A 144,179-nucleotide genomic window follows, 5' to 3' on the forward strand; every position below is an offset into this window, starting at 1 on the left:
TGTGGACTGTGAAATAATGACGCTCTTTTAATCATATGACCAATTTAGCTACAATTTTGCAGGACATTGTACAGCCGTTATTTTGGAACATGAGTTTGAACATGCTCCAGACTGCTTTTCGAGACAGAATGTTTACTCAGAGCTGTTGTTTTGGCTCGTCTCCCAGTATATATTCTCACTCGCATTTGCAATTTATTACTCACTTACTCCTGGGTTACTCAGAGCAACAACTCCACCTCTCTGTAGGTCTATTTATAAAACTTGGTTAGATTAGAAGAGCTATTCTTTTAGTAAAGTGACAAAACAAAAGAGGCAATGCTGTGGCGCAGTAGGTAGTGCTGTTGCCTTACAGCAAAAAGGTTGCTGGTTCGAGCCTCGGCTGGGTCAGTTGGTGTTTCTGTGTGGAGTTTGCATGTTCTCCACATGTTTGCATTTCCTCCAGGTGCTCTGGTTTTCCCAACGTGGCAAAACCATGTGGTACTGTTGAACTGAGTAGGCTTATTTGTTCATAGTGTATGAGTGTGTATGGATGTTTCGCAGAGATGGGTTGCAGCTGGAAGGGCATCCGCTGCTTAAAACATATGCTGCATAAGTTGGCAGTTCATTCCACTATGGCAACCCCGGATTAATAAAGGGACAAAGCCGAAAAGAAAATGAATGAATGTATGACAAAACAAAAGAGTTCTGAGTATTTATATTTCCACACTGAAAAAAATAAATAAATAAAAATATTGCTGCCCTACATTTTTAGTTGATTCAAACTTCATCTGAACTTAAATCAATTAAATTTACTAAAACTATTAGGTTTTGCATAAATTAAAATATTTGTTTAAAACTGATTGATTTACCAAACTAAGTTAAAGCAACAACAAAAAATTATTGTCTTGACTTTGTCATTATTTTTTCTGTGTAAAGGCAATTAAGGTCAAATTGACTGCATGCATTTCATTGTCCAGCATTTTTTTTGTGCCTTAAATATGCACTCAGCTGTTGCCTAGCAACTGTTTGCTAACAAAAACATAACTTTCAGATAGGAAAAAAAAAAAAAAAAAAAAAACCAACTGAAATTCATTTTAGCCCTATGCTCTGCTGCTTGTTGGACCAATTGAGGTGTGCACATTAACGGATGTTCTAACTCATACACAATTAATTTATTCATTTATTTTTCTTCAGCTTAATCCCTTAATAATCCTTGGGGTCACCACAGCGGCATAAACCTGCAACTTATCCAGCACGTTTTACGCAGCGGATGCACTTCCAGCCGCAACCCATTACTGAAAAACACCTATACACTATCACATGTACACTCATACACTATGAATGTATAGTTCATCCAATTCACCTATAGCACATGTCTTTGGACTCTAGGGCCAATCGGAGCAGATAAAACTCACTTGAACACAGGGAGAACATGCAATCTTCACAAAAAAATGCCAACTGGTCCAACTGGGACTGGAACCAGCGACCTTCTTGCTTTGAGGTAACAGTACTTAGCACTAAGAGCCCTATCATACACCCTGTGCAATGTGGCGCAAGGCACGACGCAATTGTTGTTTACTAGTTTTAGCTTGGCGCAAGAGTCGTTTTGACGTTTTGCGCCACGCTGTTTAAATAGCAAATGCATTTGCTCTCATATGTGTGCTCATAGGCGTTCTGGTCTAAAAAGAGAGGCATCTAAAGGTGTATTGCTGGCGCATTGCTATTTTGAGAAACCACAATAGATTTTTCAATAGACCAGAACAAAGTCGATCAATTGTCCAGCACAGAGCACGTTAATTGTGCGCCTCGCTTACACACTGCTTAATACACACAAGATGTAGAGCAATACGCAAATATATATATATATATATATATATATATATATATATATATATATATATATATATATATATATATATATATATATATATATATATATATATAAAGGATTAAAATATTACAAAACATATTATTTTCTAGCCTACATAAATATAAAAAAACACTGCCTTCATGCCTTCTTCATCTCGGAAGTCTTTTTCAGTTTATTCATAACAATTTGCTTTTGTACAATGCTATTATTAGTAGCAGTATTATTTATTATATGCATATTTATATTTGTTTTATTAAAAACAAGCTTAGATTTGTCCACCTGTCAGGTTTTAGACCATATGGGGCATAGCATGTGTTTTTGGATATAACTCAGGTTTTTGAGCACACTTCGTTATTATTATTCATTTATTCGTTTGCTGGAAATTAAAACTGAATTTAAAAATAGTTTTGAAACAAATATTTGCGCTTAACAAATTAATTTAATTATTTATAGGCTAATTGATGTCTGTGCATATAAGGTTTCCCTATCCACGAGAGCAAAAATGAAAGTTAATAATTTATCTCTCATTCTCGCGCTGTAGATGCTCTGTTTAACTGTTTTCTTGGTAGTGAAATGCTCAGTTTTTCCACTTACACTTACTTTATGTCATTTAAATAGCAAATGCACCATGGCGCAATGCAACTGACTCTTAAAGGAAATGAGAGATGAGACTCTGATTGGTTTTTTTTTTTTGTTTTTTTTTTAATTATTGATTGTTGCTATCAACATCACTTTAAGGAAATTCATTTCACTCAGCGACCATCTTTAAAATGCCTCTCAGGCAATATGCTTGGGAATTCTGAATGGGCAAACATCGAATTCTCAAAAACTGATTTGCCAAGCTTAATATTACATTACACATTTGGACTCAACAATAAAAATAAGCGACAACTGCCTCATAAGTTTCATTTCTAAATGTTCGATTCAAACAAAATCTGCATATTTTCAGGTTGTCCAAGCTAATCCACACTCAAAATGAATAAGATCACGACACCAACCTCATATATGGTTGTTCTACACATTATTATCCTCTGAATAATGATCGTCAGATTGCATTGCTCTTCTGAAGTAATTCACAAATTGGTCTTGATGGCGAATCTCCACCAGAAATGATACTGACTGTTTATAAGTTTGTGGGCATTAAAGTAATTATTGTCCTGTGGTGTTTGTTTGACAGTACAAGACTGTACCTCCCGTTTGTTTTATACAGATTACAAAACTATAACACTTTTGTTTTCAAGTGTTCAATTAAAATAATCCAACATTTATATGTGTCTTATGTCTAAGTAAGTATATGCTGAGTTTCCAATGTCTTTGTTGACCACAAAAAAACTGTCATAAAAATACACATCTGATCTGAGCTTTACCCCCGGAGAATCCTCAGTCTACAGTGATCGATGATTGTCTCCTGTTCTAGTAGGCAGCGCTTTATTCGCCAAATTGACCATTACACTTTTCCCCATTCAAAACTATAAAAATGACATGTCGTGTGTATTCCACAGTCTTTGTTGCTATGGACCAACAAAAAATTTAGTTTCAGGTTATTAGTGGGTTTACTTTAAGTGTAAGCTGTGGCTTCCAAAGTGTTCATCTTTTATTTCTAAAGGCCATTATTCAAACATAGTTTCTCCTCAAAAGTGTTGTCCCATTGAAAAATTCCATATCACATCCATCCAATAAACATAAAATGCTGGTAACTCATGAAAAACACCACATGCTTGGTCCAGCTTTATTTCTTCCCAATTTTCCCCCATTCCATCAACCTAATGGTGTCACAGTCCATCTGTGGGGTTAGCACTGTTTATAATTGCTCTTAAAAGTCACAACGATAAATTAAACACAGAATGCAGATTTTTTCCAGACTTCTCAAGAACAGAACCCCAACTAAAGGCCATTTTGATCCAAAATCCAGCCCTGACAGTAATTTTCTCTCCCTCATCCAGGAAATGGCTTACAGTAGTACTTACCATAAATGTTACTCGGTTCCTATAATCGGATACAATGAAAACAGAGACTGATTACTCAACCGAGTTTTGACATGACAAACGAACAGAGACCCACCGACGCATCATATCTACTGTTTGCTCTCTCGCTAAATGAGTTTACCTGTCAGGAGATGTCAAACAGTACAGGTGACAGGAGGGACTCATTCATCAACATGCTGCTGTTTTGAGATTTGTGGGATAATTGGAGCCAGACTCCTCCAGTTTTCTCTGTTACAACCAGCCAACAAGCCATCGGTCCCACGCACACAGCATGTGGGAGATTGATGGATCGACAGTCACAGGATTAATCAGAGAGTGTGCATCTAAATCTGTCCAGCACATCCTGAGGAGAAGAACGGCATCACTCTGAGTTTTCTTACTCTGAGATCTGTTGCTTTGCGGTCACAGAACTGCCGAACATCAGCATCAGGGCACTGCCAGTCTAATCCTCAAAAACGGTTAAATTACCGTCGCCATGGTAATGCTGCCATAGCAACTGAATTTCCGGCGGTAATGATGGTCTGCACACATTTGAGAGAGGGCATGTGAGAGTTATTTACATGTGCCCTTTAGGTAGCTTAATATCAACAAACACATCCCTTTAGTTAGCATGAGATTGTGGTTAAATAACAAGGAACAGTTTATTAGTTGCAGTATTTATTAATAGTTACTGTGTTGCTTAAAAATTAACAATTATTCATTGTTAGATTATGGTAGTTTAGGTGAGCAAACTTTATAATAACCTCACATTAGTTTATCTTAGTTAAAACATTAACTAACAATTACCAATGCATTTATTGCAGTATTTATTCATCTTTGTTAACGATACTTATAAACACACATTTTCATTATCATATGATAATTTGAAATAACGTAACTCTTGTTAAAGTTAGTTGATACATTAACCACTGTAACAATTTGGCAATATAAACAGGTCACTTTATTAGGTACACCTTACGTGTGCCATTTTGCCTTCAGAACTGCCTTAATCCTTCGTGACTTAGATTCAACAAGGAACTGGAAATTCTTCTTAGAGATTTGGTCCATATTGATATGATAGCATCTTATAGTTGCTGCAGATTTGTCAGCTGCACATACATGATGCAAATCTTCCGTTCCACCACATCCCAAAGATGCTCTATTGGATTGAGATCTGATGACTGTGGAGGCCATTTGAGTACAGTGAACTCATTGTCATGTTCAAGAACCCAGTCTAAGATGATCCACGCTTTATGACATGGTGCGCTGTCCTGCTGGAAGTAGCCATCAGAAGATACATTGTGGTACTAAAGGGATGGAGATGGTCAGCAACAATACTCAGGTAGGCATTAACACAATGCTCAATTGGTACTAATGGGCCCAATGTGTGCCAAGAATATATCCTCCACACCATTACACCACCAGCCTGAACCATTGATACAAGCTGTTGACGCCAAATTCTGAGCCTACTATCCAAATGTCGCTGCATAAATGGAGACTCATTAGACTAGGCGATGTTTTTCTCGTCTTCTATTGTCCAATTTTAGTGATCCTGTGTGAAATGTAGCCTCAGTTTCTTGTTCTTAGCTGACAGGAGTGGTACTTGATGTGGTATCAACAAAGCATTTACGCTCTGCCGCTCACTGGATATTTTCTTTTTTGGACCATTCTCTGTAAACCCTAGAGATGGTTGTGTGTGGAAATCCCAATATATCAGCAGTTTCTGAAATACTCAGCCCAACTGGCACCAACAACCATGCTACATTCAAAGTCACTTAAATCCCCTTTCTTCCCCTTTCTGATGCTCAGTTTGAACTGCAGCAGATCATCTTGATCATGTTTACATTACATTGAGTTGCTGCCATGTGATTGGGTGATTATAAATTGATGTACAAATTTTGTCTAAAAATATTTAATACAAACGTAACTATTCATAATGACGCCATTCATTCATTCATTCATTCATTCATTCATTCATTCATTCATTCATTCATTCATTCATTTTTTCTTTAGCTAGGTCCCTGATTTCTTTAAATACCCCTTCCCAACTCGAATGCATAGGTAAGGATAGGTAAAGCTTTTTATTAACACCAAAACAATCAACAAAACATTTATTAAAGAATGTATTCATTTTTTTTAGCATTAGTAAATGAAAATCCATTAGTTCATTATTAATGTATAACTAATATTAACAAGTATAGTGTTAGTTGTTAATTGTGCATTAGTAAATGCTGAAGTAGCATGTGCCCAATATTGCAAAGTGTCACTGACTCCAATTTAAGTTAAGTTGTGAATGCCGCTGTATTAATCTTTGTTGATGGAAAGTTGAGTTCACAGTGAGGTAACACTTAATACACATAATAATATCTAATTCAAAATAAGTTAATATCAGATACATTAATGCATTATCTAGCATAAGTTATAAATATATGTTCCAGTGTTTATTATTCATTTCTGTATTAGTTTCTTCCAGCTATTGAATAGATAAAAATAAATACTGGTGATCTGATGGTAACACCTGACTTCCATAGATTCTTTTTTTTTCTACAATGGAAATCATTTTACAAACAATTCAATAACAAACATTCTTTTAAAATATCTTATTTTGAGATCACTTGAAAAAAAAAAAAAATACAGGCATAGAACAACTGCCTTGGACTGAGGAAATAATGTGTACATGTTAATGTTTAAGTGAATGTAATTTGTTAAAGACTACACAATATATCAGTGACCAATACTTGCTTAAGCATTTTTCATTTTTAGTTGATATTAACGAATGTAGTCAACCAGTGCTAACAAATTAAATTTTATTGTTACAACGAAAACAATAAAACCTTTTTCGGCACTGGCAAACGCATGTTACCTTTGTCTGACCCCTGGGGTGGAAGGAATATCTAATTTCATATCTCATAACATTGCCTGAATCATCATCTGTCTGGTTACTGAAGAGCTTTACGGGAAGATCACCAAATTTAAAGTGGCGCATCGCTGAAGTAGACATGGACAGATTGATGGCAAACATTAGTGACCTTCATGAAATGAGTGGTTGTAGCATTTTGAGCATTCAGCCTTCACGTAAGTGTCCTACATATGTGTGACAAGAGCCTGAGGCGGAGAAAAACAGGGGCTGCTGCTGGCTGAATATGGCATGTGTAACAAATCTCTGTTTGAAACAGACCATCAATAATAGTGAACGAATCAAACGCTGATGGGGAGCCTGAAAACAGCCGTTTTTCACCTTCAACTAAAGCATTCGCTTTCACATTAGTGAAGTATTAAGCAATCCATCAGTGATGTCAGAGGGACTGATCTGTAAACAAGGATGAAATGAGATCTACGTCGACCAGTTGCATCCCAAAGCATATGATTATAACATTGCTCTTCTGATTGGTCTGTTGTGACATTTAATGCTCAAATTTTGTGTATAATCACTGTGTATTTTATCATAGCTGATGGCAACATTGACACATTGCACAGCAGCAATTTTCCTAAAATATCTCAGCACAGGCCTCTTGGAAAAAGTTGTCATTTTGACCTAGTACTTTTTTTATTTTAAGTCCTCACAGGTACTGCGTGTTTTTTTTTCGATGACTCCCCTAAAATTTGACAAACGAATCTTTATTGTGATTAGTTCTAGTTTTCCTCGCAAGATCTTAGACTTCTTAGCAGTTCAGATATACTGTATAGGTGGTTGCTTGACAGTAAAAAGATTTAAAAACAAATATTAGGATTTTTTAAATGCTTCCTAGATAGATAGTGAATTACCTTTTGGTATGGAGTGATATAATCCCTTTTTTTCCTTTCAAAGTGAATGCAGCATTCTGCACTAATTGAAGATGAGTAATTTGAGTTTTTAAAATACCATAGTATAAAGTGTTTCAGTAGTCAAGTGGCAAAAGCATGTATGGCCATCTCCAAGGTCTTGTTAGTGAGAAAGTGATTATTTTTTAAAAGTGAACAGAGCTGATGAAAACCTTATGTTAATCCAACACTCCGGAATGAAGCATAGTATTTTGTCATTGGCTTTGCCTTTGGAATTGACCTGCCAGTGGAGATCAAAATGACCCCTAATCTGACTAAGTCACTTTTAAAAACCCATTTGTTTTCATTAGCATACAGGGCATCCAGAATGTATTCATAGCGCTTCGCTTTTTCATTTATTTTTTCTTTTGTTACAGCCTTATTCCAAAATGGATTCAGTTTGTTTACTTTCTCAAAATTCTACACACAATACCCCATATTGATAATGTGAAAAAAAGAAGATTTTTTTAAATTGTTGCAAATTTATCAAAAAAAAAAAAAAAAGAAAAATCAAATAAGTGCAATATAAAATGCAAATAAGTATTCACAGCCTTTGCTCAACACTGTTGATGCACCTTTGGCAGCAATTACAGCCTCAAGTCTTTTTGAATATGATGCCACAAGCTTGGCGCACATGTCTTTGGGACTTGTTGCACAGTCCTCTTTGCAGTACCTCTCAAGCTCTATCAGGTTGGATGGGAAGTGACAGTGTACAGCCATTTTCAGATCTCTCAAGAGATATTTAAAAGGATTTAGGTCTGGGCTCTGGCTGGGCCACTCAAGGACATTCACCGACATGTTGTGAAGCCACTCCACTGATATTTTGGCTGTGTGCTTTGGGTTATTGCACTTATAAAGATGAACCGTTGCCCCAGTCTAAGGTCAAGAGCTCTCTGAATCAGGTTTTAATTCAGAATGTCTCTGTACATTGCTGCGTTCACCTTTCCCTCTATTCTGTGTCATGAATCTGTTTTGTTGATTGTAAATCTTTTCCCCTCTGTGTTCCTCCTACCAGCTGTCAGCACTTGCAAACAGCACGAGCACTGATTAGCAGTCACCTGTTCTTGCTTTGTCAATATTGACACTCCTATATCTACCTCCCTATTTTCTCCCTCTGTTGTCAGATTATTGTTACTCTGTGCGTTTGCTCTCCGTGTATTAGTCTTTACCAATATCAGATCTCATCATCATCATTTGTTTCGTCTTGTCTTGTCTGGTTGTCGATCATCCCTCCTGTGTTCATCGTTTCATGTTGAGATTGCCGCAGCTTGTTTGCTCACCTGTTGACTGTGCTCTGACCGTCAGCACCCGGAGGTCAGTGGTTCCCGCATCGCTGTGGTGGGCACGGACCGATCGGCTCTCTCCCTCTCTCGCCCCCGGCCGTGGGTGTTCCCTTTTGAGTTTGCTTTAAAGAACCAGATGTGTGTATTTCATCTGAATTACTGACAGACTGCCTTTGTTGAATTTGCTATTAAAGTCTGATTTGAACTGCACACACCTCTCTATTGATTCTGTTCCGTGACATTCTGACTAGTCTTCCAGTCTCTGCTGCTGAAAAACATCCCCTCAGCATAATACTGCCACCACCATGCTTCACCGTAGGGATGGTATTAGCCTGGTGATGAGTGGTGCCTTGTTTTCTCTAATCGTAATGCCAGGCATTCACTGCAAAGAGTTCAATTTTAGGCCAACTCTAGAAAGAGTCCTGGTGGTTCCAAACATCTTCCACTTATGGATGATGGAGGCCACTGTGCTAACTGGAACTTTCAGAGTAGCAGAAATGTTTTTGTATCCTTCCCCATCCTTGTACCTCAAGACAATCCTGTCTCAGAGGTCTACATGCTTGGTTTGTGCTTTGGCATGCTCTATCAACCCTGGGATCTTATATAGACTGGTGTATGCCTTTTCAAATCATATCCAGTCAACTGAATTTACCACAGGTCCAATTAAGCTGCTGAAATATCTCAAGAATGATCAGGAGAAACAGAATGTACACAGAATGCTCAATTTAGAGCTTCACGGCAAAGGCTGTGAATACTTCTGTACATGTGGTTTTTCAGGTTTTTGATTTTTGATAAATGTGCAACAGTTTCAAAAAATCTTTTTTTTTTACATTGTCTCTATGGGGTATTGTGTATAGAATTTTGAGAAAATAAATTAATCTAATCCATTTTGGAATACAGTTGTAACCTTAAAAAATGTGGAAAAAATAAAGTGCTATGAATACTTTTCTGGTGCACTGTATTAGGAATTTTATTTTGCTTGTTTTTTATGTCTTGTCTTCCTTCTATTTTTATTTTCTTTTTTCTATTTCGTTTTTATATGTACTATACAAATAAAAAAGTACACGAAAACCTATCAAGTAAATTTAAACTTGAAGGATATGAAAAAAGAAAAAAAATCCATCACTAATCTTTAGCGATAAGGAGACTAGGAGACTGACCCAAATTATAATAAACAGAGAACATGTAAATAGATTGAGCTGGGGAAACCACTGTAGTTTTCTCATACATTTTTTTTTTTTTTTTCTGTACATAATAACTACTGGAGCTTGCAGAGCATACACGTAATAACAAATAGTATTATCTTGCTATTATATGTCTAATCTTGGGGATCACAGAAAGTTCTGACTTTTTTTCTATTTTTGCTCAGGCAGAGGGAGCTCTTGTCTGAGTACTGACTGTCAGTACTGTCTGCTGCTTCTACGACACTTTCTGTTTGGTGGCCATATTACAGTAATCAGGCCATGTCTAGTGGCAACCACCCACTCTCCCTCGTGAAGCAAATACAGAATTAAGTGAAACTGGAATTCATCTGCCAGTCCTGGCTCAATTTATGCAACTTGACAGTAGAAAAAAAGTTGTTTACAGCCTGGTACAAAGAAAGATTTTGTTTTATATAGCTAATATAACCCTTCATGACCACAGTGATTTTTTTTAATAACTCATCCATTTCATTTTAAAATTAAGTTATATTAAGTCTGCATAATTAAGGGCGTGGCCACTTGAGTGAGAGCTAGGTCTCACTGGTCGTCATCATGTCACCTTAGATTCCAGCTGATTAGCTGCTGATCTTAGCATATAAATCATATATATATATATATATATATATATATATATATATATATATATTTTTTTTTTTTTTTTTTTTTTTTTTTCACTTTACATAGTGAGTTGCTTTTTGGAAGTATTTCCTACAATTATCAGAGGATATGGCATGCTGTGTGCACTTAATTGTGCTCACAAACCATTCATGTGGCCTCCATTTTCTAGATGAGTAAAATTATGTACTTATATACCATATCTAGAAATGTATTTGTTATACTTAAGATCATTTGCACTCCAGAATCTGACAGATTGATTAGCTGTAGGCTCTAGAACAGTCATCTGAAACATTGTCATACAGTTTTATGGCTGGATTTTATAAATAGCATTACCTTTACTAACACAGACTATATTTAAAGTATTAAAAAGGAATTCAAATTTTCCTCCTGTAGAAAAGCGTCATAAGAACAATGCTTAGTGGCTCGATATATTACAATAGTGTTTTTAAAAGACTAAGCACTTTATTGATATAGTATACAACCAAACACATGTGGTCAAAACACAAACGAGTTGCGGGTAGTGAAGTATTAAGCGTTCCTCCCAAAAAAGCATGTCTAGCAGTAGTGATGAGCAAACAAAATGGTGCCGGTTGGCCACGCCCACTTGTAGCTTTATTTGTGCCCTTCAGAAACCTATGTGTGGCATCACGGATACTCTGTCCATATCTTTTACATTCTATGGGCCACGCCAAATGCTTAGTGTGATTTATTGCCAGCTTTCCTGCTCTACCGGGCGTTTCTGCTATTTTATTTTTTGTTTGCTATGCCCAGTCTGCCCGGATTTTATTTTTGCACATTATTAAAAATATTAAGAAAAATTGTGGTTGAAGAAGAACTCTAAATGTGGAACAAAATTGAAGTGTATTAAGTTGCACAAGTTTATTGATCACATATGTAAATAATAACAATGTGTGCAAATTAAACATAGCATATTTAAATTTCTCACAGATTTAAATAAATCAGGGCCAAAATAAACCCAGTTCCCTTTAATGAAAATAGTGCCTTTATCATGTTTGGGTTGTCGCTTTCACATATGTTAGCATAAATTACCAAGTTTCTCAAACAAATATTCTCAAGCCCATGTAAACATGTAAAAATAGAGCTATGCAAAAAGACTAATAAAGTAAAGTATTCATAGTGCTTTACTTTTTCAAATTGGATTCCAAAATCGAGTAAATTCATTTATTTCATCAAAATTCAACACACAATACCCATAATGACAATGTGAAAAAAAAAAAACATTTTTTGAAATTGTTGCCAATTTAATAAAAATAAAAAAAAAACTGAAAAATCAAATGTACATAAGTATTCACAGCCTTTGCTCAACACTCACATCTTTGGCAGCAATTACAGCCTCAAGTCTTTTTGAAGCCACAAGCTTGGCCACCTGTCTTTGGGCATTTTTGCCCATTCCTCTTATGCTGCGTTTACACCAGACGCGGAACGGGCGTCAAGCGCAAGTGATTTGCATGTTAAGTCAATGCAAACGCGCGAATAGACATCCTGCGGCGCGAAAAGAGCAAATGGCGTGTTGCATATTGAGCGTTTGATGCGCGTTTGATGCGCGTTTCGTGCGAATCTCTCAAGTTCAAAAATCTTTAACCAATAGCCGCGGTAACCAATCAGACCAATCAGAAACTTGCTTGCTTGCGTGATTGTGATGTAGAACCTGTTGATGGTGTCCCGGGGGAAATCTTCCAGCCGACACCGACAACAAGTCATCAAACTGGGCTTGGCTCAGACAGAAGCACAGCTGAAAGCCTCCGTCATCCAAGTTCAGTTTCTGGTGGAGTTTATGAGCTCACAGAGCTGGTGCACCTCTGAAAGGATGTAGTGGACTCAGACACGGCCCTAAAATCCATGTTAGCCATTTAGCAATGAATCTAGAGTCACCGGGCAGACAGAAGCCATGCCCATCACGCAAATCCACGTCTGTTCAGAAGTGAATTTGATGCGCGAATGAAGCGGATTTGACATGTGAATGAAGTGGGGTTTGACGTGCGAATGAAGCGAGTAAACTCAAATATTCACTCGGCAATTTACGTGCAAATAGCGCGATTTATCTGCGCATTCCGCATCTGGTGTGAACACAGCATTAGCAGTACCTCTCAAGCTCTATGAGGTTGTGTGGGAAGTGACAGTGTACAGCAATTTTCAAATCTCTCCAGCGATATTCAATAGGATTTAGGTCTAGTCTCTGGCTGGGCCACTCAAGGACAGTCAACAGCTTGTTGTGAAGCCACTCAATCAATATTATTGTCCTGCTGGAAGATGAACCGTCGACCCAGTCTGGGGTTAAGAGAACTCTGAGGCAGGTTTTCATTCAGGACATCTCTGTACATTGCTGCATTCATCTTTCCCTCTATCCTGACTAGTCTTCCAGTTCATGCTGTTGAAAAACATCCCCACAGCATGATGCTGCCACCACCATGCTTCACTGTAGGGATGGTGATAGTCTGGTGATGAGCGGTGCCTGGTTTTCTCCAAACGTCTCGCCTGGCTTTCACTCCAAAGAGTTCAGTTTTAGTCTCAGCGAGTCTCATGAATTCTTTTTTTTTCCTTGATCACACAAAACTCATTCTGATATATCTCTCTGGGATACATTTATGATTGTTACGAGGTGCATGTTATTTAATTGCACATATTCTGAAGTATATGATGGAAATTGACAAAATCTCTGACAACCCTGCAGTTTTGTCCCCGCTTGCCCCCTGCAACTCTTCTGGCACTCTTATTTTCATCGTCAGCATCTTCCAATGCAAAAATGAATCGCCATTGGGTTCAAACTACTCTAAAAGCATTGCATTGTTCTAGTGCTCCATGCTTTTTAAATGTTCCTGGCCTGCATCATGATGCAAAATTAACTGTACAAGTGGTAATGACTTTTTTCTTGTTAAGTTTTAGATTTATTATGCATTGGAAGATGTCTAAAAGGCCAAGTGTTTCAGTCTCATATTCTTTTGAAACACTAAAGTTAATTAAGATGGACTAAGAAGCACATGTGATGTATGAAAATTATGTATTTTTTAAATTATATTATATTTACAGTGAAGTAAAATTTGTTTCATTTTAAATAAATTACTATTAATAATATTTAAAAAAATTGTTAAACTAATGATTTGTTCCTATCTTCAAATTCTCCTAAATTAAGCACAAAGTATTATTTTTTTTTTTTTTTCTTTTTGTACAAATATTGCTATATCAAAGACAAGATGTAGATTTAAACATAAAATTGCGATATCGGTCATTAATGTTATAATAACATAAATCATATACAGTTGTACTGGTCAATATAAACAAGTGGACCATCACCTTTCATCAAAGTTGTCCTTAAAAGAGTTTAAAAATTTCAATATTTTATTCAGTATAGTACATAGATGACATGTCAAATGTTTAAACTGTGAAAATATATAATTTTAAAGAAAAAATAAGTTTATTTTATATTCCATGGCATCAACGCATTTTTAAAAAGTTGGGACAAGACCATGTTTATCACTGTGAAGCATCCCCTCTTCTTTTTAAGACAGTCTGCAAACGTCTGGGGAATGAGGAAATAAGTTGCTCAGGTTTAGGAATAGGAATGTTCCCCATTCTTGTTTATTACAGGCTGTTGGAAAATGCAAGGTCTTACCTGTAAGAGACGACATCTGGATGGAATCATATGTTGGTTCTATACCTTGGATATACCTTTCAGCTTTGATGGTGCCTTTTCAGATTTGTAAGCTGCCTATGCCATATGCACTCATGCAACCCCATACCATGAGAGATGCAGGCTTCTGAAGTGAGCCCTGATAACAACTTGGTTTGTTCCTGTCTATTATGTTCTGTATGACAGTTTTCCAAAAAGAACTTCAAATTGTGATGACCACAGAACAGTTTTTACTTTGCCACAATCCTTTTTATAAGGCATTGATCCAGCAAAAAAAGCTTGAACTTCTAGATCATGCTTAAATGTGGCTTTTTTTTTGGACCTATAAACTTTTAGCCGGCAATGGCAAATGGCACGGTGGATTGTGTTAACCAACAATGTTTTCTAGAAGGAGTACTGAGCCCGTATTGTGATTTCCATTATAGTAGCATTCTTGTTTGTGGATGCAGCGCTGTCAAAGGGAATGAAGATCAAGGGCATTCAGTATTGTTTTTCAGTTTTGACCCTTACACACAGACATTGTTACAGATTCTTTGAATGTTTGGACGATATTGCATTGGATATGCGGATAACTTCAAAATCTTTGCAATGTTTCACTGAGAAACTCTTTTCTTACATATTTCCATTATTTCTTGGTGCACAGCATCGGGGAAATTGGTGATCCCCTGCCCATCTTACCTCTAAGAGACACTGTCACTCTGAGAGGCTCTTTTTTATACCCAATCATGTTCCCAAATGACCAATAGGTAGAAAGTTGCTTCTCCAGCTGTTCCTATATGTATATTTGACTTTTCTAGCTTGTGACTGCTACCTGTCCCAAATTTTTTGAAATGTGATCTGTCTTGAAATAAAAAATGAGCCAACATTTGTCCTGAAATGTAAAAATGTTTCACTTTCAACATTTTATATGTTATCTATATTCTTTTGTAATTAAATATGTGTAACCTCCATCGGTCCCACATCACCCAACCCGCGCTGAGCTGGGATCGAACCATTGTCCTTCAGCATGGGAATCAGCTGCTCTAAAATGGAGACTAAAGACCATGGACTCTAGTGTCTGTTGCTAGAGCACCTTTAGAGGTGAAAGAAGTGAGGGTTTTTACTTTGATAAGATTTTTGTCAGATGCGCCACTCCAGGTAAAATGGTCTTCACATCAACTCATGACCAGGCAAGAGTCTTGGTGAAGATTTATTGTCTTGAGTTTATGATGATTTGAGTATTTAAGGGGAAAGTGCAGAAGTGTCTGTGGGATTCTGTAGCCAGGATACCCCGTTGCAGTGTATGAGTCTCTACATCAGGACTTCTACAAGGTTAGGTGTTAATCTCTAACTCTTGAGTAATTGATGTTGTACATTTCTGAATTGGCTTATTTTGTTTAATTATGTGTACTGGAATGGGAAATCTTTGTCTGACAAATAGATGTAAAAGTCTTGTCTAACTCTGATATCTTTTGAAATCTATGTAACTATAGATTGTTTAGGCTGATATTTCCGCAGCTTATGACCAGGGTTTGTTCATACATTCAGGCTCAATGGACAGAGTATAGGCAGAGCAATAAAGACCTGTTGATTTCTGACAATCACTGACCTGGTATGATAAAATCTTGTGGCTAAATCAAACTTTATGTATGAGCAAGCATGGTGCGGCCTAATATTAATTAAAGGAAATTAGTTTACAGTTATATCCTCTATCTAAGAACCACAACTGGCGAGGATGTGTCTGTGAGCAGATGGAACTGGCTAGCATACTGACTCTTAGCGACTTTAAGTAAACAATAAACCATTCATTGAAAATAAGGATTTATGAGGTTAATCGATCTAAATTAGACCAAATCACAACTTATAAGGTGATAAGCTTGAATAAGATAAAACTAAAATTTTTATTTTTATTTATTTATTTTTTATTGGAGTCTTGAAATTGGAGATTAAGTTCATAGTTGGAAACAGTTGAAAATAAATTAACAAATTAAAAATGTTGCTTTTCACATGTGCTAAAAAGGCTTTTGATTTTCACCCATGATGTTAGAATTAGACTAATAGATGGACTCTTACATGTCCTTGGACAATTTTGAAAAGCATTTTTTTGATTCAATTTGAATCATAATTACTGCATGTATCATATATTTACCATATTTTATACCTAAAGCAACCCAAAGACCTTAATTACTTGAACTATTATGACTTCCCTGACAGATGCATTAAATGTATCTTTTGTAATCTAAGTTCACACATAAGTTGTGCTAAACAAAGTGAGTCTGAGATTTGTCATATGGAAAACATTAAAAAGAAAAACTAAAAGCATGAGTAAAAAGCTTTTCATATTTGGGTCAGTTGAAATCACAACTGAGTGTTGGTGGGAGACATTGAGCGAGACGTGAGCGTTATGTTAAGTGTCGCTCTGAGCAGCACTGAAGCATCTGAAACAGCGAGAGTCTCCGGGGATCTGCTTCAGTCCGAGTCAACAAAGATGAGGCTTTGGGGGAACAGGCTGAGAGCTTCATAGAATATGTATCAAGTGAAATGGAACAGGTTGGATTCTGAATTAGGCGGCGCAGTGGGTAGCACGTTTGCCTCACAGCAAGAAGGTCGCTGGTTCGAGCCTCGGCTCAGTTGGTGTTTCTGTGTGGAGTTTGCATGTTCTCCCTGCGTTCGCGTGGGTTTCGTCCGGGTGCTCCGGTTTCTCCCACAGTCCAAAGACATGCGGTACACGTGAATTGGGTAGAATAATTGCCCGTAGTGTGTGTGTGTGTGAATGAGTGTGTGGATGTTTCCCAAAGATGGGTTGCGGCTGGAAGGGCATCTGCTGTGTAAAAAAACTTGCTGGATAGGTCGGCAGTTTATTCCGCTGTGGTGACCCCGAATTAATAAAGCGACTAAGCTGACAAGAGAATGAATGAATCTGTTTTTTTTTTGCAGGCTTACATTTTGTGTGGAAGCAAATTATAAATAAATAAATAAGCATGTGTCTGGTCTCCAGAATAAATAGATTTCTGTAGCTACAAAAAGTTTTGATATCCTGAGCCATGTGTTAAATTATTCTGTGTATTACAAAATACTTATTCCTGTCAACTCAACTGCAATTTCTGACTGCAGACGAGAGTTTATTGGCAATAATGACAGAAATAGGCCTTGCTGTATTTTGATCTGAGGGAATCGAGGTATTACATAATGATTTCCCATTTGATTTTCAAGCCACGTCTTTGCAAGTATCAAAAAGCCTGTGGGTTTAGAATCTTTTTTGTTGTGTAAAACAGGTTTTGGTAGATATTTGTTAGCTGGAAATGTTTCCTTAGCTTCAAAGATGAAGAGAAGAAAGTAACTGCATGTTTTCAAAGGAGCTTCTGATAAACATTTGCATTCACTCTGTCATGTAGCTTTCAAAGAGACACAACTCCCGTAAACCTCCCTAATGGTGTGTTTCCACTAGCGCACTGTGAGCGTGGCAGAGTGAGCGTTTTCAATTGATTCACATGGAAGTTTTGTAAATGCTCAAACAGTCCATCAGAAAGCAGAGAGCATTTGAAATGTTGGTAATTTCTCCACTTGCAAAATGTGAAACGGAAAACACTGAACAGCATCCAATCGTTGTGAGTAGACTAAGCAAGATGCCAACGTATGTTTCTGAGTGTTTGCTAAAGTGGATTACTGTGCTGAAATAGGCTACTATGAGTACCTTTACACTTTCAGTTTACACAACGCTGTGTTTATTCAAGGATAATTTTTTTCGAAGCAGGCGTTAAACAATGAATGTGTGAAAAATTTGTTAACACCTGGTAATTTGAGCTGTGCCATTGTAGCATTGCTATCAGCATCACAGAGTGCAGATTTAATGATGTAGTAAAAACACCACAATAAAAACAACGATTCACTCTCCTCCACACATTCCTGACTTCTTTATACACTTCTTTATCTTTGAGTTTAGTCTGTGCCCATTTTGATAATAAGCTAACTGTTTTCCATTAGACCCAAACACATTTAACTTGTTTTAATCACTAAAGTGAACTTTATATCAATTCCCTGCCCAACACCATGCTCCCTAGAAAAGGTTTAAACCTTTTTGCACTAGTGCATTTTTTTTTTTAATGTCTAGATCAGAGAAGTCCAAACTAGGGCCCGTGGGTCAAAGTTGGCCCATGGTAACCTTTGATTTGGCCTTCCATCCCACATAAGAAGAGAGTGAGAATGATGGGGAGGGTTGGTGCAAATGCCTTAAACAGTGATCATAACTTCTAATTTACCATTTAATTAACCTAATTGAGCTACAACAAAGTAGACTGAAAGTAAGTTCCATTTAAATTTTGTAAATGAATACAAATAGTAAATATATATAATAGTAAATATATATATATATATATATATATATATATATATATATATATATATATATATATATATATATATATATATATATATATATATATATATTTTTTTTTTTTTTTTTTTTTTTTTTTTTTAACTGTAATTCGATCATTAAACAATTTAAAGCTAGCTCTCTGCAACTCTCACATGGTCACCCACTGAAGCTATGCAGGGCTGCGCCCGGTCAGTACCAGGATGGGAGACCACATGGGAAAGCTATAGGTTGCTACCAGAAGTGGTGTTAGTGAGGCCAGCAGGGGGCGCCCAACCTGCGGTCTGTGTGGGTCCTAATGCCCCAGTATAGTGACAGGGACTCTATACTGCTCAATGAGCGCCGTCTTTTGGATGAGACGTTAAACTAAGGTCCTGACTCTCTGTGGGTGTTAAAAATCCCTGGAAATCCTTCGAAAAAGTGTAGGTGCTTCACCCTGGCATCCTGGCCAAATTTGCCCCCTGGCCTCTATCCATCATGGCCTCCTAACCATCCCCATATCATAACTGGTTCCATTACTCTGTCACCTCTCCACCAATCAGCTGGTGTGTGGTGTGCAGTCTGGTGCAAAATGGATGCTGCATACTGGTGGTGGTTGAGGAAAATCCCTCCTTTGTGTGTAAAGCGCTTTGAGTGCCCAGAAAAGTGCTATATAAATGTGAGGAATTACTATTAAAACAATTACTAAAAATATATACAGCATTAGACAACATGAAACAATGTTTTCTAGCTATATTTAAATATTTAATGAATTAGAAAATCACCAATGCCAACTTTAATCAAGTTTGGCATATTTACCTTCTGCCAACCACTTTCAGTCAAGTTTGGTATTTAGCCCTTCATTTGAAAAAGTTTGGGCACTCTTGGTCTAGATAAAGAGTTCGGATGCAAAAACCTCTAAATGCCTACTCAAATTTTCTTCTAAAATGAGCAGTATTCTCAGGGCCCTATGTATACAGTAGGTTTAGTAATTTTACTTTAATGGCAAACAATAGGTTATTTTCATTGCCTTTAACATGAAAAAACTAAAAATAAAGATGCTAGAAGGAAGGAATGAATGAGGGTAATTTTTGGAGGTTTTAGAGGAAAAATTAGAGGTTTTGCATCTGAACTCTTCAGACATTGTTACAATTACACAAGGCATCCACACTACTTCAGAAACGTCGACCTGTGAAAACCGAGCATTATAAAAAATTGTTTATAAAAAATTTATAAAAAAGTTTGAAAAACCTGTTGTTTCATTTCAGCATAGACTTTTGCAAATAATTTACTGATTCATCAAGCCCCTCTCATATGACCATTTTCATGTGTTTTAGACTGTATAGTGTTGACTGAGATCATTTTCTCAAGTGCAGAACCAAATATAGATGAGGAGGATTTTCTAAACCTCAGTTTAGCCTAACCCCTTGAAAGAAGTCAGTAAAAAACTGGAAAGTTTGGCTGCCAATTAAATTGAGACAATAAAGTAAATTACCACCAAGAGCGAGATTAACAACCATAACGATCAGAAATCTGATCTGTATTTTGCTAAATATATATATATATATATATATATATATATATATAATCATTGAGTTTTTCAAGAGTTCACACTTAGCTGATGATAGATTATAAAGCAAGTTTGGCATGCTTCCTTTCGTTTGCAGGGCATGAGGGGAGTTTGAGCTAAGGTGGGTCTTGACAACTCCACTCTTATTTAGAGCTGATTACAGATTATAAATTGCTATATATATATATATATATATATATATATATATATATATATATATATATATATATATATATATATATATATATATATATATCCTGGCTAATTTAGACTGATCAATTTTTTGGGCTTTGAGAGGAAACAGAAAAACCTGGGGGTATCCCACATGAGCACGAGTAGAACATGTAAACTACGAACAGAAACGACAAGTGAAGTTTATTTATAAACTAATTTCGAAAAGATCACCATTACGATTGCTTGCCGCCGGCCCCGCATTATTCAATTTATAATTCACCAATAAGACGTTTTAAAGAATCCTCCCTTCCACCCCTACTTCTCCTCCTTTCCATGATGGGTGGCATAGTGGCCCAGTGGTTAGTACTGTTGCCTCACAGCAAGAACGTAACTGGTTCTCGTCCTTACCAAGCCAGGCAACGTTTCTGTGCTGAGTTTACACATTCTCTGCGTGCTCACGTTGGTTTCCCCCAGATTCTTCGGTTTCCACCCACCATCAAAAACATGCAACCTAAGTTAATTGACTAATCCGAATCCCCATCTTAAGAGCAATCACTATCTGTTCATTAGCTACTACATCAGGAGAGTTCTCGAGATCTACCTAAGCTCAAACTCCCCTCTTGCCTTCCAAAACATCCGATACACCCTGTGTGGACTTCGAACGACTTACCTTTGTAAGTAGACATCCTTCGGAGGATGCAGCCTCTGAAATGAGACAGCAAGCTGAACAGATCTTTTTTTCCCAGTTGCTTTGTGCACGTCCTGTCTTGTTGATATGATTTTACACGTTACTATGAATGTAATGCGCGGCTGTCAATCCATTCGGTGCGCCAGGAAACCGCACTCCTACATCACGTTGCGGTGAGCCTCAAAATGGGGGATTTGAATCCTATTTTAACATCAGGAAATTAAAAAAAGAGACTTTTTATCTTTATATCACCCCAATATGACTGTGGACACACTATACCTAGACAAAGTTCTGTCCAAACAGCCCGCAAAAAAACAAAAACAAAAATATATATATTTTTTTATCAGAGGTGCCCTTTAAATCATGCTTAAAATCTCTGTAAGTATGACTTACAATCACACTAAACAGTCACATCTAAATTAAGGAAAGTTGTTTTGTAATTTTGATCACTGCTGTCTATGTGCATGTATGTGTGTCTGCACATGCATGGGTTAGCCTGCTCTTAGTGTTTAATATTCCAACAGCTTCCAAATAAAAGACTGACAAACTCACTCACATCTTGTAACCTACAATACCCGATAATATATTTTCAACTCGTTTAATGTGTGCAAAATTATGCATATTGGTAAACAGCGTGTGATTTCCTCCATTAGCAGCAGTAATGTGGTGTAAACATCTCTAATCAGTCTCTGACATCTGTTCTGAGGAGTTTTAACCAGTCTTCCAGAACTGTACCTTGAAATTCACCATTCCCTTAATGATGTGCATTTGTCCAGGCACAGAGGAAGATAAGTGGCTGAGTCTTGACTTTTGCATTACATTTTCACTGTTAAGCAATGAAATGTCATCTGAATACAGTAAGCTGACAATGTTACTTACACACTTCATGCAAAATGTGCTCATATATGCAGATTTGCTTATTAATTTTTGCATACATTTCCTTGCATTTGATATTTTATGTAATTTATGTAAAATGTTGTGTATTGTATGTTGCTGGCTTCAAATCATTTCGATGCCAAAAGTCTATTCCAGGTTGAGGGATTCATTCAGGCAGATTCACAGCAGATTTGGTGCCTACGCTTTGTTACCACAGCATATGGTCAGTGTTCCATGTTCTCACTCGTTGGTGGCATATGGACAATTTTAAGCTAGAGAAGCTCTATGTAAAACGGTTGCTCAAGCGAATAAACAATGTGCCGTTGCCAGATATCAGTAACATAAAGTCATCTAAATTAACCATATGCATCCAACATTCCTTATACAGCTGTAAAAACTCTAGAGTAATTATATTTGTTGTTGAGGCTTTACTTTAATTTTACTTTCTGGAGTATATTTAATAGCATCAATAGTAAAATACTTAATTTATTATCAGAATATAGTCTGCTGAATGATCAGTTCGAAAACAGATGTCACCAAATTGACATGAAAGAATGGCCAGGCTTGTTAAGTCTGTCTGATTGAATGGACTGAATCATTTGGGCGTTTATTGAAAGCCCAGGTTTAGCCTTGTTTTATCCAAGATATCTATGTTTAGATCAGTGTTTCTCAACCACGCTCCTAAAGGACTACCAACACTGTTTTGGATGTCTCCTTTGTCACCCTCATTACAGGTCTTTATTTACAGGTTCTTTATTATTTAGTTGTTCAAGCTTTCAATGAGATGAAAAACTGTTTAAAAATAAGCACTGTCAGAATCAGCAAGTTAACGCAAAAACTCCATTGAATCATACATGTCAACATTGCGATGTGAAAATAAGGCATATGTCCACCGTTCGGCCCTCCAGGAATTGAGTTTGACACCCCTGCTTTAACAGCATCGATGTTGTAATGAAATTAAAATACAGTCAGATAAATGGACACGCATGTGCCCATCAGGATCAGCAGGCTAGTGCAGAAACTCCAACTTTTATATTTTAAAGACATGGTGGGGAAAATAAAATGTACTGCAGTGTTTCTTGTATATTCTGAGACCCACTTTATATTGTATATCAATCAGTCTGTAAAGATTGTTAATTTTTAAAGAAAACAAACCTTAAACGCATTGAATTTGTAACAACCTACAGTTCACCAGAAGCATTTGACCTAAGTTATTGAAAATGAATAGTCTTTCTGCATACTTTTGCATATACCCTATTTAGTACAATTTGCTTATCTTCCAATGACGGTTGGGTTTAGGTGTGGGGTTGGGTGCCATGCCTCCTTTTTAAAATCATACAATTCCATACAACTAAACTCATAAATCTAAAATTAAACTGACAAGTGGTAAAATACCTGTGTTTCTTTGTGAGATCAGGCTGCAACTATTGCAACTATAGCTACTGACAGCACTGCTGGTTAACACGAGGTATATTTCATTGCTGCAAACTTTTTATTCTATTTTCCAGCATTAATATCTTCCATGTTCAGGCTGCTGCAATATTAACTATCTATCTGTAGCTTTGATAACAGAAGATGTTCTTTATTATCTACAATTGCCTTCATGCCATGTTGCATTTAGTTCAAAACAGCTGGAACTGTAATTTGGTGCTGTGGACAGATGGTGAGGGTTGCTTCCAGTGTGCTTTTATTTAACAAAAATGTATGTTTTTTTTTTTTTTTTTTTTTTTTTTTTTTACTGACGATAGACTGAGGATAAACGAAGGCAAATCCTTAAGGCAGTGAGTATAGGATGACATATAGACAGCTGACTGTACACTGAAAATACAATCTGGTTTATGAAAAATGAGGCAGTACCTGCATATTAATACTAGACAAAAAAACAGGTTATGCTGCAGAGGAATTGCAATGACCAACTGTATGAGTCAAAATTCTAGATTTGTTTTCTTTCATTCCACAACTATTAAGTAAAAATCATGTTTCATGAAGACATTTTGTATTTTGTTTTTACAAATTTAACAACTACCATTTTAATTAGTAATATACAATGTTAAGAACTTAATTTTGACAAATTAAATGTTTTCTTAATATTTTCTTTTTTGAGCACTCAAGATTCCAAATGTTTAAATAGTTGTGCTTCTGCCAAATATTGTCCTGTAATAATTAATATTATATATCAATTGAAAAAGTATTTATTAAATAAATAAATTAATAATAATAATAATAAAATCTGACCTCATCAGTAGTTTTGCGGTGTAAGGTCACATAGTTAGATATTGCTTGACGCTATTAGCAGGTTTGGCATGCTGTTTTGGGAGAGAACCCTGAGCTCTCAGATGATTGAGCCCACGGCTCCCGCCTGGTCAAATAGCATGAAAGGGGGTCTGAGCTCATGTAGGTCTTTAGAGCTCCCTCTGGTAAAAAAAAAAAAAAAAGAGGAAAAGGAGGAGATGGGGTGAAAGGGGATTCTTCTAAATTGAAGATATGGTAGTAGGGTGAAATTGGTCTATTTATCATAGGCTTGGATAAGGGCCACACAGAATCCGCAAAATATTTCTTTCTATTTCTGCAGATAATTTAGTAAAAAATCTGTGGATTAATGCAAAACTAATAACTTAATATATGAAATATATATATATATATATATATATATATATATATATATATATATATATATATATATATATATATATATATATATATATATATATATATTTTTTTTTTTTTTTTTTTTTTTTTTTGCAAACATTATTCTAAATAAATCTTATGAACATTTTAGTATTACTATTATTATATCACAACATAATTTGTGAAATTTATTTAAAAACTGAAGAAATGTAAATTATCACACATTTACACAAGTAAATAAAAAGACTCAATGGGCTAAAGATCTTTGGAAATCTGCATGCACTGATTCCGTGTGGGCCTATCTTGGATCAAGCTGATTGGATCATTGCTGATTTTGGATGAGAGACCAGCTGCAATCAATCAAGTGCTTCTCTCTAAATTAGTTTGTAAAACTTAACTTAAATAACCAATCAATAATAATACTTATACTTGAAAAATATGTTAAGCTGCATTTGTTGCTAACAATTCTGATGCAAAGTACACATTAATAGGCAGAATGGATTAAATGCATATCAACTTTACAGTCTGTTGCAAAATTGACATCTTTTTTATGGAAGTGCAAACTAGTGCTAAATATACCCTTGTTACAATGAATACTTTAGACCTTAGCCTTTTAGCCCTTAGCTCTATTTTTAGTCCTTTGAAATTATACATATTTTAAACCCTAATGGGTAACACTTTACATGAAGATGTTTTGGTGACATATCACCTTAATGATTATAATTAATAATTATGACATATTATGAACAGAGGGGGCACATTGTATTTTATTTTTTTTAATTATTGATTTTAGGGATTCATATTTATATTAGGAGATATTTTAAGATCAGATTTTGAATGTGTAGGTATGTTATATGTTGTCTTGTTGGTGTCTATGTACAGCGGAACCTTTATTTTTCCAAAACAAATTTCTTTGACGGGAGACAATACATTTTACCTTGACCTTGATAAAAGTGTATCCAATTCTATACATGCTTATGGCAACTGTCTAATGGCAAATTTGTCAAAAGCATTCATAAATTCTTATTTATATTCTTGATATTGTGTCATGATTATAAAGGTTTCATGACAGTCTTATGAACACCCCTTCAAGTAAAGTGTTTCCCCTTAATGTCTTAATCTAATCATAAAACATTTTTGACATAATATATAATTTGAGAGCTTAATATTTGGTATTTGGTATTTTACTTTGGGATTTATGGCACAACGAAAATACTTAAGCCCTCTTTGCTACAACAATCCACATGTAAAATCAATGTTTTAAAAGGAACATGATCTCAATAGAGTCTCCACACTGAAAAAAAGTGTTGCATGCAGAACTGTTGCAAACAATTTATTTGTGTTGAATTTAAACAAATAAATTAAGTTTAATAATGTTCAACTTAATTTGCTTGTTTAAATTCAACACACATAAATTGTTTACAACCACTACATTTAAAAAAAAAAAAAAAAAAAAAAAAGAGTTAATCCAAGGAATCAACTTTGAATAATTTTTTTTCAGTGCATTTGTGATGCAGTATGGTTAAAATATGGTTCAGATCACTCAAACTAAGATACTATAACATTGAGTTAAGTGACAAGCCTTTATTTCATCAGCAGAAAAAAGATGAGTAGAAATGTTATCACAAGTATATCATGACAGCCTCACGTCTAGTGTTCAATGACTTGTTTAATTCAACAGTGATTTATCAATACAAAAAGAAACATGTAGCAGTGCAGGTGAAGCGGAACTCGCTGAGCACGCCGCTGTTCATTCGCTACGCTAGATATCAGGCCTCAATATAAAGACCTCTCAACATCAACAGACAGGACTTTTACTAGGAATCTCAATATCTACAATATCTGTTTGCTGAGGAGAAGATTATTTGTTCATTTGCACCTCATTTCTAATGAAGCGTTACTGTGGGGGATTACAAATCGAGCTGCTTTAAATAACACATGTTCCTCTATTAGGAACAACAAACAGTAGCAGCGAATTGCAGTTTATTCTCATAATAGAAAAGAGATTTTGAAGGGCATTTCAATATTCTCTTCAATTAGACCATATAGTATGCCATAATTAACAATCAACTTTTAATCAAACTTCACTGTGGCAGTTACAGTTTATCTGTGAATATTTTTTCACACACTGATGAGAGACCTTCCAGTCCATAAATCAAAGTCATTGATTAAATGAAGGCCCTTTTTTATGTTCAGTGCAATCCATTGCAGAGAAGATGATAGACGATCATCTTGGCTTGGTCCCAGTTCATTTCATCCCATTAGCCCGTAGCTATAACATGTTCATTTTGGTCAGCTTAATAGAGCAGGTTCAAAGTCTGTTGATCTGATCAATAGAGTGACCGTCACAGTCTAAAAACTGTCCGGTCGATCATGACTCAATTAGAAATTGTCCTTCAAGGTTTACAGTGAAAACGCTGACAGGTTTAGAATGTAAATAAATACATAGTTTTGTTGGTCAAAGATACTTCTGAAGAATTTAGGCTTATTCACTTCATGAATGATAAATGTAACAGTGATAATATGTGTTCAAACCAACACCTGATACAATAATTATAACGCAGTGCATATCTTATTATTTCGTCTGCCTCTTTAAATGCGTAAGATCTAAAGCAGGATGGATTCTGATTGTCTAATTTTATAATTTTGGGTATCGTACACAAATTTACGCAAGCCCTGTTGGCAAAATAAGAGAAAAACAAGTAAAATACTTGAAGAATAACAACTTTTAGAATTTACAGTTACGAAGTTTAAAGTTACAGTTATCGTTCTTGATGTGAAAAGGCCTTAGCCTCATGAAACAATTGCAGTTACGCAAAAATGTATTAAAATAGCAATGTAGGATGTTGAGATGTCCATTGGTCTGCTAGCTTAAGGTAAATCAGTCAACTAGCTTCCCATGAAAAATCATGTTGGTCAATTGGTCAGTCCAGCAATTAGAAAACTTTAAAGGGTTAAAAACTATGTCATTAGCTTGCTTCATTTACTCACCCTCATGTCATTTCAAACCCATTAGACATTAGTTCATCTTCCAAGCACACTAAAACATATATTTTGTTTCGCTTAATTAAAAAAATAATAATAATAATCCACGTAAATTTATTAAAATATTAAGTGTTAACCTAATCAATTTGTGTTGGGACAACATGAATGAATTGTTTATGAATTAAACATAAATATTGTTTATGGAAGTCTCTCTTTTGTCATTATGTTTGGTGAGGTGGTTTATATGATGTTTATCTGTGTAGAATTCCTTTAAATGAACGTAATGAGCATCAACGCTACCTGATATTCACAGTGTATTGTACGATTAGTTTCAGGTAGAGTTAGTTTCAGTGTGTTGGAATAATTTTATGGTGATTATATCCCTATATATGTTTCTCGAGATCGCAAATTATGTAGCCAGAGCTATTAATGACTGCATTTCATCTTTAAAATGAATGCTATGGGATGGTATTGGTATGAGAACGTTTCCTTTCTCGCTAGCCAGCTGACGGCTTACCTCCATATGGAACGCTTTTCTACTGATACCAGTTTGTCCAGTAGCTCGCTGGTGGACTTGAGACACAGAGCAGAGTTGACAAGGACAACGGTGTTAGAGTCCAGTAAAGAACAATTTCAGAAGCCAATAAATTAAATAAACAAGTAAATAACAGGGTGAGACTTTGGTCAAAACTGAAAATGTGTTTAAACAATCAGGCTGCCGTAAGGGCTTTTCTTTTTCTGAATTGCTTTTTAAAACACTGCGGTTGAGTTTAGGGAAGTGGGTGGGTGGGTCAATCTGTGCTTTGTAAATCCCTATTGGTTGGGTTTAGGGAAAGGGGCGGGTGGAGGGAATCAGTTGGTTGGTCAGTCAGTCAACAGCGGCCTCTGGTGGATTTACGTGAGAGCAGCAGGCTCAAATGGGACTCACAAGAGAAACTTGACATCTGAAAAAGCATACTCAGCGGGCTCAGGTGGATTCACGAAAAATAAAACTGCAAAAAACATAGCTTGTGGGACATATTTTGCTCTCTCCAGAAATGTATATAGGGGTACATAATCAGAATGAGCCTTGGTGGAAAAGGGGGGATGATTTGAGATGCGCCCTGAATTTTGTAAACTCAAATGTTTGTAGTTAAAAAAGCCCTAAACCTGTTCATCATAAAAAGCAGTTATGCCTCTTCAGAAGACTTGAACTAAAAGTACATGACTCACATGAGTTTATTTTCTTTCATTTAAGAATGTTTTGAAGTAATAGACTTTTGAACAGTTTGTAAATGGGGAGACACATTAGGGTGAGTAAATTAGGGTGAATTGTTTTTAGATTTACTTTTTTTAGTAGATATTATTGGTCCAGTAATTTGTACATTAAGGCTTTGGAACACTCTAAAAACAAACAAAAAATACACTTAATAATCATTAGGAAATTGCTACTTAAATTAATCTCAAGTTCATCTCTGTTTGGACAGTTACTTTGAGCTGGAAGGCAGTAAAGATGTGTCTGATGGTGGAATAAGAAATGCAGCCTCCCAGACAGCATGAAACAGTCGTCATAGCAACCCCCACCTTTTATGCTGAGCTCATTAAAAGCAAAGCCTTGACCTCCACCAAAAACAAGCTGCACTTCCTCGACCGAGGGAGAGGGAAGATTTATCTTTATGAAATCACTTATGGCTTTTTTTTTTTTTTTTTAAACGTGTGATGAATTTTTAACTCAAACTTAAATTAAAATGGGTGATTGTACAATAGGGCTTTTCATGTTGCACTTAACCCTGGGTCACTGTTGGCCTAAACATCAATTTTAACCCTGGGTAAAGGAATGTATTGAATATGTGGGATTAGCACTGCTTATTAACCTGGGTTATAAAATGTGCTGCCAGTCAATAGGTGACACTATTAGATTGTATGCCTTCAAGTCAAGTTGGAAGTGTCATATTTACGAGTTAACACATATGAAGTTCAGTGGAAAACAAACTCGTTGGATTTTCTTCAACCCCTAAATTTCAGAATGGTGTATGTGACTGTGAGAAAACATGACAGATGCAATAGATGAAGCATCAGCATTTATGATTATATTACTGTTATTTTTGTTATTTACATATTGTCACCTTGGAATTATAAGGTTCTATCTGCATTCTAAATGATTTTGAGATGTTGAGAAGTTTTTGCATTCTATAGCAAACAGTATGTGTGTAACATTTGTTTTTTAAATAAAGTCTTAATATCTAAACAATATCACATCCCATAATGTAAATAAGTTGTCATTTAGTAAGAATATTTCAATAACTCAATTTTGACAAATAATTTCAGATAGAACCTTAGAAACCTAAAGTGACGATACATGCTAAGTTTCCAAATATTATATATGGTGCATCTAAAAATATTAGATAATTTTTGGCAGTTTTAAATAAATCATTTCACAGCAACTAAATAAATCATAGAAAATCACTCTGTAAAAAGCGATTAGTTTCTTTAGTTTTTCAAAAAGAATGAGTAAACCTGTTGCCTTATAAATGGTAAGCTGACTTTACTTTAAAAAGTAAACCCATTGTAACTTGGAACTATTGAGTCGACAACTTAATTTGTAGACTTATGTGAATAGTTAGATAATTTTAAAGCAATGATTTATAGGCGACACAGTGAGTAGCGCTGTCGCCTCACAGCAAGAAGGTTGCTGGTTCGAGCCTCGGTTGGGTCAATTGGCGTTTCTGTGTGGAGCTGGCATGTTGCTTATGCCGCTGCTTAAAACATGTGCTGGATAAGTTGGTTGTTCATTCTGCTGTCGCGAACCCAGATTAATAAAGGGACAAAGTCGAAAAGAAAACTAATAAATGAGCAATGATTTACTCAGTATTTTTTAAATGGTCAACTAATCACTTTGTTTTTACAGTGAAGATATAATAAAAAGACAATAGATGCAATGCATTCATATATATATATATAATCAATGATCAGTCTTTAAAGATATGGCTGGAAAACTTCTCTCTCTCTTGGTCATGATTCAGCAGGCACTACTGACTTTCACATCTTAAAATGAATAAATAAATAAATAAAAATTCTATTCATCCACAAATAATGAATCCACAGTTACTAATCTACTATAACCTCCCAGAAACAGCTCATATGAGGCTTACCTTGCCATTAATATTTTGAAAAGATGCATAAGTCTCCTTTGATTGCAGCAATATTTAGAAGCCTACTGGAATCCATAATCTTGACTACTGGAATGAATTAGCGTTATTGTTTTTATGCTTTTGTTGCACAATGTGGTAAACAGAAAGCTCATTTTACCAACATTTAGAAAATATCACAGTCATTTTGGCTAGTCTGCACATATTTTATTGGTCATCTAAAAAAAAAAAAAGTGCTGAATCTGACCAAAGTGACTTGACTTACCAACTATTACCAACTTGTAAATACAAACTCCTCAGGATGACTTGAACAAATACTACAGCAAATGCTTACTGGCAGCCAATCCCAACAGACACAACATCATAAGATGTTAATATCAAGTTAGATTTAGATCGCCAGTGTCTAAGGACAACGTTATTTTGATGTCCAATAACGACGTAAAATGACGTCGATATTTTGTTGATTTTGAGTTGTTTTGTAAAGTGATCAAAATTCAACGTCAAGTCAACATCTTAAACCAATGTCTTTTTGAAGTCAAATACTGATGCTTATTCATCAAGTATGTCAACCAAAATTCAACGTCTGATAGATGTCAAACTGGTAATTTCCATACAACATCCAGCTGTAACATCGATAGACGTCGATATTTTGTTGTTCTAAGGTTGCATTAAAAAGTAAGCAAAATGCAAAGTCTGTCCGACGTTGGACATTGACCTGACGATGGGTTCTGATGCAACACGATTTTCATTTTCTAAACAAAATGCAACGTCACATGGCGTTGGGGTACAATGTCATGTTGACGTCCTGTGCCTGCTGGATCAGTACACAGTCATTTAGTGTTTGTACTGGCTTTCATACACTAAATGAAATAAGGAAGAGGCTGTCTCATTTTTACCATTATAGTCTATTATAATGCTAACTGCAGTTGGCAATATATAATATACTATGTTTCTGGTTGCATGACGTGTCTGTCCAATGAGTGACACTGACACAGCAAATATGCAAATAAAGATGTTAACCCAGGGTTGTATGCTGTATGTACAATGTGAAACGTCATTGTAAGTATACCCAGGATTCATTGTTGACCCCAAGTAAACTATAATCATTATAAAACCTAAAGATTCAGTTTAGAGGTTACAGGGGTTAGAGTGACCCAGGGTTATTAAGCTCCACTGTGGAGAATTATAAGAGATTGTCTTCAAATTGATGTGTATTGGGGCAATATGTAAATAAATAAACAAATCAACCATGATTTAATAAAGAAATGCCCCATGATTTAATACAATTATAAGTGCTTAGCTAGCTATATGTTTCTGATAAAGTGTCTTGTTCTCTGCACTTACATACTGATGAACTTTATTTTATGGTTACTTAACCAAATTAGATTCAGGATTCATTTCAACTTCCTAATCGCCGCTCTATAAAGGTAGTTGGATGACTTTCAGAGACCAGCATTTGCCCTCTAGAGATTTAAAGCTTTACAACATCATCGATATCACATACTAAAAGCAAAACACGTACAAATTGTTTGGCAGTATAAGTCACTATAGTCTGAAAACAAGAGATGTGTTGTTGTTTTTTTTTCGTTTAGCAATAAACAATCTAGTTAAAAAGTTACCATCATGAAAACATCAATTAATCAAAATATAGTTTCTAAATACCCTTCTGTGTTAATAAAATGAACAAATTAACAACTAAGACTGCGCACATTTTTTTTTTTTTTTTCGTAAAAAAATGCGCAGTGTTCGTTTAATGAGGCCCTCGAGTTCCTTATTTTGGGAGACTCAAATATGAAGCCTCCAAAGTTCATTTCATTTGCACAGATCAGAACGTAAAGGCGTAGACAACTCCGACCACTACGATGTTGCCGATGGTGGCAGTAATAGCGATCCACAGCCAAATGGCGTCCCGGGACAAGGGCTGCTGCTCCTCCTGCTGGCTGTGAGCAGCCAGAGCGGCGGCGTGGACACTTGCGGAGGAGTTGAAGAGAGAGTGATCCGTGCTGTAGTCATCGTGAGGCGACGAGTCCATGAAGGCTCCTGTCATCACCGGGATCTAAGATGGAGAAAGGCAGAGGAGCACACGACCAAATGATTCCATTAGTGACACTCGGATGTGCATTGTGGTCTGGTTTTATCGACATCCTGCAAAAGTGAAATCCCTGCTAGGCACAATTACAGCTCAAGATCATATCTGGAAGTGCACTTAGATTGGTTTGGTTCTGCCCTGGAGAGAGCAGGAATAATTGTACCATGTAATGTTTTCAGATAAATGTTTACTTCTGATGTTTTTTGCTTCAATATTTTGACATGTTAGCAGATAATGTAAATTAAATCTAGGACCCAATTGAGTAAAATATTATTATGCAGGAAGTGACAAAAACAAGTTTTACATTAATTGGTATCATTTATGCAATACTACTGTCTGATGTCTTTTATTTTGTGAAATGTATTCAACATTTAAAATCTCATTGTGGGAATATTTTAATTTAATTATACACAGAAAAAAATTTCCAGAATGTTACTGTATTTTTTAACAGTAAATAACTTTAGTATCACTTTACAGGATTTAACTTTACAAATTCACAGTAATGTGTTGTATTTATAATTTTATTGTGAAAATTAAGGCAGGTAGCATGATTACAGCAAATTACTGTAAAAAAGGTTAAATCTTTTGCATGTTAGTAGAGATATTCAATCTCTTTTTTATGTCATTCAACAAAGATATTAATACAAATAAACTTTTGTGCTAGTATTGACACTTTTTATTTATTTATTTTTTTGCTATTTAGCACAATTTGGTTGCATCTTGAAAAGTAACTTACATTTTTTGGAAAATCATCCTGTTTTGAAACGACATGAGTGTCATAGAAAATTTTTACTTTTGGGTACACTACACCTTTACTATTTATTTCTACAAGGTTAACATGGAAATATGAAATGATTTTTGATAAACAAAACTTTGTGCTTAGCCAAAAGCATAATAAACTGGAACAAAATTAATTGATTAAAAAACACAACACACTCAACATGATTTCAAAATCAGGGTAAATCAGGCATGTGATCAACTTATTACAAAAAAGAAGGAAGACCCCCCCCCCCAAAAAAAAAAAAAAAAAAAAAAAAAAAAAATATATATATATATATATATATATATATATATATATATATATATATATATATATATATATATATATATATATATATATATATATATATATTAGTGGTGTCAATCAATTGAAAAAATTAACTGATAAATTGCACCTTTTTTTTGAAAATTAATCGCGATTAATCACATTTAAAAGACTGAAATTTGTAATTTTGGCTATTTAAATGTAAAATTATTGTAAACACAAGACAAAACTATTTAAATTCAAAATATAATAGTTTATTAGATTTTATGTTTAACTTGTAACAGATTTATTCATGTAAACAACATACCCACAATAAACCATCAAGATCCTGGCTTGACACCCACATTAATTGCAGAAATTAAAACACAGGCTTGTTAGTGACATTTGAATTTTAAAACAATCAATGCCAATAAAGAAAAAAAAATTGTTAGAAGTTACAAGTTACGAAATTACAAGTTGGATTCTAAGTGGATTCTAAAAAAAAAAAAAAAAAAAAAAGCCAAAATACAGGCATTGCGAATATGGAAAAATTGTAAAGTTGTATTGCTGTGAGTTGAGAACTTTAATTCTAAAGTAGAAACAGTTTTACTCAGTCCTCTTTTACATTCAGTCAGTTGCTAAGACAGTGCAGTCTGTTGACATTATCGGTGGACAATGTGGAACTTTTCTTTTGAATGATGCAAGCTGAGAGTGCAACGCAATCTCACAGCAATTCGTGACTTTTTGATTTAGTGGCACGACAGGGCAGGCGGAGCATCTACCTTCAGATTCAACACGCATGATCGCGTTTATCAAATTTGCTTAAACTAAGCGTTCTAAAGTATGGCTGCAACAACAACACGAAGCAGACACTTGCGTGTAAGGGGGAAACACGTCAAACTTAACGACACATTTGAGGGCTCATGCTGAAAGGCAGATGAATGTGCTGTCTGACAGCTCGCGACAGCTCATGTCACTTTCTGAGTACATTTACATAAAGACACCAATACTTTGATTTTAATATGATTTAGATAATACTCTTATTAAGAGTCTACCATGTGAGCAGCGATTTTTGTCTACCTTAAAGGACCACAGAGTCACGAAATGCGGATGTTTTTTTTTCCGTTCACCATGCCATATCAAATTTCATTAAAACAGAAGTCCGAAGTTAAAAATGAAACACCCTAAATTGCATAAAACTCTGGAGAAAACTCTGGAGAGCCTGGTGTTGCGACATTAATTGTTTTATACTCAAACTTGCCTTCAAAAAGCGCTTCCGTGGCTTTATCCATATTTCTTTGCACGTTGAACACACGTCGACCACAACAGGAAATAAAAAAAAGCAACTGTGTTAATTGCGTTATTTTTTTTTTTACCCATTTATTATTTCAAGTTAATCGCATACGCTAATGCACAAATTTTGACAGCATATATGTTGAAAGAGTCACATGCTGTATTTTTAGGATATAATTGACCTAAAAAATTTACTTTCTGTCTTCATGTCTGCAAAATCACACATAACTTGAGCTGACCGTCATCTGTTACTGTACCACAGGCAGGGCGGCCGAACGTGAGCCTCTGAATGAAGTTTACTTTAGTGAACAGAACCTGCATAGACTATGAATAACAGATAATAAAGTTGTAAATAACATTCAGTTTGTGGCACAGAGTGATTGTTCGGGAGCCGCATGGCAAGTGAACCGCTCTTAGCAGTGAAAATGAAACCAAAAGCGCACAGTGTTGCCAGATGTAGCTGACTGATTCCAGCCCAAACAGTATCCAAAACCCGCCGAAATGCAAAAATACCCACCCAGTCTTCTGTATTCATGAAAATCACGTCAGTGACAGATTTTAAGCAGAAAATGACAGATTGTAAGCATATGTCTCAAACACAATATTTCAACATCAGAATTATCATTAGCTTTAATGACCAGGACAAATCTAAAGTCTGTTCAAGTCCATCATTCCAAGTCAAAATTTTGCATTTTATCCAACAGTAGACCTACACAAAGCCTATTGCTGTTTTACGATATGTTTGAGAATAACAATAATAAAAGCCCTTTATTTTATATCTACAGAATCATGAGAAAATCGTGATCTTTATTTTAGGCAAAAAAATTGTGATTCTCATTTTAGCAAGAATCGTGCAGCTATAGCAGACACTAACCCGCTATAACATCATCATCAATGACTAAATCTCCAAAAGACCGATGGAAACATCAGTGAAGTGTAGCTCTAAAATGGACATGAGACTGAAAAAACTCTGTGGGTAAAGTATTGATCACAAGCTCTCAGATTGTGATCACATCTCGGTTTTGTTCTGTTGATATGTAATCCAAATATTTGTAGCTAGAAACAGATGAAAATATAACTTCTATTAGTATGACTACGATGGTGAGGGCTTAAACGGAGCAGTGCTCATAATATCAAGCGAAAAAGAAAAAGACAGCTGTGAAACATAACCTGCTTTGTATGTTTGTAGGAAACACAGTTTAGTTTAGTTTAGGGTTTGTGAGTTATTGCTGCCTATGACTGTCAGATATATCGAAACAAAATCAACTTAACTCTACTCCTTTAGCGCCCCTCACAGAGCTTGATCCACGCTGGCTTTTTTCCTCTTGGGTTTTTGGTTTTAAAAATGGAATAATTCCACTACCCCATCCAAACTTTAGGATGCCGGTAATCAGATTTGCACAATCCATATGCACAATGCTTTACGCAAATCGCAAGGGTCGCCCTATAGAGCTCAGAAAAAACAGAAATACCAATTTATACGGAAAAAGCACATCCCTGCCATATGTCAGATTGAATAGCGAAGGTAAGCCTGCTTCACAGTAAAATATACTTCATTTTACAAGATAACACTGTAAAATCACAGTAATGGACTTTACTATCTATTGTGAAGTTAAACTTTATGGCTGTAATTTCACAGTAGTTTAATGTAACAAAGTCACAGTAAATTACTGTGAACTACCTCACTGTAATTTGAGGTGAATTTACACATAGTATTTTTACTGTGAAAGTAATGCAATTATTAGCCAGTAATTTACTGTCAATTTAAGGTAATTTATTATTATTATTATTTTTTTTATTTTTTTTTTTTACAGTGTACACACACAAGAAACGAGGCTAAATTTAGATTGTCTGTGAATCTACTGTGGATGTCAAAGAATAGCCCAAAACTAGTCTAGTAATCAAATACACAGTGACTTCACATGTGTAGTCATACATTTCTGTTGGGGCTGCACGATATTGGAAAAATGTAACATCGTAATGTGTTTTTTTTTTTTTTTTTTGGCGATATATATTGCCATTTGAATAACATTTCACCAGATGTCTTAGTATCTCTTATTGTAAAGAATTGAGAGTACGTCTTCATAAAATCTTATAAACAATCTATACAATTTTTGGGGTTCCCTGACACATTTTCATTGCTATTTTCTTTGCTATTTGCAGTGCATTTCTTTATTTGCATGTGTTGCGAGTATTTTCATGCTCAACAATTTATAAATTCAATCAAAAAAAAGATACAATTGAAATAAAGTGTTTTATCGTTTCCCGAGTCTAATAGTATTCAAGCACAGTAACTGAATGATCAAAATAAAAATAATTTAATGAAGTTAATCCTTGTTAAAGTCACAAATGGTACAGTTTCTTATGCCTGAATGCTTTTAAAAAACACTATGCAATCGCAGGCAACTGACATGACAACTCAAAATTGCATATCCTGCTAAATTGTTTTATTGCTTATTATTATTATTATTATTATTATTATTAATATTATTATTATTATTATTATAATTATTAATTTCTGTTTATGTGATGACTAGTTTAGTTTTAGGCTATTCTTTGACATATACACTGACAATTAGGGATGCGCCGATCCTGATACTTGCCAGCTCCGATAATGCAAATCTGATATTCCATTCATTTATAATTCAAACTGCATGTCGCGTTCATGACAACACGAAAACTTTCTCCAAGACTATTTGTTCCTGTTAATGTAAGTAATCAGTGGAAAATTTGCATTTAGTTTTGCATTTTTGCATGGAGATCATTGCTGTTTTTAAATCATGTCGCGCTGTCTCTTAGATCAGCAGATCACATTCACAACACTTGAGTAGAGAGGATTATTACCTGCTCTTCACACACAAAGTAGGCCTACCTGAAACTTTAAATGAGAAAGGGCTCAATAATACATTGGACAGATTCTCAATGCACTGATTTCTTCCCATCGTGCTGCTGTTTTAGAAGTGTCTGTATAACGGAGGGCTGCGCGCTGTGTCAGTGATGCAATCGCTTCATTCAGACACCGGCTGTGCAGACGTGGCATGCGCCACTTCGTATGATTATTCTTACAATAAGTTTGTTCTCTCATCCCTTCGACTGAGTTTATTGCTCAAAGGGAAATACTTTAAAGTGCTGCAAATAGTTTGTAAAGCCTGACGCATAGATGAAGAAGCAGGTAACAACTGACTTATATTTGTATGAATCAGTTTCAGTTAAAATACTAAAAAAAGGACCACAATTTCAGCCAAAAGTCTTTTATAGGTCACATGAAATTACATTTTTAGATGTTATCAGATGTTAGTTTCGAGGATATGTATAAGCTACTGTGCTACAAAACAGTGACAAAACTTGCATTTAGAACTTACAAAACCCCAATATAAACTTCTAAAGCTTGCACTTTGCCTAAACAGATCAACAAGTTTTTTGACATCACCTCATACTTTCTCATCAAATCTTCTGAACAAGCAAATGCTCTATAGCAAGGGGGCCCAATCCAGTTCCTGGAATTCTACCTTCCCGCAGAGTTCAGCTGCAACCGTAATCAAACACACCTTTAATTGCTCCTTTATATCCTACCAAGTTTGTGCATTAAACAATATGATTAGACATTAAAAGAAGCAAGTGATTCATTTAGGTCATGTTTTGATCTTCAATTGGTCTCACCAAATCATGTGATGCGATTTTGCATATCAGAGTTCACCAAGCCTAAACTTTCCAACGCCGGGAACTGCGAAACCTGCCACACGACCTTGTGTTTCTGGTCTGACGCATTCGTGTGCGTATGAATGGAAGTTTATGGTGGGGGAAAGTGTTGTGACTGCAGCTTTAGTTGGTTTAGTTGTGTTTGATCACAGTTGGAGCAAATTTCTGCACAAAGGTAGATCTCCAGGAACAGGATTGGGCACCCCTACTCTATAGTATCTGCCATGTCCCATCCCCCTTTAAGATGCTTCTCATTTGTGCAACACCTAAGTACTACACACCATATAGTACATTTAAAACAGTATGCGAGCCGAGAAGTTTGTCCAAATTTATAGGCTGCGTCCAAAACAGCCTACTACTCAGTAGGTTTTGCATTTAAATTTAAATGTACTACTTGGCTGTTAGAAAAGTAGGTTCTATACAGTATGAATGTAAAAAGTATGAATGAAATTCGAATGTACTACATCTGCCATTTTGTTATGGTCAAGTGACCTACCTGCATCAGTTTCTTCGCTTCACTCCATTCATAAATTTTCTTGCGGGGCATCATGGTATAGTGCAGCGTGCATGGGATACGCACTACCTATCTTGCCAGAAGTTGTAAGTCATCCGGGTACTTCTTCCATACTGATTTTCGAATTCTATGAATTCGCACATAATACACTGATTTTAGTATACTATATAGTATGGAAGTATGTGATTTTGCACGCAGCGATAGTATTCGATGACCTATATAGATGACCTATTACTTCTGTTAAGATTCTGAAGTGTGCATTCGATGGACAATAAGCCATTCCATAATACACCGTGAGAAAATTCATGAATGGAAGGGAAGCGACGCCAAAGAGCATAGAATCACCAAGAGGCGACACTCTAGTGCAATTTGGGAAACAGCCACTACTCAACAGCATATTTTAAATCTGTAAAATAAACTATTAAAAGTGCTGATGATTGTGATAGTATGCGCTGTATTGTCTTTCAGGTTGTATCTCAGCTTTAATGCGCTTTTTAAATAAATAAATAAAAAACAAAGCAGCTGCTTGCTATCGCAACAACAATAAGATCCAATGGACAGCCGACCGCTTGCACTCCAAAATGGTGGAATCCGAGGCTGTTGCTGGGCGCTGCTGTTGCAATGGAACATTATATTGAGTGTCACCTCTTGGTCATTCTAAGCTCTTTGGCAACGCAACTGACATGGGAAGGTCATGTGATCAAGACAAAAAGGCGGATGTAGTATGTTCCAGTTTTATTCAAACTCACATTCATGCTATATAGAACGTATTTTTTCTAACAGTTGTGTAGTACATTTAAAATGCAGAACCTACAGTAGTAGGCAATTTCGGATGCAGCCTTGCTTTTTCAATTGATGTGCTTGAGCTCAAACACTTTCACTGGCTAAGCTGTGGTATTGGTTGGGCTATTACATTTCCCACCCTGTATTCATTCACTCATTCACTCATTCATTCATTCATTCATTTTCTTTCCGGCTTAGTCGCTTTCAGTGGTGTAAAGTAACTAATTACAAATACTCAAATTATAGAAATTGAGTAGTTTTTCTCAGGAAGTGTACTTTACTAAGTAGTTTTATAATTGTGCACTTTAACTTTCCCTTGAGTACATTTTTAATGCAGTATCTGTACTTTTACTCCACAACTTTACTTTAACCTGCAGTCACTACTTTATTATTTCCTGTCTATGGGGATTAGAAAAATCAGAACCTGTAATTTCTGTCCAATCAAATCAAACATAGAAGGTACATCGCCTCATAATGAACTACCTCGAGACATGAGCGCTTTAAAATTGCGAATGGCGCAGTACGCGTAAGTTTGTTTACTGTCTGCCTTGTTTGTTTTATTTTCTGCCTAGAGCAACATTGTAGCACATTTTTGACCAAGACTATTTTCCTCTCAGGAACAAATAGTTATCCTATCCTCTCCTTCTTGCTGTGGGGGGATTGTGAAACCCACTAAGCCACTGTGACACCCTCTTCGTGTTTCAATTGATATTAAATTTTGTCAAATTTCTAATATGAAAAAGGATATTTCAAAGTCTTTCACAATACCTTTAAAGTTCTACTGGAGAAAAAAAAATGTTCCTAAATCTTGAATAACAATAGAGTGAGTAAAGTATCTTTTATTTGGTGAAAACTACTAATGAATGCCCTAATTCAATGATTTTTATTTTTATTTTTTTTTACATTTGACCAAAAATGGTCTAAAAAATTAAAACTTCACTAACAATTTGTCAAAGTAACCAATGGAGTGTGCTCCTGTTTAGTAATTCACAAGGCAGAACTGTCATTTGCTCAACCTTTACAACAAAATGTCGTCCACTATACGTGTTGACGATTAAAGCGAGAAAGTAAAAAAAAATCATTTTGAAAACGAAAAGCATTGATTTTATTTTTTTGCTGTTTGAAACAACTAACACTCATTTGGGGGATGGTGGGTCTCTAGTGGGGGGGTCTTTGGAACGACCGCTGGCAAACGCTATGGATGAGCTCACCGGGGGCGTTGGTTGGACCAGGGGGAGAGCCCACCAAGCCATGCCCGGACAGAGACCACTCTCTCCGGCATGACCCGCGCCTGGAGGGGGGGTAGCGCGTCCCTGGGTTTCGCTGACCTGCCGTCGAGATTTCGATAACAGACTCAAATGAAGGACTTAGTGCAATTTTCGATTTCGCGGTTGAACGAACCAGGGGTCTAACGAGGGCCCCGTTGCCCCAAAACAAGCGTTCAAACCCGGGCAAACCAAGTGCGCGCTGCTGCCCTGGTCCTACCAAGGACCCAGGCCTCAATGGCCAGCAAAGCTACCCCAAAACAAGCGTTCAAACCCGGGCAAACCAAGTGGGCGCTGCTGCCCTGGTCCTACCAAGGACCCAGGCCTCAATGGCCAGCAAAGCTACCCCAAAACAAGCGTTCAAATCCGGGCAAACCAAATGCGCACTGCTGCCCTGGTCCTTCCAAGGACCCAGGCCTCATTGGCCAGCAAAGCTACCCCAAAACAAGCGTTCAAACCCGGGCAAACCAAGTGGGCGCTGCTGCCCTGGTCCTTCCAAGGACCCAGGCCTCAATGGCCAGCAAAGCTACCCCAAAACAAGCGTTCAAACCCGGGCAAACCAAGTGGGCGCTGCTGCCCTGGTCCTACCAAGGACCCAGGCCTCAATGGCCAGCAAAGCTACCCCAAAACAAGCGTTCAAACCCGGGCAAACCAAGTGGGCGCTGCTGCCCTGGTCCTACCAAGGACCCAGGCCTCAATGGCCAGCAAAGCTACCCCAAAACAAGCGTTCAAATCCGGGCAAACCAAGTGGGCGCTGCTGCCCTGGTCCTTCCAAGGACCCAGGCCTCAATGGCCAGCAAAGCTACCCCAAAACAAGCGTTCAAACCCGGGCAAACCAAGTGGGCGCTGCTGCCCTGGTCCTACCAAGGACCCAGGCCTCATTGGCCAGCAAAGCTACCCCAAAACAAGCGTTCAAACCCGGGCAAACCAAGTGGGCGCTGCTGCCCTGGTCCTACCAAGGACCCAGGCCTCAATGGCCAGCAAAACTACCCCAAAACAAGCGTTCAAATCCGGGCAAACCAAGTGCGCACTGCTGCCCTGGTCCTTCCAAGGACCCAGGCCTCAATGGCCAGCAAAGCTACCCCAAAACAAGCGTTCAAACCCGGGCAAACCAAGTGGGCGCTGCTGCCCTGGTCCTACCAAGGACCCAGGCCTCAATGGCCAGCAAAACTACCCCAAAACAAGCGTTCAAATCCGGGCAAACCAAGTGCGCACTGCTGCCCTGGTCCTTCCAAGGACCCAGGCCTCAATGGCCAGCAAAGCTACCCCAAAACAAGCGTTCAAACCCGGGCAAACCAAGTGGGCGCTGCTGCCCTGGTCCTACCAAGGACCCAGGCCTCAATGGCCAGCAAAACTACCCCAAAACAAGCGTTCAAATCCGGGCAAACCAAGTGCGCACTGCTGCCCTGGTCCTTCCAAGTACCCAGGCCTCATTGGCCAGCAAAGCTACCCCAAAACAAGCGGTCAAATCCGGGCAAACCAAATGCGCACTGCTGCCCTGGTCCTTCCAAGGACCCAGGCCTCATTGGCCAGCAAAGCTACCCCAAAACAAGCGTTCAAATCCGGGCAAACCAAGTGGGCTGAACAAAATGGGAGTCAGGGGTCCATGGCAGTCCACCGCGCGCAAAGGCCTATTTGGGTCACCAACGGTAAGCGATGGGTCAGAAAGAGCCAGGGGGGGGGGGTGTCTTTGGTGATCAGTGCTTGCCCGGGATAAGTGAGGGTGTATTGGGCAGAGAGCGCGTGACATGAAGCCTCGGAGGCCAATGGTTCACCAGCGGCACCATTTACGCACCAGCTGAGACCTAAGTGCGCTCACCGGGGGCGTTGGTTGGACCAGGGGAAGAGCCCACCAAGCAATGCCCGGAAAGAGACCACTCTCTCCGGCATGACCCGCGCCTGGAGGGGGGGTAGCGCGTCCCTAGGTTTCGCTGACCTGCCGTCGAGTTTTCGATAACAGACACAAATGAAGGACTTAGTGCAATTTTCGATTTCGCGGTTGAACGAACCAGGGGTCTAAAGAGGGGCCCGTTGCCCCAAAACAAGCGTTCAAACCCGGGCAAACCAAGTGGGCGCTGCTGCCCTGGTCCTACCAAGGACCCAGGCCTCAATGGCCAGCAAAGCTACCCCAAAACAAGCGTTCAAACCCGGGCAAACCAAGTGGGCGCTGCTGCCCTGGTCCTACCAAGGACCCAGGCCTCAATGGCCAGCAAAGCTACCCCAAAACAAGCGTTCAAACCCGGGCAAACCAAGTGGGCGCTGCTGCCCTGGTCCTACCAAGGACCCAGGCCTCAATGGCCAGCAAAACTACCCCAAAACAAGCGTTCAAATCCGGGCAAACCAAGTGCGCACTGCTGCCCTGGTCCTTCCAAGGACCCAGGCCTCAATGGCCAGCAAAACTACCCCAAAACAAGCGTTCAAATCCGGGCAAACCAAGTGCGCGCTGCTGCCCTGGTCCTTCCAAGGACCCAGGCCTCAATGGCCAGCAAAGCTACCCCAAAACAAGCGTTCAAACCCGGGCAAACCAAGTGGGCGCTGCTGCCCTGGTCCTACCAAGGACCCAGGCCTCAATGGCCAGCAAAGCTACCTTAAAACAAGCGTTCAAACCCGGGCAAACCAAGTGGGCGCTGCTGCCCTGGTCCTACCAAGGACCCAGGCCTCAATGGCCAGCAAAACTACCCCAAAACAAGCGTTCAAACCCGGGCAAACCAAGTGGGCGCTGCTGCCCTGGTCCTACCAAGGACCCAGGCCTCAATGGCCAGCAAAACTACCCCAAAACAAGCGTTCAAACCCGGGCAAACCAAGTGGGCGCTGCTGCCCTGGTCCTACCAAGGACCCAGGCCTCAATGGCCAGCAAAGCTGCCCGAAAACAAGCGTTCAAACCCGGGCAAGGCCAGTGGGCTGGACACCATGGGAGTCGGGGGGTCCACGGGAGTCAAGGGTCCATGTCTGAGCTACTAACCCGTCTCCCAGCGTCAGTCACCCCGCAGCAAACATAAGACCCCATCGCTGACGGGGGCTAGAACGACGTGCGGCTGGTGCCCCATACACGAGCCCAGGGCCGGTGGTGACCCATTCACAAACCCAAAGACCGATTGGGCCACCAGCGGTACGTCTTGGCCAGTTGGGTCACCAGCAGCACGTCTGTCTGATCCATGCGGTTTGTAGGAGTTAGTGTCCCCGGGCTTAATAGTGGGGTGCCCGGGCACGGCTGGTGATTAGGTGCAAATCTAGGGGGTCCTTTGGAACCAGCGCTCGCCGCCGGAGAGTGCGTGTACCTCGGGCAGAGCGTGCAGGGCACGGCCCCCCCCCCCAACGCTGGATCTCAGAGGCCCCAGGCCAGGGAGAGGGGCCGGGCTCGCTCCATAAGAAGGGTGCGTGTGCCTCGGGCAGAGCGCGCAAGGCACAGGCCCCCCCCACCGCTGGATCTCATAGGCCCCAGGCCAGGGAGAGGGGCCGGGCTCGCTCCCCAAGAAGGGTGCGTGTGCCTCGGGCAGAGCGCGCAAGGCACAGCCCCCCCCCACCGCTGGATCTCAGAGGCCCCAGGCCAGGGAGAGGGGCCGGGCTCGCTCCCCAAGAAGGGTGCGTGTGCCTCGGGCAGAGCGCGCAAGGCACAGGCCCCCCCCACCGCTGGATCTCAGAGGCCCCAGGCCAGGGAGAGGGGCCGGGCTCGCTCCCCAAGAAGGGTGCGTGTGCCTCGGGCAGAGCGCGCAAGGCACAGCCCCCCCCCCCCCCACCGCTGGATCTCAGAGGCCCCAGGCCAGGGAGAGGGGCCGGGCTCGCTCCCCAAGAAGGGTGCGTGTGCCTCGGGCAGAGCGCGCAAGGCACAGCCCCCCCCCCACCGCTGGATCTCAGAGGCCCCAGGCCAGGGAGAGGGGCCGGGCTCGCTCCCCAAGAAGGGTGCGTGTGCCTCGGGCAGAGCGCGCAAGGCACAGCCCCCCCCCCACCGCTGGATCTCAGAGGCCCCAGGCCAGGGAGAGGGGCCGGGCTCGCTCCCCAAGAAGGGTGCGTGTGCCTCGGGCAGAGCGCGCAAGGCACAGGCCCCCCCCCACCGCTGGATCTCAGAGGCCCCAGGCCAGGGAGAGGGGCCGGGCTCGCTCCCCAAGAAGGGTGCGTGTGCCTCGGGCAGAGCGCGCAAGGCACAGCCCCCCCCCCACCGCTGGATCTCATAGGCCCCAGGCCAGGGAGAGGGGCCGGGCTCGCTCCCCAAGAAGGGTGCGTGTACCTCGGGCAGAGCGCGCAAGGCACAGGCCCCCCCCACCGCTGGATCTCATAGGCCCCAGGCCAGGGAGAGGGGCCGGGCTCGCTCCCCAAGAAGGGTGCGTGTACCCCGGGCAGAGCGCGCGGGGCACAGGCCTCCCCAACGCTGGATCTCATAGGCCCCAGGCCAGGGAGAGGGGCCGGGCTCGCTCCCCAAGAAGGGTGCGTGTACCCCGGGCAGAGCGCGCGGGGCACAGGCCTCCCCAACGCTGGATCTCATAGGCCCCAGGCCAGGGAGAGGGGCCGGGCTCGCTCCCCAAGAAGGGTGCGTGTACCCCGGGCAGAGCGCGCGGGGCACAGGCCTCCCCGACGCTGGATCTCAGAGGCCCCATCAATGGTTCACCAGCGGCTCCATCAATGGTTCACCAGCGGCACATTCTTACGCATCTAGCGCCAAAGGTCCAACAGGAATACGTTATGCCTGGCGCTCACCGGGGCTTTGGTTAGACCCAGGCCCGAGCCCACCAAACCATGCCCGACGGGAGACCACCCTTCCCGGCCTGCTTGTCGGGACGTCCCGCGCCTGGAGGTTTTTGCCCGACACCCACAATCTCTGACCTGCCATCAGGGTTTCGGGAAAGGCGAAAAAATATGGACTTAGTCTCTGGCAGTCCAGTCGCCAGACCCCACGGTGACTGATCGATAGGAGCTAGTGTGGCGCCCCAGGGGCTAGGCCCCCACCCAGGCCCCCCAAAGCACCAATGGGGTCGGCCTCTATGGGTGTGGCAGATCCTCCCCGTCCTGGGCGCTCTATCAGGGAGGCGTGGGGGTGTCCCTCCGCACACAGCGCCCCCCCTTCCCGCCCCGATCTGTGGGTAAAGGACCCAGATGGCCCGTCTGGCTAAATGACCCAGAGCTTGTCTGCTGCTCAGCCTGCCCGCCAGCCCGCCCCCCTGGACTCCGTTTCCCCCGCGCCGATACTCGGCCCGTGCCCCCGCCCCACGCCCCTCGCCCTGCGAGGGCTGGGGGATGTTCGGTGGGTTCGGTCGAGTCACCCGGCGCCGTGAATCGAGGCCCCAGGGGCAGCGTAGGGAACGAGCTGGTGTGGGCTTCGATTCTACCCCGGCCCGAGTGTGTGCGTCTGCATCCCGTCCGTCCGCCCGCAACGCCGCCCACCCCCTGGGTTTATCCTTGCTGGCTCCCGGCTGACCCCCACCCCGCCTACCCTGCTCCCGGGGGAGTGAGGGTGGTTGGTTGGGAGGGGAAGCTAATGGACTCCGGCGAGGTGAAACGTGCCAGGGTCAGTGGTGCCGGGGTTACGGGCTGTCTGGACCCCCCTTTCGATGGTTGGTGCGTATCCCATGTTGGTTGTAGCAGGTCACAAAAGCTCCCGCGGCTGGCGCGTGTGGAGCTGCCCCCCCCCCCGATGGGGCTCAAACAATCAATCCCCTTTTTGGGGTGGAAAAAGTGAACGTGAATGGCTGTGGAAAAGCTCCCGCTGGCCAGAACAGCAAAATGAAGGGGGGGATAGGGAGTGAGGTGGGACACCCCTTCCCCAACTCGAGTCGTGACAAGAGAGAGAGGTGTCGAACCGCTGACCGGGGCAACGATGAAGGGGCGGTGGGGTGAATTGTTTAACGGGACACCCCCTCTGGTTCCTTTGGAAAGGGGGGAAGGGAGTGAGGTGGACACCCCTCTCCCCCCTACTTGAGAAGTCGTAACAAAAGAAGGCTTGAACCGAATGGATCTCCGTAGGGCATCGGCTTACACCTCCTGGTGCGGGGGGGTGTCCTTCCCCTTTAAGAAATACGGGTCCACCAACGTCATGACGCGGAAGTGGACGCCGCCTCCGGCCGCTTATTAACCGCCGCACGTGGCGTGCGGGCCCCTTTCCCCCTCTGCATTGGCTCTGGCACGGTCATGGCTGAATGTGCCCTATGCTTCAACGTCTACAGCCGGCTTGCGCCTCACCTGACGGCCGTTCACAAGGTGGCCAACTCGGACGAGAAGCGGCTGCTTCTCGCGCTGGCCGCCGGCCGCGTGGACACGCGGAAGACACCGTGCCCGGTCCCGGGATGTCGCCGGACGCCAGCCCGCCTAGACAGGCACTTGAGGCAGCACGCGGAGCTCTCGACCTCGGGAAGGAAAGAGGCTATGGGGAGGGCGAAACGCCGGAAAGTAGCTCGGGAGTTGCAGTGGCTGAGGTCCACCCAGCCTGCAATCCCTGTCGTGTCCCAGCTAGCATCGTCCTCCGAGGGGGAGCGGGACTCGGAGGACCCAGAGGCCGGCCGCCCGTGCGCCGACCGCGGCTGCAGGCGCGCCACCGAGCGCATACAGGCTCAGCTCACGGACCTGGGGAAACAGGTTACCAAGATGCGGTCCACCCTGCTCCAGATCACACGCCTCTACCGGGAGCTGAGGAAGGGAGAAGGGGGGAGAAGGAGGAGGAAGCGGGCGAGGAGAACCAGGTCGCCTCCTGCACCACCGGCTCCCGGGCGAGGCGCGGCCGGAGGTCCGACGCCCCCCGAGCCTCCGGAGGCTTTGGAACCCTACCCGTTCCCGGACCACGTCCCCGCGCTGAGTTGAGTATATTTCAGGCACGTCACTGTCGCTCTGCTGGCTGTGTGCCTTCGGGGAAGTTGACTCTTGGTTGTGCTCGTTCCACAGACCTTCTCTTGGGGGAGTTCGAAGGGTACCAACTGGGCAGCGAGCCCACCCCCCGCCTGCGGAACAACGTCACTTCGAAGCTGGGGAGAATCAAAGCCTTCCTTGGTTACATGGCCAGGGGCACCGCGGAGCCAGGGGACTTCCTCTTCCTCAACCAACCAGCCCGAATCCGAGCGTGGGCCGCCCGGCTAGGTCAGACGCGCATGGCCGAGCCCACCAGGCAGCACTACCTGAAGAACGTGGCTCAGTTCCTAGACTACCTCTCGGAGACGCCGCCGGCCGCCTGTCAGCTCTCCAGCACGGCTCTGGTTCTGATTCGAAGGGAGGTCAGAGCCCTCATCCGCGGCATACGCCGGCGTGTCGTCGTGCACGAGGTAAGGACCAAGCAGGCGAAGGAAACCCAACTGATCCCCAAGGCCAGCCTGGTGCGCTGTCACCGGACCGCTGGGAGGAAAATTCCCGCCCTGCTAGGTAAGCAAGCCCTTCCGCCGTTCCAGCGATTCCCCCTGTTCGTTCTTCCGGGGCACCAACAGCCCTTGGTTCATCCAGCCACGTCTGTCTGCCCCTCTCCCCCGCGAATGGGACTCATTCGGGGGGGAAGGGGGGCAGACCGACGTGGCTGGATGAACCAACAGCTGCTGGTGGCCCGGAGAGGAATTGTGCGTTTCTTCTTCAGGGGCACCAGCAGTCCATGAACTGCTGGTGCCCCTGAAGAAGAAACGCACAATTCCTCTCCGGGCCACCAGCAGCTGTTGTTTGAGCTGCTGGCGCCCCGGAGAACAAGTCACCAGCAGCCAAGAGCTGTTGGTGACCCAGAAAGGAAATAGAACCGTCGGTGGTCTAATCTGTCTAATGTCCTTCACCAGATAGCCTCGAATCCAACCCAAGCACTAGGCAACAGTGGCGCTTCTATGGCTTTCTGACTGGCTACCTAACCTCCATCTCTGGGCACCGCTGTGGAGTCTTCCAGAATCTCACAATCCAGGAGGTTGAAGAGGCCTCCAGAAGCCCCGACGAGTCTGCTTATGTCATTAACGTGAGTATGGCGCAAGTAAGGTGGGGGTCACCAGTAGCATGCTCTCTCACTCACTCACTCACTCACTCACTCACTCACTGCTTGTTCTCTGATGGCAGATTACCACTCACAAAACAAACAGAGCCTTTGGGGCGGCTCAGCTGTCCCTAAACAGGGAGGAATACAGCTGGTTCCGCAGGTTTTTGGCGCTGCGGGCTGGTCTCCCCGGAGGGAGCCAGGCTACCTATTTCTTTTTCACTTCCAGAGCCAGTCCTTGTCGGACCCTGAACAAGTACTTTCAGTCTGCTTGGCTCAGTATGGGCCTTCCAGGCAAACCCACCTTTACTGACGTACGCACTGCGATCGCAACTCATGTGAGTAGGCATTGTGACGCCCCTGTAACTACCAGCGGCGGCTTCTATCCTAATCAAGCTTCTGTCTCTCTCCGACGCAGGCAAAGAATGCACACTCTTCAGAGGATCGCCGCAAGGTGGCGCAATTCATGTGCCATGACACTTCAACCTCAGATAAGTTCTACGCACTTCACCTCGGACCTCTCCAAGCACGCGAGCGCCGCAGACTCTTTGAAAGGGCCCTGGTGGAGGAGGAGGAGGAGGAGGAGGAGGATGGGGAGGCAGCGGGCACTGAAAGCCCCCCGCGGAAAGGGCGCAAGAGGACGGAGACTTCCGTCTCTCCCCTGGTAAAAATCACATTCTCTTTGGCGTGGACAGCAGAACGTGTGGCATTGGCTAACTTCCCTTTATGTGTCTCTTTTCCAGGAGGGAACCAGCAGGAGGACGCTGCCATGGCGCCCTGCCAAAGGGAAAAGCCAGGGCGCTCGCCCGCTCGAACAAACAGAAGACTCTGAATCGTCCTGAATAAATATTGTACAACTTAACGGTCAAATGGTGTTCAGTGTCTTCATTATTCCTTTTATTTATTATCTGTGTGGTAAAAGTAAATTCAGTGGGGACAAAAATGAGCCCTGTCTTCTTAGTTCAACGCTGTATGCCTGCTGCGTCCAGGTCCTGCCTTGGCTACGTTCCGATTGGGACAGATTAGCCCTAACTTGTGTGTTAAAAGTGTCACGTGGGATGCCCTCGTCCAGGTTCTGCCTTGGCTACGTTCCAATTGGGACAAACTATCCCTGCCTTGAGTGTTAAAAGTGACTCGCGGGACGCCCCCGTCCAGGTTCAGCCTTGGTTGATAGCTCATAGGGAGAATGAATCCCTTTTCCAGCACAAGGGGGTGATGGGCTGGACAAATCTGTCCAGGTCTGCAAATGCTTTGAACGCCCAGAAGGCCTTGAGTCCAATTCTGTATATTAGCAAGCTTCTCCCGGGACAGCTCGGTCCTTAGAGATGCATGAATAGGTCAGGACAGGGCAGCTGTGGAGTGGAGGTTAACTTTATGGAGAAAGTGAACAACAGCGAATACTAATTCTGGCTATTTTCAGAGATGTGTCTAAGCTGTTTCAGAGCTGATCAAAACCTGCATGGGGCAGTAAAAAAGAGTCTGACAGTCTCTGCTGAGCCGAGATGAAAAGAGCCAACCACCAGGGTAAAAATATCACAAAGAACCAAATATCTCTTCTGTTCAGCCTGACATGCACACCTGTCTGAGCTGCGGTTTAGGGTGTTCACGCTTACAAGCTGCACACTTCACAGACACACACACACACACACACACACACATGCTGAGAAGCTTGTACTCTATGGCAGCTGCTGACAGATGAGAATAAGGACTGATGGAAGCAGAGATGCTGCGAATGAAGAAGGATGGCAAACTTAACTGTGTTTGAGCAGCTACAATGAACAATCATGAGCTGATAAACACAATCAAAGGTAGCAAATCAGAAAGCAGCCTTCTGAATCATCCATTCCACAAATATAATTGTTTATAATTGTCATCCACTCATGCCTGGACACTTTTTAAACCGTATCTGCTACTAATTCAAATCATATTCATGAAGCATTTAAAATATGCATAGAAATTCCAACAGGAATGACAAATGTCTGTTACTCAGGATGCATGTGGGGTCTTAAAAAGTCTTAAAGAGTCCTTATGCATTAAAAAAAGGTCATATTGTGGTCTCCAACAACAGGCTGATATGCATGCAAGGTCAAAAACATTGTCTTATAATATGGATTAATTTTTACCTAATTATCCCAACAATTCTCTTATGATTTGTTCATTGATTAATTTGTTCCCAAACCCCTCCTTAGCGAAATGCTAATCTGCGCTGATTGGTCCAATGACCCTATTGTTGCTGGGTCGATTGTGTTCAACGCGAGAATCGCCCACCACGGCTTATCAACATTGTTAAAGTAGTCAGAGTACAGAGTATATGTGTGAGGCTAACGTAGGAGTGCATTAAAGTAATGCAGTTTAACCATGAGACCATTAACCATTAATCCGCACAGTGGCAAAAGCTGATCTATTTTGAAACTTGACTGCTGCACGTGTGTAGGAACAGCTGATGGTGGCCATAGCAATGACAAACTGCAGAGCATCACAAGCTCAAAAAAGCATTTATATAAAGAGTTAACCAGACAAGCCACGTGGAGCAGTTACAAGTAACTAAACACAATTAAATACACATTTTGCAAGCTAGAGAAAACAAGGAAGAAACTGATCATGAACTGTATACTGCAAAGTTCCTGTCAAGCTCTGTCAAAGTCCCATACATCCATAGTCTTTCCTGACCTTTTCTTTAACTAGTGGCCGACAAATCCTCTGTTGTAAGCGTGTAGATTTCTGAAGCACAAGTCAGAAAAATGACAGGATCACAGTACAAGGCTAAATATAAACGTCAAGCACTAACTTTATACAGCCTCATCTTTAGGTGGGGAAAATAACACTAACTTTCCCTCACACTTCAGAGCACAATGTCTACACGACATGATTCAAACGGGATCTGCCACAGTGTTTGTCTTCTTTTTCTTTCTACAGTGTTTGTGGCCGGGGGTTTTAATTTTCCCGGGTCTGTGCGCACAACAAATAGGCAGGCAGGGCTTGAGTTGCATATTGACATCACACCGACACAACAAAAGATTTGTGACCCTGATGATTCATTTAAACCACTTTGAGTCGACTCTTTTATAGATGAATCAATACTTTTTAAACATACTGCACTTTCAGATTCAAGCCTTAGCTGGATATTTCACTTCACTTAAAGCGGTGTTACACACTGCATGGAAGGTCATTTTTAAAAACCCATAACAGGGACTCTTTAAATAAAAATAAATAAATAAATAAACTATAGGCCCTAAAAAGTCTTATGCTCATTAAAATGTTATCTTGTAGGTCTTAAATAATTGTAAACTGGGGGGGAGGTGGAGGGGGGTGTTTGGCAAGTCGGAGCACTCACTCTGGTCCCTCGGGCTCTGTGATTGGTTGTGGAAATTGGCAATCCAAATTCTGGACATTGCAACCTGCAGAGCCTGGAAAGTTTAAAAAAAGTTTTCTGTGTATTTATAGCCCATAAGTAAGGACACTGACCAGGGGCTATTTCATAAAACTGGTTAAGAAAAGCAGGTATTAAAGTCAAAAGCCTGACTTCAATGAGCTGAACTAAACGTCCACGATTAAATTGGTTCCATAATAGCAAGTTGAAGATCATTTGATCTGACTAGTCTGATTTCAGTTTAAATAATCAAGATAACTGCTCGTGCACGTTTCGGTCGTGAAACCTTAAAAGTCGAGCATAGATACATCGATTATGTTGTGTGCTACCATGGCAACTTAGAGAACTGAAAGAGCTCAGAAATGAGACACAGCTGTTCACAGCGAGTGAGCCGCGAAACTGCAAACTGTTCAATAAGCTACATTTGTAGCAATATATTTTTAAATGTATGCTATTATTTAGGCCTATTAACATGAAATTAAATATTTGTTATAAAACATAGTAATTGTGCTTGACCGCGCGCATGTGAGAGAGATGATTTGCGCTTACTGCCAATTGTTGCTTGCAAGGAAAAGTTTGAATGCATTACAGGCTTACTGTAACATACAAAATGTTCTAAATGTAAGCACATTGGTTTAAAATAAATAAAGAGCCATGCACGCACAAGCGGTGGGATTTTTTATTTTCTCCCGAATCTGCTGCAAATCGTTGCTTTTCCTTTGCCACATGTGTTTGCCACGGCCCATGGGAAAATATCTTTACATTAAAGTGATGCTGCTGCACAGCACGGATCATCTCCTGATTATTCAACTCAGTTTATAGCTTTAAAGTCATTATTTAATAAATGTAGCCTTCTTCTTTATATAAGTCAGTGTCTTTCTTACCCCCGTGCTCATGTAAGTTTCCTCCAGGTGCTTCGGTTTCCCCCAAATCCAATGTGCTATGAGTGAATTGAATAAGCTATTGGCTGTAGTGTAGGAACGTGAATGAGTGTGTATGGATGCTTCCCAGTGAAGGCGTCTGCTGCATAAATCGTATGCTGTATAAATTGGCCGTTCATTGCGCTGTGATAACCCCAGATTAATAAAGGCACTAAGCTGAAAAAAAAAAAAAATGTATATATATATATATATATATATATATATATATATATAGAGAGAGAGAGAGAGAGAGAGAGAGAGAGAGAGAGAGAGAGAGAGAGAGCTAAGAACCCCCCTCACAGATTTCTCTTTTAAATTAATATTTTCTACAAGATGCTTTACAATAATATAATATATTTGTGCATACATTAGATTATTCAGTACCAATGCAAAGTTTGGAATCTATCTATCTATCTATCTATCTATCTATCTATCTATCTATCTATCTATCTATCTATCTATCTATCTATCTATCTATCTATCTATCTATCTATCTATCTATCTATCTATCTATCTAATTTTTTTTTTCTTTTTTAGTGACTATAAAGTTTTAATCATTATTAAGAGGTTAAGTGAATTTAAATGACATCGAATTATGGCAGGTGAATGTTTACTTTGATTAAGCTTGAACTTAAACTTAGCCTGACAGTTAGCCTGCCCCGGACCAGGCTAGTTTCCCAGCATAAGTTGCCAGGGTAACTAAGTTTGAACTATCGTAAATTTGATTTATGAAACTGAATCCGCCATTAATAAACCTGACTTACCAAAATAAGCTGGGCTTTTTCTGTAAGCTTGGTTTATGGAATAGCCCCCTGGACAGTCTGTTGTGCATATATATATATATATATATATATATATATATATATATATATATATATATATATATATATATATATATATATATATATATATATATTTTTTTTTTATTTTTTTATTATTTTTTTTTATACAACAGTTCTTTCTGGTTCTCGTATCTGATTGGTTGATAGCGGTGATATATTTAAGTACTATCAGCACCCGTACAGCCTCTTTAACCTTTGTGAATTACTCCGCCCACATACAGCCAGCAAAATGCAGACAGTACAGATCTAAAGTTTAAAAAATGCTTGCTCAGCCTTTTTAACTGTCAGCCTATGATTTGAATCCAACGCGAAAGAAAGTAGTTCCTCATTCAAAAGGGTTTTTGAGACTCCAATGTTTGATTTTGTTTTTATATACACACTTATGCCGTCAAGCTGTTGTATAAACGCAATATCATACGAGTAGCAGTGCGATATGGCTGTATATCGGCACTGTATATCGGCACTATATATATATGGCATTTAATTAATTCATTTTTTTTTGTAAGATTTGTTAAAAATGTGTATTCAACAAGAGGTTGTTTAAAATATGTGGCTAAGAAATAACTAATTATGTTATAATATAAAAAGTCCTACATTAGTATAAAATTTCATTTATAACAGTCTTAAAAAGTCTTATACTTGACTATGTGAAACCTGCAGAAATTCTGGTTACTACACAAAGACAACTAATGTGTGGAACGTATTAAATGTAGTATCAGTGGTATTTATTTATTTTTTTTTCTCTACAGTCTAGTTAAATGACTTTTTGTACAGTGTATACATTCTAGTGCTAAATTTACAGCACTGTGTGTTTAACCTTACATAAAAAGAAATGGTATTTAGTAAAACACTCAAACATAGTTTAACTTGAATTTTAAAGGATAGATCACACCAAAAAAAAAAAAAAAAAAAACATATTCTGGCATCTTTTACATAACATTCACTTGATCTGAAACCAGTTTCTTTCTACTGTAAAACACAAGGGACAATATATTAAAGAATGTTGAATAACAGTAGGCATTGACTTAAATAGTATTTGTTTTTTTTTCTTACTATTGATGTCAATGGCTACCAGTTTCCAATATTTTTAAAGTATCTACTTTTTTTGTTTCACAGAAAAAAAAAAAAGGAAAACAGCTGTAAATGGTAAATTAAATGGTGATTAATTTTTCACTTTTGCGTGAACTGTTCCTTTAATGTCAAAAATAATATTTATAGATCTATAGTGCAAATGCTTGCGCTAATGTCAGGTAATATTTTTATATAATGTTTTATTTAAGTGCATATTTTTTTTTACCAATTAACGTATGTATGTATGTATTTAATTCGATCCATTTTATTACTAAATAGTTTTTTTAAGGGTGTAATGGCATGCACACATACATCGTTCCCAAGGAAACATTTATATTTGTTATTTAGTTTAAAGTGTTCAAAACCTATTAAAAATATAAATAATAATAATAATGAAGTAATGATCTTAATAATAATAATAATAATAATAATAATAATGATAATAATAAGAAAACCATGACAATGTCACCAAAAAGGCAAATTTATTAATTAAAAAAAAAACAAGCAATCTAAATAAGCAAAAAATCTAAATAATTCAGTATTTTAGTAAATAACTATAATGTATATTAAAACATATTAAAATAGCAATGCCATAATAACATGCTCCACTGTATATCTATAATGTTTAAAAACTAATATATTTTCAATTCATATATGCATAATTCAGTATGTCATGCTGCTGTGTATTCTGTCAGTTTTGACAGCAATGGTTTGTCATTTTGCTAAAGGCAACAGCACACAAACAGTTGAATAATGGTCCCACTGGCAGACTTACATTAAGACCAGTGAAGCAGAGCAGAAAGAAAGGCTTTTGTGTAATTTAAAATTAGGCATCTCAGAACTATTTTGAGATGTTATTTTGATGTATGACGCGAGATCAGTGATTGGCTTATCGCTGATGTCTGTGTAAAGCAGCAGCAACCAGGCAGAAATGGACTGGGCACCGCACCTGCTGCTCCTCACCAACACAACAACTCCATCAATCTTCAGAGACAAAAAATCTTGTTCATTTCAAGCAGAAATACAGATAAATATCATTCTCTGCTACAAATACATTTGGGTGCACAACATTTCCTACTTCTGTATTAATGATTAGACTAGTATTTATACCAAATATTAGTTATTTACTTCCCTTGTAAAAATAATAGTCAATTTTTTTTTTTTCTTTTTTAAATAGTCTTCAAATGGTGTTTAACAGAGCAAGGAAATTTTTACAGTATGTCTGATAATTTTTTTTTTCTTCTTGAGAAAGTCTTATTTGTTTTATTTCGGCTAGAATAACAGTTTTTAATAAAATAAAAAAAAATTAAAAAACATTTTAGGGTCAATATTATTAGCCTCTTTAAGCTATTTTTTCGATAGTCTACAAAACAAACCATCATTATAAAATAACTTGCCTAATTACATTTTTTTTTTTTACCGTCATCATGGCAAAGATAAAATAAATCAGTTATTGGAAATAAATTATTAAAACTATTATGTTTAGAAATATGTCAAATAAAAAAATAATAAAAATGTTCTCTCCATTAAACAGAAATTGGTGGAAAAAATAAACGGGGTGGGGGGGGGGGGGTCAAATAATTCAGGGGGACTAATAATTCTGACTTCAACTATATAAAGAAAAAAGTTAAAATACTACCTTAATCTTACTACTTCAATGTTAATTGTATGTTACTTGATTATTATTGTTGATTATTAGTAACTGAAATTTATTTCTAGCCTACATTCACTAGGTAGCATACAGAGTCAGAAGTGAACGTGACAAGCATGTTATTATAAAAGAACCTTTCCCATTCACCCTCTAAGCACTGGTAAAATTAATCCAAAACAACAACAAACTTTCTTTTTTTTCATTCATCTTCTTTCGGCTTAGTCCCTTATTTATCAGGGGTTGCCAAAGCGGAATGAACCACCGACTATTGTCTGTCCCTGCATTCTCGTAAACTCTGTTACATTAGTTGTAAACAGTTGTAAAAAGGTATAACAATCTTTAAAGAAGCTTTTAAAAAAAGCATGTGACTTGCTCGAAGTAATTTCACTTCCTCTGGCGGGAAGTGTTGGAAAAATAATAAATTATTGAGATGAGAACCCAGTCTAGGAGACTTGAAACAAGCAAAATCTTCTTTATTGAGACGTGTTGGTTAATCTGCAGTCATACAGCGTCTTCAAGAAGTCCACGAGTCGGCAAGATCATATAGGAGTCTCTTACAAGGTATGCAGTTTGCAAGTTTTCTCACAAGTCTGATTTGAAACAAATATGTCCTGTCTAGGCATGGGCTGGTATAAGATTCTGACAGGATGGTAACCTTAGTTAAAAACTATCAATAATAGTTTTACGATTTCACTGTATTGTGGTTACTGCTCTAAAATATTTTCTTTTTAAATGTCTAGGTAAAAAATAAAAAATAAAATGTCCCCTTTGAGCACAATATATTTTATTTTGAGAAACATTTAAAATATTTTGGAACAGTAAACATGTCAGACTAAATAATTCATATGCATCTTTGACTTTTGCTGTCTTCATTAGTTTCAAAAACACAGATTTATTTACAGTTTTAAATGACGTCTTTGGATATGTTTTTTTTTTTTTTTTTTTTTTTACTGGCGATACTGTTTACTAAAAAAAAAAAAACATAAATAATCAAATCTTACACATACCTTAGGAACAGTATTACAGAAATTTATGGCAGTTGTAAAACCTTGACTTTTCCAAACCATGGTTGAAAACGGTTATCAGCCTATGCCTAGTCCTGTCTAAAATGTGTTCTTAGGAGGAGGGGAGTGGCTAGATGGCGATGGCTAAACAAAGCATGCAAATGAAGTGGGTAGGAAGGTAGGTAGGTGAATTAACTTGCCAAGCCGCTGACCACACAAGTTTATCAACAAAGGGGTTTCTTTGGCCTGAAAGCATCACCCGAAGATAAAGGCAGAGTCTTTAAAACCCTGCCTGTAGCATTTGCATCACTTTGGCTCAGCCAGTAGTCAGGGAGACAAAGGTTTAATGTCGCTCATAGCTGGGCTGTTACAGTTTCAAATGAAATTATATAATTCAAAAACTAAGAATATAACTTTTCAGTTATATGCAGATTATTGTTAATTTTGAACTAGATTATATAAATTTCCACAGTAGCATGTCATTATTTTTGTCTAATTATTTTTGTTACAAAATGTTAAGGACACACCAATAGTAGACTCATTGTTTCTCAGCTTTGTAATTGTGATAGTTCATTCTCATTCACTTAAAAACAAAAAAAGGTCACTTTATTTTGATGGTCTGTTTGTTGAATTGAAGTTACATCGCATCTACAAGCCAACTAATTCTCATTAGATTAAAAGTAGACTGTTAGTTTGGGTTTGTGTAAGTTGACATGTATTTGCAAAGTTTCTTATAGTCAGTTAAAAGTCTGTTGAAGGAGCAGTATCAACAGATATTAAGCAGACAGTCTACTAATACTCAAGTGGACCATCAAAATAAATAGAGATGCACCGATAAGGATTTGTTTTGGCTGATATCGATAACTGATAACTCTTTAGACTTGGAAGCCGATAGCGGATATATAAAGGCTGATAATTATAAATATTTCAAAATGTTATATCTTTATACAGCAAACTTCATAAAAGATTATACTGAATACCACATGAAGAAAGGACGGACTTTGAAGGAAAAAACAATCTGAAGAGAAATCCATTATATTGCACTGGACAAGTCTGAACTAGTTCCGCCCATGCATGCGCAAGGCAGGCAGTTCTGTACAATTAGGTCATTTATTGGCTTAACGATATCGGCCTAATTTAGACATTAGATCGATAATGATAATCTTAAAAATAGCATTTATCGGCCACTTGGCCTCCAATATATCGTGCATCCCTAAAAAAAAAGTGTTACCACAAAAAAAATTATAAATATAATTCAGACTTGCCATTCGATGTCTGGTTTAAGGTTAGCATCTTGAGCTTTAGCACAATATGGTGAAAATGTCAACTCTTTTATGGTTTAAAAAAGCATATTTGAGCAGTTTGTATAATTTTATATAAATAATGGATTCAGTTTGCTGTGAATGAAACATTTGTTTTACCGTATGTCATTGCAGTTTAAGGTACCCACAATTCTGAAATGTCATATAGTGCTTAACACAGGGCTATAAAATACTTTAAAATGTTTAAATATATATATATTTTTTCTGAACACTTATCCTTCAGAGACAACATTTCACAAAAAAAAAAAAAAGAAATACAGAATTAGTCTAAGTGATTTATGCTGCCAACTACTTAACAGTAGATTTAAGCTAAACAGATCACTGTTAAATGCAGCTGTTGGTTTGTCTTTCCTCTAATAAATAATCACTTTTAAAGGTTTTTAATTTCCTCATTCACCTCTTATGTTATTGACCTTCTAATGAAAGTCACTAATTAATCTTCAAAAAGAAAAATAAATAAATAAAAGAAATATAAAGAGAATAATAATATATAAGAAGACATATTCTTTCATACAAGAAGTCCCAGACGAACTCAGTATTTTTTTATGGCAGGGACAGTGGTTGAACTGAGTTGCCTGGAGCTTAAAACCAATCAGAGAGCTGCATTAAGTCTTAATGATTTCCATGATTCCTGTTGCTTCTGCACTGAGCTCAAAGATAAAGGATTCAATGGACAACTGCTAACAGCCCAAAGGCTCACAGTAGCGAATATAGGCACTCTGGAGAGCTTATTATAAATGAGATGACAAATGCAAACAAACACACACATACTTAAACTCAATTTTTATATAGATATCCATGATTTCTCACGCAATCTTCTTACTCACATGGCAAAAACAAACTAACAAACATCTAAAACAAAGCTCTTTTGTCCTACACCGATACACTAGATCATTAGTTTCTCTTCCAACCAAAATATTAAATTATTTTCTCCTACTTCATGTAGTTTTGTGATGTTATCATAATTTAAAATTAAAAAGGCATGAAAAAATACAAAATGTTTTGCATTTATGCGCCAGATTATCAACATGTAAAATAAACATTTAAATCAATTAAACAAACAAAAAAAAATCATGTTAAAATAAATTTTGTATTTACAAAAGCACAATTTTGCATGCTGCTGGTAAACATATTAACCCTTGTACAAAATTATTAGCTGAAGATTTATCAAAAATTGTAACTTTATGAGAATGACTATAATAAAACAACATATATATGTAATATACATATTACATAAGATATATATATATATATATATATATATATATATATATATATATATATATATATATATATATATATATATATATATATATATATATATCATGGACTGTAAAATATATGGACGTAGTATCCGTGAAGTCATCCATAGGTTTCTGAAGAGCGCAAAAGAAGCCACAAGTAAAAAAATACATAAAAAATACAAGTAAAAAAAAAAGAAGCCACAAGTAGGCACGGCCAACCGTCGCCATTTTGTTTGCACGTCATCGCACTCATAGCGGGATATCAAACAAGGGCAAAGAGGCAGAGAGTGAGCGGAGCTACAGACACCTGCTGGCATTTTGCTTGGACCTGGCTCAGAAACACTATACTTTGGGAGAAGTACTTAATACTTTATCACCTGCGAATCGTTTGTGTTCTGACCACATGTGCTTGGCTGTACACTATATCAATAAAGGGTTCAGTCTTTTAAAAAAAACTGCTGTAATACATTGAGCCACTAACTATTGTTCTTATCATGTTTTCCTACAGGAGGAAAATGCAAATTTCTTCCAAACACTTCAGATATAGTCTGTGTTAGAAAATGCAAGACTATTGATGTCATCTAGCATAACACTGTATGATAACAATTCAGACGACTGTTCTACAATCCACATGTAATCAATTTGTCAGATTCTGGAGGACATTACAGTTCTAAAGAACATTATAAATGATAAATGATCTTAAATAAAACAAATGCATTAATAGAGATGGTTTACAAGTATATAACTTTACTCACATGGGAAACGGAGGTCACGTGAATGGTTTTTGAGCTCAATTAAGTGCACACAGCATCCCATAATATCTGATAATTGTAGGAAATAATCCCAAAAGGCAAATGAATGTGTAAAGCCACATAAAACAAAACAAAAATAAGATGAACATGCCGAAATCAGAGGCTAATCTGTCGAAGTCAGCTGAGGTGACGTGACGGCAACAGCGAGACCTAGCTGTCAATCAAGTGGCCACGCCCTTAATAATGTAAACTCAATATAACCTAATATAAAGGAAACTGATGAGTTATAAAAAGATTCACCCCCCTCACAGGCATCATGAAGGGTAATATTAGTTTTATGAACCAAAATAGTTTTTTGTACCAGGCTGTAAACACCTTTTTTCTGCTGTAAAGTTGGCCATTCTAACAGTGGGCTCAATTGAAATTTGCTCTGTTATGGATCCAGGACTAGCAGAATTTCAATGAATTGCAGTTTCGGTTACTTCCGTATTGGCCTATATATATATATATAATGGTATTTGGTAATGGTATTTTACTTTGCTTAAAATTAATTGCTTAAAATTATAGTTTACCCAAAATGTAATACATTTTTTTTCCCAGAGTTTCTTTCCCAGAGTTTCTTTCTTCTGTTGAACACAACAAATAATAACTTTAAAGAAAGCTGTAAACCTGTAACAACAGACTTTCATACTATTTGAAAACAAATAGTATGGATTGGACTGGTAACCTATATCTTATTTTGTGTTCAACAAACAGGTTTGGAACTAGTGAAACGCAATTGATGACAACATTTTCAGTTTTTGGTGAACTATTCCTTTAAATTTACCATATTTATTTTTTTAACCCTTAAACTGCCTGCTCTAACAATAAATAATGACTGTTAAAGTCGTTTAAAGAATGAATTTAAAAAATGATTTACAGTCAACTGTTCTAATTTCTGTATGAGTAAACTAAAGAAGAGAATGTTGTTTGCTGGTTTTACAGCTGCAAAGAAGGCAATCATGCGAAACTGGTCTGCTCTACAAACATTTTGGATTCATAGTCTCCTTAAAATAGTGCCTTGTGAAGGCACAATAGCACAAATTAATAAGGCTAAACCTAGTACCATTGATGCATGGCAATGTTTTTCTTCCAACATTTTAGACTATATAAAGGAATGACCATGTAAAGGATTTTTTTTTCCTTTCTCTGTTCTTTTAGATTAAAAATTGTTGATATGTCTGTTGCTCCCCCTTGCCCGTTTGTTTATTTGTTTGAACATATAAAATAGGGGCTTTTTCTATATATGTCAGTGAAAGACTGTCCAGAAAACACACACAGTGAAATTGTGCACGTTTTTTGTGTTTATAAGTCGTTGGAGTGTTGTAAACACCTGTGTTCGCCTCCTTCACCATAGGAAGCTACGGCGACATAGCGCACAAGATAAATGACGTCAGTATATAATAACCGGTTGTGATTATTACTGAACCCATACCAAATTGGCCGTGTCTGCATCGCGGTGCACTGAAAAAACAATACATTTTGACACCCCTAGTTCACAGTTTACACACTCAGAATTGTTGGTTTACAAAAACTAAATCAAACATAATACTGTTGCACTACTACACTTGATTTTGGTTTTATTGTTAAAAAAATAAAAATAAATAAAAATAAACAAGAACACATGTTAAAAGAGAATCTAAAATATATCATGGCATACTTCGAAAAAATAAAGATGATTTAGTATTCAAAAATGCTTTATTTTGGTTATATTTTTAAATAAATTGGTTTTACACTTCATATTTTCAGATTTGTCATAGTATATGTATTAATCATGGTACTTTTACCATATACCGACATCTCAACCATTCGATAGAGGTTGATATTTTAGAAATGATAGAATGTGTTGAAAAAAACCATTGAGTATGTTAACTAGCCACATTACGAGTTAAGAAATGCAATTCAAAAACCTTTTTTTAGGTGGGGCAGTTAAAGGGTTTAAAGATATGGCAAAGTCATGCATAACTATTGTTATCAATAAATTGCTCAACTGAAAACAGCAGTCACCTGAATGTAAAAAATCAAAATGTAACAGAAATAACTCATAATGTATCAGCTAATACCCTTTAACTATATTTTAAAGGGATAGTTCACCCAAAAATGAGAACGCACTCACTTATTAGTTTCAAACCTTAATGAAGTTTCCTTTTCTGTTGAACCAACAAGAAGGTATTTGGAAAATGTTAGAAACCTGTAACCACTGACTTTTGTAGTAGAAAAAACAAATACTATAGAAGTCAAATGTCACAGGTTTACATTTTCCTCTTTCATTTTATCCTCTTTTGTGCTAAACAGAAGAAACAATCCCAAACAAGTTTATGACAAGTAGAGGCAACCATTTCAGTTTATTTTGAACTGTCACAAATGTTTTCAATAATCTAACCTATTCTAAATTTTGAATAATGTTAAATATGAAAATACCTGCCTGTGAACACCTTACTTCTGATAGAGACTTATTATACTGAGATTACCCTGAGAATGGACTGTTGTCAGTATGATGAAGCCTGGATCCTCCAGACGGCTGTTATCGCTGTGCTGAAGACAGAGCACTGCCTGTACAGCAGACCTCACAGCTATTTTCTGCCCTCCCTCAATTCAAATGTCTCCATTTTGAGACAAAATCTCTTTTCTGTTCAAAGCCTCATCTCTTTGTTCTCGATTCCAGTCTCTGAAAATCTCCTTTAGCAACTTCTTTATGAACCTCTGCTTTATTATTGGTTGAGGTTCAGTCCGAGCTCTTCAGGCACTTTGGCCTTTAAGGCACCCACAAATTAAAGGAAGGCAGAGAGAAAAGCGTATCCTTGCCTTGAAGGAGACAATAGGGTTCAAAAAAAGATTTGACTTTATAAATCTCCACAGCCAGAGGACACTGGCAGATACTTTATGTGTCATACTTTTGGATTCACTCACTGTATAGTGAAATATCTTCTGTCGTGCTTCTTTTGCCTGCCAGTCACTATCCAGTACAATTCCAAACTGCATCTCTTCAAATTCTGCCAGTGTAAGATTTGATTAAGAGCGGCAATCCATCACTACCATTGACTGATTGCCAACGTGATTTATTCCTGCAAATATGATTTCAAACTTTGAATGAAAGTTCAGAATGATAAAGCACCACCGGGTGGGTCAGGAAAGGACATTTCCACTCAGCTTATGATCAGATACATGAGATATCTTTGGCAGTGGATAAAGTATATGCCATTAGCATTTGCAAAGAAACCTTATTAAATAATATAAAGAATCCCAGACACAATGTTTTGCCACTGTTTGTGAAGCTTCTTTTTATTTGGCTGATTTAGAGTGATTGTTGGTAATGAGTTTATCCATCATTCATCTATTTTATTAATTTGCCAAGATAAAACTGGCAACCTAGCCTTTAAATTACATGGCATGAGTAGCTTTTTTTGTTTTGTTTTGTTTTGTTTTTTTAAATAAATCAAATGTCTAAAATTAAAAAAGACACAAATGTCATGAAATGGTAATTTTCTGGCCTGTTGTGCCTCAGAGATCTTGACCTTTCTCAGTTACTAAAAAATATTTAACTGTGCCTACATTTTTGTGCACCTCTGTATCAAGGATCACATTATGTTACAAGACGCAATACAAGTCTCAGGTGTCCTAAAAATATTTTGCGACTTTCTAGCTCAAAGTACTTCATATATCATTTATTATATCTTGCTGTCAATGTTTTTTTTTTTTTTTTTTTTTTTTGGGAAGCAAAAATATTTAAATGTGTTTCTTTTTAAATGCAAAGTTGTTTTTGATGATCTTATACAAATATAACAATATACACTAACCGGCCACTTTATTAGGTACACCTGTCCAACTGCTCGTTAACGTAAATTTCTAATCAGCCAATCACATGGCAGCAGCTCAAGGCATTTAGGAATGTAGACATGGTCAAGATGATTTGCTGCAGTTTAAACTGAGCATCAGAATGGGGAAGAATGGTTAAGATTTTTTTGGCATGATTGTTGGTGCCAGATGGGCTAGCCTGAGTATTTTAGAAACTGCTGATCTACTGGAATTTTCATGCACAACCGGAGAAAAGGAGAAAATATCTAGTGAGTGGCAGTTCTTTGGGTGCAAATGCCTTGTCGATGTCAGAGGCGAATGGCCAGACTGGTTTGAGTTGATAGAAAGGAAACAGTAACTCAAATAACCACCTGTTACAACTGAGATATGCAGAAGAGCATCTCTGAACGCACAACACGTCCAGCCTTGAGGCGGATGGGCTACAGCAGCAGAAGACCACACCGGGTGCTACTCCTGTCAGCTAAGAACCGAAAACTGAGGCTTCAATTCGTACAGGCTCACCAAAAGTGGACATCAGAAGATTGGAAAAATGTTGCCTGGTCTGACGAGTCTTCTGCTGCGACATTCAAATGGTAGGGACAAAATTTGGTGTCAACAACATGAAAGCATGGATCCATCCTGCCTTGTATCAATGATTCAGGCAGCTGGTGGTGGTGCAATGGTGTGGGGGAGATTTACTTGGCACACTTTGGGCCCATTAGTACCAATTGAGCATTGTGTCAACGCCACAGCACACAGTATTGTTGCTGACCATGTCCATCCCTTTATGACCACAGTGTACCCATCTTCTGATGGCTACTTCCAGCAGGATAACACACCATGTCATAAAGCGCGAATCGTTTCAGACTGGTTTCTTGAACATGACAAGGAGTCAAATGGCCTCCACAGTCACCAGAACTCAATCCAATAGAGCACCTTTGGGATGTGGTGGAACGGAAGATTCGCATCATGGATGTGCAGCCAACTGGATGTGCAGCAACTGTGTGATGCTATTATGTCAATGTGGACCAAAATCTCTGAGGAATAATTCCAGTACCTTGTTGAATCCATGCCACTAAGAATTAAGGGTATATAACAAAATACAAATAAAAAATACATATATTTAACAAACGTTCGAGTACGTGATCACGTATTTTTTTATTTTTTATTTTCATTTAAATTATATATATATATATATATATATATATATATATATATATATATATATATATATATATATATATATATATATATATATATATATGTAAACCTTTTAAAAATATTGGAAGTTAAACTTTTTTTTTTTCACTGATTGTTTCACTGACTGCAAATAAACCAAAAATTACTTAAATTGCCTTGTTCTAACTTTATTTCTAAACATTGAAGTTCTGAATATTGAAGCATTGTTTATTCTCAAACAGCAGCATTGTGCTTTAGGGGAAGTTGAAAGTGTAAAAAATAAAGTACACCATCAAGTGAACTAAAACACAGGACATTGAGTAAAGAGAAAGTAACTAAATCAGGCACAGGTGTGCAACAAAATCAGTAACCATAGTAACAAATGAAAACATATTTAGAAATATAAAGCCTGGCTCACACTGTAATTTTTAATAATCCTAAATGAATGTAGCTTGTCAGACTGCTTTGATTTTAGAACTGGGTAGGCTGCAGGTATATTTCATTCATTTTCTGTATTATTTTGTGTAAACTGCAAAATGTAAATAATTTGTGTGGCTAATGTACATACAGCATGCATAAAGCAAAGATAGTCACTCCATGGGAGACTGTACAAACACCTAAAGGAAACACTGGGAGTCTGTAAAAACATGAAAAAGAACAAACACAGATGAGAATGGCTCAAAAGAAAATCCTGAGCAGGAGGAGAAACTCATTATTAAAAGAGGTGTTAAATCTGTTAGTGGACTTGGTTCGGATTTGAAAAATCTGACACCAAGCTGGAAAACGTGATTTGCAAACTGTGTCATGCTCAATGTTCTCAGTAGCAGCAGTAGCGCAAGCGATCTGTTTCACCACTTTAAAATGACATGCCCACAATAATACAACCAAAAGATTCAAGCAAGCGGTCAATCAGGCAATAAGTAAAAATGAGCTTTAAACCACTTTGACTGAGTCTATTACTAAAGCCGTGCCGTACTGAAAAAGCTCAAACCGATGGAAAGAAATAACCTATGCAATCACAATGGCACCATTTAACACTTAATGGAAACCCTTGATTTGCACTATGTAATGCAGAGCCGCAAACACTTTAGCAAAGAGGCGGTCGCCAACAACACACAGAAAATCCTGACTGAGAACTAAACAGGTGCCTAGAAATGTAGAATAATTTGCAACAACAACAGATTTTTGGACGAGCCACACCATAAAGTCGTATATGAGCTAGACAGTCCACTTCCTCAAAGACTGGTCACTGTACATTACTGTAAGTGTTATCAGACATCCTATTTTCTAGAAGATCAAACTAGAGAGATGATTGCAGTTACTTAATTAGGATATATTTATACAGTAAGTTCCATAAATAATTGGACATCAACACAATCCTGAAATTTTTTTAAGCTCGATACACCAACACAATTTAAATGAAACAAACAAGATATGCTTTAACTGCAGGCTGTCAGCTTTAAGTTGAGAGGTAAAATCTCAAATCAGGTGAAAGGTGTGGGAATTACAACAGTTTGCAAATGTGCCTCCCACTTGTTAAGGTTCCAAAAGTAATTGGACAATTGCCTTCTACACTGTTCCATGGCCCGGTGTGTGTTATTCCCTCATTATCACTATTCCATGAGCAGATAAAAAGTCCTGAGTTCATTTCAAGTGTGCTATTTGCATTTGGAATGGAATCAGTCAAGCAGGCAATCATTAGGCTGAAAAAAAACAGATCAAACCCATCAGAGAAAAAGCAAAAACATTAGGCAAACAACTGTTTGGAACATTCTTAAAAAGAAAGAACGCACCAGTGATCTCTGCAACACCAAAAGACCCGGAAGACCACGGAGAACAACTTTGGTGGAGGATCAAAGAATTCTTTCCCTGGAGAAGAAAACACCCTTCACAACAGTTAGCCGGATCAAGAACACTCTACAGGAGGTAAGTGTACGTGTCAGAGTTAATGATTAAGAGAAGACAACACCAAAGTGAATACAGAGGGTTTACCACAAAATGTAAACCATTGGTAAGCCTCAAAAACAGGAAGGCCAGACTAGAGTTCTAAAATAGCCTTCACAGTGCTGGAACAATACCCTATGGACAAATGAGAACAATATCTACTTGTACCAGAGTGATGGGAACAGAAGAGTATGAACAAAGAAAGAAACTGCTCATGATCTTAAGCAGTGAAGCATGCTGGTAGTAGTGTCATGGCGTGGACATGCATGGCTATCAATAGAAATGGTTCTCTTGTATTTATTGATGATATGACTGCTGACAAAAGCAGCAGGATGAACTCTGAAGTGTTTCAAGTAATATTTTCTGCTCATAATAAACCAAATACTTCAGAACTTATTGGATGGTGCTTCACTGAGCAAATGGAAAATTACCAAAGCAAACTGCAAAAGCAACCAAAGAGTTTTTGAAGGAAAATAAGTAAAATGGTTTGCAGTGACCAAGTCAATCAACTGATCTGAACACGATTGAGCATGTTTTTAACTTGCTGAAGACAAAATTCAGAAGAGAAAATGTCCTTAAGAATAAGCAGGAGCTTAACACAGTTGCTTTAGAGGCCTGGCAGAGTACCACCAGGAATGAAACTCAGAGTCTGGTGGTGTCGATGTGTTCCAGACTTCAGGCTGTAATTGACTGCAAAGGATTTGCAACCAAGTAGTAAAACATGAAAGTTTGTTTTATGATTATTATTCTGTCCAATTACTTTTAGTCCCTTAACAAGTGGGATGCAAATGTGCAAACTGTTGTAATTTCTACAGCGTTCACCTGATTTGCATGTAATTAAAGCTGACAGTCTGCAGTTAAAGCACATCTTGTTCGTTTCAGTTTAAATCCATTGTGCTGGAGAATAATGCCAAAAATGTCAGAATTGTGTCGATGTCCAAATATTTGTGGACTTATCTGTATGTGAGACGATGATACTTGAGAAAAGTTTATTAAATTATTAGCATAATAAAAACAAGCTCTGTTCACATAATACTGCAAAATATGACATATAGTGGAATTTGCTGTTCATCTAAAGTCATATTTTGTGTAAAATATTTATAAGGGTAAAAATTAAATACTAAATCAACAAATAATATAAACTCATTTTGTTTTTCTTAAATATTAAAGCTCATTTAATAAATCATGCCCTTTTGTGCATTTTCTGGAATAACTACCTTTATAAAATACTATATCGTGATAGATATTACTTTCTCATACTGTAAAAATATAATTTTGGTAATACCATCTAGCCCACTATAACACTGTAATATCTCAGTTTTATAATGTGCTAGTGAATGACAACGGGGACCATCCAAACACAAACACAGAGAAGTGACATCATCCATCCATGACACATTAAGTAAGTCATGTTCATGACACAGCAAACATAAACAATCTGTAGTGGTAATTTGCTCACAGAGTGCCTCAATAATAAAATCATACAGATTCCCAAATTTGTCTCAGACAACCAAACAACCGTAGCTGAAATCACACAGTGAGAGTAGGGCTTAAAAACCGACATTGCTATTATAGCATTGTTTGCTTTGATGCTTGAGTTTTACTGTGAAAATACACACATTGTGTCATTCATTCATTCATTCATCTCATAAACCAATTGACTCCCAAAATCCTGGATGAACTTTTAATAGCCAACAAAGCAATAGGCTTTAAATACAAGGTCTGGATTCACAGGCAGAGAAGAAAGAGCCATGATTAGGACATTCAGGTAACTTTTTTTTTTTAGAAATGTGCCTTTGAGAATAAAAAAGTACTGGTGACCAAATTCAGACCAATAAAGGAATACAGAAATACTTTTGACAGCCCATTACATGCAGAAAAGAGAAGTTGTGTATATTGATTTAACATTTCAGTTCTATCTCAGACAGAGCTTGCCGTCATTCCCACTCTATTGCTCAACTGTCCCAGCCTATAAATCATACAGAAGGATAGAGTCTAATTCAGCCGTATGTCACTGTAGTGGCATATGCTAAAAGCTGTTTTACATTATGCGGTAAGACACAACCCAGTTCTCATCTATCCAAGCCAGCGGCCGAGCTCTCAAACCACCGCTCCTCTTCCCCCGAATAACAATTACTCTACATCCTCCAGAGAGAGTGCCACAAAAATGGAAAGTAGCTGGACCAATTTACAGGGAGATGTTGTGTTGGTTTACTGATCTGAAATTCAGCCAGTTCTGAAACAAAAGGATGCTTTCAGATTATGTAAATGAACACTCTGAATTGGGAACATTGGATAGAAATTGTGTTTTAAAAGAATAGCCTTCCAATATATAGAAGGTTATAGGTTTTGAGAAATTGACGACAAATGCCTGAAAGACAAATCGGTGCTTGTTCATCTGACTTAAAATCACACAGCCAATGAGTCGCCGATACACATGAGATATTTGGCATGTTAAATATCTGGAGCTGTTGGCGATTCAAAATCATGCCATGTGAAATGTGTTGAAAATAACATTGAAGAATACCTACAGTACAGTAGGGATGCACCGATACCATTTTTTGGAACTGATCCGATCTCGTTACCAAAATTCTGAGCATCGATCAATGCAGATCCGATTCTGATACTGTACTTTTTTTTTTTTTTCCAAGCATAATACAGTTTCTATAGCTCTGGTGCTAAACTTAAAAAAACATATCTGCTTTAATAAAAATAACTGACCTAAAGGCCTGTGCATGACAGACAGCACAATTTAACTAAAAACCTGATGATTGCTGTAAACTAGGCTACATAATTTGAGCATTACTTATGACATTGATATGATCTGTTGTGGTTCATCTTTATTAATTCATTCATTTTCTGGTTGGCTTAATCCCTTTATTAATCTGGGGTCACCACAGCGGAGTGAACCGCCAACTTATCCATCTATTTTTTACGCAGCAGATGCCCTTCCAGCAACCCATCTCTGGGAAACATTCACATACACTCATACACTGCAGACAATTTAGCCTACCCACTTCACCTGTACCTCATGTTTTTGGACTGTGGGGGAAACCGGAGCACCCAGAGGAAACCCATGCAAACGCAGAGAGAACATGCAAACTCCACACAGAAACACCAACTGAGCCGAGGTTCGAATCAGCGACCCAGCGACGTTCTTACTGTGAGGCATACGTGCTACCCACTGCACCACTGCGTCACCCTGTGGTTCATCTTATGTTTCCTTTTTCAAGATTAGGATTTGTCTTTGAAATCTGCAATAGACAGATTTTCAGCAAAGCCTGATTTTTTCCTGCATGTTTGATGAAGACTTCAAACTGTCTGAGCCTAGTTTTACTTATTAATCCCTCGCCAAATCTTGCCGTGAGTGAGAAAAAAACACAAACTGATCTATTAAAAAAAATGTTGATATAAATAAAATTGAAATAAAATATTCACAATTTCATAGTAGCCTATTTTAGGTTAAACAATTTTTCTATTAATGACAATCCATATTATGCCTGTCAGTTTCACTTTTTTTAATTTAATAAACTACTCTGACCACAATGCGCCAGGCTTTACAAACTATTCGCAGCACTTAAAGTATTTCCCTTGGAGGAATAAACTCTTAAGAATGAGAGAACAGAAACTAATTGTGAGAATAATCTTACAAAGCGGCACACATCGAGTCCGCGCAGCCGGCGCATGAATGAATCGCCTGATGCATTAGAGACACAAGCTATGTTTCCATCAAAAATTGCGAATAAACTTTGTGCAAATTTGCATTATCGCATAAAAGATGTGCGAATAAAGCAGCGTTTCCATCCAGCAAGTCAAAGTGAACAAAATCACTTCCTGATTAACTGGCAAGAAATATCAACAGTAGAAATAGAATTTGCTGCAGTGGGAAAAGCGGCGTCAATCTTTTCTTTATCTGATAAATGACTTGCGCTTCAGAGTCCTGCAATCCTGACACGCAACAAACAAGCGGAGGCTTTTGAAGGAGTCAGACACGAAGCACAGACGCTCTTGTCAATAATAATATAATAACACTAATGCTTAAACAGTCAGGTGTTTTAGAACGACCATAACAACAGTTCAGATGGTTTACAGTATGCTAAGCCTGCTGGTTTGTCCATTTACACACATTTTTATCATCACAGGATCTCTTATCACAAAATCGTATGACCTTTTTTAATGCGTATACTGAAATTTGTGCGGTAAAAGTGTTTCCATTGAAGTTTATGCGCATCTTTTCTTATCAAATAAAAAGTTTATCCTAACCAGTTATGCGCATAAGTTTTGTATGCGCATTTTCTAAATGTATTCACATCATGGAGTTTCCATCAACTGTTTTTTTATGCACATATGCAAAATGCACATAAAAATAGGTGGATGGAAACATAGCTACAGAGCGCAGCCCTCCTTTATCTGCGGACACTTCCAAAACAGCAGCTCAAAGGGAAGAAATCAGTGCATTGAGGATCTGTCCAATGTATTATTGAGCCTTTTCTAATTTCTAAACATTTTATTTTCTAACATTTTAGGTAGGCGTTCTTTGTGTGAGCAGGTAATGACCTACTCTAGTATTGCATATGCAATCTGCTGATCTATATAAAAGACACATAAAAGAATGTGATTTAGAAACAGCAATGAACCCCTTGCTGCAGGTCAAAATGAATCCATTTAATGCAAAACTAACTGCATTTCTCCATTAATTATTTAAACTAATAGGAACAACTAGTCATGGAGAATGTTTTTTTGTTGTCATGAACGCAACACGCAGATTGAATAGTGAATGAATGGAAAATGACTGACCGGCGCAGCGCAGGGAAGCGCTACACTGAACTTGAATTTAACTACTTGATTATTCATCTGTACTTTACATTAAATTGTAGAATGGCTTCAGAACATTTGAGATATGATAGGCATAAATGACAACTTTCTAGTGCCTTATAATAGGCTACCTTCATCTGTTTTGTTGGCTTATGAACACAGTATATATTAATAGTACAAGATTGGATTTGGATCGGTACCAGCTTGTTGATACCCAATCCAGCAAAAATATCCATTATTGAACCGATATCCGATCCAAGCATCAAGATTGGTGCATCCCTAACATACAGCCAATGAGATAGCAGCATTCACTAGTATAGGTATCAGCAGGCCAGCAAGAGGCTGGGGGAGAAGTTAAAATGGCTTCTTTTTGGTCAATTTAGACCCAAGAAAAAAAGGAAAAACTAGTGGAAGTTTGGCAGGATGTTACTGCAATTGGGTCGAAAGAGAAAAGAGTTTGAGAGAAATTGCTAATTCCCTTAAAAAGCCAGGTAAGCAAAATAAGTACTTTTTCTACCCCACTAAAGGCTTCTTTTTTATTTTATAGTTAATGACAAAAGATGTATTGCATTGTTTCCTTCTCGCTTCAGGTATGTGTTTGGCTGAGAGAGGAAGTTTGTGAACTGAGACAACATTGTCGGCGATTCCTCCTACTGTAAAGTCATACAGTGTGAAACCCCCTGTCGCCAATCCATCCTGGAGTGTAAACACATCACCGACAGAATGCTACCCCAGATAGTCATGCAGTGTGAAAACATCTGTGACGTGACTACTTTAAAAATAGTGCAGACCGAACTCAGCATTAGGCTGCAAAATTGTAATGAGAATCTAGTCAGAGACGGAGAAGACGGAATAAAGTGTGACCCCTTGACTTTGACAATTTCAACATCAAAGTTAAATTGGGAGATTAAAGGAGATCAAAAACAGAATGAAGAATCTCAGACCTTCAACTCTCTCAAGATAACACTCATTGATGGTGACTAATGAGTTTCAGCATTCTAGAAATGAATCTTTTCAGAGTCTGATAGCCCCCATGCTGTGAAGAGATAAAGGCCTTTGACACGAGTGTCTGTTACACACCGCATAGAGATAGTAAATGTGAAAAGCAGAGATAAAGAAATCACCAAAACGAGCTTCATAATAGTATTTAGCAGAAGCTTCCATATATGACAATACCTGATTTTGCTGATTTTATAATCTTTTTAAAATGTACTGATTGGAGGGCATCATGGTGGTTTAGAGGTTAGCACTGTTGCCTCACAGCAAGAAGGTCGCTGGTTTATGTCCCAGCCAGACCAGTTGGCATTTCTTCGTGAAGTTTGCTTGTTCTCCTCGTGCTGGCCTGGGTTTCCCCTGAGTGATCATGTTTCCCCCAAAGACATGCAGTATAGGTGAATTGAATATGCTAAATTGGCCTTAGTGTATGTGTGTGGACGTGAGAGGGTATAGGTGTTTCCCAGTACTGGGTTGTGGCTGGAAGAGCTGATTTAGGGGCTGATCACATTGAACGTGCTTTTTGCATTGAGATCCACCTTTTTTAAATGATTTACTAATGGGCGCAAGCGTTTTGTTTGCTGGTTTTGCGCCCTGCGTGCCTTGTGTTTTGACCACCTGCTGCTCTAGGGCTGATTGATTATTGGAAAAATCAAAATCATGATTATTTAGGTCATAATTGTAATCTTGATTTTTCAAAACGATATACAGTTAAAGTCAAAATTATTCACTTTTTAAAATATTTCCCAAATTATGTTTAACAGAGCAAGGGATTTTTCACAGTATTTCCTGTTAAAAAAAAGTAAAATTTAATTAATTATTTTTTTTTTTTTCTAGAAAAAAGTATTTGTTTTATTTTGGCTAGAATAAAGCAGGTCTAAATATTTTGAAACCTATTTTAAGATCAGTATAATTAGCCCATTAAGCAATATATATATTTTTTTTATTGTCTGCGGAGGAGCCGTGTAGCTCAAGCTCTGTGATTGTTGGGAAGTTGTTGCATGTCCGCCAGTTATTACCTCTAAATGAGGTTGTTTTAGCTACTTGAACATAAAGTTAGCATTCAGACAAACAAAACACTCGCAAGAAACTAGACTTAGAGGAACCTTTTGCCAGCTAGTGTTTCAGGAGTGTTATTGCAGAGCAACACAAATACCATGCAGAATTATAAATGCATGACTACGGGCAAGGCAGGCACTATTTGTCTAAATCGAAATCAAGTAAGTACAACTAGTATAGTAATATTAGCAAAAAATCAACAAAAAAGAAAGGAATCATCTACAAAAGAGTTATCTACTAAAAAAGTTTTGCAAGTACTTAATAAAGACTTTTACTTTTAAAAAAGAAAGAAAGAACAGGAAGAAAATATCATGTTGCAAAGTCTTAAAAGTAATCTGTTTGAACACAAATAATGATTCATAATTCTCAGTGTGAGATAAGCCGTTATTGACTTAAACAGACTAGTTATGCAGCATGACATTTTCTCTGCAATGAGTCACTCTGGTTTTCAATAAGACATTTTTTTTTTTCATTTAGAGCATCTAATATCAACCTGACTTTTTAAAATTTTACACAGCAGATGCTTTCCAAAAGAAGGTGTAAGGTCTTTCTACAGTGACAGTCCAATTCCTAAAAAAAAGGTCAAAAATAAATAGGATAATTATTCTACTGAATGGGTGACCCCGTGGTGCAGTAGATAGTGCTGTCACCTCACAGCAAGAAGGTTTCTGGTTCGAGCCTCAGTTGGTTCTGTTGGCATTTCTGTGTGGAGTGATTGTTTTCATGGGTTTCCTCTAAAGTGCTCTGATTTCCCCCACAGTTCAAAGATATGCGATATAGGTGAATTGGGTAAGCTAAATTGTCCGTAATGTATGTGTGTGAATGTGGGTGTTTTTCAGTGATGGGTTGCGGCTGGTAGGGCATTTGCTGCGTAAAAACATGTGCTGGATAAGTTGCCAGTTCATTCCACTGTGGCGACCCAATTAATTAAGGGACTAAGCTGAAAAGAAAATGAATGAACGAATTCTACTGAATTTATTTATTTAAAGAACAGTAGGTAACAAGGGATTCTATCAAATGTCTATCAACTTCAAAAGTCATATTAACATGATGTTAATCATCCAGGTGACTACAAACATCTGCTAGGTGAGATACCTATTTCAGTAAAGTACTTTAAAAATATATGGGGCCCTATCATACACCCAGTGCAATAAGGCGCAAGATGTGTTTGGCGCGATTGTTGTTTTGCACCAATTTGTTTAAATAGCAAATCCATTTGCACCGCTTTGTCGACTCATTGGTGTTCCAGTCTAGAAAAGAGGTGTGTTAAGGCGCATTCTTGGTGCGTTGCTAGTTTAAGGAATTAAAATAGAATGGATATAACTTTGTTATATTTAATTTGTTATTATTGTTCAATTATTTGTTTGCTGGAAATTAGAACTGAATTTAGAAATAGTTTTCAAACAAATCTTTGCACTTAACAAACTAAATTAATTATGTAGGCTAAGGGATGTCTGGAGTGCGTACAACACTGTTTGCCTATTCAAGAAAGCCAAGGATTAAAGAGTAAAAGTAAACTTTTAAAAGTAAGTAAAAGTAAACTTTAAAAGAGAAAGTTAAGAGGCAGATTGGAGAAGGCTCCTTCTTTATCATCGCTGCAGATGCTCTGTTCAACTGTTTTCTCGCAAGTGAAGCATTCAGAGTTTTTCCACTTACAAAGTCCTCCATGTAAATAGCAAATGCGATATGGCTTGCAACTGACTCGTTCAAATAGAGCCCATAGTGTCTTGTATTTCATTAAAATTTCTATTCTGCAAGGGTTTTGTAAACTTAAATAGGACTAGAACGATAAATAGGCTACTTTAAGCAATCTCAAGACCCTCACAACTAGTGTCCTAAAAAGTATAATAGTCCTAGAAAAAAACAAACAAACATAATAATCAATATGTTGAATCTTCTGCATACCTAGCATGAATTTTGACCTCACATTAACTGCTGTGAATACAGCACACATGCAGTAAAATACATCCAATTTCTCCATCTGAGCTTAAATCAGATGCATTCATAAGTGTGACAGCTTACATAACAGTATCACCACATGTCAGAGGACTGCAGAAGAAAAACAAGAGAGGCAGATGGGAGAAAACTACCTTATGTGAGCCATCAGCTTGTGCCTGTGAGAGAAGGAATCCTCTGGCTAGAGCAAATGAATCAGTGTGCAGTGAACTACATGGCATTATCTACACTGAAGTGCCATTTTCATTCACAGCAGTGCTGAACAAGCTTCCGGCCCCCTCCCGCTGCTTCCATCGTCCTTATGGGCACACATTTAGCCATCGAGGCATCACTGTCCTCAGCCAACGGGCAGAAGTGGGGAATGACAGTCAGGTCTCTGAGGAGGAGGTTCCAGATTGGTGATGTGGCATTTGTGCAGCTGCCAGAAGAAGAAAAAGAAAAAAAAAGCAAGATCTCCCCCATCAGCAGTTTGCGAACTCATCTTGGCTCGGAATTTTAGTGTCACTGAAAGAATTTGTTAAATGGCCTCAATTAACCTGAATTAAAAGATTAGCACTTTAAGTGCGGCACAGTAGCTTTGTCTTAACACAGCCAATATACATTTGTCAGTGAAAAGGTGGAACATTGTTTATAAAACCTTATAGGTTTTCAGTTGTGAGCCTGTTTTTATTGATTAAGTAGCAGGGCAGCATTGACACAGGTTATTGTTTGTTTTTTTCTTTTGAGAACTGAAATAGAATAGAGGTAGCAAGGCAACAGAGTACATCCGAATCCAATGATCATGTCACTTTCTATTTACTGAGAAGCTACATTCATCTGATTGTTTTTTAGCCTAGCATACATGCCTCGTTTGCTGCACATTTGATGTTTAATCTCATTTATAACAGTAAATTAGCATCGCAGTTAGGGATAGGTATGGAGAAGTGGTGAAAGATTTAGTATTGAAATATATATGTATATAGCAATGTTGTTGTGTTTGGCCTTGGTGGAATAGATCTGCTACGCTGCTGCTGCTGCTTCGATTATTTGTGCAGACAGTACAGAGACTTGATACTGGCAGTATTTACGCAGGCATGCAGTTTGAGAATATAACACACTACTGCGAACATAGCACACAGCTGAAGTCAGAATTATTTTCCCCCTTTGATTTTTTTTTTTTCGTTTTTAAATATTTACTAAATGATGTTTAACAAAGTAATTTTCACAGTATGTCTGGTATATATTTTTTCTACTGAAGAAAGTCTTATTTGTTTTATTTGGCTAAAATAAAAGCAGTTTAAATAAAAAAAAAAAAGATTTTTAAGTCAAAATTATTAGCCCCTTTAAGCTATATTTTTTGAACAAACAGAACAAGCCACCATTATACAATAACTTGCCTAGTTAACCTAATTAACCTAGTTAAGCCTTAAAATGTCAGTTAAACTATATAGAAGTGTCTTGAAAATGTCTAGTAATATATTATTTATTGTCATTAGGACAAATATAAAATAAATCAGTTCTTAACTGAGGTAGTAAAACTATGATTTGGTTAAGAAATATATATTTTTTTAATCTCTCCGTTAAACAGAAGTTTAGGGGGAAAAAATAAAGTAAAGAGGGGGCTAATAATTCTGACTTCAACTGTACATGTAACCCCTGTAACAGATCTTTAAACAGGTGGAGGTGGAATGGAGGAGGGATACGAAGAAAAAAAAAAAAAAACAACACTAAGCAATTTAAACATTGAGGAGCCGGCTCATTGGCTGCTAAAAACACCAATCACCTGCACCATGTAGTTGATGATGTAGTTGGAGCAGATACCATATGATCAGCCTCCATGCCAGGGACAACTTTGTACTTGTATTGCATAGCATTGTATTGGACTCCCTAAAAACAAAATGTTGTATTTCAATGGGTTATGCTTTACATAAAATGAGGGCCGATATGAAATTGGGTCAGTAATGATCTACCTATTATCTACTGGACACACGATCTTAACTATACTTAAGGTACTTTCACACTTAAGGCTCGCACACACCGGGACGCTTTTCAATTGCGTTTATCATAAGCATTTTTCAAGATGCTTTTCCAGATTTAAACCCAAGCGATTTTCACTGGCGTTGAGCAGAAGAGTATGCAAAATCACTCCTTGACGATGGCCCTACACATCTTTAAGATTCTGACACCCGCTTGCAATACAGAAGAAGAAGACAAAGTTGAGACCCTTGTTGTTATGTATGGTTTAAGTAGTAGCTACAGCTCTAGCAATGAAGAAATGATTATTGTTCACCAGTGCAATAAACAGCTCCATGCTCATATCGCCTCTAGGCATCTTCTTCAATGTGCGCTCACATTGACAGTTTTGCGATATAGCGCCTCCATTGGCATCCTTTACGAGGCATTAAACGTCTACAGAAAACGCAAGCAAAAAATGTTCCGTGTGCATGGGCCTTTACATATTTGTTTCGTAACCGGTCCCGTTTAGTGTGGTTTGTTTGTCATGTGTGAAACCAGCAATTGAGCTCGGATATGCGCCAAAATAAACATTCCAAGATCGCCCGAATGAGGTGGTCTACGCTTGATTAAAACAAACTCTTGAGAGGACTGATTGCAATGAGATACGATAGAAATAGCAATACGATAAAAACGATGTAACAAACAAGGCAATATCACATTGTATTATTAATATATAATAGGCATATATCAGAAGAGAGAATTATGTGTATGTTGTTCACATTCACAATGTCAAGAGCTGTTTAAAAACTAACTTAAAATGCCATCAGATTTTTTGTCCATATTTCAATCTCATACTATTTTGTATTAAGCCTGTTGTTTTGTTCATTTCTGCTCTGACACCTCAAAAGAAAGATCAATATTGATCTGCTTCATGATCTGACTACAGTCTCAGTTCATCTGTTATTTCTTTCTATAATTTAAGCCTATTTTGCATAATTCTAGCCAACATTTTTTAATAGATTGATTAATGCAATAGATAACTTTTTACAACCCTTGACAACTGAACTGAGGCTGAGCATGAGATCTCTGATTTATATTTGGTGATGATGTCTGTTGGTTTCAAAATTAAAGTGCAACTTTTCGCTCATTGCTTATCTTTATAAATTAAAATAATAACCTGACAGCTGAGCAGAATCCATGGGTAGAACCAATGTGTTTTATGGGCACAGGCCCAGGGGCCCGTGTGCACTTAAGGCCCCTGCGAGGGGGGAAAATGCAGATTTTGAATTGTCTAAATGCAAATAGTGCACCTCATTGGAATAAGCTAGTTGAGTGATTCCCGCCCAGCACCGTTTGATTGACAGAGACAATGTAACTAAAGAGCGTGACCAATAGCAGCATGAGCGGTGTAGCTCGTAAAACACATGGCACCATGTTTTGACATAATCAATCATGAACCCGGTTTGAATCCAGCGTCTGATGAACATGTTCTTCTTTTCCCCCCAACTACATATCAGATTTTGTCTACTCTTCAACATGAGGAAGACAAGTAAGTGAGTGTATCATGAAAGACTCAGATTCATAGAACTGAACTGGATTGCAGAGGTGTTGTATCTAAATCATATGTATTATAAGTTTGTAGAAGGTATACATTAAAAAGAGCCTTAAATATAAAATTTTAGTACTGCTTCAGTGAACACGAAAAAGTACATTAAAATTCATTTATTTTCACTAGTTGAATTAGTACTTTTTTCAACATATGTTTTAAATGCTTTAAAAATAAGTTAAATCTCTCTAGATTAGAAATATATAATGTATATTATTTATTTAAACATGCAAATATTTTATTATAGATCAATTTTTATTTTAAAAATAACTATATTATACTTATTTTTTATTTAACAATAAGAGTGCGACCAGGTAGAGGGCCTACAACATCTTGTGCCCAGGGTGTCAACATCCTGCACTTTGTCTCCATTCCCCTAAAGGTCCCCGTGTTTCCCCTCTACCTTTGTTCTTCCTCGTGTGTTCTTGTTTACTTTTGATCACCTGACTTGTTCCAGCCTGGGTATTTAAGTTGTCACTTTGTTTGTGTTCCTTACTCGGTTTTTGAGTCATCTCTGGTGAATTTGCCTTGCGTTCCCTTGATCTCCTGAGCTACGTCTAGTAAGACTGTTTTATTTTCCTTGTTGCTGGCTGCCTTATTGGCTATTTGTTTTCTCCCCTCGTAGAGTTTTCTTTACATGTTTATTATACTGTTAGAATATTTTGTATACCTCATTCTAAGAAGAACCTAAGTTGTCTGTTTTGCTACCTCATTTTTGAGAAGAATCTAAGTTGACTTTTTTTAATACATCCTTGTTTTCTGGATTCCCTCTTGGAGTGTTTTCGTTTGGGTCCAACACAACTGCTCCTGTGGCTCAGTGGTATACACACCGGTGTCCCCATCAGAGACCCAGGTTCAAGACCCGACCGTGACACAGGGGCCTCTGAATTCTTAATCTGGGTCTGCTTGCACGTGACTCGTTTGAACTATTTAGGTCCATTTAGAAACTTTGCTTTGTGAAATCGAACCGCACCAATAACAAAAATAAACAATGTAACAATTCCAATCCCTTTTTTAAAACAAAACAATCAATCTACCGGTGTGAAAGCGCCCTCAGCCTGCTTAGTTTACTAATACTTCGGTATTCATCAAGCAGCTGATGTTTGTTTAACATACATGTGATATCTTTCTGCATGTGCGAGGTGTGTTTTGGTGCATTGCGGCGACTAGGTGGGGATCAAAAAAAATTGTGTGCTCATGTAACAAAGCTAAGTAAGTAAAATGTGAGTAAAATGCAGACATCCCACGACTGCCAGAAGCTCCAGGAGTCTCCCGAATACCCATAGTAGCTCCCTGATGCTGGCAAATTAGATACAATCATGGAAATGTGGAGCCAAGAGAGAGAATGAGCAAGAGGAAAAATCCCCATATCACATATACACCATGCATTACATAAAAAAGCAAAACCCCGACAGGATAGCCTTTACTGCCTTCATGCATCAATGAGCCTTGAGCACCCAACACCTTATGGTTGGTTTTTCTTCTGACGGTTCCTGGAAAATTCTTACCACTGCTGATCGGGAGAAACCCACAAAACTTAATGTTTCAGAATAATCAAAACTAACCTTCTTAGCATAACAACTCAACCCTTGACATATTTCTCCAGGATCAAAAACATTCCTGATGGGAACTGTTTGGGTACAATCATATCTACCTAGAATTTAATATATGGTACTTCTGGAAGATGATCAACATTATCTAGTTCACCTGTCTTAAATTATAATGCTTTATTTTGTGAGGTATGTTTGTGCACACATGCTCCAGCAAAGTCACTGCCTGATAATGCAACAAGGTTACAAATCAGCTGACAAAGCATTTGGAAACAGCTTACGGCCCTTCATATTCTGTTTATATAGAGAAGGCTTAAGATTGACTTGAGACTCTGAAGGAAACGTATCGGACAAAACAGGCTTCATAATGGTTTAATGGTAAACAAGAAAACAGAGTAACTTTGATTCAAAACTTAAAGTCCCTCTAAAGCAAGGCATTACACTTGGCAGCCATCTTTAAAATGCCACTCGAGCAGTATGCTCGGGGTAAAATCTAAATTGGATATGCGGCCAGTCGGAAGTGTGATATGCACATCAATATAGCAGCATTTTTATGACACTATATAACAATAATTAATATTTTTACAGGACTGTGATGGTTGGGTTTAGGGCTGGGGTGAGAGTAATCATTAAAAATACAATTTATTGGGTAATTTAATACATAGCATAAGTAATACTTCATACAACTACTTTTTTTTTATTACTGTGATGGTTGGGTGTAGAGTAGGGGTAGAGGTAGACGTTAATAAAATATAACAAATAGGAAATTTAATAAACAGTATAAATAATTCTCGTTAACTTCCGTCTGAAACCATATCCGATCTAGCAACAACCTATGCTCAGGCATTCTGTCTGTATGAAGAAACATCAAATTCTCCAAAACTGTTTGCCACATTTATGATTACATTACATATTTGGAACCACCAATAGAATTAAACAACAACTGTCTCATATATTTTCAGGTTGCCCGAGTTAATGTGCATGCACACTCTAAAGGAACAAGATCATGATACCGACCTCATAATGTGTTACACATTGTCATCCTCTGAATAATGCCTCGTCTAATCGCACTGGTCTTCTGAAGTAATTTACAACTTAGTCTTGATGGCAAATCTCCTTCATGACACTGACTCTTTGTTTAGAAGGTTGTGGGCGTTTGAGTTGACGCTGTGAAGTAATATGCATTTGACAGGATGAACTGTACCTTGCGTTCATTTCATACAGATTAAAAAACGTCCTAAAACGCTTACAAGACAGTAAAAATGACAAGGTACAGTAAAACAAAAAAAATAGAGTAAAAAAAAAACATAAAAATAACAAAAAATATAAAAAAAATTTAAAAACAGTCCTAAAAAGTTGAGTTTTAAGTAGCTTCTTAAAACAGTCTAAGGAACCAGCATTCCCCCTTAGCTCTTACAACTGTGGGTAAAGGGGAAGGGCTTCAAAATTTGCCTCTAAAAATTTGGACTGCACTACAGAACCTGCACACTTCATCATATGTCATCGCAATCTCTTGCTTCATATAAGATCAGACGATTGCGACTGCTGGAGTTATTCCAGTTGTGCTATTTTTTGGTATTTATCTTCAGGAAATCACTGAAGGCATATTATGTTATCGTAACGATCTAATGTGGCAATAAGATCGTAATACTTGCATTTAACGCAGGGGCCATATTCATCAATGTAAATACACGAAAACAACATTAACATTATAGCAGACACTGTAAAAAGCCCATTCTCAGCCACTAAACATTACTGACAGGGTATTCGAGTGTCAGAATGTTTTATTTTGGAGTTTTTTTAAAGCATGTCGGTAAAACATGAACATGGTTATAAATATATTAAAACATGCTTGTTTGTTGTTAAAATTCGTAGTAATGACAAAAAATACAAATTTGTGGATCTCCTTACTTCCGGGTGCAGCTGTGGCTGTTGTATTCTGGGAAATTTTCTTACCCCTTGGTATGTTTGTGGTCCTGAAAAATCTTCAATTGAAGCTGAATTGAAAGCCTTCAAGCTAAAGAGAATTAGGACACCATTACCCCTTCATGGGCACGTGCAAAATGAGGGTAGGGGTAAAGAGTAGAATTAGGATTGGGCCCAAAGTTTGGGTCCATGGTGAGAGAATGCTCTACAGCCCAAATTGCTGAGTTTTCAACAAGGCAGAAACAGCATAAGACCCTAGCCAGAGTGTAGAGATCGAAAGACAGAAGAAATAGATATAAAGTCATAAATGTAACCTGAAGCAGAACCATGAACCGCTTTATATGTTAAAATCAATGCCTTAAAATCAGTACGAGACTTAAAGGGCAGCCAGTGAAGCTGTTGGAGCACTGGAGTAATGTGAGACCGAGATGATGTATGTGTCAACACACGTGCAGCAGCTAATCCTTCGAACAGAGAATTGCAAAAATCCAAACGAGACGTGATAAAAGCATGGACAAGTCTTTCAGTGTCAGGCCTCGAGAAGAAAAAGACATATGCAGGCTAAATTTCGAAGATGATAAAAGGCTGTTTTACTTAAATGATTAAAATGAGGCTTCGGACTAAGCTGAGAGTCAAGGAGAACAAGATTACACACCTGCAAAAATGGTGATAAGACAGATCCATCAACTGTCAATGCAAATTTGCTACACCTCTTGTTGTTAAAAGGAGTGCTAATAAATAAAAAATTGGTTTTTGAACGATTCAGTTTAAGATAATTATGTTGCATCCAAGCTTTAATTTCAATTAAGCGATGGCATTGATGCCGACGAATTGGGAGAAGTGCTAATATAGATCTGCTTGTCATCAGCATAGCAATGATATCTAATACCAAATTTTTGCAAGATTTGACCAAGAGGCAACATATAAATAATAGGGAAAAGTGGACCAAGTACAGACCCTTGAGGGGCACCATGACATGAAGGAACAGTACGCAATCTGTGACCCCCCACATAGATAAACTGTGAACGTCCAGAAAGATAGGATTTAAACCATTTTACACAATCCCATCTACAACAACCCCGTTATGAAGTCTTTCCAAATGTATGCTAGGAGAAATTGTATCAAAAGCTGCAGTTAAGTCCAAACGCACTAAAATACCACAAGCCCCCGAATCAGTTATTAAACAGATGGTTGGCTCCTGTACCAGTAGGCGGGGCTTCATTCTCCATTTTGTCCATCACACTGTTCCCCATTTAAAACTAAACGAGTGACAAGTCTTGTGTATTCTATGGTCTTTGGTTGTGTGTAATAAATGGATTAAAAGATCAGGCTGAATCATTTTGATAGCTCGATCACACAGACTCAATTGTCTGGAGTAATTTCTCATTCAATAAATCCGTTTTATTAGGTTCAACACCCACATGTGCTTGTAAATGTCTCTGCACTGCAGGGAAATACATTTTCTGATTAAAACAGCATGCAAATAGGTGAACCTAGTATTGTAAAATGTGGTACAAAAACAGGATAATAACTTATTATTAAAAATAGTAAAGTACTATTGTATTGAAATAACCATTAAGCATCATTGAATTAACTTCCAAAACTGCTACTAAAGAAATGTATTAGTATTACAAGCAAACTTTCATGAAAATGCATTCAACATTTTCTCTAAAACAGAGATGTTCTATGGCCTGTGGGCCAAAGTTGGTCCATGGTAACCTTAGATTTAGCCCGCCATCAAGGGAGAATAATGGGGATCATTTCTAATTCAATGTGACCTTTTAATATGTTACTTTTATTGTTAAGCTACAAAAACGCTAACTGAAATAAATGTTTTACTATAAACAGTGTCAATTAATCAGATTTAGTTTAAAATGTACATACTGTCACCCAACATATAAACATGTGATTGTTTATGTTTTATTGCAATTATAATTACACAAAATATATACTGTATTAGTAAATATCATTCAAAGTGATGTTTTCTATTTATTTTTAAATATTCAGAAATAAATTAGGAAATTATCCATGTTGACTTTAATGTAAAATAGTTTGGTATATTTATGTCCGGCCCACGATTATCAACGATTTTTGGTTTTTCATACAAAAAAGTCTGGGCACCCCTACTCTAAAGCATAGTTTTACTTTTTTTCTGCTTAGCTAATCTTATTGCCAACTATTTTAGACCTTAGTTGATAACACTACATTTTAGGCATCTTATCAACACTGATTACTTCACAAAAGCCATCACATTAGGTGAACTAGAACTACTGTACCATTTCAATGTAAAATCACAAGAATATAAAGGCTGGGGAAACAGCAGCAATCAAGTTAAATCTGACTACCAAGCAAATGCACCAACAAAAAGGGCCATTGCTTTCACTAAAATCAGTTCAACTTTAGATATTGTAGTAATAAAATGAAATGAAAACAATTTAGTAAAATTTTCAAGTAAAAATATCATCTTCATCCAAGAACATTTTGTTATTAAAGCTTTATTTATATTTTATTATTATTATTTTTTTTGTATTTTGCCTATTTGGATTTATAATTTCAATTATAATTGAATTTTTAATTTTATTTCAGCAGCTGTACACACTGTGAAAAATAGCTGGGATCCACAAAATTGATTTGTGTTGGGACAACATGAAGGAATTAAGCCAGGGATGTCCAGACTCGGTCCTGGAGGGCTGGTGTCCTGCATAGTTTAGCTCCAACTTGCTTCAACACACCTGACTGGAAGTTTCTAGCTTGAAACTTATTATTTTATGCAAAAGTGCGCTCATTGTTGCGAATGTTTTAGAACTACCAATTCGGTTGCTTATGGGAGAAATGTCTAGGAATAATAAAACGGTAAAAACGGTAAAACTACTTGCTCTATAAATAAGTGTGTTCATGACAAAACAGTACAATGCAATGCAATACAATAATAAGAATGTGTCAGTTTGCAACATTGGAACTAAAATATGTAGAACACCTGACCTCCAGGACCAGGTTTGGACACCCCTGAAATAAGCTAACTCATTTTTTTTTTTTTTTTTTTTACAAATTTAGGTGGATTTAACATAAAATAAGTAAGTTGTCACAAAAAAAAAATCAAGAAGTTATGTTGTTTCAGCTCCTTTTAAATACGTAGTTTGAACAAACAGCAAATGTCATTTTCGAGTGCAGAAGCTGAAAGAAACAACTAAGATAAGTTGACCAATTCACTTAAACAATAGGTGATACGCTTGATGATATATTGAGCACAAGCACTAACACACAAAGACAGAAAAAAATATGCATCAATGCCAAAGACCCTTTTAAAATTCTTGTGCAGACACAATATGATTAACGACATGACTAAATGTAACAAAAGGTGTCAAGAGCCAGGTGAAAAAGCCATAACATCTATTATTTCTGTTGCTACTACGGAGCTGTCCCAGGAGAAAACTGCCCACAATCATGCAGAATGCATTAGGTTTCACTGACTGTGAAAGGGTCTACAGTTATTCTACAAAAGGCTAAACCTCAGAAAAAAGACATTACACAAAGAATCAAAGTAGCCATGAACCATTTGGGAAATAAAAGAAGCCAATACGCATGAGCAGGGTTTCAAAGGCTGATGAAAATGTGCACAGGCAAAATTACTTTCTTTTCTTTAGCTGGAAACAAAGGATGCTGAGTGCAGAAAATAACATAAAAGAGCACACTCTGCTGCCACAGTCTAAAACACAACTATGTAATAGATTAAAGAGAATTGGAATGCGTTAAGACCATAGTTTGAGTCTAGGAATGCTTAGTTGTAGCATTTGTGACTCTAGTAAAAACCAAATGACCATCATAAAGATTTAAGAACTGTGGTCGTGGCATCTTCAACAGTACTACAAAATATATAAAGTGTGGACCGAACAACTCATCAACATAAGATCATATGAATGAAACAGTAATTTTTGTTAGTGATACCAGAATTAAGAACCCACCTGACAGGCTTGATGGATATGCTAGCAATGAAGTTTCAAAATTGTAATCAAGCTTTCGAACATTGTACACCAAAAAAAGGAGATATTCTGAAATTATTTCAAGTTTGTCACTTTGGAATAAACAGTACCTTATCAAAATAATTGCCATCCTACCAATTCAGAATACTATTATGACACAGTGGCGCAGTAGCTATTGCTGTCACCTTACAGCAAGAAGGTCACTGGTTCGAGCCTTGGCTGGATCAGTTGGCAATTCTGTGTGGAGTTTGCATGTTCTCCCTGCGTTTGCGTGGGTTTCCTCCAGGTGCTCTGGTTTTCCCCACAGTCCAAAGACATGTGTAACAGGTGAATTGGGTAAGTTAAATTGTCCATACTGTATGAGTGTAATAAGTGTGTATGGATGTTTCCCAGAGATGGGTTGCAGCTGGAAGGGCATCCACTGGATTAAGCATGTGCTAGATAAGTTGGTGGTTCATTCTGCTGTGGTGACCCCGGATTAATAAAGGGACTAGCCGAAAAAAAAAAAAAGAATGTATATATATATATATATATATTCATTTTTTTTTTTCGGCTAGTCTCTTTATTAATCCGGGGTCACCACAGCAGAATGAGCCGCCAACTTATCTAGCACATGGATAAGTTTATATATATAAATAAATAAATAAATATATAAGGATAGGCAATTCTTATACTACGGGCATGTTTAGCCATGTGAAGTTGAGTAAAATGAATTTGTTCAAAATGAACATAGCATAGCCTCATAAGTTTAAACAATTTGTCTAGTTTTAAGATCTGTAAGAGATCAAACTTAGATATGAAGAGAAATTGTTAATATATATTTAATATTTAAAATGTTCCATCGTGAACTGAACAAATGTCATTTCCACCACATCTCAATATACAGCTTTTATTTCAAAATAAAATAAATTATGGCAGCCAAACATTGTCTAAGATCATTTTTGTATCTAGTTTAATCAATCGTTCCACAATAGATATAATAATTACATTTGTCAATTAAATGAATTAGTCCCTTATGACCAAATGCTGTTTTGTACACCTGACACACTCTAAAATGTTATATCAATTTAGTTAAGAGCTCATTAGAAAATAAATAAACTATATTTGTTATATTAAATAGAGCATGGACACAAAAATTGTGAATACACATTTAATGTGCGATAAGAACTTTTTATCATTATAAAAATTATGTCGTATTATAGTGGTTTGTTATTTCGAAATTGTAAATATGTAATCTATACCAGAATTATTTGTCCTTTTGTATACTTATGAATGTCTATTACACTGAAAAAAAATTATACACTGGATTTACTCATTTTTAATGTAAGGGGTTACAAAAAAAATGTTTGTTATGTGCAACTTAATTTGTTTGTTTAAATTCAGCCTTTATATAGTTGTAATGTAGTTTAAGTGCACAGTTATAAAATATGACTGTCTAGTCTTTTTAATCCATCAACACACAAAAACTTTATAAAAATCAACTTATTTGTAGACTACAGGTGTAACTAGCATTTTTGCTATAACCTGACAATCTTAGCAATAGTAATATCAAAAATTACAAATTTTAAATTATTTTTTTTGTGTATAATAATAATAATTATAATAATAATAATAATAATAATAATAATAATTATTATTATTATTATTATTATTATTATTATTATTATTATTATTATTATTATTATTATTATTATATCGCTTAGCTTAAAACATTTAACATTTAACAAAAATAGAGATTTTCATTTACACAACATTGTGTGCATTAGACCCTTTCTATCAATGTCAAATGCTCGGAGGCTTGTTCATGCCTTCATCACATCTAGCCTAGATTTCAGTAATTCACTTTTTGGAGGTCTACCATCTAGTCCTTTCAGGTCGTTACAGAACAGTCAAAACTGAGCTGCACGTGTGTTGACACACACATTGCCAGGCTATCACATTACCCAGTACTTATGCAACACTGGCTACCCATCTAGTCACATATTCATTTTAAAACTCTGATTTTAACATACAAAGATGTTCATGGATTTGCTCTTGGTTATATTTGTGATTTGGTGACTCTTCTTCTTTGCCTAATTTATAAAACGCTTTACCTTTAACCATCAGGAACACCAGTTCCCTGGAGTGTTTTAATAAACTGCTTAGAATCACCTTTTAAGTATAGCTTTTAGTTTATGAGGATTTCTGTCATTTTTAACTTTGTTGCAGTTTGGTATCCAATTGATTTGTTTTTTGTTTTGTAGCACTTTGAGTTTGAGAAAAGCGCATAAATCACATTTGTTGTTGTTATTATTATTATTATTATTATTATTTTAAGGGTGCCACGGTGGCTCAGTGGTTAACACTGTTGCCCCACAGGTGTTATAAGTGAATGCTAACAGAAATGTGCTATAAGTGAATTGCATAAACAAAATTGCCAGTAGTGTATGAGTGTGTAAATGTGAAAGTGTATGGGTGTTTCCCAGTATCCTTCAGGGTTACGGCTGGAAGGGCATCTGCTATGTAAAACATATTGGATAGTTGGCGGTTCATTCCACTGTGGCAACCGCTGATAAGTCCAGGACTAAAATGAATGCAAATGAATGAATGAATAATAATATGTTATTATTTTTATTACTAATATTATTATAAACTATAAATCAGCACTTACAGCTGAGTTTAGTGAATCTGGCATTAGCATGCTACTATGCTAAAAGCATGACACTGCAATGTCCTAGTTCAAAATAAAACCAGTCCCTCAGGGTTTTTTTAAGGGACTTTTCTTTTTTGTATCTGTGGCCTAAAATGACTGTGTCGGCTTTTCTCAAAACTTAAGGCATGATTTGCTTTAATTCTTTTTTTTTTTTTTTGCTGTGAAAATAAGACAAAAAAAGAACTTTTTTTTATCAACCATTGGACTCGCAAAATCCTGGAGGGCCTGAATGAGTGAATGCCTAGCAAGAGCATAACTTAACACTGCTGATTTAGTAACAGCCTGTGCCAGCACGAACCCTCTTTTTTTTTTCCAACAGTACCGTCAGGGTTCACTAATGATGATTTACTAAAGTTTATTTTTCAGACTCGGAACTGAAGTGATAAATTGTATGAAAGTATGTGTCCCATTATTTAAACATTAAAAAAAGCATGTCATAACCTAGTTTATGCCAGCCAAAATAATACTGTAATAATACAATAATAATACTGGCTAAAGGCAAATTAACTATCTATAGATAGATAGATAGATAGATAGATAGATAGATAGATAGATAGATAGATAGATAGATAGATAGATAGATAGATAGATAGATAGATAGATAGATAGATAGATAGATAGATAGATAGATAGATAGATATCTTATTGGCTGATAGACGTGCTATATTCTGCAAATAACAGCACTTGTACTCCCTCTTCACCCTTTCACTTTGTGTATTACTGTGCCCACATACACTGACAAGCAGAGGACACTACAGTTTGACAATTATTGTATCTGTTGAACAACATAATGTACTTTTGAGGCATTTTAGTCGATGATATAGTTATTTAGGTTGCAACTATGCAGTTTATTTATAAATATAGTTTCTGTTTTTATCATTTCGGAGCATCAGATTCAGTCCATCAGCTTCTCTGAGCAGACCAAAGAAGGTGACGGTTGACAATCCACCACAAGATGGCGACAGGGACCATATAATACATCTTTAGGGGAGAAAAACAGCATTTTCAGTGCAAACTACAGCTGAATATAAATCATATAAATCAGGTAAGTGACATTCTGAGTCAATCTTTTGTATTTTGTAATGCTGTATTTATACCACAGAAACTGGTAGTGTTTACTTTACTCTGGCATTTTTGGAGTTAATTATTGTGAAATCCCGTCTGCAACAGAAATACTGGGAAATGTCTCTAGATTGATGGCATTTCATGCTGTTCAGCCTTAAAATCTGAGCACAAATTACTTGTTTTATCATCACAAAACATTACGCTAGAGAATCATTCAAACACTAGCTCTAAAGTGTTGTTGGTGAAGTAGCAGCAGTTTTTGCTAAAGTAGTTTCTCATACAAAAGGATTTTTGTGTTTCTTTTTTATACACACGATTATGCTATCAAACTGTTGTATAAATGCAATACGCGAGTAGCAGTGCGACATGGCAGTATATCGGCGTTGGTAAGGGGAACTAAGGCACAATATTGTGTCAAAGGGAAAAAAAAGTTTTTATTTATTTATTTATTTATGCTTTTTTACCCAGACATTTAAAAATAACATATTTTAGAGCAGCAATCACAATACTGTGAAACCATGATATTTTTATCCAAGGTTACCATACCGTCAGAATCGTATACCGGCCAATGTATATATATATATAGGTGTTTTTTTTTTTTTTTTTTTTTTTTTTTTTTGCTAAGCTTGTTGCAATTCTGGGCCTTGTATGTACGCAAATGAATAACTAACTAACTAACTAACTAAATAACTAACTAACTAACTAACTAAATACCCCAAAATATGTATTCAGCTGATGTAAAAAGGAAAAGAAAAAATCAACTTTTCTTTTTTTTTACATTTACAACTTAACGCATGGACAACGTAAATCAAAGAGAGTTATTCTCTACAATAGTAACTTGGTTTTGAACAGTAAATACTGTTTTTAAATTCTCTTTAACTTCATAGTCCTTACTTTTTTCTCATGAATGCACACATCACAGTATTTTAACTAGGATCCCCCCCCCCCCCCCACCCTTTTCCCATGCTGCAAAATTAGTACAACATTATAAGTTGCATAACTTTCAGTAACATCTCTGATGTAATTAAACTTGTCCCAAAAAATACAGTAAGATCACTGTTCCACACCATTTGACCAGAAATGTAGCAATTCAATTAAAGGCATGAGAGACTATACTATCTGAGACAAATGAGGCAAGTTGCAGGATCTCGTCAACAATCAGGGCCATTGTGAGAAACCACAGCCATCTTTTATCACCTGTCAAGACACATACAGTCGAAGATTCATTTGCATCAAGGGCACAAATTAGGGATGAAACTCAACTGGAAAATCATTAAGCCTTGAACTGTCCCTGATTATGATTTGGCTCAAATCTGTAACTCTCCACAGTGTCGTATAAGATATAAAAACCAAGACCTCAATCTAGTTCCTATAGTTGCTAACAGGGCCTGTGCTGAAATAAATCTGGCCTGGCATCGGAAATTAGTCAAACCCAATCCTACCTATATCAGACATGACTTTATCAGGGTAATGTCTATTCTTAGAGAACGACACTGTTCTGGCAGGCTAATTTAGACCCTTAGCATGGCTCTCGGTTTGTCTCCGCCATTAATATTAAAGCTTCTGCCTCTTGGCTGTCAAGAGAAATGACACTGAGAGAAGACACAACACTAATGGAGAGATCACTCTTGGATGCCCTGTAACTTATCTCTGCCTTGCCTAAGATCAAATCTATATGCAATCCTGTCTAGTTTATGATGCATACAGATAGTTATTTCAATAGCTCATGTTGTAAAGGTTGGTACGAAATTGGTACTAAAATATAAAAAATGTCAATTTCCCGCTAACATTTTAGCGCTGTTGAGCAGGTTCTTAAAGGGTCACGAAACACCAAAACACATTTTATGAGCTGTTGACAGTCGTATATGTGTCACACACTGCTAAAAACACTATTAGGACACATATATTACACTAAAAATGAAAATTGATTGTTTTTTGCGTTGTTTTGAGCAAATTCGTACTTCCGGTTTGAAACAAATTTTTGAAGCTGCGTCACGGCCATGATATCTTAGCGTGTATTCCAGCGTGTAGACTGGACGTCTGTATCTAAGCGTCCCGTATTACGTCTCTGAGTGTGTTGCATTCATTCATGAGTAAGGCTTGGTTCAAACCAATCAGCACGCGCCACTATGTATGCGCTGCAACTTCATTAATATGCATGCCAGCTTTCTTAGACTGTACCAGAAACAGTGTTCAGACGGCAGAGAGACAACACACGTCGTGTTGCCAAAAGTTGTGGGAAAAGAATAGGAATTGTTTGAAGATACGGGTCGCCAGTGTTGCTTTCATAATGTGAAGTTTTGTTTCATTTTCTCTCTATGAGAGCGCTGCTGGACTCACGTTTGGATCCGTATACGCGACGCGCGGCTGAAAAGCATTTGTTTGGAACATTTTTTACTCGAGAGCATTTCTCATCAATGGTGAGATCTGGATTTGCTGCTCGTCTCCTTTAAAAAAAGATGCAGCTTCAGTATGTGTTGATTGTCCTGTCTACAGATTCGGTAAGTGTGTGCGCTTAGTGCCCTTTCTTTGTTTATTCAGATGGCAAAGTTATAGTTCATAATATGGTCGGCAGTACTCTTTCAGTGTTTAAAGACAGACCTTAGTCAAAATGATTTCTAAGTTACTTAGTTTACAGTACGTTAATATCACTACAATATTGAAAGATCTGCTGTAAATGCTGCACTCTGCGTGTAGACACGTGAACACTGTAAGCAAAATTTTGCCGACCGTCGTGTTGAATTTTCGCCGCATTTTGTGATAGGATAGTCTACACACACATGGCTTTCTGACCTACTGAGTGCATCTGAGTTACAGAGAAATGCAGAGGCTTTTTTCTCTTATATGACGTGCGATATCAAACATTTCACCGTCATTAAACACACTTTCTCCCCTGCGTGTGTGTTTGTTTTTCCTCGGTCAGCAGCGCGTGCACAAATGGCAACTTCCATTTTTATTCAAACCCTGCCCATTTTCCCTTCCCCGACACTCCCACCCAAACAGAGCTAGACACACCCACTTTCCAGACTTTTTCCAAACTAGAGGTGTGAAAACATCCTGCTGAAACGGGGGGTTTCATGGCCCTTTAAACACCATAAATTGGTCATTGTGTTCATGTGCTCAACAGAAATGACTGATTGACTGTGAAGGCAGCTTCGAAACACTCCAGTGTTCGGTGAACAGCGGCGAAGAGTGGTGAACTGATGACCTTCATGGCCAATCACAGTCATTTCTGTTGAGCACGTGAAAACAATAAGGAATTAGCAGTGATTAAGGGTGCTTTCACACCTGTGAATTGATTAGTTTGTTCCGGAACAGCAGTTTTAAAATTGTTACAATGTAGTGGTAGGAATGACATCCTGCCCTACTCATAATTCCCTATTCATATAGCCATATATGCCTATTACATATCCATAATACATTGTGATATAGCTAGGCTCGGATCGTTTTGCTTTTTCGCTACAATCTATCCGCTCCGGAGTTCCTTTCAATCAAGTCGAGAGCACCTCATTCAGGCGATCTCGGACCGACTGATTTGGCATGGATCCGAAGTCGGTTGCTGGTTTCACATATGCCAAATGAACTGCGCTAACTGGGCAAACGAGACAGGGTCCTAAACAAAAGTCTAGTTGTGAAAGCACTCTAAGAACGTGCTTGGCATCGCTTAAATGTGAGCGGTAGCTAGCAGTTCCACTTGTACTGAACTCAATACTTTTGACAACCCTACTGTAAAGACCTGTTCACACCAAGCGTTCATTAACAATAAACCATTAACTTATCCAGCATGTGTTTTACACAGCGGATGCCCTTCCAGCTGCAACACATCTCTGGGAAACATCCATACACACTCATTACACACTTATTCACACACACACACTACGGACAATTTTAACTTACCCAATTCACCTATAATACAAGTCTTTGGACTTGTGGGGGAAACCAGAGCACCCAGAGAAAACCCACGCGAACATGGGGAGAACATGCAAACTCAGGAAAATTAGGTACTTTTAGTTTAATACTTCAAATGACCAACTTGGCTTCTGTGTATTTTTATCATTCTTTCCCATAGTTTAACTGTTTGTTTTCTAGATAGTCATTATTTTAAAATAATAATTGAAAATAAAGCATAACATCAAGCAGACAGACTTTCGACGCAATCTCGCCTGTGGCTTTAAATTACGCAAACAATTTTATATTCAATGGATTCTGTTTTAGATGATGTGAACCTTTCAAAAATGTAACTACACATCACAACGACTCGTAGCGCAAGCTCTGTGATTGGTCTGCTTGGTAGCTGTGACGAGCATGGGCAGTGCTGAGAGCCGTGAGACAGATAGAGCAATTGTTTATATGTGTCGAGTTGCATGAAAGAGCTCCAGATGGAAATGTTTTGTTTTGTAATTAACTTATAATTAAAGTTGTTGCACATCTGCCAGTTCCTGTCTCTGAATGGGTGAGTTTAAGCTACTAGTAGCGCTCAGAAAAAAGCAGAACACCCACAAAGAAACTTGACACAGAGGAACATAAAAACCTACTGCTAGCATTTCGGAAATGTTATTGCAGAGCAACAAAAACAGAATCCAAAAGTATAAATGCACAACTGCATGCAAGGCAGGAACCGTGGGTCATGCCGATCACTCCACACAGAAAATCAGCCTTAAAAGAGTTCCCAAAGTTGGCACCAATAGCCTAGTGGTTAAGTGCATCTTTATCATTATAGTTGTGATCTGACATCTGCTTTTGTTTTACATTCAGAATGCTTTATGGAACTCATTCAATTCATTCATTCATTTTTTTTCGGCTTAGTCCCTTTATTAATCCGGGGTCGCCACAGCGGAATGAACTGCCAGCTTATCCAGCACGTTTTTACGCAGCGGATGCCCTTCCAGCCACAACCCAACTCTAGGAAAGCTTTTTAGAACTATAAATATATATTGTTTTGTTTATAGTTACCGTGCTTGGTGTGAGTGGGCTTTAAGATAGAAGGGGTTGTTTAGTTGCACCTCTGGCTGATGTTGCAATAATGTTCTTCAGTTCGCCTCTACATCCTTTTAAATGACTCTGTCAGTGCAATTTTCTGATGTCCCTCCAAGCATATCTTGTCTCACTCATCCGCTTACAAGAAAACCGGATCCAAAACAAGCGATGTGTGCAATCACAGTGTTCTGGCTTAAAAAGGACCAATATTTAAACTCTGGCTGAGTGGTTGCCATAGGAATACATTTTGAGTTTTCTTTTCCATAACCTTCCCTGCTGCAGTGTTGAAACAATTCATAATTTGTCCTTTGGATTTTTTTTTTCTCCTGCCAAGTAAATGAAAGTCGAGGAAATGAACCTAACTATAAAGCTTGAGAGCTGCTGTTCTCTTCCATTAGCCTTCCACCAATAATTGCTCTACAGCTCATTACAAAAGCTGCAGTTGTTCCTATCATTTCTTAATTTTATTACTCACTGAATCATGCACGCTAAATGCACATTCTGAAGGTTGAATAAATGCAATAGTTACTGGTCATATTTATGACTATTATGAGGCCTTGCATTGCATTTAAAGTGTATATTATAGTTATAGTAATTATACAGTTAAAGTCAGAATTATTAGCCCCCCTGAATCTTTATCTCCCTGTTATTTTTTCCCCCAATTTCTGATTAGCGGAGAGTTCTAAACATAATAGTTTTAAAAACTAATTTCTAATAACAGATTCATTTTATCTTTGCCATGATGACAGTACATAATAGTTTACTAGATATTTTTCAAGACACTTCTATACAGCTTAAAGTGTCATTTAAAGGCTTAACTTAAGCAGGGCACACACCAGAAGCACCGCTCGCCGCCGCGACATGGCTGGCACATGACAGTTTAAAGTATCACACACCAGACGCGCACGTTCGCATGATATTTAACATGAAACTAATCAGATGGCGCTCTGTGGCACAGCTGAAATATTAACTGTGTCCTGAGTCATGGCTGGGCGCCGCTGACAGCCACCGACTTGTGTACCCTGATAGAAACCTATATTTAGAATTCTAAAATACATGGCGCTGCGGTGCGTTGCGCGGTGCGTCGCCGAGCGGCGCTTCTGGTATGCTACCTGCTTTAGTTGATTAGGTAAATTCGGCAGGTTAGAGTAATTATGCAATGCATTGTATATTGATGGTTTGTTCTGTAGACTATCGAAAAAATATATAGCGCATAAATGGGCTAAACATTTTTACCTTAAAATGTTTTTTTTTTAATTAAAAACTGCTTTTATTCTAGACAAAATAAAACAATTAAGACTTTCTCTACAACAAAAAATATTACCAGACATACTCTGAAAATTTCCCTGTAAACATTCATTCATTCATTCATTCATTCATTTTCTTAGTCCCTTTAATAATCCTGGGCCGCCACAGTGGAATGAACCGCCAACTTACCCAGCAAGTTTTTACGCAGCGGATGCCCTTCCAGCCGCAACCCATCTCTGGGAAACATCCAAACAAACATACACATACACATACACATACACATACACTACACTACACACGCATGTCTTTGGAGTGTGGGGGAAACCGGAGCACCCGGAGGAAACCCACGCGAAGGCAGGGAGAACATGCAAACTCCACACAGAAATGCCAACTGAGTGGAGGTTTGAACCAGCGACCTTCTTGACTACCTTCTGCGCCACTGCCTCGCCCCCTGCAATCATTAGGGAATTATTTGAAAAAGAAAAAAAAAATTATATATATATATATATATATATATATATATATATATATATATATATATATATATATATACAGTTAAAGTCAGAATTATTAGCCCCACCTTTAGATTTTTTTTTTTTCTTTTTTTAAATATTTTCCAAATGATGTTTAACGGAGCAAAAAAAAAATTTCACAGTATGTCTGATAATATTTTGTCTTCTGGAGAAAGTCTTATTTGATTTATTTCGGATAGAAAAAAAGCAGTTATTAATTTTTTAAAACCATTTTTGGGACAAAATTATTAACCCCTTTAAGCTATTTTTTCTGACAATCTACAGAACAAACCATCATTATAAAATATCTTGCCTAATTACCCTAACCTGCCTAGTTCCCATTCCTAGCCCAGTTAAGCCTTTAAATGTCACTTTAAGCTGTATAGAAGTGTCTTGAAAAATATCACGTAAAATATTATTTACTGTCATAATGGCAAAGATAAAATAAATCAGTTGTTAGAAATAAGTTTTTAAAACTATTATGCACAGAAATGTGCTGAAACAATCTTCCCTCCATTAAACAGAAATTGGGGAAAAAAATAAACAGGGGCGCAAATAATTCAGGGGGGCTAATAATTCTGACTTCAACTGTATATATATATATATATATATATATATATATATATATATATATATATATATATATATATATATATATATATATACACATATATATATATATATATAGATAATTTACAATGTTATATTGATTGGGCTGCTTCTGCAGTGGGTGTGCATCTCCATAAAATCTAATAAACAGTCTATTAAGTTTTTGGGGCCCCCTGACACATTTTCATTGTGGTCTTTGCTATTTGCAGTGCATTTCTGTATTTGCATGTATTTTCATGCACAACAATCAATGAATACAATAAAAAAAAAAGATACATAACCTGCCATGTGACTATTGTCAATGACCACATTGCGATACTGATTCTGAAATGAAAATATTGTGCAGAATTATGTTGCATGTGTGACAACATAATTTGACAAAAAAAAAAAAAAAAAAAAACTTTGTAGCTACAGGTCAAAATTAATGATTTTTCTTTTAAATCTAAGCTCATTATGTTTAGACTTGATTGTGATGATGCTTTGTAAATTTCCAACTGTAAATATATCAAAATGTAATTTTTGATTAGTAGTGTGCATTGTTACGCACTTCATGTAGACAGCTATAAAGGTAATTTTCTCACTATTTTGATTATTAATTTTGTTCTATTTTGATTTCACATTCCAGATTTCTAAATACTTGCATCTCAGGCAAATGTTTTCTATCATAGCAAAATATTAATAAATGCAACAAAGCTCACTTAAATATTTAGTTTTTGGGGTGATGTATAAATCTTAATAATAATAAAAAAAATGCTGTCACATAATGGCTGATTTTGTTATTCAGGGTCATATTGTATTTATTGTATTAGGTAAATTACAACAAAGCCTATTCAGAACTTATCTAATTGCATTAAAGTACTTATAAAGTAAATGGATAAAGAAGCAAACAAATGCCATCTATCTATCTATCTATCTATCTATATATATATATATATATATATATATATATATATATATATATATATATATATATATATATATATATATATATATATATATATACCTATCTATCTGTTTGTCCGTCAGTATGTCTTTAATAGCCTACAGTATCTCTGAATAATTTGGCTTTTATTGAACGCAACAAGTCTCAATCAAAAACTGATGATCCATGTTATCCAGGATGATTTGGTGATGTTATAAAGATCATCCAGTGCTTGAAGCAATAAAAAAAAAAAAAAAAAAAAAAAAAAAAAAAAACATGACTTTCTGCACAAAGCAGTTCACACAAAGCTGTAAACAATCATTTAATTATTAATAGGTCAGACTGTTAAATAATGTGTATTTATTAAATGTGACAATCTAAAATCAACAAACTTGCCTTTTGTGTACGTAGCTTATAAACGCCATTTTTAAACAACATATTTTAAAGCTAGTCTTACAGTTTACTTCACAGTATAATAAAAACATCTGTATATATATATATTTTTTTTTTCCCCCTGATTTGATAAGCTAAAGTCTGTACATTCCGACTTTAACAAGCACTTAGTTTCACGCGAAGTTCAAGTTGACTTTACATTAGAGACAAGTACGTTGTCTTACCTGCGCAGCCATAAATGACAGATCCATGGTGATTGGCTTAACAAAATAATAACTAAAGCTTCAGGAAGGTCAGTTAAAGCTATCTTTCTGGGTCGTCTCTGTCCACGGGTGTAACCTATTTACATCCAAATGACATCGTCGAGTTTCAGAGCGTCAGCCTCCAGGTACCGGATCCTGAATGTCTGATGTGCGTCTGCGATCATTTTAGAGAAGAATCAACAGCGAGACGAAGATGAGACGCACAAGAGGAAAGGAAAGAAGAGGGGGAGAGAGAGAGAGAGAGAGAGAGAGAGAGAGAGAGAGAGAGCGTCTGTCTTATCATTTTCGTTTGTTTTGTGACGTCGACTGAGCTGCCGTCTCTTTTAGACCACGCTTTTTGTCGGCTACAATATTAATTTTGTCGGCTTAATATTTAATGAGTACTATATGTCCTGAAATGATCATGCTTATTTTTCTACAACCATGAATTTTAATGAACTCTAGAAATGTATCCTTTTCTTATCCTTTTTTTAAGCTGATTTTGGGTTATTCATTCATTCATTCATTCATTCATCCATTCATTCATTCATTCATTTGTTCTTTAAAATTGTGTTGTATTTTATTTGAAAACACATTGTTTCACTACACCAACTAGGCCATACCATACTGTTTTATTGAAGTTAATTTATAAAAAGTAAATAATTAAAATTTTCAAGAGAACAAACGTGATTTTTTAATCAAAAATTTCTGAAGAGCAAAGAATTACTTTAAATATAGTTGAGCCAAAAAATTTTAATTCAGTAATTTTGTAGTATTTTTTCAGTGCTGTTGTGTCTCATTTGTTTAGCACAAAAGATGAAATTCACCTTGATATATACCAGCATTAGACTTGTAAATATGAATATTTCCATCCGACCGATCGGAGCATCTCTAATACACACACACACACACACACACACAAACACACACACACACACACACACACACACACACACACACACACACACACACACATATATATATATATATATATATAGAGAGAGAGAGAGAGAGAGAGAGAGAGAGAGTTGGAGTCAAACCCAAGGGAATGCAGGGAAAAAATGCAAACTCCACACAGAAATGCCAACTTTTTTTTAAACTGTGCTATCTGTTATGTTCTGTACAGCTGCTTCTGCCCATGATATGCTTACACCTAAATGGTTAAAAGAGATGTGTTTAATGCAGCAGTAAAATGTGCTTTATGCATAATAATGCTTGAAGCATCAGAATCGTTATCTGTAATGGCCAATCACCATGAAAACGTATCAGTACCCGGTATTGGCTGCAAAAATCCTGATCGGAGCATCGCTGTATACAGTTGAAGTCATAATTATCAGCCCCGCACCCCCCTTGATTTTTTTAAAAATACTTCCTAAATTATGTTTAACAGAGCATGGAAATTTTCACAGTATGTCTGATAATATTTTTTTCTTCAGGAGAAATTCTTGTTTGTTTTATTTTGGCCAGAATAAAAGCAGTTTTTAATTTTTATTAACCATTTTAAGGTAAAAAAATATGTATATATATATTAGCCTCTTTAAGCTATTTTTTCGACTGTCTACAGAACAAACCATCATTATTCAATAACTTGCCTAGAAACCCTAACCAGCTAACCTAGTAAGCTGACACTTCTATACAGTGACATTTAAATGCTTAACTAGGTTGGTTAGGGTAATCAGGCAAGTTAATATTGGTTCATCCGCACAAACCATATTATTAGGTCTTGATTTCTTTTTAAAACAAATATTTAAACGATTTTACAGATAAAGGTAAACATATACAATTTGCTGTACATAAAGTGCTCATGCAGGCACAAGACTTGAATAATAAGATGCCAGATGCAGAACAATCTTTTATAATTAATAAAAGTTGGAGTGTGTCAAATATATAATGTATCCAAATCCATTATGAAATGAACTAAGGCTACCATAAAAAATATAATGTGTTAAAACCAGCAAGAGAGGTCACAAATAATCAGCAAGAGGCAAGCTTTTGTTCCTGTTATAATTTACTAATCTGGTATGAAGTTTGAGGAAAGTGTCTTGGAGAAATGCCCAGAGCTCTTGAGATTTAAGGATCAGGGAAGCTGACATTAAAATCAAATTCAATGTCATACTCTGTTTGGTTCGCTGTGATAATTTATGGAGATGAACTCTTGCAAATGACAACTAATGTTGGCACCTTCTGCCTTCAGAGCTTCATCTCAAGTTAAATGTGGAAAACACACTCACGCACATGCACACACACATACATTTCAACACTTAAAGGCATACTTAACCAAATATACACACAAACAATGCACACATATAATGTACACATACAAAGGAAGTCAGTGGGAACTGCTTGGCTGCCCACATCATAAAGTTGAAATGTCATTTAGTCTATTGGCTTTCTACCTGGTTCAAGATTAGTCACAAACACTTTTAAGAAGCTGATGTTGTTGAGTTGAAACAAAGTCAATACTTGACACACATGTCCACAATCTGTTAATGGAAGATTATTGAACTGCCACACTCTCTGTTTTGTGCATGACAATAATCTGAATTGCAAATGCTCCGGGTAATCATCATTCTGGTCTGCGAGCACACATTTCCTACCATCTTGCCAGGTTAATGGGGTTTAGAGGACAACCGCTGTACTCGTGACAAACTCTCACCCATTTGACCACAGCGATTCAAGATGAGCTGATGTGTGATGAACAAACAAATTATTCAAGTGTGCATAACTAATGCTAATAATGGGTAGTGAACTTTAAACCCTTAAAATACATTTATAATAAGCTACACTTTTAATGTAAACACTTTTAAAAGGAGCATATTATAAAAATATCAAATGGCAAAAAGTAAAGTTTACTTTAAAAGAATAGTTCAACCAAAAATTTAAATTCCCCTTATTTACAAAGCCATCCTCGTTGTATTATTTCTGTGAGACAAACACAGTTTTAGGGTGCTTTCACATCTGTTGTTCGGTTCAGTTGGTCCAGACCAAGAGTAACAAATGATACAGTGTAGCATGTTTCTGCCGTTATTGGGTTCTTTTTACACCACACTGATTGCTTTGGTCCGAACCAGTTGAAAAGAACCAAAATGCAGTCATCTGACAACATCCACATCACTCATTGGCCAGATGTTATAGATTGTAATTCCGGAACTGCTTTTCGACTGGTCAGAGTTAAAGTGCGGGAAACTGCCAATGGAACTCCCCCAAGTAAACAAACCGGCAGGAACAAAATGTCGGTTTTTACTATGGAGGGACGACTGTGCTGGCTGATTGTATCCCTGCTCATAGTGTCACAATCAGTGGGTGGGGGAAAGGAGCAAGGTCTCAACTGCAGGGAAAATTGGTTTATTTAAAAAATAAAGTAAAAGGCATTTTCCCTGCAATTGAGTCCTCGCTCCTTTTCCCCACCCACTGATCGTGACAGTACGAACTGGCCACAAGAGGACTCAGCACAAATGGGTGTATTTCTGCACCCAGCTAACTATCCAGAGGACTGCCTCACCAGCAGAACCATCGCCCCTTCTGCATCTTCGCTGAGGGTCTCCTTAAGGCAGTCCGGGGCTTGGGTTCAGCGAGACCAACCACATTCACATCTTTCTAGCTGGATTGGATGAACCAATAGATTGGGAGAAGCTTGGTGAAATTGGAGAATGGACATATTGGGAGGTGGTGGAATATTCCTGCCTGAGGAAAGAAAGGGAAATCCTGCAGGGGGAATGGACCCCTCTTACCACCACCATGAGCACCATCTCCCAGCCCATGACCAACTCCCAAGGGTTAACCCGCACCCAAAAGCGGAGGCTGAAGAGAAAGGCCTCTTCAGCAAGGGTTGCTGTCAGCTCCAGCCCCAGAGCGCCCCCCAGTGTAAGCTCCAGCCCCAGAGCGCCTGCCAGTGTCGGCTCCAGCCCTGATCCCTACCAGCCTGCCCAGTCAAGTTGGTTTATTTGTTTTGCTAGTGTTTTCCCCAGCAGGGTAGTTTATTTTACTGTTTTGCATTTTGTTTTATTTTGTAAATAAAACCCATTTTCCCTGTCATTGAGTCCTCACTCCTTTTCCCCACACACTGATCGTGATACATAGTATACTTTATAGTTTGTATACATCAAAGTCACTTCAGGAGGAGGCGTGAATTAATTTAGCTTATAAATTTTTGTTAGAAAAAACACATCAGTGTGCTTCTTAAGACATTGACCATTGGATTTGTTCACTTTTTAAACTTCAGAATAAATCCAGCATCCAACAGCAGCAAGGAAGAGCCAGGATTAAAAGTCACACATTAAGGATAGCTTGAGGGTGAGTAAATTATGGGGTAATGCTACTCCATTAAAGTATATATTAAATGTATGCCATCAATTGTAATTATAATGGCTACAGAAATAAAGATTACCTATCTTTTTTTATGAGATCATATTTCTAAGCTCCTCTTCAGCTTTCAATCTATGTCTACCAAACTCAGAATGTTCTGACTGTGTGCTACAATACACATTTCTAATTAAATCTTGTGGTATTCTTAATGTGGCAGATAAAAAAGTATAAAAAATTTTAAGACTTTTATTTTAGGTCTCATATTTTTAAATAAATTTTCTTTTCGGCTAAGTCCCTTTATTAATCAGAGGTCACGACAGTGGAATGAACCGCCAACTTATCCAGCATATGTTTTACACAGCAAATGCTCTTCCAGCCAAAACCCAACACTGGGAAACACCCATACATACTTGACATTAAGTTATGAACTCTTAAAAAAAAACAGCAACATGCTAAATCATGTTAGCAACTTGGGAAAACATGCTAGCAGCATGATGAATAGAAACATTTTGTTAATATTACATTTTAATGCTTAACCAGAATGTTAATTCAAATTAGGAATGTTTTTTTTTTATTATTAATATTGTCAAAATTGTTAAATAACAGGGAAAAATAACAATTATATATCTTAAGTATAAAGATAACCTCCAGAGGAAAAAAATAATAACAATAACGAAAAAATAAACAAAAAATTGTGGGTTTGCATGAATGGGTTTACATGGATTTTAGCGATTACATAATAGAGAAAAATAAATGAAATCAACAATGGTTTATGTGTCCTTAAATTGTCATAATTATGTATCAAAAAATTTAGCTTTTCTTATTTTTAGTAAATGTAAGAGAGGAAACCAGCCAATCAAATTCGGCAAGAAAAATGAGATTAAATGCATTAAAACATGCTAGTTTATACACTGTGCAATACACAACACATTAAAACAGGTTAAAAACATGCATGTGTTAAAAATGCAAGCAGCATGCTAATTCATTCTAGCAAACTTTAAACATGCTAGCAACCATATGAAAATTAATTCAGATACTTAAATATAATAATATATTGCACAGCAATATAAATGCACAGCATTTATTAATCATTGTTCAACATTTACTAATGCATTATTAGCATCCAAGTTCATGCTTGTTAACATTAGTTAATGTACCGTGAGTTAACAAACTAACAATGAACAACCGTATTTTCATTAACTAACATGAACAAATACTGCAGTGAATGTATTTTTCACTGTTTGTTGAAGTTAGTAAATGAATTATTTAACATTAACTAATACAACCTTTTTGTAAAGTGTTACCAATACTACTACTACTAATAATACTTTTACAATTATGAATGATCATTTCAAAAATATTTAAGGGCATAACAAGTGTAAACTGAATATATTAAAGTAAAGATTGTATTATAGCAAGACTTATGCTACAGTATATCTATTTTCTAGGTATTTTAACCATATTTTAGAGAAAAAAAAAGTACAAATTATTAAGTGGGTCTACAATGGTACTCTAAAGGTAAAGTTAAAGCTGATTTAATTTTTCTATAAATGTAAATTATAATATTATGTACTTTTATCTGACTTAATATGTCTAAAAATATAATGCTCAATGTGCATGTTTTCTTTAAAAATCTTGAATGTGTGAGATATTGTATTCTTCATTCTTAAATCTTTATAACTGTTATAAATATAAAGTATACTTAAATGTATGAAAGTCAAGATGATAATATTAACTTATTAATTTAATTTTTTGTCTTTTTTTTAGCACAAACATTTCTAGGGGTTATTTTCTGTAATCTAACAATACAATGACAATACTGATTGATGCTCAGTCCCCCAAAAGGACACCTTGTTGAGGACTACATGAAAAACCACTCTGATACACTGAGCTGGAAAGCGTGTATCAAAGCAGACAATTGTTGGAACAGTATGCCAGAAAAACGACATGATGTATCCAGTTGCAAAGCAGTTACATAATGCACCCTGAAGTGCAACTGTGGAAAAAAAAGAGGTAAACTTATCTTTTCTGGGAAATGTATTCTTGAGCTGGTACTACTGAACTGAGAGTTGGCAGCAGTGTGACGCCCAGAGCAACTGTCCTTACAATATCAGGTCACAGCGCATCAATTCTTAATGTTTAAACCAGAAATCCCTTCAGCCATTGATAAAGGTTAGGACACAGTTTCTGGGTAAATGTTTGTTTCGTAGCAGGACATCGGTATTATTTGAGATGGGAGATCAAATAATATTGCACTCATATATGTCCCATGTTTAAAGTCTGCATAAACTAGAAGTTGATGACTTTTATGCAAATTGTATGACATATATCCAACTAATTTTGAATATTGAGTAGGTGGTATGGGGGTTTATTTTTCCTTTCCTCCCCTAATCTTTCCCTCACAGCAAACAAACTGTTGTATGTCTAGTATTCTTCACCCAAACCACCAAACTGAAGTTATCAGAGAGGGACTGCCATTTTAGAGCATCATTTTGGTCAGATTTTGATTGAAGATTACCAAAACATTTTTTTTTTCTTGATTAACTTGTACAGATTAGTTTTACCTTAAAACTAATAATGTGCACTAGAGCAAAAAACACTGAAAAATATTTATTTAATGTGGACTTTAATACATTTCTCTACCATTTTCTGATCTTTAAAGGTGCACGAATGCATTGATACAATGTGGTCAATTGTTTTCTGATGTCTTCATGAAAATATGTGGCTGAGGTCTGTGCACAATTCTCCACAAGATTCTCCATACCTAGATATATCTAGATTTTCATTCTATGGCACATTTGAGGTTACACAGTGAACTATTTTGTATACCTACAGTTGAAGTCAGAATTATTAGTACCCCTGAATTATTTACTCCCCTGTTTAATTTTTTTTTACAATTTCGAATTAACGGAGAAAAGATTTTTTTTTTTCAAAACATTTCTAAACATAATAGTTTTAACTCATTTCTAATAACTACATTTATTTTATCTTTGCTATGATGGCAATAAATAATATTTAACGGGATATTTTTCAAGACACTTCTATAAAGCTTAAAGTGACATTTAAAGGTTTAACCAGGTTAACTCATTAGGTCAGGGTAATTAGGCAAGTTATTGTGTAACGATGGTTTGTTCTGTAGACTATCAAAAAATAAATAGCTTAAAGGGGCTAATAATTTTGTCCCTATATATATATATATATATATATATATATATATATATATATATATATATATATATTTTTTTTTTTTTTTTTTTTTTTCTAAATTAAAAAAATGTTTTTATTCTAGATGAAATATAACAAATAAGAATTTCTCCAGAAGAAAAAATATTATCAGACATCCTGTGAAAATTTCTTGCTGTTAAGCGTAATTTGGGAAATATTAAAAAAAAAGAAAAAAAAAATTTCCAAGGGTGGCTAATAATTCTGACTTCAACTGTATACAGATTGAACTGGTCAGATTTTTGTGATTTGGTCAATAAAAAAGTAATTGCTCTTAATTAGACAACCAAGTCTCATTCTGATTACGTATCCCTATATGCATTTCTGGATTTTTTTCCAGTTTTGGTTTTTACAAGTCCACCAGAGGCCACTGTGTATGTTTTTTTCTGAACTCAAATTTCTCTTGTGAGTGCTATTTTTGCCTGCTCTTCTCATGTAAATTCACCAGAGGCCACTGTCGACTGAATGATTGACTGATTGACCAACCGACCAATCCCCCCCCACCATCCCCCTTCCTTAAACCTAACCAGTAGTTGTAACGAGGAGACTGACACGGAGGGATCCATTATGCAGTATTTATTGCTCTTCGCACTGAATGAGCGTTTGGTGCTGGCTTATAAAGGGTTCGTGGGTCATTAACGGGATTCTGTTCAGGTGTGCATGATCAGCGTGAAAGGATGATGTAATGCTTAGAAGTCCGGAGATGGTGGCCTCTGCTGGCCAGCGAGGGGAATGACTGGGACCGAGTCGGTGACAGTAGTGTTTTAAAAATCACAGATTAACCTGCCCACCCCCTTCCCTAAACCCAACCGCAGTGTTTTGAAAACAATTCAGAAAAAGAAAATCCCCCTGATTTTTCCATGTTTTCAGATTTTACCACTTTTTCACCATTATTTAATTGTTTATTGAATTTTTTAGCTTTCATTTTTGTATTACCCGCTTTCTTCACCAAACCCTAACCCTTCGTAGCATTTAAAGATGAAATTTAGCTATAAATAGATCTGGCTATATGATTTAAGATCTCAAGAAATGTATATAGGGATAGGTTTTTAGAAAGAGTCTATGTTGTGATTAGAATAAATAGAACAATAAAGAGCTGGGCATGGGCCTTAACAGAGTAGTGCATTTGCATTGTGTCACACTGCATAGGGTTAATAACGAACAAGTATAAATGTTAGGATGATCTGGGTTATTTTCAATATGTATTGCAAATGAAAAAAATGGGAACCGCAAAATCCAATACAAAGTAACTTTACCACTTGACGAAGACAGACTGAATACATAGAGGTTATATACTGAAAAAAAGAAATGAAACAATGAAAGGGATTTTTTTTTCCATTAGTAAAGTGATCATGGAAGAAGGGATTTTCAGTTGTCTATTAAAAATTGCCAGTAATTCTGTCAGCGCAATAGCCTTATCGTTAGCGTGTCGGCATATGGTGCAGTAGCACGTCAGGGTGTCCCATGTTTGAATCCTGGCTTGAGGACATTTCCCTACTCTACCCCACCCCTGCCTTCCAACTTTGCTTCCTGTCTAAATACTGTTCTATCTAATAAAGGCAAAAAGCCAAAATTAAATCTTAAAAAAAAATTGCCAGTATTTCAACGTGGAGTTGGGGTCGGAGGGTGAACAGTCGGTGGCTGTTTTCCAAGCAAGCATCAATGCTATGAACTTGATGTAAGCTGCAACTAGTAGTCAGTGCACGAAGATAAAAAGCGTTGTAATGTGGACTCCTATAAGTTTGTTGAAAACAAACAAGCATTGGTGAAGTATTTTAAATAACTTGTTTGACTGGCTTTGACTGCAAATTATGGTAGTCCAGGCAAAAAACATCCAAATAGGCTTATAAATTAAGAGCCTGAACAATGAAGTGTGTTGAACGCTCCATAAGAGAGAACCTGGTGATCTTTGCTTTGATGTGCAACAAAAACCTGCATGATTGTAATGCTTTTGCAATGTGGTCTTTGAAGGTCAGTTGGTCATCAGAGACCACCAAAATTCCTGATTCATGAAGTAATTGCAGGCATGGGCCTCCAAAAAGAAGCAGACGTGGGCTTCACAAGAGCTTGAGCCTCAACAAAAAGTTTGAAATTGGCCTCCAGAGTGGTGGGAATGGCCCTCAAAAAAAGGCATAAGTATAAACCTTGTGAGAGATATGCATAGACCTCTAGTCTTGGGCCTAAATAGAGAGGTTATAGAGAGGTTTACAGTCTTTTAGGTCTGGGACACACTAAGCCTCCGGCAAAATCAAAACAAAACAAAAAAATACTGTAGCACAGATAAAAACCAACTTGATTGTTGCCTCACCCAGTTTCTAAACCAGAAATCTGCACACCAAACAAACTAGCCTCAAATGCTGGGTGTCAAATGCTCACCGATGGCCCAAAGCTGCCCAACAGCTGACCGTCAGCTTGGCACCTGGCCTTTAGGATAGACTTTGAATGAAAAAATAAATGTAAAAATAGGTTGGCAAGAACCTTTACAAAGGGGGTAGTGCCCTAACAGAGACTATGCTTTAGAGTTAATTCACCCTAACCCACTGAACATTTTGAAAATCTGTGAGTATAAAAACTATTAACAACTCTTACAGTACTAAAAAGGTAAATTATTCTATGAAATAGTATAAATGACAGTGTTATTCTGGCATTAGATTGACTCTAAAGCCCGGCTCACACTGTTAGATTTTAGCTACGATTCTGTCATCTGAGTCAAATTTCATTCATTTTTTTTTCATTTTCTTTTAAGTTTCGTCCCTTTATAAATCTAGGGTCGCCACAGCCGAATGAACCGCCAACTTATCTAGCACATGTTTTTCGCAACGGATGCCCTTCCAGCTGCAACCCATCACTGGGAAACACCCACATACTCTCATTCACACATACACTACGGACATCTTTAGCCTACCCAATTCACCTGTACCCCATGTCTGCACTGTGGGGCAAACCGGAGCACCCGGAGGAAACCTACGCCAAAACAGAGAGATTATGCAAACTCCTAATTTTGGGAAATCCTAGAAGATTCCTAAAATCCTAGTCTAAATCGTTGATTTTTGACCATTGATTTGACGTTTAACTATAGCTGCTTAGTGCCTGTTGCGATCAGGTATTTCCTCCGAGGAAGATTTCAGACACTTTCCTCTAGTGTGACAATATATGAGATGAGCATCAATCCAAGAACCAGTAGGAGCTCTGAATTTGATGACGCTGTTCATACAACAATTAAAATTTAAAAAGTCAAAACTGTATTTTTCTTCCTGGTTTTATTATTTAGTAATTTTATTACTGCTAATTTTGATGGTGGAAAAATTGCAAGTCGAAAGAAACTTGAGACCCAGGTATAGCCTGCATACTCCATTTTGTGTTCTTAATGTGACATCCTTTCCCGTAAATGTAGCTGTATCTCCTAAAGTGAATTTAAAAGTAATGACTAATAAATCTAACTTGTAGCATATTACAAATTTTATATTATTTTGTTTAAAACAGAAAGCATTAGGGTGAGGCAGTGGCGCAGTAGGTAGTGCTGTCGCCTCACAGCAAGAAGGTCGCTGGGTTGCTGGTTCGAACCTCAGCTCAGTTGGTGTTTCTGTGTGGAGTTTGCATGTTCTCCCTGCCTTTGCTCTGGTTTTCCCCACAGTCCAAAGACATGTGGTTCAGGTGAATTGGGTAGGCTAAATTGTCTGTAGTGTGTGTGAATGTGTGTGTGTGGATGTTTCCCAGAATTGGGTTGCAGCTGGAAGGGCATCTGCTGTGTAAAAGCTTGCTGGATAGGTTGGTGGTTCATTCTGCTGTGGCGACCCTAGATTAATAAAGGGACTAAGCTGACAAGAAAAGCATTTACTGTAGTGCTCATGTAGACTGGCTAATTACTAACAGTGGGAAGAAATATGACTTTGACTGCATCCTTGATTCTGGCTAATGCTGTCTAGTGATTTTAATATCTAGAACATTCATCCTCCAGGCATATGTTGGTGTGATTTGGGTGTAGGTCACACAGCTCTTGATATGCAAGTGCGGAACCAAAGGACGATGAAATGACATTTACACAAAAACATGTCCCAAAATTGCTTGCTATTTTTTTTTTTTTTTGACAAATGCATATACAGTTGAAGCCATTATTATTAGCCCCCCTGAATTATTAGCCCCTCTGTTTATTTCCCCCCCAATTTCTGTTTATTTCTGTTTTCCCCCATTTCTGTTTATTTTTTCAACACATTTTACAATAGTTTTAATAACTCATTTCAAATAAGTGATTTATTTTATCTTTGCCAAGATGACAGTAAATAATATTTGACTAGATATTTTTCAAGGCACCTCTTTACAGCTTAAAGTGACATTTAAAGGCTTAACTAGGTTAACTAGCTTAGCAGATTGGGGTAATTAGGCAAGTTACTGCATAACAATGGTTCTGTTGACGATTGTTGACAATCAGGAAAAAAAAAATCAGCTTAAAGGGGTTAATAATAATCTTCTTAAAATAGATTAAAAAATAATAACCGCATTTATTCTATACGAAATAAAACAAATAAGACTTTCTCTAGAAGAAAAAATATTATCAGACATACTGTGAAAATGTCCTTGCTATGTTAAACATCATTTGAGAAATATTTTAAAAGGAAAAAAAAATCTAAGGGGGGCCAATAATTCTGACTTCAACTGTATACCTGTGATTCTTTACACAGGGACAGGCTGAAAGGTACTTTCTGGTTTATTTCTCCTTTATAAAACCAAGATTAACTTTTAAATTACCTGCTGGCCCATTTTGTGAAAAGTAATCCCTTGTCAGTCAGTTGATAAAAGCTATTCACAACCCATAATGAAAGTCATTGTTATGCAGAGCAGTTGATGGATAATTAGGACGGTTGAGATGAGCTCTTACCCGTAAACTCTCATCTCACTGTTTGTAAATGCTGTGCTACCATGACCCATTTTGATATAGTCTTTACCTTATTTATCATTTATTTATCCATTAAATAAAAAGATGATTTTAAGATTTTGAGTTTACTTTGCACCTACGGATATCAGCCAAATGTCAATAACTTATTATTATGTGACGAACAATGCCTCAGCATCAGTTTGCAAAAAACAGATGATATCTTACCGTCTGACAACACCAATGGACATGTCTGTTGGCATCAGTTGGTACAGTTTTAATAAAATGATGGTCACGCTAGATTTTGGCAATCATCATTTTTTCAGATGCTGCAATGATTGCAATATGACCTAAAAAAAAATCTGCTGCATTTTTTAAACAGCGCAATTCCACATTTAAAAGATTTAAAATGTAAAATGAGATGCACTCTACTTTACTCTAACACTGCAATCCTGCTGATTAAAAGTTATGGTGTTTAATATAGTTAAAGGCTTAGTTGAAACCTAAAAATGAAAATTGCTTCTTGATTTACTTACCCTCAAGGTATCCTGTGTGTTTTTGATCTTCTCTTAGTCGAATCCAGAATTATTAAAAAAAAAAAATACTCTGCATTTGCTAGCACTTGTAAAAGGGACCTGTGTTACAAAAGACAGAACATTTTGAAAAAATTTAAAAAAACTCACACAAAAAAAAAAAAAAAAAAAAACATATGGGAAAAAAAAAACAACTGTGTTCAAACGTACTCAAATGTCTTAAATTAACTTTTGCCTAATCTTGGCTTAGTCAAAACATTGTCTATGAAACCAGGCAAATCTGACAAAGGCAGCTTAAGCTATGTTTACGGGACTTTTTTTTCTTTTAAACTTGTAAATCAATTTTTTTTTTTTATGACACAAAAAATTGTTTTTGCACTGCCTGACAAAAGTCTTGTCGTTGATGAACTCTGGGAGTCCTGCAAGAATGCTTTCTTTGCCATTCTAGATGGCATTATAAGTTATTTGAGTCATTGCAGAGGTGTATGGATGCAGTCCTCCAAGCTTATGGGAGTCATACACAATATTAATTCTTTTTCCAATGCACCATGACTTTATATTCTATACTGTACATTATTTCTGTTCAGGGACAAGACTTTCATCTAAGCAAAGTCAAACGTTAATGTCCTACTTACATAATTAAAAATCAAGTCATGATCATATTTTATTTTGGTAAATAGTAGATGACTTTGCCTTTCATATAGCCACTTCTGATACCAAATTATCAACTAGAAGTCAAGTTATTATTTATTGTTCCCAAAACTTGGATAGGTGACAAGACTTTTGTCAGAAAGTGTATTACTTAAAATCTTGCATATGCAAGTTTGTGTAAAAAAAACAATAATCATAAGGTCAATAATCTTGGTGTGACTCTGGAGTCAGATCTGAGCTTCAATAGTCATGTCAAAGCAGTTAGTAAATCAGCATACTATCATCCCAAAAACATTGCAAGAATTAGATGCTTTGTTTCCAGTGAAGACTTAAGCAGGTCGCACACCAGAAGCGCCGCTCGGCGGCGCGCCGCGCAGCGCCACGCAGCGCCATGTATTTTAGAATTCTAAACATAGGTTTCTATCAGGATACACACACCGGCGCCGCAAGTCGGCGGCTGTCGGCGGCGCCCGGCGACGGCTCAGGACGCAGTTCATTTTTCAGCCGCGCCACAGAGCGCCATCTGATTAGTTTCATGTTAAATATCATTCGAATGTGCGCGTCTGGTGTGTGATACCTTAAACTGTCATGTACGCGCCGTGTCGCGGCGCCGAGCGGCGCTTCTGGTGTGCGACCTGCTTTAGAGAAACTTGTTCATGCTTTTATCAGCAGCAGGGTGGATTACTGTAATGGCTCCACACGGGCCTTCCCAAAAAAGACAGTCAGACAGTTACAGCTCATCCAGAACGCTGTGGCCAGGATTCTGACCAGAACCAAGAAATCAGAGCACATCACACCTGTCCTCGAGTCTCTACACTGGCTCCCAGTTCCATTCTGAATAGATTTTTAAAGTATTATTACTTGTCTATAAATTAGTAAAGAGCCTAGGACCACAATACAAACAGATATGCTCACTGAATACAAACCAAACAGATGACTCCGATCTTTAGGATTATATAAACTAGAAATTCCAAGAGTTAAGTCACAGCAGGGCAAATCGGCTTTCAGCTACTATGCCCCTCGCTGCTGGAATCAGCTTCCAGAAATGATCAGATGTGCTCCAACATTAGGCACATTCACATCAAGACTGAAAACACATCTGTTTAGCTGTGCCTTTACTGAATGAGCACTGTGCTACATCCGACAGACCATAGTATTATGTTTTTTATTTCTTTTTCATTCTTTTATAAACTGTTTAAACAAATTTTTATCTGTCTTTATATTTTTTAATACTTTTTTATTATTTGTCTCTTGTATTCCTGTTTATGTTAATCCATTTGAATTGCAATTGTGTATGAAATGTGCTATATAAATAAACTTGCCTTGCCTTAAGTGTGTGTAACATGACTTTGCGTATTGTGTAATGTCAACTTTCATTCTCATATGTGACTTTAAATTGGGCAAATGCATTTTTAAGTCAATCACTTGACCTTATTTCTCAGAAAACATAAACACATATGAAGCAATTGTTAAATTCCACCCTCTCCTAATGTTTAGAATTAATGGAATATGGTTCCAGCCTTTACTTCTCACAATATGACTCATTCATTCATTCATTTTCTTGTCCGCTTAGTCCCTTTATTAATCCTGGGTCGCCTCAGCAGAATGAACCGCCAACTTATCCAGCAAGTTTTTACACAGCAGATGCCCTTCCAGCCACAACCCATCTCTGGGAAACATCCACACACACACTCATACACTAATGACAATTTAGCTTACCCAATTCACCTGTAACGCATGTCTTTGGACTGTGGGGGAAACCGGAGCACCCGGAGGAAACCCATGCGAAGGCAGGGAGAACATGCAAACTCCACACAGAAACACCAACTGAGCCGAGGTTTGAACCAGTGACCCAGCAACCCTCTTGCTGTGAGGCGACAGCACTACCTACTGTGCCACTGCCTCGCCCACAATATGACTTTTCTTCTGAATTTTAAAGTATATTACAATTATTGTTTTTTGTATTTAAAATTAAAAATATCATAAATAGACTGTCAAAGTTGCGACTGGAAGAGCATCCACTATATTAAAAACAACAACTAAAAATAAAGGTCATAGTCTTTTTTTGCTCAAAAAGCGATAATAAAACTGTGTAACTAAGAAAGAATCTAACACAAAAAGCTCAGACACAAATAGATGTGCCCTTAGATGTCTTTTTATACTTTCTCTATAATATTTTATTTAACTTCATCCTTCAATGCTCTTCCTACAAGAACTCATTGTCTGTGGCAGATACGCTAATCAGATGTGATGGTTCAACCTACTTGTAATGTTATTCCATGCTTTTTCATGCATTATTTTTTGTAATCGTATGAATGTTAGAATTAAGCGTGTTCCTAAATCAGCTTAGTGTTTATTGATCCCACAAAGTGATTCAAAAAGACTATCAGTTCATGCATTTTAAGCCACTTTCCATATGGTTGAATTTTTCAGAGTGACTCTAATGTGAAGAAAGTTGTAAAGTGGTGCACTCTACATCGCAGCTTAGAGAGCCAAAACTGAAGCGAAAGCACTGTGTTATTATGTCAGAATGAACAGGATTTCAAGAAAGAGACAAGCTCATCCTTTCCACCAACAAAACACACACAGAAAATGCAAATAAAGGTCACGAGTCTTGTTTCGTTCTCCACGGAGCTGATTTTCTGCTCCGGTTGGCTTTTGGTCAAATAACAGAAATCTTTTTCGCTCTGCAGTCTGATAGCAGCTGCTCCCAGTAAAATATAGTGATCCATCTCTGTGCGGGTGCATCAACAAAGACGTATGCATTCCTCGCTCGACCTAATTCAGGAGTGTTCCTGCACTAATGCATGCTGGGAGAAGCCCTGTCATAATGGAAGCAAAGAAAGCGAATGCTGATTGAGGCTGTGTGATTATACAAGGCAAGCTTGGCTGTTGCCGTTTCAAAATTTATCACAGGAAACATTTTATACGAAGCAATTTATATAAAGGGGTCAAGAGACAGCGATTCGCTATCCTCTCCTTCAATGATTTACTTACAACCTAGATGAAAACACAATGACAACAACAAGAGAGAGTGTGAGAGAGACAGTGTTCTTAATTAAATTTTCACTACCATTCATATGTCTGAAATAATGTTTTTTTTTTTTTTCTATTATTGTATCTTCTTTTTGTATTATTATAACATTTTATGTAGCAAAATTGAGTAGTTGCGATATTATAAATAAATAATGTGTTATTGTTTAGTGTTGCTATATATAGCAGGGAAAATAAGTATTGTTTTTTTTTTTTTTTTTGGGGGGGTTTGCTTTTTTTTTCCTGGGAATAATATTTCTAAAGGAGCTGTGGACAGGGAATTGAACCAGATTTTGGTAAAAACACAAACAATACAAACATAAAAAAAATCTAAAAAAAAAAACATATTATAAACAAATAAAATATAAAACATGATACAAGGAGAAATTGGTTACTACTGAAAAGTCCTTTTTTTGGTGATGGGAAAGATGCCTCTCGTGTGGAAAATGAAGTCATATGAATTGTTTAGGTGTAAATATTTTACAGACTTCAACGGAGTGTTTTGATGGTTCTGGATGGTTCTATCCAAACTGATCTTTATTTTGTATTTTCTATTGGATTCAAGTCAGGTGACTGGCTGGGTCATTCAACAGCTTGATTTTATTTCACTGAAAGCATTTAAGAGTGTCCTTGGCTATTTTCATTGTATTTCATTGATCATTGTATTGCTGAAATGTCCACTCTGGTTTCATTTTCATCATCCTCATAATGTAGATGTTAGACTGAAGCAGCTGATATTAATTTACACTGATAAAATGCAAAGGGTTGCTGAAGAACTCCTGAGAGATTTCAGCTGCTGTCTGGGCTTTCGCTGCCTTTCTACACCTGCCTTTCTTTATGTGTTCAATACTTTTTTTCCCTGCATCGTTTCCTTTTATCACACATAACTTTAGTTGTAAGTTAATAAGATTTGTTTTACATATATGGATTTGTTTGTTTGTTACATCCGGGCAAAATTTTAAGCCAATGGCACCTTTAGAAATATGTTTTCTGAAAAAAATGGTGATGTGTTTCAAGAGTTCACACTTAGATATTGCTTGACAGCTGTAAGCAGGTTTGGCATGCTGTCCCGGGAGAGAACCCTGAGCTCGGAGATAGTTGAGCCCAGGGCTCCCGCCAGGTCCATAAAGCATGTGAGGGGAGTACGAGATCAGGTGGTTCTCGAGAGCTCCCCTTTTTGTAAAGGAGAAAAGGAGGAGAAAGGGGTGGATGGGGGGTTTCTTCGGAAAACGAAGATAAGGGAGTAATGTCTAGCTAGGCTACTTATAGTGGGTTAGGATAGATCTGATTGGCTAACTAATGAGTGTAGATAGGTGGCCAGCTGCTGTCAATTTTATCACGTGCTCCTCTCGAAATTAGTTTAAAAACTTCACTTCAAGAGTTCACACTTAGATATTGCTTGACAGCTGTAAGCAGGTTTGGCATGCTGTCCCGGGAGAGAACCCTGAGCTCGGAGATAGTTGAGCCCAGGGCTCCCGCCAGGTCCATAAAGCATGTGAGGGGAGTACGAGATCAGGTGGTTCTCGAGAGCTCCCCAAATGCATGAAGCTCGGGACAGCAGCCGTGTATTCGAAGAAACTCCCCAAAAGGCTTGAAATGCTATATCCGGCTGCTGGATATAGTTATTTGAAAAAGAAAAGGTAAAGAGGGCTCCTTTGGAGCAAAGGGTGAAACAGGTTCCTGCGGGAACCCGAGCAGAGTTGGCGTGGGCTGTGAATACTCCTGCTTGAGTAGAGACTCGGGGAGACCCCTGCGGGGGTCAGAGCCATGGGGTGGGCGGGAATCCTGCTGGAGTCATATAAGGGAAGGGGAAGGAAGGACTCCGGCTGAAGAGGGGGGTGAAGGGGGGCAGGGGGGGCGGGGACTCCGAAGGAGTAATTTGCTCGAGGAACACTCCTTGTGGAGATAGAGCTGGGAGGTGGCAGCACTATATATAATTATATATTTATATGAAACATATAGATATATAAATATATAATGGGGTAATCTAGGGCCTTGGGGGGGCGTTTTTACTGACTCTTGCGAGAGTCGAAGCTCTTGGCTCTCCTGCGGGAGAGAGAGCTGTATGTGCCATCTCCAGCTGGAGTCGGGAAAAGGAATGGTCGGTGAAGCCCCAGCTGGAGGGTGAAATGGCAGTTGGGCGATGACCCCTGCGGGGGTCCTGTGCTCGGGATTAACTCCGCGGGAGTAAGAGCTTGAGGGTGACAGCACTATATATAAATATATATTTATATGCGTGGGTGCATATATATATATATACATATATATAAATAAATTAAAAAAATAAAAGATAAGTGTGAGAAATAAACAAAACTAAACAAATAAAAGCTAGGGCCGGGGAGGGTCGGTGACATGACTCGTGTCACAGCTCGGGGTTGGGTGAGTTATTTAGCTGGCTCCAGTAGGAGTCGGGAAAGATGAGGGGGAGGTAAAGAGCGTGAGGGTGACAGCACTATATATAAATTCATATTTATATGCGTGGGTGCATATAGATATAAATTTATATAAACAAAATCAAACAGAGAGAAAAATAAATGGTGCTATACTATATGTCATTATGGAATGACATATAATATAAAAAGCTAAGGCCAGTGCAGTGAGATGATTCCTGCGGGAATCGAAGCTCGGGGTAACGCCCCTGCAGGGGCCAGAGCCATGGGGGGGGCGGGGTCCTACAGAAGATAGTAAAGTTGGGGGGCAGTGAAAACTTCTGTGGCAGCGGCCGGGGGGGGGGGGGGGGGGGGGGGGGGGGCGGGGAGTGACAAGGGGTCCTGGGCAGGGAGAGAACTCCTACTGGAGTTAGGTGAGTGAAAAGGGGGAGAAGGCTGAGTGCAAATCAGCTGGAAGGAAGAAAGGAAGTTAGATGGCTGGGTCATGCCCGCGCCCTTGGGAGACTGGGTAGTTCCTCTGCCCTCGGGAAGCTGGTATGGTTGGGTCGTATTCTCTCCCTGGACTGGGCCCATGTCCTTGGCCGCTGGGATTACTTCGTCTGCTGGTGAGGGTCCTCTGAGCTTCCCTGAGATGGCAGTGGCTGAGTCAGATATAAGATTTGAAGGCGTCGGGAGACTACCTTCCTAGTGTTTGTATGTGTTGTTACGATAGCCCTTGTGTGCTGCTGTGGTGGCAGCTCCAATTCTGAATGAGTGACTGGATTATGAATCTGGTGGGAAGCCTGAATAGTCCTATGACTTTAAGGTGTTTTGAAACCAAAAATGGTATTGAACGGAATGTGTGGATGTGTTGAGCAGTAAGAAACTGATGAAGTGTTCTGGGGTAACTTAAAATGTATAAATGAATGCTGACGCAAATTGTGTATGCTGTGTTTATGGGATTATCATCTTAAAAGGAGAGATGGAGTCAGCTGCGGCTCTGCTTCTGATACCAGTTTCTGAAAATAAAGCAAAAAGAGAGTCAGCGATTTCCTATGCAACTAGGAACATGTACAACAGTAATTTTTTTTTTTTTTTTTTCCCAAGAATGTTTTGACTATATTGCCCGTTAGAAGCGCATTGGCGGCCCCGATAATATACCCCACGAAGGGGGCAGCATCTGTGTAAAAAGGATATACTGAGGATGAAATTGAATAGTTAATAAATGAATGGCTTCTATTCCAGCGCTTAAGGAAGGAAGCATAAGCAGGTCGCATGCTTTAAGCGCCACCTGCTGGTTACAAACCTTTATGAATTCTTTTCTGTTAAACCAGGAGTCACCAAACATGGTACCGGTGGGCACCAGGTAGCCCACGAGGCTCTCGTGTGTTGCTCACAGGCCTGTTCTAAAATAGCTCACCATAACGCCGCTTACAAGTAAGCTTTCTCTAATATAGAAGTAATCATTTAAAAATGTAAATATTTGCAAAGATAAATAAAATAGTGTTGCACATTGATATATTAATTACAGGGTATTTCCTACTCTGTTAAATCATAGTTGGTAACTTTAAGAGAATCATAACATGATCAGTGACTTCACCTGGATGAATATTAATTATTACCAAAAACTTAAATTATAATTATAAGTAAATTGAGCAATTTGTTATTTGTTTATCAAACTGGTAGCCCTCCACGTTAATCGGTGCCCGAAAGTAGCTCTTAGTTTCAGAGGTTGGTGACTCCCGTGTTAAACGCTAAAGACAACATTTTGAAGAAAGCTGAAAACCTGTAACCATTGACTTTCACAGGAAGGAAATAAATACTAAGGAAGTCAATGCGGCTGTCCGTAGTGCCCAGCCACAATTCATGACACTTCGTATTCTGCCGCGCCGCGGAGCGCTATTTGTATAATTCATTAGTTTATTTGATAAAGTATGAATGCGTGTGTCTGGTGTGCATTTATCTACTATTCTCTGTCGTAAGCTCGCCGCGTCACCGCGCCGTCGGCGCCTCTGGTGCGCGACGCCCTTCAGGCAGAGTTTGTTACGGCCAAGATCGGATTTAGATCATTTCTCTTCTATTCCGGAGATTGCTGCTGCGAGATGAATTAGGTGAGTGACGAAAAGGCATCCCTGCGGGATAATGCGCATGTGTGTTTGATGTTCTAGATGGAGAGCAGTTTATGCTTAGCGTAATATTTCTTCCAGAATATAAAAGGGGACTAATTGTCGATTTATTCAAGTAGCTTATTAATGCTTGAAATTCTATCACTCCAAATTGATGCTTAAGAATTCTATAGAAGTGCTTAAGCCGGAGGTGCTTCCGCAATGAGAATGCAAATATTAGAAAACCGGTCACTAGTTTAGCTGGGGGATATTAGGGAGAGAGAAACGGGGAACTTGTAGTTGAATTACGTGCAGACGCCGTAGTTATTGGCGAAATCCAGCGGATCGTTTTTAAGCATAAATGTGTGGGCTACTTTTGCATCCGAATGTTAAACGGACTACGAAATATAAGTGTGACCTCCGATTGCCAGAAATCGGGTGGCGGGTGTAATGTTGATTGCAACCGAGCGCTGCAGCCGTCTAGATTAGAGAGATTGCTTGGTTTATAACGTGATAATTTAAGCATATTCATCAGGCAGAATCATGCTGTTAAAGCTGAAAAGGGCAGAATTATGAGGAGATGAAAGAGCCGTTATTAGACGTTTTTAGAAACGTTCTAATGTCCATTTCAGTAGGGCTGGTATGGATGTGCTTAACAGGGAATTACTCTGTGATTTCTGGTGTAGTGTTGGTGGACGGCTAGTGAGGTTGTGGGAAGGGAGCGCCGAGATCGGCTGTGCTCCAGTAGACGAAACCTGGAATGAGAAATTCAGAAAATTAGGTCAGTTACAAACTTAATTCAGTAAAAGCATAAACATATTGACAAAAGTCGACAAGCAATTTCTATTTTATAATAGAAAATAATCAGCAGTAGCTGCGAGCTTGTAAAAATGAGAGGGGGAAAAAGCAATGATACGCAAGGTAGAGGGGCGGGGTGCGTAGCCCGTAGGTGGTAAGGATCGCTGAAAGAGGAGGACTGGAGTGTGCACTGGAAACGGGAGCTGCAGGCTGGAAGAGGTGAGGTGGGATTCCCAAGAGTTGCTTTATTGTCCGGGAGATTGGTTTTATACGTGTTTAGAATTATGATTGCTGCAATATGTCCAAATCCAATATTGCTTTTTAATCCTTTCCTTGATTCTCCAGGGAGGCGGAGAGATTGCGGGTTTAATGTCTGTTTAGGATAGGGGGTGTGGCAGGAGCGTGTTATGTCCTGGGGGTGGCGGTGAAGACGTGGATTCGCAAGTGTTTTGGGTTTAATGCAGCGGCTTTGAATTATGATCCCGGCGTCTAGGAGTTTGGAGGAGTTCAGTGACAGTCGTTGTTGGATATAAGTGACACATGATGCTGGAGAAGGTACGTAGCGGAGCTGGGGATTGCATTGTGATCTGGCTGGAGTGGATAGGCCTACGGCCTCTTGTTGGAGCCTCGGTCTCGAGCTGACTTTCATGCTGGGCTGGTTGTTGTTAAGACGGGGCTGGTGTTTCAGGGAGCGCGGAGCTTTCTTTCTTGTATGTAGCTGCGCTGATGCTGTTGTGATCGCCGCCGCCGTCGCTGTTGTTGTTGTTTTGTCATTTTTTGTAGTTGCTGACGATGGTAGTAAAGGTGGTGTGGTATTGTAGTTGAAGAATAGTAGGAGATGTGGAGGATCCGTTTTGTCCGTGAGTAACTTTTGGAGGAGCTAGAGCGGACCTGTCGTTTGTTTCTTCGGAAAACGAAGATAAGGGAGTAATGTCTAGCTAGGCTACTTATAGTGGGTTAGAATAGATCTGATTGGCTAACTAATGAGTGTAGATAGGTGGCCAGCTGCTGTCAATTATATCACGTGCTCCTCTCGAAATTAGTTTAAAAACTTCACTTAATACTTATTTTCCCTGCTCCACACTCTCAGAAAAAATGTTGTACCAAAGAAGGTACAAACCCTTGTCACTGGGGCAATACCTTTTTTTGGAACAGAATTGTACCTTAATACAAAGAAACCAATTTACCACGGCAGTTTGTGCCTTTAAGGACATGATTTGTACAATGCAATCTCACAGCAATTCGTAAATTTTTGATTTAGTTGCTAATTTCTATGAATTCGTACAATTTAGTATGATTAGCTCATCACCAAATGACGGTTCTGGTTAGGGGTGGGTTTGGGTGCCACGCCTCCTTTTTAAAATTGTACATTTTCGTACAACTGAAATTGTACGAATTCGTACGAATTGCCCGTTTAACAGACAAAACGTAAAATACTTATGTTTCCTCGTGAGATCAGGCTGGATTTGTACCATGGTAAACCTAAATGTACCTTTTATTTTTAAAACCTGCAGATACAATATTGTGCCTTCATCAAAGGTACACAAGGTGACAAGACACTTTTTACCTTAACAGATTCATAAAATACCTACCAAACATTTATTTAAAATGCCTTAAATGTTTAGTTTATAATACCTGTAAGTTTTGAGTTCAACCAGTTGTTTTGTATTATTGTATTATAGAACTTAATAATTAATGTTTAAGAGTTTCATTAAACATACTTTTAAATTATGATTCCTGTATTAATACGGAAATTATTTATAAAATCACTTTGCCTTTCCAGTCATATTTATAAATATTGTAATAAAGAAGGAGTTATCATTCTGTACCTTTTTATGAGAACAATTGTGTGTCTTCATTTTGTTTTACCATAAAAGGTACAGAACAGCCCCATAAGAGGTCTTTTCTGTACCATATAAGGTACAACTTTTACAAAGGTACAAAACTGTTACTCAAGGAACACTATTTGTACCACAGTGTACCTTTTTTTCTGAGAGTGTATCTATCTACAGGGGCAGACCTAACCAATAAACAAGATAAGCAGCCGTTTGGGGTCCAGGGGAATTAGGGGGCCTCCGACCAATGCCAAAAAGCCTGTATTAATCCTATAGCTATTTAATACATTTTTTATCATATGTTGTAAAATCTGTCTATAATTGTAAGGATTTTGTATGTTATTACCTTAAATCAAAACTGGGGGCCCCCAGGAATAATGAAGTAATCCCTTTGTACTGCACATGCGGTTTGATCGCTTCAATCAATACACTGCCAGCCAGTGTTGCCAACTTAGCGACTTTTCAGACCCCCCTAGCTCCAAATTTTCAAAAAAGCATCTAGCAAATGTTTTTAGGTGTTACTGGAGATTTTTAGAGACACTTATGTGTCCGAGCCTTATCGTTACTCTTTGTGACGAGCTGCGAGTGTTGCCCTTGGTGACGCCCCCACTTTAGAGCACTCAAAGGTGGCACTGTGCCACACAGCCGTCTCTCACACCTGGAGCATTGACAGCAGATCATTCCTCTTCTTAACGATGGCAAATGTTTAAGCATCACAAGTGTGAATTATCTCCCTGGTACAGTCAAACTGATTTGCTTCTCCTTTGTTTAAAATTATTATTTTCTTGTTGTTCACAATCACAGAGATGTTATTAACACCACTCTATCAGTGACCAGAGTAGAGGCAGGTAGAGTGTGCAAGAGTGAGAATTTTGAGAACATTAAACTTTTTAACATACAGTTTATTTTTCAAAAATGCAAGGGCCCCATACCTGGAATGGCTTAGGAATGAATTTACAGGAAATGTATACCAAAAAAAAAAAAAAAAAAAAAAATTCTTATTTAAGCCAAAAGCCTGTGTTTTATAAAACCTCCTATAGTAGTATCACAATTTGAACTGTTTTGGGGAAACCATCCCAAGGTTTTCTGAAATAATTTGCTAATCTGACATCAGGCCTCTTTCTGCACTTGCCAGAGTTCTTATTTAGATTTAGGCAGCTATGTCTTTTACTATTATTATTAATAACAATAATATTATTCTTATTGTTGATGTTGTCATTATTAATATTATTTTTCTTTCTGTACAGGTGAATCTCATACTAGCACTATAATATCAAATGTAAAATTAAATGCATAACAGTTTTTATACTGCAAAATGATAGTTCCTGACACCCATCAACTTCCATAGTAGTAAAAAATTAAAAAATAAAATAAATAAAAATACTATGGAAATGAATGAGTCTAGCAGAACCAGCATTCTTCAAATAACAATATATTATGTTCAACAGAAGAAATAAACTCAAATATGCTTTTAACAAGTGAAGGAAGAGTAAATTATGACAGAGGTTTCATTTTTGGGTGAACAATATATTTAAGGTCTGGACTCTGGGAAGGCCATTTTATGACTTTCTAGTTTTTTTAGTTTATTAACTTTAAATTGTATATTAAGTTGAACATTTAACATATAAATATGAAATAATAAGTTTACTTAAATACAATTTATCCGCATTGGCAGATGCTTATGATCTTTATCATGCGGAAGAATAAAACAATTACCAACAAGGTGCTTTCCAGAAATAAAGGCATAATAGAGTAAAACCATTCTGTACTTTTCAGCGTTTTAAATCTTTTAATTCATTAACACCAAAAGCAGAAATGCAGCCTCAAACTTATACAAACGGATAACTAAAGGCCAGTTTTTCACATGTATTTAAGCATTATATCAAATAAACCCAACCTGTATTTCCTTTAGGTCAAAAATCACATTGTCAGCAATCCAAGCTGTACATCTTCAAGCTGTATACTCTATGAAGAGCACATCCATCTTGAGCTTCAGTCAGTTTAACAGTGTCTCTGCTCCTTCTTTGGCCAATGAAGGTCAGCAGCTCATTTAATTCAGACACTCCCCGTTCATAAAGGAAACGAGAAACTGACACCATTGAGTGAAGGGGTGGACTGAACACTGAGCCCAAATTCATTTCAGAGGCGTTAAAGGTCAAAATGATTTACTCAATGTGATCTGAGCTGCTTCATTTCAGATGATCGAGTTTCTGAAACACCAAAGGGGCTCTCTGCGACTGTTGTTTTGTATTTGGTTGCATATTACCCGAATAAATCTAAAAACATTGCTTCATTCGTCACATCCAAAGTTTAAGTCAATTATACATATGACTGAATCGATCTGGGTGCATTGGGTTATGCTAATGAAAGTCATTTTTTTAAGGGTCAGATTAGGATTTGTGCTTCTTTTGTCCAGTTTTCTTCAGAGTTCATCTTGTATTTCTCATTATATTTGTGGGCTCTCTGGATCCCATAGTTACAGAAAGACATTGGCAAAAACTTTTCTAAAAGACTGTAAAATAAAATAAAAAAATGATATTGTTCATACTATTATATAACATAATTAAATTTAAATTAATCAAAATAAATAATAATAACAATAATAAATAAATTGAAATGCTCTGTAAAAAATGCTGGGCTTAAAGATGATTTTGTAAAAGTTTGCAATAAACATGAGCCAGGATAAAACTGTGAAGATGAGAATGGCAGCACATGAGCAAAACAATGAGAAGCTTTGCTGGAGAATAACTGAGTATTTAAAATAACTGAATATGTAAAGCACTGATTATACATGTTAAATACCCATATGAACCTTGATCTGTAAGAGGAATTCAGGAGAGTGAAATATCGTTAAGGTAATAATGTGAGGTATAGAAGCAGGACCATGTACACAGAGGCCCTAACATATACCCGGCACAATAAGGCACAAGACGTGTTTGGCACTATTTGTTGCTATTTTCAGATAAGCGCAACTGTAATTTTCATGTTTTGCCCCACGTTGTTTAAATAGCAAATCCATGCGCCTTTTTTGTGGACTCATGGGGGTCCTGGTCTAAAATAGAGGTGTGTTAAGGCACATTGTTTAAACGTTGCTATTTTGAGGATCTAAAACAGACTGCTCAATTGACCAACTGAGAGGAGGTCAAAAGTCCAACACAGAGCGCGTTATGCCTAGTTCAGACTGCGTGATTTTAGCCCCGATTTTGGCTCGCCGACAGGTTTTGAGAAATCGCCGAAAAATGCCTGAAATCACAGGCAAATCGCTGCTCGTGCACGTGAGTGACAATCACACAGTATGAACGATCAAAGATGCAATCTGAGAGAATCGCCGATGAGTCGCCGATGCCTGCGAGGTATTTGGCGTGCTAAATATCTGGAGCTGTCGGCGATTCAAATCATGCCGTGTGAATTGAGTTTTGACTGAAAATAACATCAGCGATCGCCTACAGCCAATGAGAGAGCAGCTTTCACTTGTGTGTGTGTGTGTGTGTATACCTGCTGCAGGCCAGCGGGAGGCTGGGGGAGAAGTTAAAAGCGCTCTTTTTCGGTTTATTTGGACTCACGAAATGGAGGAAAAACTAGTGGAGGTTTGACAGGACTCAGGAGCAACCGTGTCTGTTTGACGGTTCATACAGAAAAAAATTAGTTTATTATCAACGTTGAGGAGAAATGGCTAATTCCCTTTAAACCCAGGTGAGCAAACATGTACATGTTCTACCCCATTAAAGGCTTCTTTCTCATTATGTAGTTATGAGAACGTAGTTTGGACGAAGTTGTCGGCGATTGTTCCTATAGTAAAGTCATGCAATCTGAAAGCCCCTGTCCCCGATCCATCTTGCAGTGTAAACAAAGCAGCGACGAAACGCAAGCCCAGATAGTCATGCAGTGTGAAAACATCTGTGACACGACTACTTTGAAAATCATGCAGTCTAAACTATATTTGCAATACGCAAATATCTTTACAAATGAACAATTATTAAAAAATTAAATATTACAAAAAATATATTTTCGACATAAAAAAAAAAACACCACCTCCATGCCTTCTTCATCTCGGGGAGCTTTTTCAGTTTATTCATGACAACTTGTTTTGTTTTGATGTTGTTATTTGTAGTATCATTTCACACTATTCATTCTAAGGGCATAACCAAATGTCTTCCAGAAATCAATTATCTTTAAAGCATTTATGAAAAGAAGGTTTAACTTATCAAGCGGAGTGTCACCGAGCGTTGTCTACATGCACAACCCATCTATATATTCAAATGGATTCTGACTGGCTGTCAATGTTTTATCATTTACATATAGTTATTAGCAACTGGACACATATATTATATTTGTATGATATAGTGACCCCAGAAAGTGACCCCAATTACATTGTCCACTTTCTCTCCTATTATTCTTATGGCTGTGGTCTGAACTGCTGTTTTATATTATGGAAGATTTTTAGAAAAAGAATTCTGTTATTTTATTTATTTTATTGTATTTTTTTTTCAGCAAAAAAACAACAACAAATGATAATAATAATAATAATAATAATAATGGCTGTTAAATTACAGAAATTTACAATAAAATAAAAGACTTAATTTAGATTTTTTTAAATTTCTGTAACTTCTTAATTGTTATTTTACAGTAAATGCATGTAATTTAATGGCTGTTACTTTATGTTTTTTTTTTTTTTTTTCGGTTGCCAGAAAAAAAAAAAAAAAGGAAAATTACAAATTCTTTTACAGTGTACAGTGATGGACAAATAAATAGAAGACTTGTTTTTGTTTGTTCCAGACACGAGTGATGGCTTTTCTCTTTTACTTTGCTTTGAAAACATTATTGGTTGGGTTTAGAGAAGAGGGTGAGTGAGAAGGACTTTTAGATTGGCACTTTTGACAAAACGTCCCCCACTATCTTATTTGAGATTGTCAAAATTGAACACAGCGCACACTAGTGGAGTTGTGAAAACAAAAACTGCAAGAAGACATGGAAGATCTCGAAAACAGAGAATGTTTTCTGTGAGAAATGGAATGCTGTGTTCTTCCTACTGGCCACTTGACCTTCATGCGTTTTTAATGGAAAATTATGTAAACATTACAGCATTCAATGATTTATTGTTTTTCCCCTTTTTCAAAATATATACTATGCATATACACTGCACAGTATAAATAAAACAGATTTTAATACAAATTTCAGCAAATAAACACTTTTAATGTGTTTGTTCTTTTTTAAAGATTTTTATAGTCATGTTTATATTCACAGTTTCACTTAAATAATAAGTGATATCTCTGAACTTTAATAATAAACCTATATAAAATGCTGCGCTTAATTCCCAGTCGCAATGACTTGTGGGACTTCTCGAGCAAGTTCAATGCTCAAGTTTGCATCGATGCATCCTCGATATCAAGAACACATTCGGGAACTTTCACCTGTCCTCCGTTCTTGCGGTTTTGAGTACTTTGAGAACTTTGGCAGTTGATGATGACATTACATGAGAACACGAGGATGCAAGATAACTGAAGCACACATATTGAGAAACAGCCATAGTTCAGGGTACATATTTCTCAGTTCTCAAAAAAGTATCTCTGTACACATATTTGCAATGAGCTTGGGTTGGTATATGTATATATGAGGATTGAGTCATATGTTTTTTAATGTAGCAATGATATGCCACCTTTTTGGGGAGATTTCGGTTTTAAAAGACGGAGTTTGGTGAACTGGATGAGCCTGTCCGACTGTCAGTGAATGGCAAATGAAAACGTCCCTTACCTCAAACCTCAATGAAACAGTCGAAAAACACAATGTACAGTCGGAGGTGTAACTTGCATTAATGTTTTTTGCACATCGACGCTACTTTGAATGAGTCCGATTTATTATACATTAAACGGTATTTCCATTTCATAAAAAAATAGAGTTAAGATGCTGTTCTTTTATCCAAAGAGGATGCTATGAGGATAAACAAGAGACGAAGACCTTAAGTATGCTATAAGAATGAATGAATGACAGCTTCTAAAATTGTCTGAGAGGTACCCTTTTTTTGCTCTATAATCCTACATTGTGTTTCATTTGCCAATTTAAGCTATTTTTAAAAAGATAACTATACATTATTTGTATCATTATTGTTCATATTGCGTAAAGATCTTATAAGCTTTTTATATGAATGGACAATGCACACATATTGATGCTTCACAATGTTTTACACTACATTATTTGAATTTACCAAGCTTAGGTTACAATGTTTGCAATGTTTACATTGTTCAACTGTCATTAAATCTAAATCCCAAATATCAGAACTGACAACAGATTGTTAAGATTTAATAAATGTCAGTTTTAATGTTATTGATTAATGCACTTACTTTACAGATTTCAATCATTCATTCATTTTCCTTCTGCTTTTTCCCTGGTTTCCAATCTCAAATGAACCGCCAATCTCAAATGAACCGCCACTTACTTGACAGATTTATGTATTTTAAATTTCAGGTGGTTTGTGTAATGTGTTATATGTTTAGTACAATAATTTCTAATGGCATCTTTATTTTCAACTAATTACACTGTCTTGTACCAGTAGGTGGATTAAGAGGTTTTTGCAAAAAAAAAAAAAAAAAAAAAAAAAAAAGATGTGGATTTAGCTGGTTTTGATGCAAAAGATAATTAATTAACCTTGTTAAAAAGCAAGAATTGTTTAAAGTTTAATTTTTGATAAAAAAAGTATTTTAATTATTGGAGCCTGAAAATGTTCATTTTAAGAAAAGAGGCCTTATGAATTTAGAAGGTTTTGCATCAGAATTCTTCATTTGTTGGCACAGTTAACTGTGTTTGCTGTGAAAGCGTTAAAAACATAAATAATAATAATAATAAAACATATATATATATATATATATATATATATATATATATATATATATATATATATATATATATATATATATATATATATATATATATATATATAATGACATAACAAGTAAAAGTGCATGCTCATTAGCTTAAGCTGCCACACAAAACGTGATTTTACAAGGCATATGATTATTTATTTTTCCTTAACACTTAATTTTTAACATTAACAACATACTTATATTGACTTTGTTAAATGTAATCAAATTATACACCTGTATTTAGTAACTGCGTAACATGTTATACCCAACTCTGGCCACCTTTGTATATATTGTTATTGTCATAGTCATTGACCTTGATGTAAACTGACCTTTGCATACATATACTAGTAAACAATGCATAATTACATACAACAACCCTCAAATCAAATTAGGTACATGGTATAAATTAGTTCTCATGTGTACTTACAATGAATTTAAATTACAATCAAAGACAACTGTAATACCAATACATACACAATAAAGAACAAAAATAACCTTGAAAAAGTTTTACATGTGCATCTCAGATTGTTCTCCTTCGCTGTGAGGAAGAAGTAATGAGTATGTGTTGGTTCCTGTTCTAATGAGAAGCTTAATGAGGATATATCCAGCAATTTACCTCACCGCAGCTGCGACCCTTTATATATTCAATACCACCGCTTCAGAAAACCAAATTACAAATCTCTGTGGCACTATAGAGGTGCTATGACTACTGAAAGCTGCTCTCACCCTTGAAAGACACCCTGGAATAAGATTCAGATTAAAAGCTATAATAATAGAGGCCGAAATATAATGAGCCATTTAACAAAATCTGCTTTTCCGCTCAATAACGGAGAGCTTTAGTGAGTAAATGCCCCTGTCACAGTGTGTTATATTTAAATGGCTGTTCACACAGTGACTTGACCTTTAATGCTTCCTCTCATTAGACACATCCAAAAGTGGAGGTGTCTCTCTGACATTTTCATATGCGATTCAGCTGAGTTTCGAGAGTCAGCTACAAACCACACTGTCCATTATCCAAAATTTTTATCACTGCATCCCAGGATTACTTCTCATTCTGAACACAAAAGACTTTTGGGGTGCTTTTTTACACTGCTTAACCATGTGCAGATTCTCACTTATGCTGTTTTCATTCTAAATGTCATAAATAGACAAAAAATAAACTCCTTTTTTACCCGAATTGAGCTGAGCTGTTTCTTTTATTGAGCTAAATATATACAGTGCATTTTGTGTCAAGCTGTAAGCATCTCTGATGATGGGAATCATAGAGGTCATTGTGACCTGAGTCTGTCATAAAATGGTAGAGTCCCTAAGGATACTGAGGCTTATTGAAGCCATAAACACTGAACATCAAAAAGGCTGAGAAAACTGTCAGCAGCAAATATATATACTCAGGTGTAAATTTGCTCCATATGCTGTGGGAAACAAAATATGCCATGGGGAAATTCAGCTAAAAATGTACTATATATATTTTTAAATATTACTGTTACTCTTCATATATATATATATATATATATATATATATATATATATATATATATATATATATATATATATATATATATATATATATATATATATATATATATATATATACAGTTAAAGTTAGAATTATTATCACCCCTTTTATTTTTTCCTTAATTTCTGTTTTGAGCAAATTACACATTTGTTAACACAATAGTTTTAACAACTCATTTCTAAAAACTGAATTATTTTATCTTTGCCATGATGACAGTAAATAGTATTTGACTAGATATTTTTCAAGACACTTCTATACAGCTTAAAGTGACATTTAAAGGCTTAACTAAGTTAATCAGGTTAACTAGGCAGGTTAGGGTAATTAGGCAAGTTATTGTATAATGATGGTTTGTTCTGTTGAATATCGAGAAAAATAGCTTAAAGGGGCTAATAATTGTGATCTTAAAAAGGCTTCTAAAAAATTAAAAACTGCTTTTATTCTAGCCGGAATAAAACAAATAAAGACTTTCTCCAGAGGAAAAAATATTATCAGACATACTGTGAAAATGTCCTTGCATTTTGAAATTGCCTTGCAATGGAAAATATTTAAAAACACATAAAGAAAAAATCAAAGGGGGGTAATAATTCTGACTTCAACTATATATATATATATATATATATATATATATATATATATATATATATATATATATATATATATATATATATATATATATTCACTAATTCATTTTCTTGTCAGCTTAGTCCCTTTAATAATCCAGGGTCGCCACAACGGCATGAACCACCAACTTATCCAGCACATGTTTTACGCAGCAGATGCCCTTCCAGCTTTAAACCATCTCTGGAAAACATCCATCACACACTACGGACAATTTTAACCTACCTAATTCAACTGTACCACATGTCTTTGGACTGTGGGGGAAACCGGAGCACCCAATGGAAACCCAAGCAAATGCACGGAGAACATGCAAACTCCACAGAGAAACACCAACTGACCCAGCTGAGGCTCAAACCAGTGACCTTGTTTCTGTGAGGTGACAACACTACTACTGTGCCACCACCACGTTGCCTATATATATATGTTTATATATATACATATGTTGGCTTGTCGTAATAAGCAAACAAAAAAGTAATAATTAATCAATAATATAATACTATTACATTTAAATTAAAGTAACAATTTCACTCAAACAGAAATAAAGTGCATGGAAATGACAAAGTTTATATATTTTTAAATTTCACTTGCATAAAGCATTTATTATTATGATTTCAGGGTTCCTTTTTTTAACCCATTTCATTATTTATGTCTCTCTCACACACAAACAGAATTTACATTTATCTTTTTAATCATGTATTTATAAACTTTGCTTTAAAATATAAGCAAAGTTTCTAGCAGCTAATTGCTGTTTTTATGTCTCTCAAGGGCAAGATCTTCTCTGGATTCTGAATATTTCCATTCACAAAGCCTCAAAAGGCCTTTCAAAAGTGAACTACGGCAACATATTACATAAGAATCTTTTAGGCTTCAGGCTTGGCTGAAGTAAAAGAAAGGTATGAATGTGTTACACATTTTTCTCAGAAATTTTTTTTTTTTTTTTTTAAAGAAGCTGTTGACTTGAAATTCACCAGATGTCAGTAACAACCTTAGTAATCTATACAGGACTTACAAGGAAAAAAAATAATAAATAAGTTTAGAAATTTAATTAACTGAGTTAGCAGCACTGTCATCTCACAGCAAGAAGGTTGCTGATTCGAGTCCCGGCTGGGCCAGTTAGCATTTCTGTGTGTAGTTTGCATAATCGCTGTGTTGGCGTGGGTTGCGGGTGCTCCCGTTTACCCCACAGTCCAAAGACATGTGGTATAGGTGAAGGGGATGAACTAAATTGCCCATAGTGTATGAGTGTGAGTATGAACATGAAAGTGGTGGTTCCCAGTATGGGTTGCGGCTGGAAGGTCATCTACTGTGTAAAACTTAAGCTGGATTATAGGACTAAATAAAGGACTAAGCTGAATGAAAATTAAATAAAAAATTAAAGTATATGTAATAAAACAAAATGACATAGGGACAAGCATTGAACACATGAAGAAATGGAGGTGTAGAAAGGCATGGAAAGGCCAGGCAGCAGCTCAAATCTATCAGTAGTTAAAAATAGGGCTGGGCGATTTGGCCTAAAATCAAAATCTTGATTAATTTAACCTTTTTTTTTTAGATTACGATTTATAGATGATTATTATTATTTTTCTTGCCCTCATGGTTCACTGACAAGTTTTGTACAAAAAATATGCTCACATGTAATGTACTCACAAAAGTATGCAACCGCATAAGGGCTGCGCTGGACCAAACCACACTGAAGTATCAGCCTTAACGTAGGTTACAGGACTCCACATGCGGTAGGGAACTTAAAACTGAACTTAAAGCATATTTGAGAGTTTAGTATTAAATTAAGATGCTTTAAAGAATGTTCAGACTGTCTACCTTTAAAGTTCTGTGATGACCAACATATTAGTCTGTTCCTCTGACTTCCGAATAAATTGAATCCTTACCACAGTATCTTAACAGTCAGGTTGTGTCAGAAATACTAATGTCTCATTTTAAACAGATTGTCATTATGAGGAACCAGTAGCGATTTATAAACTTACTTTAAGCTTCCTTTAAAAGGCCTGCTAACTTTTAAAAGATTATAGAGAATGCATTTTTGTCTGTATTGTAAAAAGTGAGCTGATACATTTTATTTCCGGTTAATTCTGGAACTCTGATTACCCTAGCAACTACACAAATGACCCTAGCAACTGCATAAAATACATTGTAACCATCCCCTGAACAACTTACTCGTAAACAAGAAATTGATCAAAACCACAAAGAAAAAAAAAAGCAGTCAGTTTTATGGAAAACTATATTTTATAATAATGTTTTATTATAGTTTTTATAAAACTATATATGGAATAATAATGTTGAGGATTATAACATAATAGTAAATATACACTTACCGGCCACTTTATTAGGTACATAAAAAATAATCGGTCTCATCCGGAACGGTGACGAGTCTGCAGACAGGAGGTGGAGCGGCTGGCTTTATGGTGCCGATACAACAACCTTGAGCTAAACATGCTCAAAACAGTGGAGATGATAGTGGACTAGGAAAGCCCCCTGCTCTCCCCCCACTCACCATCATGAACAGCACTGTAGCTGCAGTGGAGTCATTCAGGTTCCTGGGCATCACCATCTCTCAGGATCTGAAATGGGACATTCACATATGGACTCTATTGTGAAGAAATCCCAGTAGAGACTCTACTTCCTTCATCAGCTGAGGAAGTTTAACCTGCCACAGGAGCTGCTCGTACAGTTCTACTCAGCTGTCATCTAATCCATCCAATGCACTTTAATCACCGTCTGGTTCGGCTCAGCTGCCAAAACCGACCTCGGTAGACTACAGCGAATAATCCGGACTGCTGAACGAATCACTGCCACTACCCCTCCTACACTTCAAGAACTGTACTCTTCCAGAGTGAGTAAAAGGGCTCGCAAAATCACTCTGGATGCCTCGCACCCAGCATAGTACCTGTTTGAACTACCTGTTTGAACGTCTTTTCTGCGCTTCAAAGCCGAGCACACAAACAGCCAGACACAGGAAAAGTTTCTTTCCTCAGGCTATCTACCTCATGAACAGTTAAATATTCCCCAACTGTGCAATAAATATGTGCAATACTTTCTCATACGCACTTCTTCACAGTACCTTATATCAATAAACAATGCAATACTTTCTCCATTCGCATTTGTACACAGCACCGTATAACCTGTATGTTTATAACAAATCTGTATATACAATTCAACATCCAGATTTTTTGACTAACTGCATCTCTGTTTAATGTTTATTATATTTCTTTTTTCCATATTTATTTTGTGTTGTCACTTATCACTTGATGTACACTGAAAGCTTCTGTAGCCAAAACAAATTCCTTGTGTGTGTGAAGCACACTTGGCAATAAAACTGATTCTGATTCTGACCTGTCAAACTGCTCGTTGATGCAAATTTCTAATCAGGGGTTGACTCCACATGCGGTAGGGAACTTAAAACTGAACTTAAAGCATATTTGAGAGTTTAGTATTAAATTAAGATGCTTTAAAGAATGTTCAGACTGTCTACCTTAAAAGTTCTGTGATGACCAACATACAGTATTAGTCTGTTCCTCTGACTTCAGAATAAAGTGAATCCTTACCACAGTATCTTAACAGTCAGGTTGTGTCAGAAATACTAATGTCTCATTTTAAACAGATTCTCATTATGAGGAACCAGTAGTGATTTATAAACTTACTTTAAGTTTCCTTTAAAAGGCCTGCTAACTTTTAAAAGATTATAGAGAATGCATTTTTGTCTGTATTGTAAAAAGTGAGCTGATACATTTTATTTCCGGTTAATTCTGGAACTCTGATTACCCTAGCAACTACACAAATGACCCTAGCAACTGCATAAAATACATTGTAACCATCCCCTGAACAACTTACTCGTAAACAAGAAATTGATCAAAACCACAAAGAAAAAAAAAAGCAGTCAGTTTTATGGAAAACTATATTTTATAATAATGTTTTATTATAGTTTTTATAAAACTATATATGGAATAATAATGTTAAGGATTAAAACATAATAGTAAATATACACTTACCGGCCACTTTATTAGGTACATAAAAAATAATCGGTCTCATCCGGAACGATGACGAGTCTGCAGACAGGAGGTGGAGCGGCTGGCTTTAGGGTGCCGATACAACAACCTTGAGCTAAACATGCTCAAAACAGTGGAGATGATAGTGGACTGGGAAAGCCCCCTGCTCTCCCCCCACTCACCATCATGAACAGCACTGTGGCTGCAGTAGAGTCATTCAGGTTCCTGGGCATCACCATCTCTCAGGATCTGAAATGGGACATTCACATATGGACTCTATTGTGAAGAAATCCCAGTAGAGACTCTACTTCCTTCATCAGCTGAGGAAGTTTAACCTGCCACAGGAGCTGCTCGTACAGTTCTACTCAGCTGTCATCTAATCCATCCTCTGCACTTCAATCACCGTCTGGTTCGGCTCAGCTGCCAAAACCGACCTCCGTAGACTACAGCGAATAATCCGGACTGCTGAACGAATCACTGCCACTACCCCTCCTACACTTCAAGAACTGTACTCTTCCAGAGTGAGTAAAAGGGCACGCAAAATCACTCTGGATGCCTCGCACCCGGCACACTACCTGTTTGAACTACCTGTTTGAACGTCTTTTCTACGCTTCAAAGCCGAGCACACAAACAGCCAGACACAGGAAAAGTTTCTTTCCTCAGGCTATCTACCTCATGAACAGTTAAATATTCCCCAACTGTGCAATAAATATGTGCAATACTTTCTCATACGCACTTCTTCTCAGTACCTTATATTAATAAACAATGCCATACTTTCTCCATTCGCATTTGAACACATCACCGTATAACCTGTATGTTTATAACAAATCTGTATACACAATTCAACCTCCAGATTTTTTGAGTAACTGCATCTCTGTTTAATGTTTATTATATTTCTTTTTTTCCATATTTATTTTGTGTTGTCACTTATCACTTGATGTACACTGAAAGCTTCTGTAGCCAAAACAAATTCCTGAAAAGCACACTTGGCAATAAAACTGATTCTGATTCTGACCTGTCAAACTGCTCGTTGATGCAAATTTCTAATCAGGGGTTGACTCCACATGTGGTAGGGAAAGTTAATTGGTCAGGCATAGTTAAAAAGCAGCCCTCATCAGACATCATTTTATTTAGGTAAGTCCCAACACCTACATTACCACATGATGGAAATTAAACCAGGGTGGGCATTTCAGCAAAGCAATGATCACAAACAGCCAATAAAACTCTCCATTGCATTAGAAAACAAAATAAAGCTGCTAGAATGGCCTAGCCAATCACCTGACCTGAATTCAGTACATAAAAGCTAAAGTTCAGAGTTGATAGAAGAGACCCTGATTCACACACTCTCTCTTTTGACTGTCATTACTCAGACATATCTCACAATAAATTCACCCCATTGGTTGAATATTGCTGTTGGACTAGTCTGACAGTTAAATGATTGCTTTAAGGTCTTCACGTATTTAATCAGAATACATGTTTGAGCTTTGAAGAATTACACACGTCACCTTTAAGCCAGTGTGCCAAGGAACCAAATTACTGCGATTCACACTCCTCCTTTATTTCCCTTTCACTGACATGTACATACACACATTGTTGGCCGCTAATTGCTTGCTATCATCCAGTCAAGATGTGATTTATAACTCGGGCTGGGGATGAATCTTAATGGCAAATCTCTCTCGGCTGCAGATGAACAGATGGAGTCTGTGCTGATGACAGTAGCAGGGAAGTAGGACAGGACAGGGCATGGTGTGTGTGTGTGGGGGCGTGATCTAATTTGAATGCAAATTTTTTTTGGAGGCATTCGACTTCGGATGTTCATTTATTGTGAGTCATAAAAAAATGAGTGCTGTATTTTTTTCACATGGAAATGATCATCTGAGTGGAAGAAATTGAAGATAATGGACACTATTCAGATACAGGGCCCTTCAGGGCTGGGGAGGTTCGTTTTAATTGAAAAAGATGAAGACGGGGATATAAAAAGTTTGTGTGGAGGGAAATCGAGCATGTCCATCTTTCCTAGATGATTTGAATCATGAGGAAACTGTTTACCTTGAACTTGTACTGTATGAAAAGCTGTGTATGGGTCTTAAAAGTGAACTTAAAGCATTTTTGAGAGTTAATAATCAAATTGCTGTATCTTAACAGTAGGGTTGTGTTGGAAATACTGAGGTCTCATTTTAAACAGCAACTGCCTAATGCTATCATTTGAATATGGACCAAAATCTCAGAGGAATATTTCCAGTACCTTGCTGAATCTAAAGGCAAAAAAGGGGACAACCCTGTACTAGTTAGGTGTACTTAATAAAGTGGCCGGTGAGTATATATTGCTGGAAAACATCAAAGTTATAGTCACCCCAAGATAAAAATTTACTCAAAATTTACTCAGCCATTTTTTTTTGTTTGTTTAATTTAAAACCCCATAAATGTAATTCTTAGTATTTTATTATTTATTTTTTTTATCCTTACAGTACTTTCCGATCTTTTAGGTCTACGCAATTTATTCTGTTATACTATTTTATTTTCTTTAAACATGTTTATATGTGCTTTGGATTTTTTAAATGTTTTAATTACCTTGACATAGTTAGATTTATTTTGATTTTCCCAAAATATGCTGCTAGCTTATAGTCTGTTAGAATCACTATCCTGTTTCCACCAACCTATTTAAAAGTTATTAAATTGACAATGTTTTACATATCAAAACAATTACACTGTAGAAGAAACCTAAAAGAAATAAACCGACCAATGCAATTTTACAACAAAACATGACTTTTTGATTTAATGGCTAAATGTATTTGTACAATCTGATTTGTACATTTAGTAGAATTTGCTCATCCTCCCAATGAGGGGTAGAGCTTAGTACACACCTCCTTTTAAAAAATATAATAAAATTGTACATTTTCATAATAAAATGTTTATTTTCAATCGTTTGACTTCATATGAACTAGCCACTATTCTGACAACATGTAAAAAAAGTAACTTTTTTCGTATGATCAGGCTGAAACAGACCATGATCACTGGGATTTATAGGTCAACCGCAGTTCACTGGTGACTGCATTGTAAACAAATACACTGTAACATTTACAGAGTGCCTGCAGATATGTAAATGTTGTACATGTAAATAGCAAGATGGACCAATTTAAACAATAACATGCATGCTGCGTGCTTTGTTGGCATATGACTTCATAGCATGATGATGTAAAAAAGGGAAATAGTGTCATGCTCGATTGCACACATTTCAGTTTAGTTTCGAGCTATTTTCACTGTACATAAACATTTAAGTGCTCTAGTCAGTAACAGCTGTTATTATACCTTACATTGCAAAACAAACACAAGCACAAACGAAATTTACATCAGATTCTAATTAGATACACAATATTACATTACACTGGACACACTTTACAATTAGTTAATGATAGTTAATTCATTTACTAACATGAACTAATAATGAACAATACTTATACAGCATTTATTAATGATAGTTCAACATTTACACGTACATTATTCACACCCAAATTTTATGTTAATGCACCATGAGTTAACTTATACAAAACGGGAACAAATACTGTAATACATGTATTGTTCATTGTTCATTCATGTTAGTAAATGTATTAACTAACATTAACTAATACAACCTTATTGTAAAGTGTTTCCATTACGTTATATAATTAATTGGTTTATTAATAATCAATTTACCTTACTTAAATTACTTAAACAATTTTTTAAGTCATCATTGGGTCAATTGTGATAAAAAATAAATAAATAAATAAAAATAAATGTTTAGATTCAACATAAACTTTATTACACAAGCGATTGGGCAAAAAGTACAAAGTGGCGAGAAGTGCGTCCTTTGGAAACTATCATTTAGATGTATTTGCAAACCAAAAGTAAATAAATAAATTAATTAATTAAAATAAATAAATTAAAGATAAAATCTGCTAATGATGTAATCTGATCAGTTCTCTATGAACTATGGTTTTATTTTATTTCATTACATTTTTAACAACAAATAATAATAATATTAGTTTTGTATAATAATGAATAATTTTTTTCATTATTTTTACTTTAAAATGCTTCATGAGATATTTTTATATTTTCCTTCATTAAATAATAATAATAATAATAATAATAATTATTATAATAATAATAATAATAATAATAATAATAATAACAATAATAATAATAATAACAATAATAATAATAATAATGATAAGGATAATAATAATAATGAAGTTGATTTTTTATATAAAGCAGCTTTGAAATCAGCTTCCTTAAGTGTTGAACACTATGCAGACAAAACAAGCGCAGTAGGTAGAGCTGTCGCCTCACAGCAAGAAAGTCGCTGGTTCGAGCCTCAGCTGGTTCAGTTGGCATTTATGTGTGGAGTTGGCATGTTCTCCCTGCATTCGCGTGGGTTTCCTCCGGGTGCTCCGGTTTCCCCCACAGTCCAAAGACATGTGGTACAGGTGAATTGGGTAAGCTAAATAGTCCATAGTGCATGAGTGTGAATGAGTGTGTGTAGATGTTTCTCAGAGATGAGTTGCGGCTGGAAGGGCATGCACTGCGTAAAAACGTGCTGGATAAATTGGTGGTTTATTATGCTGTGGCGACCCCGGAATAAAAAAGGACTAAGCCTTATGTACCTTTATCTTTTTGTTGTATATTCAGTGACTTCTTATATTTTTCTCAATGAATATGTCTCTTCCCCATCAAAAGTAATTAGCAACATTAATGGGACTTTAAGAAGCTAAAATTGTTCAAAAAGTAAAAAATCATAACCAGAATCATTAAATTTCTTGCATGTTAAATGAGTGCTTAATCATATAACAGAGCCATGAATATGACTGTTTTTTTCCAACTGTTTACACACAAAATCTTTTCTTGTCACACGATTTCTGAAATATCTTTCTCAAAATGCAAAACGGCAGGAAGCCACTTTCCATTTCCAAACACAACAATCAAAATGCTACACTTATTCACCAGATCACACACGCACGCTCCTCAAATGTGAAAGCACTTTCTCATCTCATCACTAACCAATTACTGCTTTTCTCTAGAACAGGCCAAACGTAATGGGGCACCAGGCTGTTCTAGTCCAAAAAAAAAAAAAATAATCAAATAAAACTGGTTTGCCATCCATCCACAATTTGTAGTTTTGTACCACCACATTCACCTTTTCTAAATCCTGAATTTTGAATTCCTCTAAAAAGAATAGAGAAAGTTTTTTGAGCCTAGTACTGTAAAGTATATGATGGCCAACCCTAAAGTATGCCCGCATGAAGCTTCTCCAGGTAATGGACGCCTAAAGTCTAAGTAATCAGTTCATAACAATCCTATGGCGGTGTGTGTGTGTGTGTGTGTGTGTGTGTGTGTGTGTGTGTGTGTGTGTAATCAAGGTGAAACAGGAACAGATGTAATTGTGTGGTGCATGACAAGATTAGTATTTTTTTTGGTGGTAGATTTGAAGTTCTAAATCTGTATAGACTAAGTCGCTAGGGATTGTGCCTGTAGAGTTTTGAAAAAAAAATGATATTGTTTTGAAAATGTGTGTAAGCTGTTGCAAAAAAGTAATACAGGGTTCCATACTATTGACTATCCTTCAATTCTTCTTCTCCCCCCATCCCCACCCCCCACCCCCCTTGTAGAGTACAACACGTGTATAAAAAAAACAGTTAAAATAGGGCACCATGGCAGTTTGTAGCAGCGAACTTCATCACAAATATTACAAGTGAAAAATGTTAGATTATATAAATCAGGCAACATGAGCAGTACGGTGTAATGTTATTGTTCTTCACCCGCCACCTCCTCCTCTTTCTGTCTGTTTCTCAGTAAAGCTTCTGGAGGCCTGTCACCAGGCGGCCATGCTTTTCCATGGTTCAGCTCCGGGGCTTGACACATCACAATGATAAGAAAGCAGTAGGGATACATTAATGAAAAGATGATGTCACATCTCTTTTTTAATGAAGCCAGTGTGCGATGAAGCCCAGCTGCTGGATTCCCACAGGCAGGGTTTTAACACAGCAGAACGCCTCTCTACTGTTGCTTTTTCATTGACATGCCCAGAGAGACATCACACACACTCAAGAAAGATTTACAGATGGCTGAAACTTAAAGGGATAGTTTGCCAAAAAAAAATACAAATTAGCTCATCGTTTACTCTCCTTCATTTGGATACACGTTTTTTTTTTTTTTCCTTCTGTTGAAAACAAAATAAAAACAATTTAATTTAAAACAATAAAAAAAAATAATACTATGGAAGTCAGTGGGTTTTAGTTAAGGGTAATGTAAAGTTATTTTCAGTGTACCAATGTTTAAAGCTGATATTTGAAAGAATGGATATTCGACTTTTAACCAAAGAATGAAAAATCTTTGCTGGGTCTTTTGTAGACCTTTTAAAATAGTGAGTATTGCGCTGTAAAAAGCTGATGCGTTTACATATAACTTGTGTATGTGTGTGTGTTTAAACATAACATTCTGTAGTGCCTTGAGTTATTGCCCAGCAGGCACATAACATCATAAGACATTA

At 37.4% G+C, this 144,179-nt stretch overlaps 2 protein-coding genes and 2 long non-coding RNA genes across 4 annotated transcripts; 2 read left to right on the plus strand and 2 right to left on the minus strand.

Moving 5' to 3' along the window:
• Positions 1-26,281: 26,281 nt before the first annotated feature.
• Positions 26,282-101,145, minus strand: LOC137488617 (uncharacterized protein C14orf132). The gene is made up of 2 exons (XM_087298045.1): positions 100,926-101,145; positions 26,282-32,801 (listed from the first exon to the last, which is right to left on the minus strand). Exons 1-2 carry the CDS (start codon positions 100,950-100,952, stop codon positions 32,571-32,573), a joined length of 258 nt encoding a protein of 85 aa, XP_087154171.1. The 5' UTR covers positions 100,953-101,145; the 3' UTR covers positions 26,282-32,570.
• On the plus strand, positions 40,337-53,799 carry LOC147832127 (uncharacterized). The gene is made up of 3 exons (XR_015518181.1): positions 40,337-41,214; positions 50,715-53,514; positions 53,717-53,799. It is a non-coding gene; the product is annotated as an uncharacterized LOC147832127 (long non-coding RNA).
• Positions 41,209-50,200, plus strand: LOC137488604 (uncharacterized). Its single transcript, XM_087298044.1, has 7 exons — positions 41,209-42,711; positions 42,989-44,346; positions 47,024-48,193; positions 48,280-48,750; positions 49,146-49,315; positions 49,414-49,994; positions 50,074-50,200. Exons 3-7 carry the CDS (start codon positions 47,533-47,535, stop codon positions 50,174-50,176), a joined length of 1,986 nt encoding a protein of 661 aa, XP_087154170.1. The 5' UTR covers positions 41,209-42,711; positions 42,989-44,346; positions 47,024-47,532; the 3' UTR covers positions 50,177-50,200.
• A 3,807-nt stretch (positions 101,146-104,952) lies between the features above and the next one.
• On the minus strand, positions 104,953-106,922 carry LOC147832128 (uncharacterized). The gene is made up of 3 exons (XR_015518182.1): positions 105,655-106,922; positions 105,428-105,584; positions 104,953-105,386 (listed from the first exon to the last, which is right to left on the minus strand). It is a non-coding gene; the product is annotated as an uncharacterized LOC147832128 (long non-coding RNA).
• Positions 106,923-144,179: the final 37,257 nt, after the last annotated feature.

Source organism: Danio rerio, chromosome 20 (genome assembly GCF_052040795.2).
Source record: "Danio rerio strain M-AB ecotype USA chromosome 20, GRCz13ab, whole genome shotgun sequence".
Taxonomy (NCBI): domain Eukaryota; kingdom Metazoa; phylum Chordata; class Actinopteri; order Cypriniformes; family Danionidae; genus Danio; species Danio rerio.

What these genes read in the sequence shown, in the direction of transcription:
- LOC137488604 (XM_087298044.1), top strand. Translation starts at nt 47,533, where the DNA reads ATGGCTGAATGTGCCCTATGCTTCAACGTCTACAGCCGGCTTGCGCCT. An exon ending in GGACCACGTCCCCGCGCTGA is followed by an intron (nt 48,194 to 48,279) that starts GTTGAGTATATT and finishes CTCGTTCCACAG; the next exon opens with ACCTTCTCTTGGGGGAGTTC. An exon ending in AGACTTCCGTCTCTCCCCTG is followed by an intron (nt 49,995 to 50,073) that starts GTAAAAATCACA and finishes TCTCTTTTCCAG; the next exon opens with GAGGGAACCAGCAGGAGGAC.
- LOC137488617 (XM_087298045.1), bottom strand. Translation starts at nt 100,952, where the DNA reads ATGGATCTGTCATTTATGGCTGCGCAG. An exon ending in TGTCATTTATGGCTGCGCAG is followed by an intron (nt 32,802 to 100,925) that starts GTAAGACAACGT and finishes TCTCCATCTTAG; the next exon opens with ATCCCGGTGATGACAGGAGC.